This window comes from Cyprinodon tularosa, unplaced genomic scaffold, assembly GCF_016077235.1.
Source record: "Cyprinodon tularosa strain WSP-4 unplaced genomic scaffold, ASM1607723v1 ctg49, whole genome shotgun sequence".
In the NCBI taxonomy this organism is placed as follows: Eukaryota; Metazoa; Chordata; class Actinopteri; order Cyprinodontiformes; family Cyprinodontidae; genus Cyprinodon; species Cyprinodon tularosa.
In genome coordinates this window covers 963,244-1,107,422 of record NW_024039218.1, presented here as the reverse complement: position 1 = coordinate 1,107,422, position 144,179 = coordinate 963,244, and the positions used below count along the sequence as shown (strand labels likewise).

Sequence of the window (144,179 nt, the reverse complement as noted above, 5' to 3'; positions counted from 1 at the left end):
CAAGTGTCCTCGTGCTCATTTTAGCTCCTTTCTCTGCTCACCCAAACTCTGTGACAAACAGCCCAGTGTCTTATTAAAACCTCAAGCTCAGTAAAATGCCTTTTAGATGGATTCACACCCATTAAAGTTGTTCATATTTTCTCACTCAACCACAAAACTCAATTGTCTTAGACAGATTTTTTTTGCATTAGACCCACACAATGTGATGCTTGAATGTGATGTGGAAAAGTAAGCCTGATTCTTTTTTAATCTTACAAAAATATGTCAATCATATAATAACCTTTCTATGCAATTAACTTTAGGTATCTTGGACTGTGTCTCTGCCGGCTTTGCAAAAGCCTAATCTAGGTCAGGAAGGGTGGAGAGCATCTTTGAACATCAATTTTCAATGGTTTCCACAGATTCTCTATTAAAATGGGGTCTAGACTTTGACCTGTTGGCTTAAAGTGGTTGTCCTGGTGGAAGGTGAACCTCCACTTCGTTTTGCAGGTTCTAACAGATCTAAAATCCAATTTCACATCACATCCACTCTAACCTGCTTGTGACATAAAAAAAAATCTCCGATATGGCTTTTGGCAAACTGCAAACAGAACTTCTAATTAGATTCTTTCAAAAAGGTCCTTGCTCTTCCCACTCCTCTATAGGTTAGACACAATCAATGGAGAACAAGTAGTTGACTTCCAATATCCAGTCCACCTGAGCAGTAGATCTCTGCAGCTCCTCCTGCCTATCCAAAGGCATCTTTGCTGTTTGACTAAATCATTACTTTTCTTTTTAATGAACACTCATGATACTTTATTATAATCTCACTGACTCTCAAAGACTTCAATTGGCAGCTGAAGATAAAGACCGCTAACTGACTTCAAGAGGCAAGTGGTTGCACAGCAGTTTATTTGGTGGTATCAGAGTAAAAGGCGTCCAAAGGCAACAGTGGCTAGCAATATACCCAGTAAGCAATAGGTTCCTCTGAAGTCGGGACTCTTGCTCTTTCTGCATGGAGTTTCGTATGTTACCCTCATTTTTACCTGGGTACCACAGCCCAAAATACGCTTTTTAAATCACCCTGAGGTATGAAAGTGTTTCAGTCCTCTGTGACAGGCAAAATTATTAAGGTGTATCCCACCTCTCCCCAGTAACCATTTGAGATTGAGACGCCTCCCCTCTGTGCAACACAAAGTGGCTATAGACAACAGATGGGTGCTTAATTTATCTTCTATTTCAGAATTGAGTGCCTCTTTGTATTGATAAGGTCCAGTGAGACAAAATGTGAATCAGTTCAACAGCTATGAATTGGAGATGCTGCAGAAACTATAGTATCAAAGCATCGGAAGCATCTTTTTTGTTGTTGCTCTTAAGTACAGCAGTGTGTACATACAGATCACGTCTCCACCTCAGTCTGTTTAGTCTGCGCCTCCTGGGGAGAGCAAGTTCTGCCTGGGAGTCTGAAGGCGGTGCTAAAAGAAGAGACGTCTCTCCGGCCAGAGTCTAAAGGAAACCGAGGAGGCAGGTGACCTCACATCCTGTCTAAGATCTGGAAGAAACACTTCCTTCTTGAGAAAACGGAACAGAACTGAACATTTTCCGGTAATGCTAAACTCTAAATCTGCTGTTAATTAATGCCAGAGAGTGTACATTCAGAAAAATGTGAGGTGATGAATTTAAAATAAATCAAAGAGGCAAAGCTTCCATAAAAGACAAAAGTTAAGAACTACAAAATACTCCTGGATCGCCCACTGGTTAATGGCTGTAAGGTCTGAGGTGCCAACAGGCAGCTTCTGTGGAGTTACTCTGGCAGGTAGTAAATACATTGAGGCAGTGCTAACATAGAAACCCCCCACACACACACTCACGAATGATCCAACCGTCGAAGGATGATCTGGTCTTTGATTTTACCTTCAAACTGGTTGTGAATCATACGAGAAGAACAGCAGAACGGAAACACTGAGAAATTCACTGAAATCATCCTCCCACTGCTCCTTTATCTCCTCGCAAACACAACCAACATGTTTCCCAAACAGTCTGTCCGTCTGAAGACGTCACGCCTCTATAAAAACGGTTGCCACACTTCACCACAGAGGTAAAGCAGGGCTCATCAGCCCTCCTCTCAGCAGTCTTCGATTGTCTGTTTGTTGATCTAAGCTGCTGCATCTGCCCAGCATGGCTATATCCCCCCACCCCCAACCCAACCCAACCCATTGGCATCAGGGCTTCTTGGCTGGAGTTTTGGCTTTCCCATTGGGTCCTGTTTTGATCTGGGTCATCTCCACATCTGTCAGAGCGTCTGGGGGAAGACTGGAGCGCATGCGTTCAATGGTCCTCTGGTACGCTGTCCTCTCTTGCTCCAGGGAGCGAATCATGTGCTTCATTTTGCTCTCCCGAGAGAGGAAGTTCTCCACGCTCGTCTCCAGAGTCTGAATCTTCTGCCGTGCAGCCTGCAGGACACAGAGATTGCAACACCGTTTCTAAAGGGACACTGAAAGACTTATTATATAGCAGAGAACAATAGCGATAAAGTTATCACAAAGCATCTAAATCTACAGTTTATCCACAATCTGAAAAAAAAACTTTTTTTTTATACGAGTCGCTTTTTTAGTTCAGAAAAAAACAGACCCTCCAGTAATTTCATCTTGTTAAATCAGAGATGAGAGCACCTCAAGACCTCCTGATAATATGGAGCTCATCAGGTGTGACTTTTTCAGTCCTCCTCCACAGATTCACACTTCACTGTAATGGTTCAGGTATGGGCAGAACATCACAGCTCTCCGACCTTCATCTCCTAAACATTCTCACAACTCCACTGCGTTCTCTCCTGGTGCATTAGTGCCACCTACAGGCAATCTAAGAAAATGACTAAAAATCTACATTCACACACCGTGTGAAGATTCCTTCTGAAAATAGTGTTGTAGTGTCTCAAACGTGTTTCAGTCTAGAAGATGCTTTTGATGTTTCCTTACTTGAAGCTTTTCCAGCAGGTCCATGTTCTGTTTCTTCAGCTGGACGTTGGTCTTCTCTAATTTGTCGAGTCTGTCCGAGTCATCGGGCGGCGGCCCGGCATCTAACATCTCATCCTGCAGGACGTGGTACTCCACTTCATATGCATGCAGCTGCTTGGAGATATCCATCTCCATTACCTGGCGATCAAACATGAGTTAGGGGAACTCTAAGTGTACAGTGTCCTCCACCTCTTGTTCTGATACAGACTCATGAAGTCTTGAATTAAACACTTCCTAATGCAGTGGAAGATTTTGGATCATCAAACCTTTAATAGGAGTACATGGAATCAGTGTGGATATTCCCCTGAACTACTGTATCTTCATGTTACACAAATATGATGTTTTCCACAAATCAATATAACTGTAAGGTGGAAGGAAAAGGTTATATTCAGCATATTATCTACTCCCAATCAAATCCAAACAAGCCACCAGTAAGTAAGACATTAAGTAAGTTCATCCCAATCCAAATTCCCAATTTTTCTTTATCCCACAATATATAAAACTTTCTGTCAGATTTTCCTTAATAGAAGAGTGACACAAAGAGGGGAGAAAAAAATTTTTAAGACTCTAATTTATTTTTTCTATAATTTTTTTTTAGATAGTTGATATTTGAATACAAAATAGAGTTCAAAAAGTAGTTGGTGCAACACTTACCAGTGTTGCTTAGTGCCATTCAGCTCCTTTTTGCCGTCTTGACCAGATATTACATATTAATATCTGTATGGGTGCTAATATTGAAGTTCTAGATCAGGTATAGGCAGTCAATAGGAGGCAATCTATTTAGTCTATTTCTACGATGGATTTAGTTTAGGTTAAAAGTCTCTTGAACAGTAGAAAAAGTTTTTTCTTGTTACGGCATCGGACCTTGAGTTAATAATAATCTTTTTTCTTTTTCCTTCTTACTGCTTTTAATTTTTCAAAATAAAGAAAAAAGTGAAGAAAAAAAGGAGAAAAAAATTTTTCGAACCCGTATGGTTGTATATGTGTCTTAAGGATGGAATTTATACCGTGGTCATGTTGACTGTTTTTATGACTTCCTTTTCTAACCGTATACTAATCTTAAGTTGGCTTTTTGAAATACATGCGTACATTCATACAGGTCATATTTGTTTTTAGAGAGGAGTTTATGCCATCTCTTAAAAAAATTAAATCAACTGTAATGATTATAACAAAGGAAATAGAGCACTGGTATCAGAAAAGTATCAGGGTTTGTTCGTCACATTTCAAACTCCTCTTCTGGCAAGAAATAAATGGCAGTACACTTAAAAGCAGAACAGTATGTGAAATTTGGTACATTTGATCTTGTTCATAAAATGGTTTTAATGCACTTGTCACTTGGAGCAGAAACAGGCCCAGTTCAACCTGGAATGAAGCCCAAAAAAGGTGGGAATTTTCCCCTTTTGATTTGAATTAGTGATTTACAAACCAAAACTCATGAGTGTTATGTTCAAATCAAACAGAAAGAACATGAAGTATTTAATTTTATTATATACCAAACTAAAAAAATAAATTTTTAAGCAATGTCAAGCTCTGCAGTAACATGAAGATTCCAATTTAAAGTTTACCACTGGTCATTTAAAGGTATAGTGGAGAATGTTCTTTTTCCGGGTGGATCATCTAAACAAGTGGTCCCCCTAATTGTCAATCATTCTGGTGATATGTTTACATAAGGCCGTCCTACGTGCTCGTCCTCAGTTAGCTTTCTTTTTCTGCGCATGTGCACTTTTATATGCTGAGCTACGGTTTCAGAAAGTCATTGAAGCTCGCCTTTCTCACTGCGGTTCTTTGAAAATGGCCATGGTCATAAGTAAAAAAATGTCTACAAAGTGCATGAGAAGAAAAGAAAGGCCTAAGAAGAGAAAAACAAGACTAGAGTGTAGGAGATTCTTTCATGTGTTGGCATACACTGAAATCACAGCTAGGGCTTCCTCCTGATGCCTCGGTTGCAAAGTTTGTACTCGACAGGTAAAGTTTGGCATGCTTTTTGGAGGAATCAATTTCACATCACTGCTAGTAAAAGTTATCTACCTCAATATTGTAACTTTCTCTCTTGTAATTAGCATCGTTATGCAGTTATACGGTGGATACATATCCTTATTTACCCCGCATACGCATCTAAATTTCCACTGCAGCAAACACACACATTCTCTTTTTTTTCAGCTTTTTTATCAACATTACACTGTCACAAGTACAGAGCAATGGAATAAACTCTCTGCATGTAACCCCTCCCCTTGCGGAGCAGCGGGCTGCCATTGTGTGGCAACCGATGTGAGGGGGACCCTTGTGTGGGGTTAAGGGTCTTGCCCAAAATGAAGGCTATGGGGATTGAACCGGGTAGTTGCACCCTTCTTAGAGCAAAAGTGCACTGCTCTAACCACTAGGCCAATACTCTCCATACAAGCATGTCATTATTTTTGTAAAGTAGCAGTAGTCTTATTTGCAGGGAAACTTTTTATATACAAATATGGGTGACATGAGATCCATCCGAGCCACCGTTTTATCATTGCGTCCCCGCACATCCTTAAGGGGAAAAGGGGTTGTGCATGCTCTCGCACATGTCTTATAGGTGTTCCCTCTTTGTACAGGGTTATGCATGCTTTTTAAAGGTGAATTGTCAAAAATTTGTGAACATTTTCCACTATACCTTTAAGGACACAGCAGGTGTGCTCTGGTCAGATGAGACCAGGACACTATCCTGGGCAAACACTACCCAACAGTGACATATTGAGGTGGCTGTGTCATGCTGTTTGGATTATATTATTGGTTAAAAACATTAAGGTTTAAGAGCGTAATGGGACAAGGGTGCAAAATGGGTGAGAATACAGGTATAGTAAACCCCAACAAAAAATACATGCAAATGTATTTATATTTATTTTTTATGTTTACTGCATCAATCGTCACAATCAGACACATGGTAAAGCCAAAACAGATACTTATTTAAAGCAAAGAAAGAAGTTTAAGACAGAAATGTGAAAAAGTCAGAGGAGGATCCAAATTTACTGTCAGATAAAAGGAATTATTACATCCTATAGTGTTCCTTAGGGTACCTTTGCGATGGTCTGCTCCATCTGTGTGTGTGTCAGGGTGGGGAGGGTAGTTTTCAGATAGTCCACAATGCTCTCAAAGCTGTCACACTCCACTATCTCCCCCTCATGGCTGCTCAGCAGACAGAGGGCCACTTTAAAGATTGCCTCTGTACCCTGTACAAATACAAAGTCTAACGACAATAAAAAAAAAAAAGAGAGGCAGCAGAAAAGTGTTAATGTCCCTCTAAGATTGAAGGTTGATATAAATATTATATACATTTGGCCCCAAACAGAGAGGCCATGATTCTTGACTTTACCAAAGATGCGGGACACAAAGCCAAGCGGGAACTGCGAGGCAAAAAGGGTGAGGAACCACGGCGCGGCGTAGAGGCTGGGCCCGATCTCGTACTCCTCCAGGTGATTGTACAGGTCCCGATGGTAATCGTGCAGCAACCTGGACAGCTGGTACATCTGAATCTGAGATGAAACAAGAGAGAGAGAGAGAGGGCAACTTTGCTTCAGAACAAACTGGTATAACTGGATCTGGAGGAGAAGAGTTATCTAAGAGAAATCTAAGAATCAGAGAAATTTTTTTTCATTGAAGCACAGCAGCAGGTAATGTGAAAGCACAGTTGTTTTTATAGGACTTGCTCTGACAAGACCATCCTTCTAATGAAGGGCAATAACTCTTTACAATATCAGACAGCTTAGAGCGCAGAAAAGGAGAAGCAGAAGTTAGCACAGGTTAAAATTAGACACTCTGCTTTTAACATTTCCCCACAGCAGCAAAGAAGATAAGCAATACCTTTAACTGTTGATGAAGACACAGAAAACTGAGCAAATATCTCCCGTGTGTCTTTAAAGAGCAGAACCGCAGCAGAGAGAAGAAGAACAGCTTCTGCCTGGCTGAATGACTACCTGGAGGAGATTAAACATTACCCCCCCGCTGATGCTTTAACTTCAGGGAGGTCAGCTGATGTTTAACTGAAGCTAACAGAGCAGGTGTGGTCTGACAGAGAGGTGGAGACATGCTGCTGCCAGCAGGGAAACCCACGAAGGCTAACAGGCCGATAACCGCTATAAAACAAGCCGTCCAGCCTGCTTGCTGTTAAACAGGAAGTAAATGTTTCATGTGTGCATGTTTATTGTTTCTGTACATTCAAACATACATCTCCAGAAGAAAATCTGGAATGGAGACTGAGTTTAAAGATTTAAAAAAGAAATATGCAGAAAATGCAAACATCAGAAGGAAATGAATTCCAGTCAGCATAAAAAATTAAATATCGACTCTGAAAGAGTTTCTGCACATTTCAAAGCTCATGATGGCGTAAACTGAAAGATGCGTTTCATCATATTTTCCTTTCTCAGTTTTGGTGATTGGGGAGAAGTCGACTACAATGGTTGATACAGCAAAAAAGTTTCAGTGTTCATAATGCAGAAAACAGTGGTGCTGGGCCCTTGCAACATGAATTCAAATCAAAATGTGGCTCAGCACTGCTAAAATAAATAAGAACACTGCTGTTCTACAATATGCATACTGTTTTAGTAATTCAGCAATGCCTGATTCCACAAACTTCCAGGTCATGCTTTAATGAAATCTCGGCTCCGGAAATTGCAGGTAAAGAAATTTTCTAAGAACATCATTGATCTCCTGTAGATAAAGAATCCTTTTATGATTTCAAACGATTGAAATATTGATTTAAGCACCTCATCAGCTTCTTGACTTCAATTCAAAAGTGGACAAAGACAACACAGATGAGAACTGTGGCCTTTATGGAATAATCTGAAAACATTTCAACACTGTGAGCAACCTGTAAATGCAGTGCCCCTTGCAGAAGCATTTTTACCACTTAACGTTACTATAAGATTTTAAATATATTGTATTTAATATGTAAGAGAGCAATACAAAGGACTTTGTTATTATTAAGGGGAGAGGGAATAAGACACTGCTTTTTACTAGTTAGTAATATAACAATATACTATAATATAATAATATGGAGGTGGCAGCATTTCTTCAGCAGAGACAACAAGATAGATAGAGTTAATAAGAAAACAAAAAGACATTTAGAGGCAGTAAAAGAATTTAGACTGGGTTGCAGTTCCTCTTCTAAAAAGGAAATGACTTGAAAGATGCAGCTAGAAGCTACAAGGACTGATTTTTGTCAGCGGTGGACACCTCCAGTTATGAATATAAATTCATGCAACACTTTCTATAGTTTAAAATTTGTGGCTATGATGTTAAAGAACATTAAAAAACAGGGATTGTATGCACACTACTGAAAGCCCCCTGGTACTGATGTCCTAAACATTCCTGTGCTCTCATGAGATAACTTGTTCTGATGGGGATGAGTACTTGTGTGCACCGACCTGCAGGGAGACCATGTCGGGCCTGTACTGCCTCCTGATGCCCAGATCATACATCAGGAACTTCAGCATGTCGAAAGCTTGTTCTTCCCTCATGTGGAGCAGCAGCACGCCGGCCACGAAGCTGATGCCCTGGCAGTAGCCGACCTGTGGAGCACAGACAAGAGCAACTCATTTTAAAATAACCTTAGAGAAGGTTTCTACTGTAATGAGCAGAGCAGCAAGGATTACAGCATGTACCTCTGTGTCCATCAAAGAGTAGGCCTTCAGCAAATTGTAGAGGGAAAGCTGGCCTGCACCAAGCTGGGCTGAGAAGTACTGGTGGGTGGGGAAGGTCCGACCTGAGGAGGTGAACAGATTTACCGATATTAGCTTTTTGTTATGAAAACAGTCCCTAATAAAAGAAATCAATGTAACTGTGGCTGCTGCAAAGCAGTAACATCAGTCTACCACCTTACTCCACTTCCATCCTGATCAAGGCATTATCAAACGATCCTTGGCTTGTGATTGGGATTTTATGTCAGCTGCACCAGCAAGCTGTTTGGCCTTAGTTTGCTGAGAAATTATTTCAAATCATAGTCAGTCTTAATGTGCACTGCTTGTAAAACTCAAACAGGTCATGCATGTTGTTTTGTTAATCGATGCAGGTAATTTGTCTGAGTCAAATTTATTCACATTAAAGAAATGGTCTACTCAGAAAGAAATCATCATTTGGTTCGCCTTTAAAAAGAGTAATATTGATTTACAATAAGAGTGAGCAAAAATGGCCCTATCTTGAGGAAAGCACTTCGAGCTCTAGGTAAAAATAAAAATAATCTAATTTTCCTGTGTAACACATCTGGGTTTTCACTAACAGGACTGATAGGTGCACCTCTACCTGATAGCGATGAGTGGCGTAGATATGAGTCAATAAATCTTATCATGGTAAAGGGTAGTTATGCACCGTATTTAGATTTGATACCAATATGTTTTCTCCTAAATCCATTAACAGACAGTATCTATTTTTCTCCCACCTGTCCTGTTCAGTCTTTGCAAACAGCATTTCGGCTGTCCCTTCTGAGGATGTATTATATTTTTTTAAATGAATGCTCATGATGTAAATGTTGTATCTATGACCTTTAAATCAAAGCTCCAATTGATTAACCTTCTCTTTACATTTTTTCCCACTTAGTAAACCTGAAGCAGAATTGCTGATTTTAGCCAATGAAAACTATTAGAAAACTCAATGCCCACTGCACTGCATAATTTACCAACTCTTTCACTGATGGTAAACTTCACCATCATCTCCTATTTCCCTCCCCTTGTTCAGGTCCACACTTGTTTTTTTTTTTTTTTGCTGTCTGCCCTGAAAACATTTGACTGAAATCTTAAATACCAGGCCATCTTTAAAGGTAGAAAAGACCCAACAGTTTCTGCTCTAGTAACCTTTAGTGTCCTGCTGGCTGGAATAGAAATGTGAAACTGAATGAAAATGGAATATTTCACCAGAAAATTAAAATGTTATCAATCCACTAATCTTTATTTCTTACAGTCTGTGGATTCCTCATATCTCTTTCACTGCAATCTGACATGCAGAGGTCACTTTTACTTAATCTGACAAATGTTGGTCGAATCGATATAAGGTAAAAAAAAAAAGAAAAAGAAAATCAAACAAATTAAATTCTTTAAATTACATGCAAAAACCTTCACTACTGTAACATTCCTACCGTACAAACTTTAGTTGTGCTTTAAAAAGTTGGATAGTCCCAAAAATTCTTTCCATTACAGATACTCTAATCGGATATTGGCTCCAATATTGTCCGATTAGTTGGATCCGATATCGGATAAATGACGCCGATCCGGTATTCTAACCCAGTTATTTCTATTTATATTGCTATCCTGCAGAGCAATATAGTTACAGTGATCTAGTGACCTAAATTTTATGGTTACATAGCAGCTAGTGATAATTTATCTGTGTCAAATTGTTACCTTGTTTTAACAATGTTTATGTCAAACACAATGCATTTATTCACATGGCAAGGTGTACGATCAACACAAGTATCAGATCGTTACAGATATTTGACAGTATGTTGTTATTGGATCAGGAAAAAACAACTGGGTGCATCTTTACTTCCCATTTTGTTGTTTCTAATCCTAATAGGCCTGTGTGGTAAAACAGAGACCACTTTAGGTGAGTATGCCCACCTAAGTCCACCAGAATGGCGTGCTGCTGTGCGGTGAGCTGCTTGAGCAGGTCGTAGTAGGGGGTGTCTGGGGCTTGCTGACGATGGGGGAGTCTGTGCTGCAGCCGATGCTGATGGGAAAGGAGAAACCAGACCTCTCCTCGTCTACTTTTTGGCACTCCTGCAGAAAAAAAAAGGATCAAGAATAAGTTGGGTAACATTTACTCAGTAAAATCATGTTTTGATCATTACACATCCCTCCTACCTTGGCAAATTGCTCTGTATATGTCCTCCTTATCCTGAGGGTTTGTGGTTCTGCCTGGAGCTGTCAGCTTTTTCTCCCAGAGCGCCTGAGCTTCCTGGGAGCAGGGGCACACTTCCTGGTAGTTGAGCTTCAGTTTGCGGATGTGCAGCTCATCTCGGCTCGCTTCAGTTCGATTAGAAACACAGAAACAGATAAGAAAACAAACTAAACAATGTTTGCTGACGTAAAACTAGAGAAGACATAAATAGGGCTGTACTTTAAACAAATAAAACCAGGAGGAACCCGTCATATAGACCATGAACCCTTCAACTGAGATGGAAAAACAAGACACAAAAGCCACTATAATAACAACCAGTGAAAAATAGTATTATCCTAAAGAAATGACTATACAGATGAGAGGGTCAAAAAGATAAAAAAAAAAGTACCAGACACCATGAAGATAGTTGTCCCTTAACATGCAAAAAAAAGAAAAGTCAAAGAAAAAGGAAGTTAACAACTCTTGGAGCTCGCCACCAACATCATGCAGAACCTCTACCCTGATCCCAAAGGCTTTTACTATATTGCTTACCTTCTACAGAAAACAGTTTTTCAGCGTAAGGTCCTCAGACCAGCATTGACGTCAAAATATTAGACAAACAAAAAGAGAAGTGTTGGTGTTGGACATACAGGGAGTAGATCGCATTTATATAGTAAATACGTCTAGATGTTAATTTATTTTATTGTTACTATGTGAAAAGCTGCTGCTACACTGCAGTTTCCCAGGATACATTAAGTCTATCTGTCTATCAATCAAAGTAATGTGGTTTTTAATGCTGTCCTGTATAGAAGGGGAGCAGATCTGACATTATTAGGAATAAATGATGTGTAAAAAAAAAGAAAACACTCAGGCCTCTAGGGGTTGGTGATTTCAGAGTTCATAATCCTAAGAAGACTTTTAGTGTTCATATGAAGCAATATCAATCAAAAAGAAAAAAAAAAAATCAGATAAAAACTCTTTCCATGAACCCAGACAACGCGATCTCAAGAAGCTTTGCTGACAGAAAATAAGGGCTATGAAGTTGCAAGTGGCATCAAGTTTTTAGAAAAGGATGGATGTCAAACATAAAATCATTACAATATTAAAGGTCATTAAAGGTATCATTAATACCAGTTTAGTGCATTTTTTTATTATGTAATAAGCAGAAGTCTATATTTAAATCATCTTTCTTTCAAAACAATTTTCATTTGACCGTTTAAGGTATAAAAGTACCTTCCCATTCTCTTTATAAGGAAGTAAATCATTTAGAAGCACATCTTTTTTAAACAATTGTTTAATGCCACAACTACAAAACAGAAAGGCTCAACCTTAAATGGTCATTGACATGTCAGAAGCACATATTGTGACTATATTGCATTTTTAATGGGTAGCGAAGTGTTTTTCTTATCAAAATAGATGTGTCACCATTTGTTAGCATAAAGTTAGTGTTTTACTACTGTAACTGTGCAGAACTCTATACAACAGATGACACATTCTTTTCACTAAAGAGAAAAAAAGGTTTTAGTCTTTGAAACATGATTGGCCACTGAATAAGTGGACAGCTAGGGAGTTCACTTCAAGGGAAAATAAGAAGCTCATGTCATGAGCTTTATGAATACTTGTGTGAGTGAAGCAAAATTCCAGTGTCTTAATAACAGCTTTCCTTTAATTTCACTACAGGGGTTCAGTGAGCAGAACAATTACTGACTGAGTGTGACCTTCAGCTGCTTTCATTAACACTTAGTCTGTCTTTCACGATCATTGTTCTACTTCTGTGTTCTAGTGACAGAAATAGAGGAAATTAGAGTCTACCCTACCAGAACTTTTTGTCACGGGAAGCCACCTGCTGTCGTGATGAATTAGTGGCTGTAAAAGTGAAGCCATGTTAGATCTCCAAAATATTTCACTGTTTCTACTGACTTCCGTCTCATTGCATTAGGATGCCATATACAGTCATATTTAATCAACTAGAAAAATCTTTTTACTAAGCCCACATTTCTAGTCTAAAATGTTTTTTGGTTTTTATCTATTGGCCGATCAAATAGTTTAAATTTAAATGTCAGTCTTTTAATAGCTGTAAGCTGAATATGTTCATAATTAACAAACATAAAAGGCTGTAAAATGTCAGTCTGTGTGTGATTAATCTATATAATATGCTTCAATTAAATTAATTAATTAGAGGCCACTGTGAAAAATAGGGGAGTGGCAGCCGAGTGGTTAGGGCATTGCGCTTGGAATCCATGTTGGAATCAGGTTTTCATTTCAAGCACCACTCCCACAGTCTGCCACTCTGGGTCCCTGAGCAAGACCCTTAACCCCACACTGCTCCCCGGGCGCCGCACAACAGTAGACCACTGCTACCCAAGGGGATGAGTTAAAAGCAGAGAGTTCATTTCAGTGAGCTGTACTTGTGACAATGGAATGATAAAAAAAACCCTGGTAAACATTATCCCAATATAACATCATGACTTCAAGCTTTTTACATATTTTGTTTCATTTTGGTTGTGAAAATTAACATAGAGTATCAAGATTTTTATATTAAAGATTGTTCAAAAGAAAATTAATAAAAAAAAATTTAAAAATTGTAAGCCTTAATTATTCTCTTTAGAATAGAGGTTTTTACAGTTCATGGGGAGGCACAACCCCCTGGATCATGGAGGTACTGCAGGAGGGGTGGTGATTTATGATTCATTTTGTTTCAAGATAAATAAATCAGGCATTTAAACATCCGTAATACGTATTGATTAAGCTATAACAAAAACCTATGCATTATCTTTAGACATGTTTTTAATTAAAGCCTGATAACTGTGGAGATTCCTGATTTGCTTTGTTGAACATATTCAGGCAGAAATTAGCTCTGGGCTTCAGCACCTCAGCTCCAATCAGATGTTAATACTTTGTCAGCACCTTTTAAGTTGTTAAAAACATGTTGTGATAATGCCAGGTATGTCTTTTTTCAAACAGGCATCTCAAAAGTGGACAAAAATTGAAGTGCATGTCATGGAGCTTTCTGTAACATAAACTGGTTAATAGGGTTAAATCTAACAGTGAGGAAAAACAAAGCGTACTTTCTGTTATGGAAAGTATGAGGACACCATGAGCGTCATGTGTCCTTCATGTGACCAGAAAAGAATGTGCTCCAGGCTTAAAATGCCCCTTCTGCTGCAGGGAAGTACTGACTCACCTTCTAACCTCTGATTCTCCTTCTCCATGCGCAGCAGGAGGATCTGCTGGTGGATTGCGGTTTTCCAGAGAGCCCTATAATCGGCTCCTGTCCTTTTGGGGTGCTTATCAGACAGCTGATGCGATGCTGGGGATAAAAGGCGCCTCAAAGGGTCCAGGCTGGGGTCCGAGGCACGAGGCGATAGAGGCAGCAGCTCCGTGGCATCGGAGTCATCTAAAAAACATAATAGCAAGTGAAAAAACCTCAATATGTGTTAACAATACACATTGCTTTTAAAATACAATAACAAATGAGATTTATTTGCAGTGTTGAGCCAAAAGTATTGCAAAGAGTTGAGTTCCATGCAGCTGCTTTTCTTTTAGGATTTGGTGTCTAAAGCAGTTTCTGCAGAAAAGCACCTGCTTTAAACAAAAAATGCAGGAAAAGATTATTCACCCCTTTCCCCAAATAAGACACGACAAAACCAGTGGCTTAGCAATGGAACAAAAGGGGAAGCACTTTTTTCCACTGCTAAGCAACTAAATTAATATCAGACGGCGTAAACATCATTAACATAACAGTTGGACTACATGAAAAAGCAGAGAGTCGTGGCATCTGGATTGTTCTTTAAAAATGAGTCAACTGCATAAACATCATTTGACACACGCCCAGTTTCCCCAAGTCCCAAAGGTAATTTATTTACATCAGGTTTCAATCCTTAACTAAACAATAAACTCTCCTCCCTCTGAGTTTTTGCTCAGAGCCAATTAACTTTCATACAGTCCATCGAAACATATCAGCTTCCAGAGAGTTTCACTTTTGTCTCATTATCCACCTGCATTGTTGACCTAGATGTGTTATTTTGACAAATCTTAGATAGACGTTAAGTGTTCTTTTTGGTCAGAGGGTTTTTTTTTCTTTAAAGATCCCCCATGGATTACATTGTTAAACAATGTATTTCTGACTAATCATGAACTCAAACTAGTAAGGCCTGTATTTACTTAAAGCTTTTTTGGTTATTTTGTTTCCTCCTGGATGTGTTCCCAATGCACTCTTGGGCTGTGTCTGAATGTCCGCTCTCATCCCCTTATGGGTTGACACCATTATATATGAGCGTCCGAACATCTAGTGGATGAAAAAGTAGTGAACTTAAAATTAGTTTGCTTCTATGGAAGAAAATAATCCCCAGAATGCTTTGCAAGAGCTCTCCTTGCAAAGCATCATGGGATTTGCTTTTTGGGGCAGGACATATAACCAGAGTAAAGCTGGTAAGACTTTGGTAATCACATTTAACTTGCAATAAAAAAAAAAAAAAAGTTATTTTTTTTCACACAAAGACAGATTAATATGAACAAATATTTGTGTCCATTAGTGTCCATTACATATTAAAATCAGCAGTTGAAAACTACTTTTTGAATTTACAGTCCCAGATAGTGAATTTGTTTGATGTAGACAAAATGGATGATCAAAGAAAATACATATATTCCAATTAAAAACAGGAGATAAATTATTTAAAATATTTGCAGTCACGTTTTTACATAACAGCCTAACAATTAGAGCATTTTTAAATTATATTTACCAAACCTGTGACAAAAACTTACAGTGATGAATTTGCACAAAATTTCAAATCATCACATCTCTAGCTGTATTTAAATAACAAAAAGGTTTTAGTTTCCACTATCCTTCTGCATACAGTAAGCATGCAAAACATAAAAAAAAAAATCAATCCACTTAGGATTTCATAAACAGTTTTCTCCTCAGCTCTAGCAGATCATGTGCTGCACACAATGGCTCCCTGTAGAAGTCCTTGATAGATTATGTTACCACACCTGTGTCCTGCATAGATGCAGATGGCTTGGGCATGGGTGAGGCGACCCGCAGGAAGATCTTCTGTCTCCAGGAGACCCTGCGTGGGGTCAGAGGGAGACCTCCGCTCAGAGAGTCATTGCTGCAGCTCGACAGCGTCCTTTTCCTGCCTTCTCCATTGCTAGAAGAGACGACAGATGTGTCAGAGACACCTGATAAAGGGGTCCGGCGTCACATTACACCGACTCTTTTTAAGTGCTCTAATAATGGCAGACACAAACACTCTGAAAACCAAAGCACAACAGGAGAACTCATTCAAATTTCTGGGCAGTTAAAAAAAAAATGGCAAAGCTGAACCTTTAGGATGTTCAGAAAACCAACAGCCATACACCTTTTAATCGTCTCTGTGTTAATGAAGCATTAGTAAGCAGAACAAACTTTCGCCACGGCTGAGGAACATGCACACCTTCATTGTCTTCCTGAAACAGAAGCTGATCATCAGTGAAGAAAAAGAGCATCTCTTTTAAACCTGATGTTCTCAGCCTTGCTGTAGTTTTAGCCAAAAATAATCGCATGCAAAATCTTTTAAGAACTCGCCTCTCTCAGACCATACAATCAACATATTCATAAGAAATCAGTTTGTTGGTAGATTTTAATAAAATCTGCTATTTTTTGGCGATCTGATTCAGAGATTTTTATTTAAAAAGAGGATAATGTCCAACATCACACTCTTTGACTCATTGTTCAAACTCCTCTAACATCACTTTTAATGTTGGGATTCCAACACAACTTATTTGTGCTGAAAAGGAATCTACAGGCATTTATTGACATGCTCAATAATCAGAAATCAACAACTATAATTAGAACGTCATACAAGTAAGTTTACTTTCCCCTAGTACTATTGAGCCTTTGACAAATTATTCTGACTTTGATTCCACCTATTTCCTCCATAATGCATAATGCTGCCACTACTGTGCTCCCACATGGTATGTTTTCTATATTTTAGATCCGTCCTTGCTAAGCTAAGGTGCAGACTACTAAGGAGATATACGAAGGTATTAACAAAATAAAACTGTAAACATTTTAAAAATATTAAATTTTAAATCTAGTTTCTACAGTATATGGATTTTTGCACATGGGGAACAGTTTCATTTAAATTATTTAAATAAAAAGCAGCTTTCCATATTTGCCAAGATGACTTATATCAAATTAATGTTTCAATGGCTTGAAAATAAGATAAATCAATTTATTTTGTGTGAAGATTATGGAAACAATTCAAACACCTGAAGCAAAAAGTGATTTTCTGGCATTTCCATTTTCAGCCCAATAAATAATTATGTCCGCCTATTGCTGATAGTCACAAAAAGCTTGCTCAGCACACAAAAGCCTGTCTGACCATGTGAGCAGTGGGAAACAGGAAGTGACCTTGGTTCAAGACTAGTGTCATTAAAGCAGAGATCGGGCAGCAACTGGTGCTTCACAAATTACTCCTTAAAATTCCTCCCTTGATTTATGTTCCTTTTTCACCTCTAAAAGGCAGCATCTAAAAAAAAAACCTCAGCTGCAGAAAGGATCTCAAAACACCAGAAAGAAATCCTGACAATGAAGATGTTCTATGCAGCATTTTTCAAACGAAGGCTTCTGAACGCGCTCCGTAATGAAGAAACTCTGAAATTCAAGAACTAACAGCAGATACCAGGGCTACCACTGGAGTCTGGCTGCTAGGAGAGAAAACGACACCTTCTGAGGAAGTAATACAGCACAATGATCTGCTCCGCTGCATCTCATTCATAATGGAAATGTTAACCTTTACTTTCTGCCATTCAGACCCCATAAGGAGACACAACAGACTCTCAGATACGGTTTGTCCTGTTTTTATCAATAAGCCAAACACAGACATCGATTAGCTAAAGGTTTCCAAAAACCCTGAGAATAAATAGAATAAAAACAAAGGAGGTTAACTCCGTCTCTTTCTTATCAATTTGCTCTTTGACAGCAACAGCAATTACTGCATGGCTGTAAAGTGGAAGAAACCGATTCATGGCTCATCAAAATCCATTTTTATAGAATAATAAAAACCAGAAAGAATGTGATGTTGATGGGCTTTTTACTCTCATACCCCATAAAAAACTCCCAAATAATCGGCCTCAAAAGGTCAACTTATCATTAGGTGGAATTCACCTGTTAATGTCAGTATGAATACAGCTGCTTGATAGAGAACAATTATGAAAAATACCACCGTCAAGATCGAGGAGCGCCATGGAATTTGGAGAATACAAATTGAGAGAGATGTTGAAAGAAAAGTAAGGTCATAAAAGATCAAGATCTCAGTGAGCCTTTTAGTATGAGCAGATTACAGCTGCAAAACTAAAACAAGACAAGGACGTCAATTTAACTGACAGGTCAGCAAGGAAAGGGCTAATTAATGGGGTCACCAAGGAGCCAATGGAGAGGCAGATATCCATGCCGAAGGAGAGAGAATCTGCTGATATGACAATTATTCGTTATGCATCCATGAGTTTGACCTTTTTGGAACAAAGGCCTGAAGAAATCCATTGACAAAAGACACTCATAAAAAGTCCAGCTTGCCAAATGAAAGAAATTAGAAGAAAGTTCTTCTGTTGAATAAGAAGCACTTTGAACTTTTGGACCTACTAGTAGAACGCCGTGTTTGTTTTTGAGCAAATCGTGATGACAACCTGTTGGAAGCTGTTAAAGACGTGAGACAGCCATGAAGATTCATCTTTAGACAGACACTCTAATCACAGGCAGAGCCTCGGCGGCCATGTTTAGATCAAGTCATGTTAGGAGAATCGGCAGATTTCTCTGCCATCATTGCAGAGAAATCAACCACGGAGTTTACAACAAGGTATGCTTTTTCTTTCACTTCAACAATCAGCTACTTTGCATTGGTCTGTTCCACAGAACCCCAATTAAAAAAAGCCTGAAAAGGTCATATTAATATGCTGTCATGCGTAAAAGGATGAAATGTAGTAAATAATATCTGTTTGTCCCAGTGAAACACAGGAAGTTTGTCGTGCAAAAGCATAAAATGTTCATGCAAATAAAAGAGAACTGTGCATCAGTTTCTCTGTCTAAAGGGGAAGAAGGCAGGTCCGGCTGCAAAGCTAACAGGGAAAGAAAAGTCTGGAAATCCTGGAAAGATTGTGTGAATATTTAAAAAAAAAAGGGAAGAAAGAACGTGGAAAGCATAGATGCGAGTTATAGAAATTCCACAGCCAACATGGTTTATGGCTCCTGCCATCCCAGCAGGATAGCAACAGGTCAGCTGTTCCCTTCCCACAGATGTCACCTCCATTATCAGCTGTCTGTCTACGCAAAGGGGGGGCAGGTCCGAGCTCCCCCGGCTCACCTCTTGAAGCTCCCACTGTCTGCCAGGGAGCCCAGCGAGCCCTGGTAAAAGCTTTTCAGGAAAGTTGGAGCAGAGAAGGTGGAGGGGAGGCTGAAGGAGGACTCGCTCTCTGAAACGCTGCGTGTCCTCGTCACAGCCACGTGACTAGGAGGGCCGAACATGAAATGGCCACAAATGAAAAAAAAAAAAAAAAAGAATAAACATTACATAAAGGAAAGCACAACATCGGGGGAATACATGTGGGTCCAAAACACTGACAGGAAACCTGTGATGCTATTGTTTAAGAGGACAGCTGGGGGGAAGAGAGGTTTCAGAGTGATCAAAGTGTTGCTAATAGATTACAAAGTGTGCGCTGAAATCAAATGCTTAAATAAATAGTTGTTAAATAACTTGAGGACTAAAATGTTAGAAACAGACATATCTTTGGTCACATGATTGTAATGTGTTTTCTATAGTGTAAAGAAAAGGATGCAAAGACTGCCCGACTATTTCAGTCATTTTACCTGGTCTGCAGCAGCTCTGGGTTAACAGAGTGCTGTCTGCGAAGAGGAGCCTGTTTGCTCTGGTTGGCAGGCTGGCTCTCGAAGGAGATCCGCTTCCTCACCGGCGGGTGGCTGAAGGTGTGAGCGCGCCGACGGAACTGAGGTCCAAATTCCTGCTCGTCGTCCGGGAAGGCGGGAGGCGAACCTGGAGGGGAGTGACCAGGAGACTCTTCATCCTGCTGGAGAGGACAAAGAGTGGAAGAGAGAGGCTGAATGTTGCTACATATTTACCACATTCAGGTCCAGGATGCTCGGACTTAAATCTGTCAAACAAGCCAGCATTTTGGAAATAAAATCACAAACAGCCATAAAAACACACAAAGGTTCCAAATCTGCACCTACCTACTTCCTCATAGTAAAATTGACTCCACGCTTAACTTCTCTACTCGCCACTATTGGACTTTGTGCCTCATGCCTGCTGGTACAACTCCCACATCTATTGTATTCTAATGGATGATGTCCTATGACTCGCAGCATCGCTCACTATTGGTGGGGAGGACCTCAGTGGAAGCAACTCAGCATGAAAAGCCTCCAATCTGCTCCTGTGCTGCTTTCAGAGACCTCCCTCCTAACTTCTGTCAGCATACTGGACATACAGTGACATTTGTGCTGCTTGTTTCCATCATTGTACTACTTTAGTTTCTGTCTGGAGTAGAACTGCAGAACAAACTGAAGCTGTGAGCACTTTGTCTTTGCTGCATTTCAGACTCTGTGTCATTCTTTCCTATGCTGAGGCTAAAAGACAATGCCAGACAGACTCAAGTCAGCTGAAGCTTTACTGGACATCCTGAGAGGGGCTTCCTGCTTACTCATACATCATATCCTGAGAGTGGTGGGGGGGTCCCACAAAGCATGTGATGCATTTATTGTCAACAAAAGCTGTTTTTTCTAACCGCTTTTTATTGTACAAAGTTGAGAAAGCACCCCAACTGCAGGATTTAAGTACTATCAATCTGACTGATGGATAGGAGCCAAAACAATAATCTGCAGCTGCTGACTGATTTCAGAGAGTAGAAGATATGCAACATTAATAAAAGATGGACAAAAGAAGCCTCAACCTGGCAGCTCTGGGTTTGAGTAAATCCGACATGATGGGTTTGAAGCTAGAAGCGTTTTGATGGATCTGAAGTGGAGGCTTGACAGATATCTTTCAGATTCTCCTGAGCAATTTTCTGCATATTTTTAAGAATCTTTTTTCTCGGGGAACAACTCCCAAAAGGCAGGACGGCTGTAGTGAAACATAAATAGTGTGATATGACTCTGCTGTACTGCTGCCTGTTTCTTTTTCAATCAGAACAACATTTTTACCACTCTCCCAGATCTTTTTGGTTTAATCTTAGATCCAATTCACTGGGCAATAAAAGGGCAGCAGAAGTGCAGGTGTCTCAGCCACCAGATATGTTTTTGGTAAATAGAGCTTCAGTGATAGGCAGATGAAATTTCAGTGCTTTTTCAAAAAAAATGCACCTAAACAGTCTTTTGCAATTGGAGATCATATCCATGGATATTCGCAGCATGGCTGCAACCGTGTTGCATGCTAAAGTTGATCAACAGGCTAAACAGCTCAGAAACCCCTCTAAACACTGATGTATCGTTTCCCTAAAACCTAACAGCTGCTAAATTTTTTACCTACAATCAATTTAAGCAAAATTATTAATTCATAATACTCATTTTTTTATGCATCGTTGTGCATGTATCATTAAATGCAAGGGTATAAAGACCCTTTTCTCATAACTACACCATTGCTTTCAATGACAGAAACCAATTTTTATTTTTCTGTGTTCTTCCTCACATTTTTCTAGATTTTACTTTTATTGAAACTCAAATGTGACCTGAAGAGAAGAGTTTTAAAAACTTTCCATTAATAGGCTGGGCTTTAGTTCTGCTAAACCCAGGCTTCATTTGAATTTTAACTTTATCATCACCTACTGGCTGGATTTAGGTACCATCTATTGTTTTAGTATCTCAGAAAACAGCTATCAGTGGTGCCAAACCTTTTGCCATGAGAAACACTAATTATTTCAAGTTCAAACATTTCTATTGTAAATTTTCCGATTATTATTAATATCTATTAACTGATTAGCAACAGACTAGATATTGAGTTTTTCAATAAAACAAAGCAGTCCAATGTTCACAGAAACACATCCAGTAAGCATGACTAAACCTTCATGAAAGAAAAGCATACAAAAACTTTAAAAGCTAGGCTAACAACTTTGTTCTAAAGATGAAATGTTTAAATTGTGCCAGATATTTTTAAATATAAGGGAACATTTTAATCGTTCTGCACTTTATCAGGAAAATCTCACATGAAAATCTGTATTTCAATCATTATTTAGGGTCACATAAAAACCTACCAAAAGCTGCAAATAGTTCAAGGGCCACACTTTGGACACCCTGAACTGAGACCCCAACCTGGCAGCAGCCAGGCTGAAAAGTGCAGAACTGAGTTGAGTTCTACGTTATCAATCTGGGATGGCTGCCGTTCAGTCTGTCTATGAAAAAGAGGGTTATTCAGTGCAATATTTAGAGCTGATTCAGTGACATGCCAGCTAGTACCCGCCTTCCATAATGCGCTTTCAAATCAGGACTTTGCCATCATTGTCACCCAGCTTCACAGCAGAAAAACCCAGCTTAATAGATGCAGCAACTTGGTCGTCCATGAGAGCTACCAACAGAGACACGATGATCACAATAGTGAGTGTTCTCACAACTAGTGGCGTAAGCTGATAAATTAAACTTTTTCCAAATCCTGTCAGAAGAAAAGCACATACATCTTTCCCCATCTACAAATGCACAACGTGCTTCTCTTTACTCCTTTTTTAAATGAAAAATTGTTGCTATTTTTGCTAAAACCAAGTCAATTGCAGTATCAACAGGTGGGTCCTCCAGCATAGCTATGTTTGTAATGCCCCGGCAAGGCCCTTCTGACTGTCTTCATTTCTACATGTCGCCCCCCAAAAAAAACACTGCTGGCTCATCATTGGTCCGACCCGCTGGTGGTTACGAGACGGACCTTTTAGCTGTTATGAGACTGAAAACTCAGATCTGGTGCCGCACAAGGTTACTGAGACTCTGATTCATCCTAAAATGAAGATATAAGTTTAAAAAATATTAACCTAGAGTACTGTAATAAAATCTGCCAAACCTTAATGTTCCCATTCTGTATTGTCTAGATCTACATTGTCACTCATGTGTAAATCAACATCATGAAAATGATAAAGTATATTTTTTAAAAACTGGCTGACACTGTACTTGTGTAGCTGCCACTTGCTTTCACTGTTACTCTCTTGATTTCAGTTCAAACTTTCTGTGATCTTAGCTGTAACTTATCTAAATAATGAATTCATAAAGAAGCCTGCAGTGATGTTAATCAGATCTTCTAACATGTATCTGCTCATCTAACTAAATATATCTAAAATATCTATATCATAGTAATAGGTTAGATTTGAGCAGAGGTTGTTGCAGTAGTCACCACCTTATTGTAATTTATAAATGTTGTAGAAAGCATATGCAAAACCAACAAAATGCTTGGAACTTCATGCTGATAAACACACGAGGAGACTTCCATTTCATTCTCACTTCACATTCTGCACAACAGTGGAAAAATTCAACCACTTGTTATGAGTGGTTCACTGACACCTCTGTGAACGGACTCCCTGCAGCACAGTTTGGCCTCTTGGCAAGCGCCATTTAATCTTAAAATCATGTGGAAACAGTTCAGAGCAAATTCCTGTCTCCATGTGAAAGAAGCCCCAGTGGCAGCATGCAATAACTGGAGAAAGAGAGGAAATCTATTATTCTGCTCTGATGCTCATGGCAGAGGTGGAATATAATAGGGTTTAAATAAGCCGGTGGGTAAAAGTGAGAGAATTCCCAGGATAAAGCTCTGGGAATTCTCATGTTTCCTTTTTCAAGGACACTTACTCTTTCGAAACTGCTAACGCTTCCCATGCTTCCCAGGCGGCCCCGCATTCTGCTTCCCTGGTGACAGATATCGAGATAAAATGTGAAACATACTGCAAAAAGATACAATTATAAAAAAAAAAAAAACAGGATAATAAACAAGATACAGAGAGGGGAGATGTTTTCAGATTTGATAGGATTCAGTGTGATTGTTCAGCTAGGTGTCAGAGATAATAACAGATGGCAGCAGAGACTCTCTGAATGCCTGGATCCCTTCACTGAGGAATTATTGTGTTGTCTCCCTGGCAGATATGGGTCAATCCAAATCCTCTGGATGAGTACGACACTGAAACAGCTACAAACACAAAGACCGAGCTGGGTGGGGGAAGGACAAAAAAGATCCATAGCTTGGGGCTGTTTTCAGTCAGGTGGAGGACAAATGAAGACAAAATACTGAAACAGAGCAGGAAAGTAATAAGGTAAAAAATAAAAATCTGTCCTACCCTGGCGAAGATGTTTTCAAGGGAGTTGGTGAGGGATGTGCGGGCTTTATTCTTGAGGATATCTAGTTTGAATCGACTGCCGGTGGCTGCGCCATCTCCTGTAGCTGCGCTATTGGTTGCATTCTGTAATTAAAAACATAATCAGAGAGATCATCATTTAGAAGGAGGCTAGAAAAGCATCAGGTATGGGTAAAACTAGAAGACATAGGCTTTAAGGGCTGTTTTTAAGAACAATAGCAGCTGGAGAGATCATATTTATCACACAAAGATTTTAAAACTGATAAATTAAATATTTTCAACAAAAACTTCTGCTCAAAGATAAGGGGACTTCACACTGATTCTTATAGCTCTTTTTTTTTTTTTTTTTTTTACCATAATGACAGCTATTCTAACTATTTAAGCCAGGGTCAGGACTTTAAAACGTGGATAATCTGATGGTTGTAATAAGCAGAAGCACTTTCTGGTTTTAAGGCACACAGCAGTAGAAAGGCATTGTTTCAAAGTCATTGTAAAATTCCATTTAATAAACACTGACAGACTGACAGAGCAGGGTTTTCTCTAACCCAATGGAGTAAAGACTGCTGCTGCTCCACCCTCATCTGTTGCTGGAAGCTGTCAGTAAGCTGTGTATAACAACCATGAGTTGATTTAACCTGAACTTTTCCCAAAGAAAAAAAAACTGTTTGGAAAACTTTCCACAAGTAAAAAAAGAAAAACAGACTTGTTTTTTTCTGGAACTCTTCCCACCTCACCTTTTTCTTTAAAGTAAAAGAAACATAGCAACAAGATATCAGTGTGTTTCCACTGCAGAGACTCTCTTCTAAGAACCAGATTAGTTTCCTGGGGCCATTATTCCTTCTTTAACCCCATTAGAATCTAACTTGGCATCAAAGAAACTTACCCAATAAACAGGACAGGTAATGCTTTTCCATTTACCAACAAGTTTAGAGAGCGACAAATAGCTATTCAGTTTGTAGAACAGTTTTTATTGCATCTAAACTCATCTTCAGTTCATGTATTCCATTCAGTTAAAATGCAATAATTTTTATATCACCTACACTGGTGCACAACCACTCATGGAGGTAAAGGAACTACATTTTTTTTTCAGATTTCTGTGCCCAAGAAATGTTAGGCAGAAAAGGTAGCTGTCTGCCATTGGAAACGTTAAATCCTCTTTAACAACCTAAATAATTTTCTAAAACTTCTTTAGAAGGGAGACAATTATTCGCATTAATAGAGATTCATCAATTAAATAAATAATTTGCTAATCAAATTCAATTGTTACATGGCATAATGGTCCACATCCCCCTTAAATGTCTATGTATAAAGAATAACCTACTTATAGCAAAAATGTAGGACATAAATTAACATTTTAACCATTTACATTACATTTAAAAAGGACAATAATTTTTTTCCAAAATGTCCTTTAATTTATTAATATTGATTTACTAAAAGTATTATTTTTTTCTTCAAAAATTGAAAAAATAACAGATTAAATCGATTACTAAAATAGTCGATACCTGTAATCCTAATCTTTTTATAGTCTATGAAAGGAAAAATCATTTTGTGACTCTATTAAGTGTTATCCAGCCACAGGAGTTTGCTCAGCTATCTTTGTTTATTAGGCGTCATAATCTATCTTGTTTTGTGTGAGAAAAAAAAAGACTCAAACATGGAGATATAGTTTACAATATAAAAAACTGCAATTAAATGTCACTATAGATCACAGTTGATCCCTTTTTCTAATTACTTATATTAAGAACGGATTAAACTATAAGCCGACATTTCAAGTTTCATTAAGGAATCCTGATTTGATGTGCAGGTCTAGTTTTATTATCTCAATATTTTTTATCCTGAACCCAATTCAATATTATTTCTAATATTGGCCTGAAAACACTAAAAAGACCAAAAGGAGAAAATGATTCACCATGATACAAAACTAAATGAAGCTAAATTCGGTTCTATGCCTTTTTTTGTTTTAACACCAAGATGTTTCAGGGGCAATAATAATGAGGATCATTAATCAGAATGTTGCTTAAATGCTATTAATGTTAAATTATTAAATTTAAGGTGGAGGAAGATGGAATTCCTTAAAATTGCTAAAGCAATATTAAAGAAAATAAATATTCTTAAAGTAAATTGTTAGATTAAATCTAAGTGACCAAGCTACCTAATTAAGGTGAAGATATTCTTGATGACATATTTATTATTTCTTCTATGTGTTTAAATTTCGAAAAAGGGGAGATTTTTGTATATAAGAGTTAAAGGTGTAATGGAGGATTAAAAAAAAAATTGCACATGCACAACCATGTACCTGCTCCCGAGAGGGGACGCCTTTTAAAGGAGAAGGAGCCTATTTTTCCTTGTGCACGTTCTGCTTAAAAGTTGCTGTTCTCATAGCTCATACAAGCTTACTTCCCAAAAAAACTCTGGTCCTGTTTTTCTCTTCTGAGCCCTTTCTTTTCTTCTCATACACATCATAGACACTTTTTCTCTTACGACCCTCGGTCATTTTCAAAGAACCGCGGTGAAAAAGGTGAGCTTCAATGACTGACTGAAACCGTAGCTCACCACAGATATATGCCTGAAAGTGCGCATGTGCAGAAAAGGATAGCTAAGAGGGGACGAGCACGTAGGACGACCTTACAGAAAACAAAACAAAAAAAACACCAGAATGAACAATTAGGAGGCCCACTTATTTAGATTATCCACCTGGAAAAAGAAGATGCTCCCCTATACCTTTAATGTTCATTGGAAACCATTAATCCAATTTCCAATCTTTAGCAAAGTTAAACAAAGATGAAGTATTTAGATCACAGATTCACAAGCTTTAACAACATCAGCATAACAGTTTTCAGATCCTCTTCAGAGTGAAACATATACCTGAGGGGCTTCTCCGATATGAAGATGGGATTTCTGTTTGCTTTCGCAGAGTTGCCTTAGATACATAATCGCCAACTCATTCTCCTCTTGGTCAGAGGCAGGCTTCAGTCTCTGGAGAAACAAACTCTCAAATATTTTAAAGGAAAACAACTGGGGGAAAGTCTGCTTCAAGGCCAGAAAAACAACTTTGAAATCCTGAACATCTCTTAGCAAACATTCAACTTAAACTGTTAATGTGTTACTTGGAGTAAGAGGAGAAAGCGTGCTTACCTGAACCCGCTCAAAAATCTCTGCCTGCTCATTATCAGTTAACTGGGAGAGGTATTTCTGGATGGCCAGCTTGGCTCTGGGTGGGTAAAGACCTGCAAAAAAACAACAACAAACTCTTAGAAACTGACCATGCATCAGTATATCGAAGAGTTGTTGCATGTGCTGCTCCAATCATGAGGCTTACCCTCAATCCTCTCGCAGAGCTTGTGCAGGTCGTGCATGGGGCATGCTTCACAGAGCTGCACTGGAGTCTTATTGCTTTGTAAGGCTGCAGCGATGGAGAAGGCCTGCTTCAGGGTCAGCATCACCTCATCAACCTGATAAAGAAAAAGAAACAACCTCTTCCCCTCTTGCTCTTTGCCATTATTTTCACTTACAGCATTCGTGTAACTCACCAAGGACTCGCTGGCACACTGGAAGACGTAGCACATGTACTGACCCGGACCGGACTCTGATTGGTCCCGGCAGATGAATCCGAAATGGTCGGTCTGCTTTACACCCTGTGACGACAAAGACAGAACAGGAAGATGCTCAATGCAACCATGCTCACTCAGCTGCAGCAAATCCAAGCCGTGTCCCATTTTATCAGGAAATTACCAAAACCACAAGGTAGTCCATTAGCTTTCATAATAACAGTCTTTTTCAATGCATCCAAAAGCATTATGTATGAATAAAAGAGCACATTTCCACTGTGCTGCACAAAGTTACTCTGGGCTAAACCAGGAGCTGAAGCAAAAAACTAAAAGCTTTACTGGGTAAACAGAGAAAATAAGAAAGAACCAACCTGACAGCAGGATGAGATATCTTTGAAGTTCTTCTCCAGCACCACTGTTTTACTATCCGGACTGATCAGGTTCACTTCAAACCGTCCAACCTGTCACACACAAAACTATCATATTAGGGCTCCAAATAACAATTATTTTGCAAATCTGTCATTTTTATTTTTATTTTAATCGATTATTAATCGGATAGGCAAAGGTTCCTTAAGTGAAACTAAAGCTTTTTCACTTGAGGAGTTCTAGATAGAGCATATTGACAAATGAAAAATCTTTATCATCTTAAATGCAAAATGTTCATATATATATTTTTTCAAATTTAATATAATTACTGCTCTAAGTTGAATTCTCTGTCAGCTAAAGTCATGTTTTAAAGTCTCTATACTCCAGTTACAATAAATCAATTACTAAATCAGTTGACAATTATTTCAATAATCGATTAATCATGATTAATCTAATTAATTGTTTCAGCCCGACATCATATACATACAGATCCTTTTAAATCTCTTACAACCCAAATTATGCTACTTTCAACTAGGTTCTGCTTAGCTACAAACTCTGCAGCAAATAAGCAGCCGTTATAATCGATGAACACATTAACATCTCCTGCGCATGGTGGCCCAGGCAGCAGTTCAATGGCAGTTAACCGGCAAATTTGCCCCAATTCTGTTTTTTCCAGATTTCAGAGCGCAGCAGAAATACAGAAAACATATCCAGATTTTTAGAAAATTCACTTTAGGAGGTTAGATTTACTGAAAGACTTCACCATATAGGTCTATACGAGAAAAAAAAAATTATATATATATATATATATATATATATATATATATATATATATATATATATATATATATATACAAACACTCAGTGTACTCCTGCATTGGGGAGTGGTGGCCAAGTGGTTACAGCAATGAGCTTGTTCTCTGAGAAGGTTGCAATTAGCCGGTTCAATCCCCAAAGCCTGCAATCTGTGTCCCTGAGCAAGACCCTTAACCCCTGATTGCTCCCCAGGTGCCGAACAGTGGCAGCCCACTGCTCCCCAAGGGGATGGGTTAAGATTCAGAAGTGAAGTTCTCTATTGTGAGATCAATGATGTTCAATTTATTTATTTAAGAATATAACAACAGAAAGCATCCAGATTGTGAAAATGGAAAAGTAAAGCAGTTTTAACCCTTTTAAAGCAGGAGGGTTTTTTTATCCTACTTCCACGTTTCTCTGGGCTTTGCAACGTAGCCGAGCACGGCGGCGCTGGATGCAGCAGGAATTAACTGTCTAGTTTATTACAGGTACTTGCATCCCCTTGGTTGGATGGTTTAAATTACTAGAGCAGTGGTTTAAATTACTAGAGCAACTACTAGAGCAACAAAAACCTTTGCTTTAATGTAAACTGAAATGTAAAAATAAAATAATTTTTATCTGTTGTCTTTAATTCCTTCCTACTTTATGGATCCAGCTTTTGCTGCTATTTCCTTGGTTTAAGTCCCCAACAGTTACAGCTCTTGCTCGTTCTATTGCAAATCAGTTATGCTTAGTCAGATGGGATGGAGAGCTTCTCTCACCATCGGCTTTGATCTAAGCCTGGACTTCGAAAGGTTAATCCTGTCACATGAATGCACTGTGGTGGGAAGCATTGCTGCTCTGACCGCATGTCTACAGCTGTGGATCCTACTGGAGGGCAAACCTCTACCTTTAGCATTTTAGAACAAGGTTTTATTTCATGATATCATGTTAAAGAAATGCGTCCCCATTCCTCCACCTGAGCTGTGGCTCTCTGAAACTCCTTAAGAATCCCAATGTGCCTCTATGCTTCTTCTTCAATGAATTATCTCTTCAGTTGGGTGGCCATGTCTTGTCAATCCATCACTTATGTTGCTTTCTCTCTATTTACGGAAGACAGCTTGAGCAGAGCTCTGGAACAATGTGACATATTAAAGCTAGCGGTATTGATCATTAACGTCAACCTATTTTATTATTTATATTTATAAGGTCATGCAAAAATCTCTTATAAGCCCAGTATTATGTGATACTAGCTTGTTCCTCGTCCGCTCTGACTCTAAATCAAGGCCGACAACCAGCCTGCAAAAGATTTTTCCAATTATTGACTGCCGTGTGGAGTATCATATTGAACGTTGTGCTATAGTTTTTAAAATTAGCCTCATGAGGAAATGGGCACGGTGTTTGAGGAATGGCAGCTGGTACGTGCTGCAGCCCACATGTTTTTAATAGAGAGGTCTGGAGTTTACACAGGAGAAAAAACTTTATGACAGCAGTTAAAGCATCCAACTCCACCAGGAGACATGTTACAGAGTACACAAAGCAAGTCTGTGCATCACACCTGCCAGGCGTGTGCATGTTAAAATGATTTGCAGTACTGTGAGAGTTCACTGCCTGAATGCAGGGGGGTATGAAGCAGTGAAACAGTAAAGAACTAGATTACTCCAGATCGAGCAGGTGCTACCAGTAACATACATCTTTCCTCTTTTTTGCAGAAATTGATTCTTACACAGATATTTAGTGAATAGATTTAAATATTCAAAGGGACATGTCTTTCATGGTTTCCTTTACCTGGAACAGCATAGTTCGGTTTTTATCAGAATCAGATGGCTGCACGTTGTTGGGCGCACTTGCGTGTCTGCGGCGCGTGGGACCCATGATGACGCCTTCCCCCGGCTTCCTCTGCAGACTCCCGGCCAGGCTGCTGCAGCGAGTGCGGAACTCTTGAGGCTCCTCAAACCCAGAGTCCTCCAGGATGCACTCAGGAAAGGCTCCCCGCAGACTGCTCTGACTGGCACTGCTGGACGCACATTTACCTGGACCAGGAAAGGAAAAACTTCAGGTGTCTTATTACTTAGATTAAGGATTATTTTTTTGCCTTCAGCCATTACGGATAAAAATTTCTGCTGTATGTAAATAATGTCTTGATTCCAAAGTAATCAGACAGGTTTCTCTGTATCATCCAGTTTAAACATGTTTCCTTTTTGTTGTGGCATCAATCCCTGCTTAGGGATAGATTCTTAAGGAGAATATACCAGAGCTAACCACTGACAGATGGAAGTTTTTTTTAAGTGCAACGGTAACTCTGAGAAATTTTCAACTGGAATATTTTGTTAGACTCTCTTTTCTGGCCTCAATAAGATTTTTTAAGAGTGACCTTTTGTTGTGTTTTTACCAGCTCCTGACTATGGTACTCTAGCAGTGTGTCTCAATATACCAGGACGTCAAAAATTCATTGGTTTGCCTTTTCACATATATGAACCAACAGAATCTGGAGAAAACCCATTATTATCAGTAGTGTCCACAGAGATGGACCTCTAGCTGGGATTTAAACCCAAACCTTATTTTTTGAATGTGCTCCTTCTCTATCTTCAGTTAGGGGAGCACGAAGCCTCCCTCCATGGGCTCCTCCACTTACTCCACTCGGCCTGGCTCTATTCTATCCCACCAACTTTAAAACCTTTCAGTTACTACTTCTGCAGAACCGATGCCGCCTTGTTTTAGCCCTTCTCAGCAGTAGGTATGATACTTAAAAGGCAGTAATGGAAATATTTCACAGCTGATAGTGGTGGACAAGAGCCAATGGTTCCTCCAGGGCGTCCTGGGCCTCTTCCGGAGGGAGGTGTGCAGGGCACACTGGAAACAAATTCTCAAACCACCTCATCTGAACCCTCTTGAAGTGGAGGAGCAGTGGCTCTACTCCAAGAGCCCGACCATCAAGAGAGCCCCAATCTCACAATGGTAGGTGAGAGTAGAAACATAGGTCCACCTGTCTCTTCCCATGCAGATTCATTCGCAAATGTCGACTTAAAAGGAAATTATTTCACTCATGAAAATGATAAAATATTTATGCATTTAGATTATCAGTCAAAAAATGTAAAAAAAAAACATTTGAAATATACATTTTTCTTAAATAAGTGCATTTTTTCTTGAATTAAGTTAAGTAACTGAGAAACCTTGCCAATAGAACAAGACAATTTACATATAATATAAGAAAAATAATTGCATTGTTTCAAGTGCATATTATCTACTTATCTTGTTTTAAGAGTAAAAATCCTATTTCCATTGGCAAAACTTTTATTTACCAACTCAAATTAAGGGTAATTACACTTAATTTAAGACATTTTTACTTATTTCTAGATTGTGTTTGCAGTGCTTATGTACCAACCTACCAATATTATGTACTGTAAGATAATTGATGTTAAAGTACCGTCTGGTAAAATTATTAAATTTGTGCTCACATAAAGCCAAGATTTTTTGGGGGATTTGATGCGTTTTAAAAGTGGAAAATATATATTTTTTAAGTGTACTGCTTAAATGTGTACTCCCTTATAAAACAAGTGGAAAAGCAGACTCTAGGTTTGCCTGGGGTGTTTTTTTACCTATCGTCATGTCCTCCAGTCCCAGAGCTTCAGGTTCCTCTGCAGTCCTACTGATGGCAGTAGAGAGTGGGTCTTCTAGAATGATTAAATCCACAGGGAAAGTCTCTGTCGACCCTCGCTGTCCGTTAAGAAGCCGCAGGCGCTTCCGTTCAGTCTCGTGCTGGCGAAATTTTTCAACACATTCATCGATGAGGGTTGAGGATGCTTTCTTGTGGACCACTGTAACCTAGAGATAAAATGAACATAACAGTCACTTTGTAAAGAGCATGAAATTAACAAACATAGAGCTATTTATTTTTAGGGAACTACCTTGCCACAGTAAAGCACTTCAAACTTCTGAGAGTTGTAAAAGGCCTCTTCAGCTTCCTGTTTGGGCTTGGTTTCTTCCTTTAGAGCAGATTTGGAAACCTGGCGAATGCTGCTGATTACCTCAGGGACCTATGAGTGAATGCAGTGGAATGAGAGTACATAATGACTGCAGAGATCTTGAAAAATCAAAAAGGAGCTTCAAACGAAATGAAAATTACAGGAAAATCCAAAGCAGAAAACACAAAGAGATGCAGACAAAACTTCTTCAAGTCGCAAAACACGAACTTCAAATTATTTTACTATGATTGTGCTGCAAGAAATAGTGGATAACTGTAAACTTGGATATGGCAGAGAAACCCAAAGTGGCCTTTGAAAGAACACCAAAGGAAATTTTGTTGAGTTTCCCATAAGACCGATGAAGAATATAGCAAACATGTGAGCTTAAGGATCTCTGATGAGATGAAACTCAATCTGAACTTTCTAAGTTGATTTGGTCTGTGAGACCAAATCAACAATACAGAAGCTTTGATCATATCACCACCATAGTCAAACAGGGTAGTGGCAGCATTATGGTACGGGGACAGGAAAGGTAATGGAGAAAAACACAGGGAAAAATGTTTAAGGGCTGCAAGCGACTTGAGATGGTGGCACAGGAGAAAACCTAAAAAAACAGTATTCCCTGGATGATCACTGATATATAAAACTGGAAATTGATGTCAACATACTTGTTTTTCTGAGGAAAAACTGAAGTAAATTCAGTGTCAAACCATGTTTAGTTGACCCTCTGTGATAACTTCACAAATTATTTGCATAACAAATTACATAAGCCAACTTCATGCTGCACAAAAAGCAAGGACAGTAAAAAAAAAAAAAAACAAGTCCCAAACGAGCAGATAAACCCCTGCAGAAATAGGCAAGGAGCCATGGAAATATCAATACCTCGCCTGACTGGACTGAAGACAAAACAGAGAGCAGGAAGAAACAAGAGACTTGGAGAAGAATCTGAGGAAGAGTCTTTGGTACCAAAGCGTTTAGTACATCCTGCTGGAATTCATGCAAGAGGGGCTGCTAATAAAAGCCAGAATATGCAAAACCTGTAAAGGCAGGTACGTTTATAAGAGGTGAATATATTTATTTCACATGATAATGATGAGTATAAAAATACAACCAAAACAGACCAAATATAAAGTTATGGAAACAAGACCTGCATGTTGCATGCAGGTGGCAACAGAAAACAGGAAGCGGATGGTTGGGATTAAAACCACACATCCTGCAAAAAACTAACAATGTATTAAGACAACCTGACAATCTTTTGCTTACAGAAAATCACTTGCACCTTTTATACTTCTGCAACAACTTAAACAAAAACAATAGAGTGAAGGTGTTTTTTATGAGAAGATCTTCCAGTGAGAAGTGTGTAATTAATATCCCTATTTTTAAAAGACTTTTAAAGAGCCACTCCTGCTCAGCAGACACCCCTGGATCAGTGTCATTTAACAACATTGATCAATCAAAGCATAACTGCCTGCTGAAATGCAGAAGGAAACACAAGTGGGTCAGTTTTAGATTGTAAGAAACTGGTTTACTATGCATGAGTAAGATGACACACTTGGGCTTTTAAATGATTTATGACCAACCCAAAATAAAAACCCTTAAAAATCCATTTTGACATAAATAATAACTCAAAGTGGAGCTGATTTAACTTTCACCTATTTATGCTTAGATTTATCAAAGAATAAGAGCAGAGCTTGGTGTGAACGTGGACTGTCAATATAACAGCTTTAGAGGCCAGGAGAAAAGCAAACATCACATGAGCTGATGGACTGATGAGGGAAAGTCTCGCTTCCCCACAGTCAGCCGTAATCATAAGAGATCATTTACACTGATCCACAGTGTCTAAGCGTGGATCAGCGTAAGGTTCGATTTCTTGTAAAAGTAGAGGTCCACATTTATGTGACCTTTTTTTTTTTTTTTCTACAATGTTTTTGCTGCTGTAAACACCAGAATTTCCCCATTGTGGGACAATAAAAGGGATTTTCTTTTTTATTTTATTCTACCAGTGAGCCATCCACTCTGATGGATAAACACTCTCTCTGATAAAGGTTGAAAACAAAAGCTCTTTTTTAGGATATGAGTAACCACAATTGAAAGACAAATCTATGCTATTGAACTGTATTCATAATCCAGGATGAATAAACTCCTTTGTGCTTTTAGAGCAGGGGTCAGCGACCTTTACAACCCTGAGATTCTTGCCTTTAATCCCACTGAAGAAAATTCGTTTAGAGCCACAAAACCGACATGGAACAAATTAGCTTATTTCAACAATAAGCTAGTTTAAAGTAAAGAAAATCTATTTTATTTTATTCATCTTTTTTGTTTTTATGTTTATAAAGATAATCATCAAACTTTTTTATAAATGCAATGAACCCTTTATCTTTAATGGAATGTTACCTTCTGTTTTGGACGTTATGGCAAAACCTAACTAATGACAAAAGAATAGGTGAGACACTATAAGTTCTTAACTTTGTGCAAATGCAAGGTATGCATTTCAAAAGGGATGCTTTGAAGTTGCTGTCTCCTATTACAGAGTGTCATGTGTTTTTTTTTTTTAAAGGGCGTTTGTCTCCAACGTTGGCGACAAAAACAAAGACTACGCTGTTTTTTTTTTTATTAGCAGTAGATGTCCTCCTACATCAAGGGCAGACATTCAATCAACAGTTTAAACCAAATGACAAAAATATTCAACTGCAACGAACAAAAAAGATACTATTTTTTATTTATTTTTTTTACTCTTAGAACAAAACACTTTGTCATGTCATGATTTATTCAACTACATCCGTTCCCTATTTATCTTTTCTGGAGATTTTTATTTCCTTCTGTCTGTTTTTTGTAGTTTATGAAGGTGTGTAAACATTTGTAAGACAGCTCTTGTGTTTATTTAGCCCTGAAAATATGTTGAAAGTTTTTCTCTGTGAGGCCGCAGGCCCTCTCAAACTGCTATGTTTGCAAAGTTAAAAGTCAAGCTTGGTTAGCCCGTTTTATTAACCGCAGCCAGCTTCCAACCTCATGTAGACATCTTTATGTAAAGCTCAATTCACCTTTCACTTTGTTCACAAAGATTCACACTGTTCAGACGAACGGCAACACAGAACCGCCTGTGTCCGTTCAATGAGAAATCTGCTGAGTGGGTTTGAATGTGTATTCTGTCATATCTGCTGCTCTGCTCGAGGGAATCATCCTGTTGAATGTTTTAGTGAAACTTCAGCTGTTGCTTCACATCTGACTTCATGGTTGATTCAGTCATTGCAGAAACTCCTTGGCTGCAAAACAAATCCAATTCCTCAGGCTTTCACTGCTGTGAAGCGGCATAGCTCGCCATGCTTTCATCAAACCTTGTGCTGTTTGTTAAAGCCACATGTCAGAGGCACATTCTTCAAGAAATTTTATGGTTTATTCTGCAATGACTTCACTAATATTTTATGTTGCTGCTTTCAAAACTGAATTGTTCTTCCTGGAGCAGCCCTTCCAGGAAAAGCGCCCTTGATCTGAATAGTCCTCACATCAATTTCAACATTTCCCTGAGGCATACAGAGTCTCAGTTATAAAGTCTATATTTAGAATATTAGAGTGGCATCATTGTATTAGAATCTTACTGCCATATTGTTATTCAATGTTATGAAAGCATCAGATCTCATCAATCCATACTTTCCTTCTTTACGATGCCCCTCCGCCTCTGTCAGCTGTAGAACATCAGTCACTGACAATCAAAGGCACTTTAAGTCCATAGCATTGATTAAATATGCTATTAATGCGTGCAGAGTATGAATGCATAGCGCTTCAAGGATAATATTCTAAAGTTTTCTTCCAAAAAACCATTTGCAATTGAAATATTGCACACATTGATATTAAAATGATGACTTTTAATTGATTCATTGAGCATCTCCATTAAAATGGCTTCATAGACCTTTTTATGTATTTATTACTGTTTTCAAGGCTGCACTTTAAAATATGAAATTGTCTAGAGCTGTTCTAACGAAATTTCTTTTTCTTTACATTTGTGTATACAAAATGACAAAATAAATCTGTCTAAGACTAAGTCTAGACCTCTTACTTCTGATTTAATACCACATTGGCATAACCATCCACATGTTACACCATTTTCCTTTCAGATTTTCTTATAGATTCATAATTCATATGAACTCAACTGTTTTCAAATGAAAGCATCCGACTGGTTCTTAATCATCAATCCTGGTCTCACCAAAACCCATTTTGCACACAGTAGTAGTCAGGTTTATTTTTGAATAATTAAACTACCTAATGTTATATTATTAAAGTGAGATAAAAGGCTGATCAGATGATATTATCTTCGTACCAAAAGCTTAAAGATTTTATAAGGAAAGGTCAAAGACCTAAGAAAACGAACTGTGAGGCTAAATACAACAAGATTCAAGGCCCAACATAAACCCCCTCAGTTCCATAAGGTATTTTAGGCACAAACACAGCCCTGCAAAGAGAACCATACATACAGTGAAACGCAATGGAGGCATCAACAGCACTACAAGGCCATAAAGTTACTAAGATTTCTAGTTTTCTTTTCCCCAAATCTTCAGTACTAGCATCAAAGTGAGACCAAAAATGAATGTTAAACCAAGAAATTTATATTAGATGTAGTTTCCAATCAACAAAGATGTTATGTTCAACTAGAACCACAGTTATCACTCCAACATTCAAACAGGTTGTTTTATAGTTCAATTGTTCAGAAGAAATACTTTATTAGTCCAAAACATTAATGCTAGAACTGTCAAAAGTCTGTCTTCACAGCACAAAAACCTGCCTTGTAAAGAGGGGTTTGTAAACTATTGAAAGCCAAACTATATATAACTCTGATTTTTCTTGTCTACAGACGTGTTTGCTACAGCTAATTATAAAAGAAACACCTGCAGAGCAGTAAAGGCTAACTCAGGGTGACGCCCTTCTGTAATCATCACTTCTCAACAATGACACGGATGCTAATACACCTCTGAGTCTGCAGTGTAGGTAGTGACAGACTGTAAACTGTAATTACTGGGTAAAAATGGCTCTCTGACGCGGTACGCTGCTTTAGCCAAAGATCTCATAGATGAGATGCACAGCTGCCTGAATATCAACGGAGAACTGAGATTCCAGTGGTTTGATTTTATGCCAGATCACAACTTAGTAACAAAGGATCCTGTGGTTTGTGTGATGGGCAGACTCAGGCTCTCTATTGTTGGCTTTATTACAGGGTCAGAGTTAAATCCCTAAGCATGGCTTAGAGCTCCTCTGTTTTACAGATACTGAGGAGACAAAAGGTTAAACTCTCAGTGCAATGTCCAGCTCTGACTTTTCTTTTTTTTTTTTTACAATCTTACAAAATTTTACCCTTTCCTTGACAACCAGAAAAGCTCACTTTAAATATATATCATTTTACAGTCGGAGTAAACACATCCCTAATTTATAGAAGAGGAACGGTGTCCAACCTTACCTTTCAAACCCATTAAAAATGCGACCAGATGAGTTTACCTACAGGACCTGCTTTCATGACATCTCCTTATGTTGACCTGTCTTTTCATGCATGCAAAATCCCATTTACAGTTTCCCACGAGCAAGCTTCACTCTATTTAACCTTTCCCTTAAATCTAATGCATGCAAGGACTCCTCTCTCTGGGTTTACACAATACGTTTCCATCCTCTCTTTGACTAAGAATAGATTTGGAAACAGCAATGAGTCTAATGGCTCTAATGGCTAAATCTGATGGGAATATTTCTTGAAATTAAAAAGCATTTCTTGAAGCAAAAGCATAAGAAGTCTTACTGAATAAACAAAAAGATGATGCACCAGGAAGATAATTGATTGTATAACAATAGCTACAGTAGGGCAATGTACATGACGGTAGCATGGGGGTAGAAGAACCACCCAGCTCGTCCACCTTTTACATGCTGCACCTAGCCAGACCAGTTTTTGTTGCGTAATATTGGTGACTGAGGCATGTCTCTCCAACGTTTAGACTTCAGCTGGCAGGCTGCAAACTACTTCTGCTCCTATTTTAGAGCACCAAAACAAGCTCTGTGCTCAAGCTCTGCTTATACTGCTGGAAACATGATACGACGCAGGCATCCTTGACATTAGAGCAAAACCCGAGCATATCTGTGAGCAGTATTTGTTAATGTTCCGGGGTCACTGGGGAAACAAGAAAAACACCATTAAGTGTGAAGCTTCAGATTAGGTTGCGAGCTTAGAAGGAATCAGGTCTGTGCACTTTGCTTTTAAGATGTACAAAAACAAACCAGCAAATTGTGCAATAGACTTGCAGGTTTTCTTTTTTATTGTTAATTTACAACCAGGCTCCCAACATTCATCAAAGCCACGGGGGTGAACTCGTTAGCTCAGAGGCTCTGAACCACAGGGTCCGGCCTTTTCAGAAATGATAAGAAAGCAAGATTGCACATTGCTTTTCAAACACCGACTCCCACGTTCCTGGTTTTTGGATGCTTTCAACATTTCAGTTTATTACTCAAGACTGGCATGCTGATCAGCATCAAATTGTGCTGACTCAAAACAGTGCCTGTCCAGATTTCAGGAGAAATTTCTCCTTTACACAGATTGTGACAGCTCCATTTCTGACAATACAAGCTGATTTAAAAGAAAAATACAATACAAAGACAGAGATCTGCCACAAAATCCCCAAAAAAAGTGTTTTAACCTCAGACAATCTTTTAACTTTTACGCAAACAGTAGAAGGAGACACATGTATACCTGTTAAAATTTGATAATTTTTACCCGATGACCTTTAAAGGTCAAATAATCAGGAACCACAGTTAACCTAGGTCTGATTTAATCTCAGTATACAACTGGTATGGGAAGAAGATCTCCCAGTGAAGCAGGTGAAAGTTCAAGATAAAGAGGGTTGAAAAAGATGCACGGCTCAGGGTGGAGAATCTGCTAGCAGAACAGGATGGCATTTTTTGTGCAGTCTATAAATCCAACTTTGAGAGATAATCAAGAAGAAAGCAATTATCAGAAGAAAGTCAAACAATTAAATTTTCAGTTTGCCATAAGACAAACAAATACTCAAATATGTTCTCTGATCAGATGAGACCAGAATTTAACTTTTTAGCAGTACAAGCAAACCCCAATGCAAAGCATAAAGAAACAGCTCCCATTATTTCTTTCAGAAGGGATAGGAAATACAGTTGATGGGAATATGGATGCAGTTTGATACATTTTAGAGGCTCCGAAACACCTCTGATGAGACCAAAGTGTGTTCGAATGCCCCAGTCAAAGTGCAGACATAAATCAAATCAACAAACTGGGGAATAACTTCAGATGATTAACTTTAAAACTCATTATCTAGAGACATAAAATTACTACAAAGTATTTCCTTTTTTAAACGGTTTTAAAACTTCATTCATTTTCCTTCCAGCTTTTAATTAGAGACTACATTTAGTTGGGCTGTTACATTACAGCCTACTTAAGGACAAAACATGGAAAAGGTTAAAGGGGTTTCAATTCTTAAGCTGATGCTTATGTTGCTACTTAGAGCCCAAAATGCAGCGAAGCTCTAAAAGAAAACCTGATGACCTACATTTAGTGTTTTCTGCAACACATGAAGTGATCCCAAAATGAGAAGTGAAACCTTTGATGTCTCAAATGCATCTGTCAAGCAGAACACTTTAATTGGCATCATGAATAAATAATATAGATCTCAGTTAGCCTTCACTGACACCAATATCCCATAAGGAGCTGTATAATCTGGCATCTTAGTGTTGTGATGAATTACATCTAGCGTTTTATCAACACAAAAAAGGGAAGTTACATTCAACAACTAAAAGTATCAGAAAACTTAATATAAATGACAACTAGGGTTTTGTTTGTTTGTTTAAACCCATCGTGAAAATCCAAGCTAATACTATAAAGTTTCGGCACTCAAATCAAAAAATATCTTCTAAAAAAATGTAACTAAATAAATATGAAGCAAATGAAGCGTATTTTTGTTTGAGGAGATAGAAGCATTGCTTAGAAACGGAAGAAACCAAATACATTGGTTGATATGCTGTTTTTACTACTATTATGTTGGGGGTTTTTTGTATTCCAGCCAATACTTTGGGTCATTTTTGCATTTTGTTTCTATTTTGTGGGTCAGAAACCAAAAAATTTGGGAATCTCTGCCATAAAGAACTTTCTTAATGCCCATATTTACTAGTGTGACCTTTGTTGACTTCCAGAGCCTATAGAGTGATCCCTGAATAAAATTAGAGAATGGATTAACTGCCCCATATCATCCCCACCAACCATGGCCTAAATACTCCATGCTAGAATAAACATGTCTGGACTAAAAGCTAGAATTATACTTTGTTTATGTGAGATTAAAAGGTAAGACTATCATCCAGTGATAAACCAAACTTCCTGGCAATATGTTTGGAATATACATAAACTCATTAATGTGTCCAAGTTTTATTTTATGCTAAAAACATTGTTATAAACTATGTCTATTACATTGTTTATTACACAACCCTTCCCCTGGTTCAGTAGAGGGTCACATAGAGGGGACGGCACCAACACATGGGAGAAAAAAAAGTCAGTTGGTTTCCATCCAACAACAATCAATTGCTTTTTGCATGTTTATTCAACAGAGATAGATAAAATAGAAAATTGAACAATTGTCGAGGCTGAGTAAAGTCTCTCATTCACCATTCACAGATTTTGATTTGTTGCAGAAATACAGGGTTATTTGACCATTTTGTGACTTTGGACAGCAATGAAAGACACTTTCCCTGGTCTGACAATCTACACAAAATAGAGATCATTGTTTTATGAACACTTTGATATTAATGAAGCAATCACTCTTGTCAAAAGCAAACAAAACTTAAACAAGTGATTTCTAAATGGTGTCTACTTATTTTATGGCCTAAGCAACTCAAATGTCAGTTTACACTTTAGATTGAAATGGTTTTTGTTTCTATCAGGTATTCACTTGTGATCTTTGATCATAATTACAATTGTTATTATTACAATTATTATTGTTATCCTAACATTATCATTATTTAGCCCAAAAGGGCACTTTTTGTATAATCATTGGTTTTATTACTGTATATTCCATCCATCCATTTTCCATCACCCTTATCCCAGCTGGGCTCAGAAGGTGTGCTGGTGCCTATCTCCAGCTGTCCACGGGCGAGAGGCACCTTGAACAGGTCACCAGTCAATGCAGGGCAACACCGAGACAAACACACAATGCACCTAAGGAGATTTTAGAGAAGCTAATTAACAGTCATGTTTTTGGATTGTTGGAGGAAGCTGGAGTACCCGGAGAGAACCCATGCATGCAGAGGGAGAACAGGAAACCTCCATGCAGAAAGACCTCGGGCCAGGAGTTGAACCCGGAAGGCAGCAATGCTACACACCGCGTCACTGAGCAGCCCTCTAACTGTAATTGTACTTTTCAAATATGCAATAAAAAAAAAGTACAACCCTCTAAAACTGAGAGTTTCTACTTTTGTTATAGAAATATACTCATATGTAAGATCCACTTACACAACAATGCACAATTTCAACATTTAAACCAGTCGTCCAGACTAGTGGACTGCCTAGTGAATGCAACTACAACATCAATAAAACAAAATCAACACAGGCAAACTCCATGCAGAAATACCCCGGGCCGGGAATCAAACCCTGAACCTTCTTGCTGCAAGGCAGCAGTGCTACCCACTGAGCAGCCATACTACATAATGACAAGAAGAAGAAAAAACGTGTAAAGGATTTGAACTTTTGAGTGTTTCTGGGGGACTTTTAGACTTTATTTGGGGTCTTTGAAAAATGTTTAATGTTTGTTTAAAGCTACAGTGTGTAACTTTTAGCGACATCTAGCGGTCAGACTGCAGCAACATGAACATCTCCCCCCCACCGCTTCTCCCCCTCAACAGTACGGCGAGCGTTACAGGACAAAATGTCTTCCACGACGTCCGCATCACCTACCTTCTCAAGTGATGAGGTTTGTTTACATAGATAATTTTACAGATAGTATTTCATTAGTCTGTGTAGGGTATAGATTTCATGTAGTCTTAAGATAATAAATATACCCGTTATTTTTTTCTACATCGTTGTGACGTTTTGGCGATCTCGCAATCGCTAGTTTGTTGGCTCTGCGCTGCCGTAGCGCAAAGATGTCTGCCTCCATGGCTGTGAGACCCGCTCCTATGTAATTATAAATAACGAATTCTAAGGCAACGCATATATTATGGTTAAAAGGCTGAGCTAGTAGATGATGATAAATAACATAGTTATGTATAATATATTACATTTCTGACTCTATTTCCCTGTAATTACTACACACTGTAGCTTTAAGGCTAAATAATAGGATTTATTCCCTTACTGGGAGACCGGGCCCAAAACATGAATGAACTAAGCCACATTTTGCAAACTCAAAAAAACAGGAGCTTCCAATAATTGCTTAAATATTAGCACAGAGGACTAATCCAAAGTTTTATATTTGTTTGTTAAAAATCAGAACGACAAATAATTTTTGGATTTTGCCATTTCAGCACAGATTATCAAGATATAAGATCTACAGATATGTGCAAATCTACTTTGTGTAAAGAAGGAAGTTTATTTGTTGTGTTAACATGGTATCTGATGCAATGAGTTTAACCTTGTCTTTGTGTCTGACCTCAGTTTCATGAATACATCTTATCAAAGATAATCAAATCAACTGTGATTGCATTAAAGTCCAGCCAACTAAATTACCCAGATTTAAGCAAAATTTCTTGAATGCTGCTAGTTGTAGTGAGGGAACCCAAATCTAACCGTGCATAAGGACCCAAAAATAAAACTTTCTGTTAGTCTTGATTAAGATAATAAAATAAGTTGTGGGAGGGAAACTTGATAAAATACTTATGCCCAGACACAAACTAACCTTTACCCTCAATAAAGTTTGCTAAACTGTGGAGGTGCACATGGAGGGGCTTTCCATTCATTGGAGGGTCGCCAATGGCTTGGATGCATACCTGGTTGGGGTCGCAGGCCTTGAAGACGTGACAGGACATCTCGGACTCCGAGTTGTCCGGCTGGCCCCGCAGCAGATAGGAAAAACAAGTGAGGTCATTGCTGTTATGGATGAAGCGAGAGATCAGCTGAGCTTTGTGCTCGAATATGAAAACAGAGGAGTTGCTGCTGTTGGAAGGGACGCAGCGAACGAAGGGGCGGTTGAGCAGCAGCTGAACTTCTCTGGGCTGCATGACGGGGCCGCAGTCGCCCCTCTCGCCCCTCCGGCGGATCTCAGCCACCAGCCACGGCAGCATGGGCAAGGTGGTCCTCCTGTCCAGCGAGCACCAGCCGACATAAGTCAGGGCGAAGCGTTTGTCCGTCCTGCTCCCCTTCTCCTCCTGGTTCTCCATGTTCACCCTGCACACTCTTCCCTTCAAAACAAGCAAACAGCGACGCGGACCTAAAAGCGCTTTCTAACCATTCCCTGCAGCCCGGAGTTCTGATCACTTTGAAAATGTTTCCATTTTCACACCCACACTTTACGCTAATATAACCAGGCGCTTAGCTGCACGCACAGCATGTGCCTTCAACTGCAATCCTCCATGTTATCCAAAAGCGCACCCGATGCGCAGCTCCTCCTCAGAGGGAGTTAAACTAATTGTTTATGAGGCGCTGCTCCAGTCAGATGAAGTCTGCGCTGCATGCTGGGCTCCCAAAACGTGGCTTTGGATGGTTCCTGTGTAAACACAAGGCGCTTTACAGAACCTGGTTTTCTGACGCGTCCCTTCAGAGCGCGCGGATCGCGGCCAATTTACACCATCTAGATCCTAAAATCCACGCACACTGTTTTGCGTGGCTGTATTTGGTCATATCAATATGATCGACACATTGATATCGTCTTTATGAACAATCCCTTGACTGTGATCCTTTCTTCCACAACGCCTTGGAGGCGGAGCGGCTGTGCGCGCTAGAGCACCTCCCAGCTGTCCCATGTGCTGGAGAAGCGGGCGGCTGTATTGCAGACCATTGTAGGATATACTCAGAACACGCTCCTGATTGAAATAAGCTTAAGTTTATTATGTCAAGAAAAATATGTCTCCTTGTTGAAATATAATTCTCAAATATTAAAATTAAAATATTCATTTTATTTTCCTTGCCTTGTAAAAAAAAAAGGATTTAAAAAATGTTAATATATTATTTAAAAAAAAGCTTGTTTCTTTAAAAGCTGTAGTTGTTGTTGGAATGTTTACAGTGATCTGCTAGGAAAATGTCCACCAGTTGCATTTGAAAATAAATGATTTTATCTGAAAGAAGTTTCAAATAATATCGTGCATGTTGGTTAAATGTTAGACTTAGAAAGATTTATTTGTCATTTTGTTTACACAAGTGTAAAACAAAAAGAAATTTCGTTTAGAACAGCTCTCTGGACAATTTCTTTTTTTTTAAGTCCAGCCTTGAAAAATATATAAAAACAGTAATATAAACATGTGACTGTAAATTTACAGTTCTAACATTTCATGTTAAGACATTTTTTAAAAGCTTAGGATTTTGTCAAACTATTCATGTGAAAATCTGAGAAAACTTGTGAGCCAGAATCACAAAAAACGTCTTTAAGAAATATTTAACAACTTTTAAGTAGTCCTGCTTTTTCAGTGCCAAGAACACAGTTAACAGATTTGCTTTTCTAGAGCCAGGAGGTCCCCTAGCTGGCATTTGTATTGAGTTACTTTTTTTTTTCATTGTTGTTGCAAGCAACAACAAAAAAAGAAAAAAAAAAGAAAACATTTTCTAAATGGAAATTTTAAAAAGAAACATGCAGAACAGTTAAAAAAACATTGAAAAAAGTTATTATTTAAAAAGGGTTTTGAAAGTAATTGCTGTTTTCTTTCTGTCTTATCTGATCAGAGAACATATTTGAACATTTATTTGTCTTATGGCAAACTGAAAATTGAATTGTTTGACTTTCTTCTGCTAATTGCTTTCTTCTTGATTATCTCTCAAAGTTGGATTTATAGACGACACAAAAAATGCCATACCTGTCCTGCTAGCAGATTCTCCACCCTGAGCCGTGCATCTTTTTCAGCCCTCTTTTTCTTGAACTTTAGCCTGCTTTACTGGGAGATCTTCTTCTCAGACCGGTTGTATTTATACTGAGATTAAATCAGACCCAGGTTCACTGTGGTTCCTGATTATTTGACTTTGAAAGGTCATTGGTCGTAATTGTCAAAATATTAACAGCTATACATGTGTCTCCTTCTACTGTTTGTGTAAAAGTTGAGAGATTTTCTGAGGTTAAAACACTTTTTTTGCAATTTCTTTTCTTCATTTTTTAATGTTATTTTTTCACACCTTTTTTAGATTCGTATTTTAAAATTTTATGTTTTCAAAGTTTTTCTAACTCCAATCTTTTCAAATTGCATCGTCATATTATCATATATCATATCTTTACTCAAAACAAAATACAAATGCTGTTGCTTAATACAAACTTTACAGCTAAGTCCATGCAGACCAATAGAAATATGCCTTCACTCATCTCTGCATATACCGGTAGGAAAGCCCAACTCCAGAAATCAAGAGAAGACTGCAATTAATAAAACTCAGTCTGAAAAAGAGAAACTTAAATAAATAAATAGAAAAAGATCAATATTAAAAATGACTAAAAATTATTATAAAAATAATTAAAATTTGGAGGAAAAAAAACATCAAAACTTTTTTTCAATAAAACCTTTTTCAAAGTTTCCTTTTTGGATTTCAATTTTGTATTTATTGCTTAAATTTACACAAAATGTTTTTTGCTTGCAACAATAATGAGACAAAATTCACCCCAGGTAATGTGTTGGATAAATGTTGAATTATAGCGATTTTCCAAATCTAGTAAAGTTAAAATATAACTGCTTAAACCTTAAAAATTCAAAAATGGAATATTGTGAACATTAAATCCATGGTTATTTAACACCATTTCAACAATTTAAAACTATCAATATTTCAGCAACATTTAAAAGTTTAAAGTTAGTCAAAGAACACACTATGATACACAAACTGCTTTAATTCTTTCTAAATGAGAAATTAAGCTTTGATTTAAAACTTTTATGAAACATCTTATGAAGGCTAATTAAGCTTGAGTTTACAAACTATAATTATATTTTTGGTATTAAGGTAGTTGACTTGAATCTGCTTTTGTGGAAACTAATATTCCTTATTTACCTTCTTTTTGTTTCTGAAAATTCCTCAAATCCTTACTAAATACATAAAAAATGCTTTTAAAGTGACTGAACCTAGCAGCCATTCATCAATGATTTATAGCAACAACAGCAGTAGCAAATTAGCTGATAGTTATACATTGACTATAGCTACGGGGGTATTACTGTACCCTTCCTATTTATTAGCTCTTCTCTAAGTAATAAATCCTGATCCTCAGTTTTCCCTAAGAATTAATACACTCTAACACAGCTTATTTCTTTTAGCCAATCTTAAAAATAGGAAAAACAAATAAGTACGCCATAGAACTGAGACAGATCTGTATTGATCCAGATGATTCAACAAGAGCATTTGTGAATGAGTCCCCTAAACTGGCCCATATCTGCGGTTTTAGCATTAAAAACTTGAGAGCAAATAGAACTGTGAGAAACGAGGCTGGAGAGGGACTGATCTTTACCAGGGATGTCAATAATTGTGGAGGATATTTTTTTAAAGACAAATAAAAGATTGCAATTGATCCAAAATTTGATAACCAACGTCTCTGTCTTAGGGCCAAAAAACCACTGCTCCTATACATCAGTATATCTTTTCAGATGCAAATAAACAAGTTTATTCTGCTAGCCTAGAATAAGCTATGCGATTATTTGAAAGGAAATTCCTACTTGAAAAAAACTTGTATATCAAATATTTAACCTGGAATCAGAATAATTATTTCTCATTAGTACCTTTTGTCATCTGAAATTAACTCTTTTCTGTCTTTATTTGAATACTTTTAAGTTTAAATGCTTTTTAGTTACGTAGAACCATCCATCCATCCATGTATCCCAAATATACAGTATATGAAACAATTAGGCGTTGCACACTGAAAACTAAATATGCAATGATTAAAAACAATGGGCCTAATTAAACCTAAAACTTAAAATAGATTTAAAATGTATTTGTTTACAGTGGCCTTCGGCTGTACTATCCAAACATTATTAGTGAACTTTCCTATTTTAATATTTAAATTCATTCTCTTTAATAATTTTTTGTTGCTTATCTATGACACAGTAAAGCAACGTACTTTTCCCCCCTCATGTACTGCACTTTGAATTATCTTGCCACTGAAACATGCCATATAAATAAATTTGCTATGCCTTGCCTTAAAAAGAAACTATAGTGGATATTCATCGTATAAATAAAACCTTTTTAGGAGGTTAAAGTCTAAAACACAGTTCAGTTTGAAAATATCCTTCTTGCTTTCTAAAGTCAAAATCCTTCCTTTTAACACCTATTTAAGTTGGCTGTTAAATGATAACCCAGCTTGCCATAAGAGAGCATGACAGGACAGAGCTCCACCTTTTCTCCAACAATACAGAAGCTGTTAAATGGAAAGTCTTTCCCATGGCAATAGGAGGAATGTTTGTAGCCTCTTTGGCACAGCTCCTAAGGACTTCCGTTGATTGTAATTCTATCCCAGGGTGCTGAAGATGGTTTTTAAGGCGCCCAGCGTTAGAGGCTTATGACTACTCAAGTAAATGAGTTCAGTGTTTACAAGCTACCCCTGCTGAATCATAGTATTACGCAGCTGCTGTATGCAGCAGGAATATCCCATCGGCCAGACGACATAATTCCTAGAACTCCACCTATCCCAAAATAGAACCACTGCCATATCTAACCTAGTCTCAATCATCTAACAGAGCCTGCAGCCTCGACACCCCCCACAGGGAACACATTTTGTGTGCATTTTAGTTCCAGGTATGAAGGATCCAGATAAACAACTGATACAGAACTGGGTTGCATCTAAGTGTTGAAGGAATAAAGTTGTGAGTGTTTTAGCATCTCCTAAAATTCAAATATCATTCCTAGATAGGATAGGTTTTAAAATAAGAAATTTCAGCTGATAAATTGGATTGGAGATGTCTCTGAACATAAACATTTATATGCTATTTCAATACAGAACCAGCAAACAGATTTAAATGAACATATGCTGGTGAAGATTGTGTCATCCGGGGTCATAGTCATTCTAAAAAAGTTTTAAAACAATCCAGTGGTTTGTTTTTTTACACTTTTTTTTTTCAGTTAACATAGTTTTCAATTTCATCCAAAAAAAAAGGGAAAAGATGAACAGATCCATTAAAAATGAGATTCACATTTATTAGAGATGCAAAATTGAGATCAACCATTGAGGGAAGGTTGTCCTAGCATTGCATTACTGTCCTATCAAAAACAAAATACGGTAATTAAAGTGCAGATTATCTGCATACATATTCATCTGGACAGATGTTTCAACATATATATACAGATCTTAAACCTTTAAGTTAATAATAATAAAAAATAATAATAAATGGCAAGAAATGTAAATGGAACTTACTTTTTTAGATCAGCGGAAACCAAAATAAAATAATGGCCATGGAGGTTGAACATCAAACTTAATAATTTATCATTCTGTTCAGCCTGCTTTCCTATTGAAAAAGAGTCAAAGGATAGGGGTGTTATAAGGGTCAAATTTCCCAATTCTGGTAAATATGAGCTTTCTGCGGGGTCAACAGATAACCTAACCTATTCCAACTCTGTTTTAACAAACCTCAGCATTTCTCTGGCTTGCTACTTCTCAGCCATGAGGTGTGAATGGAAGCTGATGCACCAGTGAAATATTTTGTTTTTTAGACTCTTTCATAGAAAGAGAGGGATCAACCTCATTTAAATTGATCATATGGTTAATTCATTTGTTGTTTTTATTTTTGCAGGCCCAGCCGCAACTCTGCAAATTGCACTGAGGCCATTCCTCTGGCCTCAGTGGGAAAAAAGCAAAGCTTGTACAGGGGCTGTGTTTTTAGATTGACTGGTTGCTTGGATGAACCCATATCTATTGACTGCACAACTATTTATCACTGTGCACTAGAGAGTCAAAATTTAACTACCTTCAACTTTGACCTGGGCGCAGCAATGGCTCCAAACAGAACAGAAGAAAACCCCAGTTAATGAAAACAATGTCAAAAGTTCTACTGGAGTAATTTGTTATTTTTAATTACAGAAATGAAGGCATAGTTGAAGTATTGTATATAACAGCTGAGAAACTACTGAGTCGACTGCATTTGGGAAACTGAAAACTAACTAAATGGGACCACAGGGTCACATATATCACAGAGAGCACAAGTCACTCTTAAAATCTTATCAAATCTTGACAAATTCACTGTTTGATCGGTCAGTAAAAGCTTGATGCTGCTCTTTAAGATTGGGTATTTTTGCATTAGATTGTCCAGAGCTCCCTCTATACATACTCTAACAGACAAAATCTTTTTTATCATCAGTGATTTTCTCTTGAGATGGGTTTTTGGTATCTTTTGTCATCCCCTGATTGGTCAATGTTGCACCACGTAGGGCAACAATGTATTTTATGTTAAAGCCTTTGTTTGCGAGGACTGTATCTCGAGGTTGTCCAAGTAGCCACAGCTCTCTGCTAGCAGCCAAACAGATGTGCGGTCAGCCCATCCTTTGAAGATGAAATTAATGAAGCCCTGGGGTATCGCTGAAATTAAATATTCCATAGTATTGTGACTTGTATGATGTGAACTGTTCATGGGTTTTGTATCAAGTTATGAAAAGTCTTTAGTCAACACCTCAGAACAGTCCATGATGGGCGTGTAGGTGGCGCATAGGATAGCGCACATGACCCATGTACAGAAGCCTTAGTCCTCAACGCAGCCGATCCGGGTTCGAGTTTGGCCTATGGTCCTTCGCCGCATGTCTCTCCCCCTCTCACATACACTCTTTCCTGTAAGCCTACTGTCAAAGAAAAAGGGCCACTAGTGCCATAAAAATTTTAACAAAAAAAAAAAAAACGTCCATGATAAAACCACAATCCGGAAATGTACCTTTAAATACTTCGGGCATCGTACTCCTTATCTGATCTCTTTCTGGCCAAAATACAGTAGCAGGAAATGATCTAACATTCAAAAAGGTGATCAGATTGGAAAATGTTTTTGCAACTGTGTTTTAGTGAACTCTGAATACATACAATAGATACAGCAGACTAATGTTGAGTTTTAGCTTCATTAATGTAAACCACCATTTGTGGAACGGCAGTAAGGCTGAATTTGGTTTCTCCAGATAAGGCAAGATCAAAATAATGACAGACATCTGAACTGTGGATACCAGAGTGTCAATATCGTCTGAGCTTCCACACCCATTTCTTTAATTCCGTTCATATCTGACTGATCTCCCTCTTCTCTGTGCAGATCTGCTCGACCAACCTCTTCCTCACAGACGTCTGTCTCCTCTGCTGTCAGGGTCGTCCCTGGCACCGCCAGATGCCCTGGTCACAGAGAGATCCAGCCGTGCAGTTGCAGCAATTAAAATTTCAGTCTGAATGCAACACCAGTGTTTGAACACTGTTTTAAACTCATAGCGATGCTTTGAAGACTTATTTTCTATTTCACACACCTGATGTGGTTTGGTGTGACTCACAGCATTTCTTCTTTAGGATCTCTTTTTGATGGCTGGGGTTTGCATAAACAGAGAGGTCACATAATTTGGAGGGAGAGGGTTGTTGTTTTTTGTCCTGTAGATGATGGTTAGAATCAAGCACATGTTAATGCATTAATGCATTTAAAAGTAGTTCTGCTATATTGCAAAGCCAAAGTTGTCAGTTTTGAGACTCGTGTCCCTCGGGTTGGGTTAAAACACACAACTTCACTAATGGATTACATCCATGGTTCATTCTATAAAGACTATTTCATTATCAATACAAAGTCAACTCTAATATTAATAAAATTTGGTAGGGAAAAAAAATGTTTAGATAATCAACCAAGGGGAACGAAAACTGAACAAGTGGTCAATGATATGTGTGTGGTGCTGTCAGCTTTGAGAGGGACAATAATTACTACATATATATTCACACTCTTAAGCCTGTAGGTCTGTTCCGGGGTTCTAGAAAGGAGGTCTCCGTATCTCAGGAGGAGCAGTGGGGTTTTCGTCCTGGCCAAGGAACACTGGATCAGCTCTACACCCTCGGCAGGATTCTGGAGGGTGCATGGGAGTTTGCCCAACCAGTGTACATGTGTGTTGTAGATCTGGAGAAGGCATTAAACCATGCCCCTCGTGGGGGTCCTGTGGGGGGTGTTCCAAAAATATGGAGTACCAGAGTACCCTCAGTATTACCGATGTCAGCCTTGCCTGCATTGCTGGCAGTAAGTCAGAGTCGTTCCCGGTGAGAGTTGGACTCCACTAAGGTTGCCCTTTGCCAACGATTCTGTTTTCATTACTTTTATGGACAGAATTTCTAGGCGCAGCCAATGTGTTGAGGGGATCCATTTTGGTGCTGTGAAGCGGGCCCTGTACCGTTCCATTGTGGTGAAGAGAGAGCTGAGCCAAAAGGCAAAGCTCTTGATTTACCGTTGGATCTATGTTCCTACCCTCATCTTTGGGTCATGACTGAAAGAACGAAATCCTGGGTACAAGCGGTCAAAATGAGTTTTCTCCTTTGTGTTTCTGGGATCTCCTTTAGAGACAGGGTGAGGAGCTCAGTCATCCAGGAAGGACTCAGAGTAGTCGCTGCTCCTTCACGTCAAGGAGCCACTTGAGGCGGCTCGGGCATCTGGTTAGGGTGTCTGCTGGACACCTTCCTGGTGAGGTGTTCCGAGCATGTCCCCCCGGGATTAGAGGGAAACAAAGGACACACTGGAGGGACTATGTTTCTCAGTTGGCCTGGGAACGCCTTGGGATTTCCCTGGAGGAGCTGTCCCAAGGGATGTCTGGGCCTCCCTACTGAAGCTCCTACACGACCTGACCCTGGATAAGGGGAAAAGGATGGATGGATGGATGGATGGATGGATGGATGGATGGATGGATGGATGGATGGATGGATGGAATGATGGATGGATGGATGGATGGATGGTACCATGAAGCTAATAATTAACTTACTGACTAAAGCCAGCTTCGAATGATCATGAATCTGTGAACCTGCACATATAAAGGAGCGAGTTCAAGGTAGTAGACCAATGAGCGCAGTAATTCCCCACAAAATGAAACAAATTTCATATTCCATATATTGTATATTTTACTTAAATCCCATTGTCTGACAAATTAAGAATACTTTATCAAATATTTTGGATGTACAATACCTTTGGGACCACTTAACAATTCTGAAACAAAGAAATCATCTACTTATTTATTTTTTTCACGATTATCTAATCTCAAACCCCCCCAAACCCCATTGTCCTTGTCTGTCTTTCTGAGCTTTAACCATAACATTTTCAAAATGTTCTTTAAATCTGGAGCTCACAAACATGAAGCCAAATTAAAAAGGCAATAAACAGATGGGAAGGTGACACCTACTGCCAATATCTGATATCTAAACCAAATCAAATGAACTTAGATGATATCCACTTTTTCAATAGACAAAGAAAAATGCAGTAAATAAATATATTTAAAGACACAAAAAAAAAAATTGCAAATGCAGTTTTTATTATTTGTAAAGTGTATAACAAGAGGTTATGTACAGTGTTTTCATAAAGGCATCAAAAGGAATGCTTGCACTGAGAAAGACAACCACAGGACAATCCTTTAACTTAAAAAAAAAACATCCATGCCTGGAGTGCACAAATAAAAAGCATTGCAGTTTGTGATAAATCAGTCACATTAGGAAAACCTGACAGCTGTGGCAAAATTCAAGGTTTTGCACTTAAGTATTACAACAAACTAAACAACCCTAAAAGCTGCTTATTTCAACCGTTCTTATCTGGAAGTGCTGCAGGTACATCATGTCAGAGCTTATACAACCTGTAGAGAGCCAAGCTGAGAGCTGACATTTCCAGCAAGTCACATCGACATTTTAAGACTCCAGGTAGAGAAAGAAAAGACATATCAAGCTGTTCTTTTGTTCAGTCTTATATAAACTGCTTCTAACTGCCCACTTAGGCGTTCTCGCCATCATACAGTCTCCATAATCACTGCCATCTCCTTGAATTGCTTGTGAAAATTCTTGAGGAAAAAGCAAGCAAAAAAAAAAAAAAAGATTAACAGAATGTAAAGTATTTTATTTGAGTGAATATGAAACAAAATTACTGTCAGCTTACCTGGAACTGTGGAATAGTCATCTCAAAAGCCCTCTGTTGGATCTGTCCAGAAGGCTCTGCAATCTTCAGTAACAGCGAAACGTAAGGCGAGTTAAGAGAGCGACATGTGTCCGAACTCACTGCCATCCCCAGCTTCCACTGCACGTCCACAAGCTACAGGGTACACACCAGGTTAATGGGTTATCTGATTATCAGAACCTCTTTGAAGGAGTATTACCCCTTAGATAAAAATGTTCCATAAATCGCCAAATTAAAGACTACTGCCATTGAAATATTTCATTAGATTTTTTTTGACAGACCAACACAAAGCAGAAAAGATCTATCTGTGGAAGGAAAGTGATGCATGGACCTACAGACACAATCAGTTAGAGTTAAATAAAAATCCAGGTCAATCAACCGTTCAGAAGTCACCTGAATAACGCCCTGTGTGTGATCGCAGTATGAATCTACTTCTGCAAAGGCAACAGAGGTCTGTTTGAGAATATTAATGAACAACAGCATTATGAAGACCAAGGTATTCATAGCACAGCAGAGCTCATTGAGGAAGATGTAGAAAAGTTTAGAGGGTTTATGCAAAAAATAAATAAATAAATAAATAAATAAAACAGTATCCAAAGCTTTAAACCCATCAGTAACGCTCTGCCAATCACTTGAAAATGGAAGTCATGGCAAAACTGCAAGCCTACCGAGACATGTCAACCATGACACCTTAACAGACCAGCTGGGTTAAGCATTAATAAAGCGTTAATCAGAGAAGGAGCAAATCAACAGAACCAGTAGAGGAGTTGCAAAGATTATCAACTCAGCTGGGAGAATTTGTAGACTTTGCAACTGTTATTTGCACATACACACATCTGGACATTATGTAATAATAGAAAGAAAAAGACTGCAGAAAAAAGAGTTTATATGTATGAAGGAAATTAACACTGTGCATTGCACCTGCATAATGTGGTGGTGGCAGCATCATGCTGTGGGAAATTTATCGCGTTAATGGGGACCAGGGGTAGCTGCTGTGAGGTGATGGGAAGATAGATGGCGAAAAAATCAATTCTGAGAGTATATCTGTTAAGACTGAAGCTTTTAGCAGGATGAAGGTAAACATAAAGATGTACTCTCTTCTAATCAGACTGAGCTTGTGCTATTTTATAAAGAATGGCCAAAAACATCAGTCTTAAGTTAAGCAGAGTAGTTTAAGACCTACTCCAAAGGTCTGAAAGCTTCAACAGCTCCTAAAAGCGAGTTTACAAAGTGCAAACACCGACACAAGCTTTATTTGTTAAAAAAACAAAAACAACGTGTTATTTTGGTTGTATTTTGCATTAACACGCTAATTAATGTTCAAATTTGACATAAAAGCCAGAAAAGAAACCTTGAGGTTTGTGGCTGGAAGAAAAAAATATGTGAAAGAAATGTTCTACAGCTATGAGGCCTTTTGAAAAAGACTCTTTAGCTGGAAATGATGGCTTACCTGACCAATGCTGAGCACAGATTGTGCTTCTTGCTGAGCATGTACGGCGGCACCATGTTCACTCCACAGCGTTTGTAAGACCTGAAGAGAGGTTTTAGACCATTTGCTGCAGCTTTCCTCGAGTTTTGACACAAAGTCATCTGCAGAGAGGTTGTTCTTTCCAGCTGACCTAGAAAAAAAAGATGTTGTTTCATCTGATATGATGATGCATTGCATGATAGGACAATTTCACCTTCTAAATAACATCAGAAAATTAACTGCAAGTGTTTAGTCAGAATAAAAACAGGAATACTATTACCAGAATGTCAAGAGAAGAAATCTGATAATGCTCTGAACAGCTTCATGATGAAGACTCACTCCAGCCCTCTGAAATCTCTGTCCAGATGATAAACATAAAATGAAATTAAAAAAATTATTAGGAAAGGGGAGCTAAGGAAGAGAGGTTAGAGGGTATTTGGAGAAAGAAAAAAAAATGGACTCACATGAGAAATTTCAGCAGAATCTACCCCACTGGTTTGCCCTTGAAGATAAGCCAGAATGTGCTGAGACTGTGAAGATTAAAGACAAGTTATCAGAGGAGCAGTTAAACCTCAAACGTTCCAAAGCCACATCCTGACTAAATGCTGAAGAGAGTAGCTGATCTAAGAAAAAATTAATTAACACGTCTCAAGCCTGTTGATATCTAACCATTATCAAGGCAAACCAGCGCATGATGCAGCAAATCTTCCAGACGCTTTTAGAGAGTCACTTTTAATTTCTGCCTTTGGAAGCAATGTGTTTCCTAATGGATGTTAATGATATGTGGAAGAAATGAAAGCAGGCATGCTTTTTTATTTCCCACACTGAAATGCAAAACTTTTTACGATGGTTCTTAATGTTACTCACTGTTTCGGTTAAGAGATCCGGAGGCAGCCTGCAGATTTTGTCTGCAACATTCTTGGTGCCTTTAAAAAAAAAACAAGAGAGAAAAGCAGTGTTCAAAGCAAGTCCCACCCACTTTCTGGACTGAGTTAAAAGAAAAAAAAGAAAAAATCCATGTAACTGCAAGACTGCTTAAATTACTAGAGAATGACCCGTACATCAACTGGCCAATATTTTAGGTCAATGTTTGTCAATTTTCCAGCATCTGTTTCGGCTGATATGTGCATGCATTGGCCGATTCATTGGTGCATTCAGCAACCATGCCTTGAGGTTACGTGAAGGGCATGCATTGCCACATCCTTCCATTAGCTATCAATTGTTAATTTTTGTTTGATTAGTTTGATTTTTGTATAAATTGAGATTAATATTTGCTATCATTGTGTCATTTCTATCTTGTATTCAGAGGAGAAAAAAAAATACAATATTTTTCTCTAAGAATCGACCCCATATCGCTGTTAAAAATCAGCATTCTCTGTATCCCTAACCCCAACTATGACGGACCTGTGCTCCAATTTAAAACTACAACCGTTGTTTCAACAATCAATCCAGGTTCTTTTGAGAAAACAGGAATAAATTGTGTGGCTGCATGGTGGTGCAGTTTGTAGCACTATTGCCTTATAGCAAGAGGGTCCTGGTTTTGATTTGAAACCCTTGGGTCATCTGTCTGCATGAGGTTTGCAGGTGCGTGGATGGAAAGGTACAGGGGGCAGAATAATATGGCCAAAACAACTCGGCAGGGTTAATTTTGGTTGATAGGATATAGTTTCAATAATAAATTTCACAAAATCATACTTAATAAATTAGAATACATGTAAGTTAATGTGTCCATTTAGAATTCAAACATTTTTGTAACACATTTCAGAAAGGGAAATTGATGCATATCAATGAAACATTTATAACATTTAAAATGTTTATTTGGTTCAAGCGATTTTAGAAGATTATTGCTAACTGATAACGAAAACCCCAAAGTCAGTGTTTCATGATCTAAGATTACACAAGATCAACATAGAGGCCATATCCCACAGAAATATCTGGCCTCTAAAAAGATGCATAGTTAATGTATATAATAAAGGAAATATTATTATGTGTGATAAAAATATAGACTTTTTTTTTTTACAATATCATAATATTTAGAGATGTACCTGTGTAAATATATATTTGTCTTGATTTCTTTTTGTCTGGTAAAGTGCTTTAAGATTACATTTGTTGTGGATAAAAAACATTCAGAGACAGAACGTGGTCTTTTTTCAGTACAATATGACAGATCATGTACGAGCTCCTTCGGCAATGGACTGCTGCACCCTAAATGCACCAGGGAGCATAATCACAGATCCTTCCTTCCAGCAGCTGGAAGACTTTATAACCACCACTGTTCCCAACAACCTCAATAAGTTGTTACATGCATGCTGATTTTGCACAGTTTCTATCTTAGTCAGTTGATTAACATGCTGCTGTCATTTTGCACATCTCTGATGTTGCTGCTGTTTTCAAATTTCCATTACTGTAAAAATGTCCATAGCTGGATATTGGTTATTTATTCTCCAGGTGCACAGCTTTATATTGTTAAACACTTTACAGTACAGTATTTTTTTTTAACTCTTCACTATGATGTTATTCTTATACAATTTTCTAAGGAACAAATTCGTGTGACAATTTTTTTTTTCTATAATCTTTATGCTGCTGTAAACACCAGTATGTCCCCATTGCGGGACAATAAAGGGATTTTCTGTTCTATTGATCCGTAGCTGGAATCAAAAGAAAAAGAAAATATCCGAGTGATCAAATAAATCGGGTTTTGCTCTTTAATGCTGAAAGCTTGTTGAAATAATGTACGGGGAGATCTTTATTTCACAGGTTTATCTTGTTTCTGTCTTCAGACATTCTGATCCTGTCCGATCAGTTAAAAACTCACCGTAGGATTTCTCTGAAGATGGCATCTTCGTTAACAGGCAAATGGACGATTTTGTTTCTATGATTTATTCTTAATAACTCTATCTTTATTTTACCTAGTTATTTTTATCTGTAACTTTTAGCAAAGCGTCATTCTTCTGTGTACAACTGCTTCCTTAGTTTTCTTCTTCTTTCTTGGTTTCTGGTAGTCTGGGCACATTTGGTGCACTGCTGCCCCCTTCAGGTCATAGAAAATAAAACACTTATCTAAACTAGTAGTTTTTCCGGGTGTATATCATATTAAACAAAATAAATAAATAATTCACAAACACAGATTCTTAAAACAAGCACCATGTTTTTAGACATGTTTTATTCAGAATTCCTGTTTTATCTGAAATCTCGTTAAAATATAAAAAAAATATGAAGACCTGTGTAAAATGTTGATAGAACTTCTCACTAATGGACATGAATTCTGGAGCATACAGCCCCCCCCATTTTTGAGCATTTCCCCCCTTTATTTTCTTTAAATGGTGTTGACTTGATATTCTTCTTCTCTCTATTCTACTTCTGAATTGTTGTTAAGTGCCATATTTATTTGTACATATATTGGCATAGTATAATATATATATATATATCCAAAAAAATTAAAAGCTACATAGCACCAGCTGCTGTGCAGGATGCTCTGTAATTTCAATTACAGTGGCTTTTTTTATCAAACAAAATTCGTCACTTCAGAATGTATGTTACTCTCTTTAAACTTAGTATTAGAATTTGTTACACAAGGCGAAACTTTCTACTTGCGGTGTCTTTTTAATTCTGATTATTAGAGCTTAAATTGTATGATAATTCACATTTTTGTCAATTAGGAAATTTAAAAAAGGCCAATATTATCTTAACATTCACACAATCTTAGGTGGGCCCGGCTGCCCAGACAGCACTAGGACCATCAAAAAAGTGCAGACCAAAAAAGTAAAAAAAAAACATATTCGTTTAAATAAGCTGGTAGAGTTTAGTAGCACTCTAGAAAGATAAGTGGAAGGAAAATGTGATAGCAGCCAAATAAAGGACAGATTTTTGCAAGAAAAAGCGTGAAAAGATCAGGAATTTAAAAAAATGACATGGTTTAAATCTAAATACATAATCCGGGTTTAACCTCTTGTAAAAAAAAATGTTTTGTTCTATAGAACTAGCCCTAAAGTAAAAGAAAATTAGAAGACATCTACAGTATTTTTTGTTTGTAGTTGCCACTTTCAATATGGCGGCAATATTGACGTACAATGCCAGTGCGCTCATATTTAGCGCTCTCGTGTGGTGGGAAATGAGTTCCAGCTACACACAAAATGCTTCATAATCCAGTTTTTTCCAGATAAGTAAAAAAAAAAAATAAATAAAAAAAACAAAAAAGGCGACCAATATATCACAAAACAAATTGTTAATAATTAAATTATTAATCTATGACGACGGAAAATATGAGCAACGCCCGATATTTTGGAACGATCCATTGTAAAACTCATAAAGGGGTGGTACGAAAAAAACTCGTTATTTTTCTAAGAATGGAAGCAATGGAGGTATATTAAAATGCAAAGTATTACATAAAATATTAAAAATCATGAAAATTACCTTTAAATATATAGACCGCCGCGATGTATGTGTTTCTAGAAGGTTTATAGGAATTATTCACTCCCCTGAGTCGCCACCAGGTCAACGTCTACTGATTGGACACACGGAAGCGAATCCCAGCTGTCAAACAGATCGTAGTAAATCAGACCTAACGCCGTTAGCAGCAACATATCATACGACACATAACATGGACTCTCCACGCTGGTTGCCTCTGGAGTCTAATCCAGAAGTTTGTACCATTTCCCTTTTTTTAAAATAATCTACAAGCTTTTATTCGGTCCATTCATTCTGAAGCATGTGAGAATTCGCTACTGTGGTGGCTAGCTACAAGAACAAAAGCTGAACCCTGTGTGGGAGCTTTGCTAATAAGCAACGTTTCATTAATTTCCTCTTTTTCTCTCTTTGTTTGTTTTATTTCAGGTCATGACCAAGGTAGGTGCATTTGTTTTAGGTACATTTACCCGTAGTTGTGAGACTAAATAGTTGTAAGTAGTGTTAAAATGTGCAAGGCCCACGTTGTAGTGATGCTACACTCACAGCAATGTCGTAAAACAATAAAAGATTATAGTTGCACGTTAAAGACGCTGATCACAGGTTAATGGGAATTTAAAAGACGAGAAATGGTGCACAGTCATGGGGAAAGGCTGTTTAAATTAATTTAGTTGTTTTATTATTATTTTTCCTCCATAGTCGACACCTAGATCAGTATTAACATTGGAAGTTATTCCTTACAACAGTAAGTGATCAGTCAGAGAGTTGTTTTGATTTTTGTCATGTTGTTGGAGCTAGGCTAGGGTTTTTTGCTTTCAGCCAGATTATTTCAGCATATCTTATATTGCATGCCCAGTTTACTCTGTGTGTTTGTAGTTTGTCAGCTGTTTGGGTATGAAGCCATCATGGCAGTTCGGGGATGTCTACGGGTTGGATCCAGAGCTTCTCAGCATGGTACCAAGACCTGTGTGTGCAGTGCTGCTCCTCTTCCCTGTAACAGAGAAGGTATGTAGTATATCTTACCACTCAGCAAACACACAGAATTTATTAGCACTCTTTGACTTTCAGGTGTTTATGTTTTATGTGGTCTAAAAACACACCATCCCGGCTGAAGTATAAATGTCTGTTTCTTTTCTTTCTGATGCTTTCATTCAGTATGAGGCGTATAAGCAAGAAGAGGAGGAGAGGCTCAAAGGCCAAGGGCACAAAGTATCCCCTGATGTCTACTTTATTAAGCAAACTATTGGGAACGCCTGTGGGACGATCGGATTAATTCATGCAGTTGCAAACAACCAAGCTCACCTGCAGTTTGGTGAGTGTTGACAACATAAGGCATCACATTAAAGGTAAAAGATAGATACTTTTCACCTGGACTTGTTCACAATTATTGCATTACAGCCTCAAACCTTGTTGTATCTAATTGAAGATTTATACAACACTCAAATATCTGCAGTTCTATTTTAACTCCTTTACTCTGGCAGGGTTTCCGCGGGTCATTAAAAGTCATTACTCTTTTATTTTTAAAATTAAGTCCTTATTTGGCATTAAAATTTATTAAATGTGAATAGTGTGGTATTTAAAATGCTTTATTAAAAAAAAAAGTTTATAAAAACAATTTCGTCAGATATATTATAATTGCGATATATTTGTGCGGAACTGCTTCAGGTTTCTCATAAAGCCGTCTGCTCGAAAAAAAAGCTTGAGGTGGAGAAAAAGCTAGAGGATGGGGAAAATGCAAATTTCAACAAAAGTTGGCTGGAAAACGAGGATGGGACATGGCTGCAGACTGTCTACAGTAAAGATGACGAAGGATTTTGCCGTGTTTTCATATATATATATATTTATATATATATATATATATATATATAAATATAAATCATGGTTACTTGTTGATGGCATTAATTATTTATAAATAAAAGAGCATTTATTAGAGTTACTCAGAGGAGATGTTTGAGGCAAACAGAGGAAGCAGTTTGGCAATCTTCTGGCCAACAGAGACGCATGTCATAAGTAGATGTTCTTTACAAGTGTACAAACTGGCTAGAACTGCAAACTAAATGTGAGTAGTTATACCATAGAAAAATAATATTCAACTAATTCTTCACCAATAAAGATGCATATACTTCCACACTAATCAATCATGGAGAAAATTTACAAAGACAACAGATTTTAATTCTTGTTCATGATTTCTCCTTTTTTTAAAACTTTATATATATGTTTTTGCCTAGAAAAAAAAAAGTTCCAAAAGTTGTCTTTTGCGGAGTGGTGGACAGGAAGAGGGACAGAGTGACGGACAGGAGCTTTCTACTAGCTTTTTAAGAAATGGTAGAAATGGCCTAAGATGAAAACTAAACAGGATTAAAACTTCAGCGCAGACGACGTCTAAAATATATCGAAACATGTTGTTAATTTTTAGGGGTGTCCCGATACAATATAGTTATTGCAGCTTTGAGAATTGCCTGATACCGATATTGACCCGATACTATGTTAGCAGGAATTATACCTTCTTTTATTATTTTATTTTGTAGAATGTTAGGAAAGGCTCAAGTAATATTAATAAAACATGGAACAAAAGTAAACCACAATAAATATGAAGACAACTGACCCATTTAATATTACCTGATGAATTACATAATTAGTAATGTGGGTTTTGTTGATGCGAGGCTGAATAATGAGAAGGAATATACAGTATTTTACTGAAGCAAACAATAATGAGGTTATTGAAATTTCAAGTCAAAATATCCAAACTATTGAACTATAGATCTATCGATAGATCTTTATATATTATCATTTGTACTCTGTTTTATTTTTTTCTGTATCAACCAAAAACAGCTATTGCAAGACTGTCAAGCATTCAACAGGGTCAATCACTCATCCTCACTAGAATATAAAATGTCTGTTGCCTCCTTGCTTAGAATCACTCGTTCTGATCCTTAAACATCCAGGGTAGAAGCTCTCTGAGAGAAATCTGGGAATGTTTGTGAATAAGAGCAAAAATGTATGTATTAAAAAGCCAACAAACACAATAACTACGGTAGGATTCTGTCGGCTGTAGAAACAGTAGCCAATATGCTTGTTTTCATGGCCAAATTAGTGTTTTATAGAAATCACTAAAAAGACTCAGAACTCTGCAAGGCCGAGTCTGGAAAGTCATGTGTCATATTACAAAATCCAGACTGTAGTTCTGTTTAGTACAATTTCAATTTAACCTCATTCCTACAGTGAGCAGTTCTGTCGAGTTTACAGTTGTATATTTCCTTTCCAGAGCCCGATTCACCCCTTAAGAAATTTCTTGAACAAACTGCAAAAATGACCCCTGAGGAAAGGGCCACATTTCTGGAAAAAGACGAGGTAGGACCAAGATGAAGAGAGCATGAACATTAAAACAATAAAGGACACTTCAAATGACTGAGACACTGTTTGTTTTCCTGTGTCCTGCAGAGTATACGTGTCACACATGAATCCAGCGCTCAGGAGGGACAAACTGAGGTCTGTTGTCACTTCAACATTTCTTGTTTCATCAAATTCATTTGAATTGAATTTAACTGAAGCATTCTTGTTCCTCACAGGCACCAAGTTTAGATGAGAAAGTCAATCTGCATTTTATAGCTTTTGTGAATGTTGGAGGACAACTATTTGAACTAGGTAAGTTAACTCCTTTGCCAGATGCTTTTTTTACACAAATCCTCATAACGGAAAACATTTCACAGTAATTCTCTTAAATCACTGCTCGTAAAAATGTAAAAATGTGAGTTTTTCTAGGAACTTTAATGCATAATCCCTGACCTCCTGGTTTTATGGACTACAAATGAGGAAAGAGGAAAAAAAACATGGAATTTAATTAAAAACTTTGCAGAACTGAAGAAATAAGAAAATAACCACCAAAACTTGCATAGATCAATGGCCATGATGGTAATTTAATTTAAAGATTTATACTGTTTTAATACCCAGATGGTCGGAAGCCTTTCCCTGTTGTCCATGGAAAAACTACCGAAGATACCTTCCTTGAGGTAAAACACTGTCAAATATCTTTAAAAAACATCTTCTACATGAGAACGTTCATTATATAAGAGTGAGACTTTTATTTAATTTCCTTTGTGTTCCAGGACGCTGTAGAAGTTTGTAAGATTTTCATGGCTCGGGATCCTCAGGAGGTCCGTTTCACCATCATCGCTCTGTCCAAAGATTCATTCTAAAGGAAGCTCCTCTTTGTTTTGTTTGTATCTTTAGACACCAGAAAGCAAAGAAAACATAACTGCCAAACATTCTGAAGTGCTGAATATGTTGTAAAAAAACAGTTCTTGTTTTGTTTTGGGGCTTTTTTTCCCCCACAATATTTTAGGAAGTAAATCGGAAAAGCTCAAATGCTTCCAAAGAGAGAACATCAATGCCTTTGAATCTGATTGGCTCAGTATGTGTGTTTCAGGCTAACTTAGGGAAGAAATTCAACTTCACATAAATCACCATTTGTTTTAAATAATTTTTGGATTTATTTTGGACTTCAATCACATAGTGGTGAGCTGTGAGAAACTTGCTATCTGCTTTTCATTCTCTTTAACACTTAAAGAATGATGTTTTGCATTCATTTGATATGAACTACATTAGAAAAGAGGATTGTACACAGATAATTAACATCCAGTCTGTACATGCAGGTGGACGGTGCCTACGTTTTTGTAATTATCAGTCAAATAAAAGGCAAATTTAATAAGCACCTTCTTTTTATCCTTGATTTATCCATGAACTTCATACTTTTTCTTTCCTATGCTTTTTTTTTTTACTTTCAACAAAAAAAAATGGTAAGCTTCAAGAATTGTTTAGATGGTTGAATTATACAAATATCTCAAGGACTTTTATTCAAGCTCAACACAACATCCTGTTTCCAACGCTTACTGCAGTCAAAAAGGACTCAACCCTCTGAAAGGACTTGTCTGAAAGAGGACATTTATAACTTAGGGGTCTCAGCAGCCTCGGGGACCGGAAGTTCTAAAGTTTTGGGGAAAAATAGTTGCTTGGCAACAACAAGGAAGTTCCTAAAAACACTCTTTTATAAATGAGCTTTAGGCTAATTAGTGTCCCACACTAATTTAGTTATACATAAACAGTGACATAATTCTAGATAAAGCTCTATACATGTGATACTCCTCCCAAAAAAATCCCATTTATCTCTAACTCTATGGAGGTATAGGAGCAAACACATAAAACCTGAATTAAACCAGTTTATACAGTGGCTTGTAAAAGTATTCACACCAGTTTTGGTACTTATAAAACAAAACAAAAATATTTTATTTGAATTCTACACGCAAGACCAACACAAACAACAGTCCACCTTTGTATAATCTAAAGTTAGTAGATGTATAGCTGCTCTGTGATTGTGTCAAAGTTTGCGAAGATTTTATAGATTTGAGAATATTGGAGTGGAAAAAACTAGCAGGTCAGGGATACAGTTGTGGAGGTTTAGGGCAGGCTTGGGCTACTTCCCAAACTTTGAACATCTCAGTGAACTGTTGAGTCCATCATCCTGAAATGGAAATTCATTTCAGGGACTGCTGTAGAGTCAACAACACAATGCTAGCAAATATCCATATGCTCATCCAGGAGGAGCATTTCCTGCAAAGTCAATGACTTGATGCAGTCACAGCTGCTTTTTTTCTTAAATAGAAAACTTTAAACCTATCTGTCCAGATGATCAATTTGAAATGTGTCTGTAAGGTGCCTTTTGATGACGTATTGTGATTCGCTGATATTTAAATACACCAAATTCAATTGAATTTCAAAATCAACTCTTAGACTCAGTAGACTAACACCAACTATTTGGAGGTACTAACTCCAACAGGCTTGAATTAGACTAAACAAGTGTTAAACTCTCAATACACAACAACTGCACTAAAACCGAACACCTTGACTGCTTTTAATAGTTGTTCACAGCATAAATGTGGTCTTTATGGAAGAGGGGCAAAAAGAAAGACCCTAAACTCAGCTGAGAATCTGGCAAAATGCTCTCCATCCGACCTAACTTAGCTCGAGCTGTTTTTCAAAAATGAAAGACCAACATATTAGACTCTAGATATGCAAAACTGGTTGAGGCATACTTATAAAAGACTTGCAGCTGCAATGGCAGCAAAGGTTCCATTAAGTCTTTACTAAGTAGGGCTAAATACATGTACAATGCCCTGTTCCTTTGTTTTGTTTTTTTAAGCACAAAGAAATTTATCATTTTCTTAGACTTCAGTTTTATATAACTCTCTGTTGGTTTTTCATATTACCTTCCAATAAAATGTTTTTTATTTTGTGGTTCTACTGGGACAACATTTGAAAGGTTCATAGGGGATGAATATTTTTTGCAAGCCACTGTAACTTTTATAGAAGACAATTGTCAAAGTTATTAATGGCTCCCATTATGGCAGTCCAACACTTAAAATATATTAGTTAAATTGCATGACCTAAATCGGATCATTTTGTAGAAATTCCTACAGAACTTATCATATAAAATGTAAAGGATACCAACTCCCCTAACTGTATTCTGAATTTATTTGGCATAAAATAACCTTAAAAAAGGAAAACCTTAGACAAATATCAATGAAGGTATGGAAAATGATGGAATTATATTTCGGTTTGGGTCAATTAGATGCTGGTAAACATACTGCAGGCGCAAACATGTTTTATGTTGATTTGAACTACGAATGTCCTCAAGCAAATGCTAGCCTTAGAGTTAAATCAATCAATTAAATGTTCAGAAACTTCAGGTGATTGTCTTTAAATAGGCAAATCCTCTTTGTCACTTCCAAAAATATAAAAACTAATCACCGGACTTGTTTTTCAAGTTTGAAGATGTTTCGCTTCCCATCCAGGAAGCGTTTTTAATTCAAAATGTCAGGAATAGTGTTGAGTTCGAGGTTTTATACAGAAGCCCAACAAAGCCTCGTTTTTGTTTTGAAAACATGCAAATTGGAACAGATGAAGGGGTCCACATTTGGGGGGGGGTCATTTGGCTTCTTTAGTTAGAAATCAACACCCCATACCCATCTAAGTGTCTGAAAGGTCGTCATTAAAGGGGGTTGTTGTCCTGGCTGAATAGATGAGGTCCTCCACTCTCCTGTACAGGGGGTGGGGATGTGATGATAACGGGAAGGGATTAACTCAATAGCTGCATTGTAGGCTTTTGAAAGCTGGAACCTGAATCCACCACCTCTGTTTAAGGATGGTTTTTCTTTCTTAACATAGATGTCTTCTTTCACACCCCTCTCAAACCACCTATTTTCTCTCTCCAAAATGTGAACATTCTGGTCCTCAAAAGAATCTCCTTTGTCCATAAGGTGTAGATGTACTGCAGAGTCTTGTCCAGAGGAGGAAACTCTTCTGTGTTGATCAATGTGTCTGTGGAGAGTTTGTTTGGTTTCTCCAATATAAAGATCAAAGCATTCCTCACTGCATTGAACTGCATACACCACTCCGCTCATATTTGGTTTGGGGGTTTTGTTCTTAGGATGCACCAGTCTCTGTTTAAGGGTCTTGTTTTGGTTTGAAGTGTTCTGGAATTTTGTCTTTGGAGAAAATCCTCTTGAGTTTTTCAGAGACTACAGCAACATATGGGATGGAGGTGTTTTTGCGTTTGATCTTCTCATCGTTATGTTCTGCTGCCTGTCTTTTGGATTTCCTTTCTGATTTGACAAACGCCCAGTTTGGGTATCCGCAGCTTTGAAGAATATCGTTGATGTGTTTCTGTTCTTTGTGCTTCCCTTCCGTTTTTGTAGGGAAATGCTCAGCACCATGTTGTAAGGTTCTGATGACTGAAAGTTTGTGTTCGATGGATGGTTTGAGATATTGGTCTGTGTAAGTGGATTTCCTAAAGACTTCGATGTCTACTTCCAGGATGGGAAGCGAAACGTCTTCAAACTTGGAAATAAAGTCCAGTGGATTGGTTTTCTTTTTTTTTATATCAACTATGACCTGGATGACTGAGAACCTTCACCAGCTCTTTGTCTCTTGGTCAATTAAAAAGTATAAAATTGATGCAAATATACCGTAGGCCTTGTACACATTTTCATATTTTGCTATTTTTTATTTCATATAAGCAATACAGTGTTATAATTTAACAGTTATTATGTAATTTGTTTGACTTTTACTTTAGGATATGGCAAAGTTGCGCTTTTCTATTCTTTTTTTTTTCGGTCCACATTTGAGGGTGTTTTTTTCCCCTGCAGTATTATATTTTGTCCACCAGATGCCACTGCAGTAAAGCTATTTCCACGTAAACATCCGATCACCGTAAGATTTTTCTCAGGTGATCAGATTCTTTAATGTTGTTTTATTTTAGATAAAGCAGCCACATATCATAGATATTTTTTTATTATTATTATTTGCTCAGTTATGCATTTTTTTCCCTTCTTTTTTATTGTTTTGATTTGGTTTTAAAAACCAAGTTAAGTCTCATCGTATCTTAGAGAAGGGTGTTCCCGCTGAGTGTGTCTGTAGACCCAGGTGGTCCTGCTGAAGGGGAGATCCTGGGGAAATCGCGCCTCCTGTATACCTGGGAGCCACAGTGGGACGGTAGATCTCCGGCCCCTTGCCTCTGAACTGCCCCCTCCCTGCTGCAGGTCTGCAGCTCCAAACCAAGTTGAGCTCACACAGACTTTGAAGACCTTTGCTTGATCGGAGCTTTGCAGAAAAGAGGCAAGGCGCAGGTGTGTCGGATGAAAGGACAGGTAAAGCAGCGGCGAGGCAATGCAGACGGAATGTACTAACCTGTTACACCTTTTAACTTCCACCCTCTTTCAATAGGAGTCATTTTTTCCTCTTTTTTTTTGGCTGAATAAGAGATGTGATCACAGGTCACCTGTTTTCAGCCTGTTCTTTTTAAGGCGACCTTATAACCTGGAGTCATAGACTTTAAAGATGGAGTGGCGTCAGCAGTCATCTGTCAGCAGCGAGGAAGCTTATTTAGAGGCGCAGAGATGGATGGAGGTGAGTGAAAACTACCTCAATCATGAAATTTAACATATTTATCCTCCTATGCTGTGTGTGGATAAGTGAGATCACAGCAAACTCTTTTAATTCACATATTTAAACTACTTTATATTATTTTTGGTGATTAAAATAGAAACATAAAGGTTATTATCAATAAACTGGTTTATTCTGTCCAAAAACATTTTATTATGGCCTACAGACAACAGTGGCAGAGCCAGAAAAGTTTTATAGCGGTGGTCAGGAAGGAACCACTTTGAATGGTGAAAAGTGAAAAGTTTAGGGTCAGTCTACTCTAATTTTGTCTAATCACATTAAACCTATAGGAAAACAAAGGAGCACAATATCCATAAATGATCTGTAGAGACTCAACTTCCCCATAATACACACAGAATTATTCAGAAAAATAGTGCAAATTCTGTATTTATATTAACTGCCATAATATTGATGTAAATAATTACTTAGTGTATGTTTGTCGTCTGTTTAGTGTCAATATACTAAAAAAAGTGATATTAGTCAAGACATTTCTTTAGAGTATCACTGCTGCCCCCCACTGGTTTAGCGGGGAACTGTTTTTTCCAGGGGGGCTAAGTTACCTCCTGATAGAAACAACAGATCACTTGGTGGCAGAGATGCACTGATTGGTTTTTTTGCGAGTCTCATACCTGGGCTGAGGGTATCTGTAGATATCTGAAACTAATCCAGTTCAACTGTTGAATGGATAAACCGTATATCTTGCCATCCGAGTGAAGACTTTGGCAGCTCAAAGAAAGAAATAACATTTCCATGTAAAGTTAATTGGATTGGATCTCCGATACTTAATATCAAATCTCAGATATCCGATCCAGCTAATTAGGTAATATCGGATCCGATAACCGATCTATGTATTGGATTGTTGCATCCCTACTCAGTAGGGCTGGCCAATCATTAGATAACCTGTAGCTCTGCCGCTGCTCCACAATTATGAGAAATTTACATATTTATTGTAAATGCTGTGGATTCAGTTTTGGGGTTTTTTTGTGTAACGCAGCTGTACCTGATTGTGTGGATGTAAATTCATTGATGTGGTTTTATTGTCCTGTGCTGGACTGGCGACCTGTCCAGGGTGTACCAAGTCTCTCGCCCGTAGACAGCTGGAGATAGGCACCAGTACCCCTCGCAACCCCGCTTGGCATAAAGCCTGTCAGAAAATGAATGGATGGATGGAAGGATGGGTTTTATTGTCTGTTTTTAGTTCTATGGTGGTCCATGGTCCATCCTGTTGCTAGCTGTGCTAGTGGTTTAAGTGCATCAATAAAGAAACCTACTGTAATAAAAGAACCAGTCGTCGAATGCTTGAATGGGTGGAATATTTATCAATAGTACTCTCATCATTATCATCATTAGTGCATTAAACACTGTTCAGAGTAACAAGCAGCACACTAACCAATCATGTTTCTTTAAATAATAAAAAAAAGTAGTCGAAAAAAGCTCCAGCTTGAGGATCAAAATCTCTGTATCTGTTTAAAGAACATGAGATGCTGCTGCTTTTGTTGTTAAGCTGCTACTCAGTCAGTATCTTACCCTGGTTCAGGAGTCAAATAACTGGATTTCCTTGTTTTCTTTTTCTGCAGAAAATCAAGTTTGTATTTTATTTGGCAGTCAAGATTCATGAGTGTTGACCCCAAGTTCCTTTAGATCCAGTGTGAAGTTTCCACTTAGTAAAAATTAGGGGTGCCATTAATCTTCTTGGTCCTCTGGGATTTATCATGTATAATGGACAAAGGTCAGCACCAGGCTACCTTCTGCTTGCAAGCTTGACGTAGATGCCAAATTCACTTTCTACCAGATTGGAATCTACCCATACTGCCAAATGTACCAGTGTTTGCTTTAATTAACTTAGTATCGCTGTTGTTGACTGGCATGACTGGCAGAAATGAGTTTGAAGTAATTCGCAAATTTGTTGAAAGACACCTGAGGATATGGGTGAACATAACTACAGGTTCATGTTGTACCTTCTCATCTATTGTTTCTGGAAAAAGAACATCGCTTTTTTTTTTTTTGTGAACAAGGGACTTGTTTATTCAGCCAAAAAGGTGCATTATGTTAAACCCATCCATCATTGCAGGACTGTTGTCGAAGCTTTTTTTTTTTCTTCAGATCTTGTCAAAACCTGCTCTTCTGTTTGTGTGCTGCTGGGGATTTCAGACTTACATTACAAGCAGAGAAAAAGAAATACAAAAGTGTTAAGAAGGAGTGTAGCTCGAACCAACATACAAATAATCCAGAATACTCTTTTATGATAGATAGTTGTGAGAAATTGCTAAAGCAGATATGGGGTATACAGTGTTTATGATCGACTGTATAAACCTGCATCATATCTTTACATTTCAAATCAACAGATAAACAGTTCAGCTCAAATATATTTAAACGATTGAGCTTCATGACATACGGATCTCCTGTAGTGGTCTGTCCAACTACAGGTAAATGCTTCAACTGAAGCAGCTCTTTTGTTGTCCAACAGTCTCCTGGAGAGAATGCTCAGGGCTTTTCAGTCTTCTCATCATCTGATGACATAGATTTCAATTTGATCCTTGTTGAAATAAAGTCAATAGACTGAGATTGCAAATTGTAAAAATGTTTCCACTATTTCACAATGCCCAGCTGATTCGGTCCTTGCAGCAATTTCTCTTGAGCAAGCATGGGTAACAGTAGGAGGGAATAATTCCTTGTAATGGGAAGAAAACTTATATTGGACTAGAATCAGTTCACATAAAAATGCATTTTCATGGTATGCAAAAGCTACATACTAAATGGATTACATGAAAACTGACTTACCTGCTTTCAAACCTAACAACATACTGGTTAATCATAGAGTTCAGAGAAAATATTAGGGGTGTAAATCACACCCATCATGGCGATTCGATTCAGTATTGATTTCCTGACCCAACGATTTGATTATTTTCGATACTCAAGAATACATCATCTTCTTTTTCCTCCACCCTGTCTTTCTTGCCTACTGTTTACATGACTGTGTATGTGCATGCGGAAAGAGGGTAGTAGCTAAAGGAAGCGAGGTAGGAGGGCAAAATAGGTTTAGCGCCACCACAGCACGGGAGTTAGAATTCCATCCAGGAGCAAGTGGATAAAAATTGACCGGAGGAAAAAAACAAAACAAATCGATACTCTTGCAGATGCGTCGATGCATCGGATTGTCGGCTGTTGGATTGATGCATCAATACAAAACGATTATTATTTACAACCCTAGAAAATATAGGGTAAACAAAACACAACCAAAGCTTTAGGTGGGTCTATGTTTATTAGCTGGTTGGTTGGGCAGTCAGCTCCTGCAAAGCCTGTGGTCAGCTTTTGAACTCACATGCTATTCTTTGTTCTTATTAAGAACTATCACTAAAGCTGTTTTTTAGAAGAGCCCTCAAGCTAGCTAACAGTCTGCAGCAACAGGTAGGGGAGGGCCCCTTACAGTTGATAAAGAGTCCAGTCACTTTGAATTTTTCTTTGGCCAACAAGGATTCTAAATGGAACAAACATCATACTGGAAATTTTTTGTGGTTATAAAACCATATTGGTACCAGCAAACCTACCCCACCCAACTAATTACCACGCTGTTTCTTCGCATCTAATAAGGGACATTTTTTTGTCTCCTCCCACCACACTTTGCAGACTTCTCTCTCAGCATGGCGGCTTGGACGTAAGGCTGCTGCATGGTAGTAACGGCACAAACATAGTGCATTTCATGGAGGGGTGAATCTGAATGCTTTCAATGTGACATCAGCTTCTCTAGCATTCACACACTGGCCCATTGTAATGCCTTTGCCGTTGGGACCGTGGTGAGGGCATTAACATCGGGGGCAGGGGCCGCAGCACTGAGTTAAAAGTGGCAGCACAATAAGGTGAAGGTAAAGGCCATGGAGCTGTTAGATGAAAAGAATGTGCCGGAGAGGTTTGGCAGAATGGAAAAATAAAAGAGCAACAACAAACCACACTCTGGCAAAAGAGGAACTTTTCCCCCCCTCAAAGAGAGAGTTTTTGTTACCGTTGGATTGTGCCTCTGAATGATTAACAAGCTGCTTGGCTTCACAGAGCTTTAAACTCAGGCATGTGTTCACGGCGAGGTTGGTGGTGATGTTAAAAAATGAGACTAAATGGTCTAGAGCCTGTCACATGGACACATTCCAGGATTTGCTGCCATGGCTGTGAACATAGCCCCCTCAGAGGCAGGCGGCTGTCAACGCAGGGCGCAGGGTCCTACGACCACTGGGACTGCAGGAATAATAGAAGCCCTTGTTAATTGAATAGAAGGCTTCCAGTCTAACTGTTTTGACAACCCTGAACAAGTAGTGGGGTTAATGCAACTTCAATGTCAGAAGACAAATAGTTGTAATAATATAAGTTTATTTTATTGCGATGGGTAAGCTTGTCTAGACTTCTTTTTTTAAATTTCCAGTTCTTTAAAAATCAGGTAAAGTGTTAGAGTTACTCTTTATACATCATGTGCATTGTTATTCTGTTAGCCAGATTAGACAGAGTAGAAGGCCTTCTTTCTCATTGTGGATGTCACTGTGTGTATGGAGGTCATCTAATCAGGACAGCCTTCGTGTCTTTAGAAATACATAGGATATGGGCACATTTTGGAGCCGGTCTGATAAAGGGGAGCTATCTGTAATTCTTGGGCATAGAGGCAAGATGCATACAGGTCAGGGCATGGATGGCATGTCAGTTTCTGATACGGAGAGCTGAGCTTCCACCTGATGCAAAACATGGACTCATGAGGTATAAGAAGGAGGAGATGATCTTGTTCGGGGCTTAATCTTTGCCGGACGCTCGCGGACGTGTTTTTGAGCCCACAGCTGTGCAAGCTCCAAGCATTTTCTCTGTCCTGTAACGACCTGATCTGGAATAAACTTTGTTGCTTTTTTACTCCTGTTTTTATTGTCCTTTTTTAGATGGTTTTACCCAGTTTGAGTTAAGAGTTGTAAATAACTTGCTCCCAGGAAAAGAACCGGTAGGGAAGTTCTGAGGCGCAGCCGCCTTCAGGGGGACATAACTTTGAACATTTAACAACAGAAAAGCACTAGTTAAAGCTACAGTGTGTAATAATTACAGGCATATAGAGTCAGAAATTTAATATATTATACATAACTATGTTATTTATCATCACCTATGAGCTCAGCCTTTTAACCATAATATTTGCGTTGCCTTAGAATTCGTTATTTATAATTACATAGGAGCGGGTCTCGCAGCCATGGAGGCAGACATCTTTGCGCTACGGCAAGCGCCGAGCCAACAAACTAGCGATTGCGAGATCTCCCATTACGCTCGAAAATAACTACGGCAAGTTGAGAGAGATGAGCGTTTAGTCTGCCTGAAACCAAAGAAGAAGAAGAAGCAGGTATACTGCGCCTCAGTAACAAGAAAGGTGAACAAGGCGGCAGGCGTGAGTGACTTTGCAAACTGTTTGGCACTGTGTGGCCAAACATCAGACGAATGGAGGATCATGCCTACTCTGTATCACAACGAAAAGCGGCGGACACCGAACCCCTGTCATCTAAGAAGCGGAAACACGACGAGAATAAACGCAAGCGTGACAAGAAACGACAAAAAACACGGATAAACATTGGCACGGCATTTACACGATGGAAGTCACTGATGGAGGAAAAAGGTTTTCAAAGTGACGCTCAAGTTGCCAGTTTTCTCTTGGACAGGTAATTAATCCAACACACACAATTGTCTAATATCACTGCAGTTTTTGGAGTACAGGATGCTCAGACCTGTCTAAAACAATAACATGCTGCGTGATGATGCTGCTACTCTCCAGTATACTTATTCAGCAACGTCCCTGACGTTTCACAGGTAATGATTCAGTAATTTTCTGTAAAATAATTTTCTGGATATATACCTCGGTTACTTCTCTCCGGCTCCTTTGGAGATCTTCAAGCCTTTCCTCCTCTGCTCTCACCCCGCTGGCTCCCCTCCCTCGCCTTGTAACCCCCGTGCCACAAACATGACTTGGACTCTGTAAACGGGGAATATATATTCTTCCAGCGAACACAATCTCGCTGTTAAACTAATGACTACAATTACTTCCTCTGTTTATATCACCATGCAAAGCAGCTCACCAAAACGTCACAACGACGTAGAAAAAATAACGGGTATATTTATTATCTTAAGTCTACATGAAATCTATACCCTACACAGACTAATGAAATACTATCTGTAAAATTATCTATGTAAACAAACCTCATCACTTGAGAAGGTAGGTGATTCCGACGTCGTGGAAGACATTTTGTCCCGTAACGCTCGCCGTACTGTTGGGGGGGAGAAGCGGTGGGGGGGAGACGTTCATGTTGCTGCAGTCTGCAGTCTGACCGCTAGATGTCGCTGAAAATTACACACTGTAGCTTTAAAATAAAAATTTTATGGAAAGCGTTTGTTCTGATAGTGTTTACTATATCCTTTTTGAACCTGGTGAGATCAGAAGATGGTGACTGTAAACCCTCAACATCTTCTGGCAATACCACCTCAGGCATCTGTCAACTTGGCAGATTATGTAACCTTACCTCCTGCTTCAGTGATCGGCAACGTTCATGCTACATTCCAAGTGCTTCTTGCATCTTGTCGCTCTTGGCAACAGATATCTGTGCTTTTTCAAACTTGATCTTGAACCTTTCCCATTTATTTCCCCAACTCTTCTGGGAAATTGAATTATTTACTAACTGCATAACTGCATGCATGCATATTACTATATGGTCTTATTATGGTAAACACAGAAAACGCTTAATTTTTTGTAACAGACCGGCTAAAAACAATGCATATGGGACAAGATCCCTTTCAACTTTGAAATGATGACATTGAATTTGGCATTTATGCATTCAAGCCTTATTTCCTATTGTCTTTCTGTAATAAGTGGGGATCATTGGTTATACAGTATAAGGAGCAAAGGTGACATCACACTATGGGGATTAAAAAAGTCCCTTTAAAATGTAATACTGATATTTTCAAACCAAAATAATTATGTTGATTTATTTTTTTTCTGGCTTTAGCATTTTATTAAAGATTAGCAGGGATCATTTGCAAAATTTCCAGTGCATGTGTGTGCATTTCTTATAGTGTTGATCCTGACTTTAATTCTTAAGATTCCCCAGACGTATTGAGCTCAAAAGGACAGGACAAAGTTATTTTGCTGTACTTCTTTTAAGCTCTCCCATTTGCTGCTAAAAGTCTTGCTCTCTCTTGCTCTTTTGCAGCCTGATTTTTTTTTTACATTTTTATACTGGCAGAAATTTCTCTCATTTTGTCGGAAAAAAGGGTTTTCCTTTTAACCATTTTTTTTTTTTTTTACATTTGAATCGTTTTAAATATTTTATTACAAATGGAGAAAATAACTTTCCGTCATTAATCCTCTCCACTGTCGCTACAAGCATGCTTAGTGTAAGGGATTGCCTTTGAGTCAATGAGTCGATGCAAACAACTGGTTCCTTGGATAGAAAACTTTCCATCTATTTGACTGTATGATATGGTTGAATTGCAAAGTGCCTTGACATGACATGTAAATTGTGAATTGGTGCTTTATAAATAAACTGAATTTAATCTAATTGAATGGTGAACGGTGTTGCCCCATCATGATCTGATTACTTTTTTCTCATTGAAAAGATCAGACCTAATTTAATTTAATTTCAATTCTATTTAGTTTATTTATACAGTGCCAATTCACAAGCAAAGCAAAGAAAATTGAGATTGACCTGGTTTGCAAAAAAATGTAAACTTGAAAGCTACATATTTCTTAAACATATTGAGGAAAAAAATCTATTCATTATCCAATTTCCAGTCAAAAAACAGCAACAAGAAATGGAAAACACTCTGACCCATATTATAGAATTTTGTCAAGTAAGTATATTAAGGTATAACACATATAACAAATCAAGGCAAGGAAAAAGACTGAAAATGGAAGAGAAAAGATCTCTCGTATAAATGTTATTAAAGAGTCAGTTCCTAATCAGATTATTATTTAATATTCTTATTATGGGAGTTTTCATTTTTACCTAAGCACTTCTAATGTATGGTTTTAGATCTATGTATCCCAAGTTTTAAAGTGAATACGAAATTATATTTAAAGGAATGGTATAAATCACATGGAATACTGCAAGGTCTTGTGGGCAATGTTATGAAAGTTTAAAACCTTCACACATGCTTATTGAACATTATTTTGCATTGATGGAAGTCTAATTGATTTGTATTAATCTCATAAGAGTCATCATTAGAAAGTATTTCGTGCCTTATGGTTCTTAAAGCTCTTTATGAAGTCTGGCATAATTGAGAATATAAAAAGCCTTTTCAACAAGCAAAGGGATTCATTTGACTTTATGTTATCCTCCAGCAAAAGTCAAAAGAAGCAATGCAACTATTACCTTTAGCAGTTCCCAACAGGGTGCTAAAGGTAATAGCTGCATAATATAATAGTTGCAGGAATTAATCAAAACTTTTTATAAGAAATAATGAAAATATAGAAGTTAATTTCAATAACTTTTTCTGTTTTTATTAAATCAAGAAATATTAATTAAATAGATGTTATAATATATGCAGGACTGCCTAAAAATATCATAAAACACAAAAGCTTTAGGGTTTATACTGTATGATATAACATGGGTTAGAGTCTTTTCTATTTGTTGTTGCTGTTTTTTTATTGAAAATTGGATGATTAATGAATTTTTTTCCCCTCATATGTTTAAGAAATATGTAGCTTTCAAGTTTATATTTTTTGAAAACCAGTTCATTCTGAATTTTGTTTGCTTATTTTTAAACATATTAAACTATGCTACTGGTCATATTTACACTGGTATTGACATTAAGGTTCAGTAATTTAAGAACGGCCAATTTTTAAGCAGCTGTCTAGATTTCTATTCCAAAAGTTGATCAAACAATGGAGAATAAATTAGTTTAGTAGTTTAAGATTGCGGATCAAATGTTGTTATTGTGATTTGTTTAAAACTTGAATCACATGTAATTTTTTTCCATCCATGTTACCAAGAAAACAGGAATTGCACGCACCAGATTATTTATATTGGCCGTCCTTCCTAGAAATGGCAAAATAAAAGTAATATTTTATCTTTCTGTTACCATCCATAAAAATTCTATTAAAAAGGAAATTTACAGCCCATCTGAAGCAATGTTTTTTGGACGCTTTCCTGGATAATTTGCAAAATGTGTTTTAAATGGCTCTGTTTTTGCTACAAAGTAATATCAGTCATAACAGCAAGATCCCCAAGTTGATCTCTCTCTATGGACATTTTTATTGTGTTTTAGGGAATTTCTGGAATGAAATTAATCACAGGGAGAGGTTCTGCAGGGGAAACTCTTGCTCTCTACAACTCATGCTGCTGTATTGTTTACCATGATAGAAGCTATGAATCTGGACTGACCATTAGTCACCCTTGCTTTAGCACCATTCTGAGCCTTTTGAATGTAATGACAGAAAGTAATTAGAGCCAAAGCCCCATGCTTTCCTGTGTATCAACAAGAAACAGGTTTTGACACAGGAAGCCATTCACTTTAGTGTAAAAATAGTTTTACCAGGGGTGAAACTAATGGATTCCACAGCTGAAAATGGTTTGTTTTCAATACAAAACCTCAAAGTATGTGAATAATGTTCCTTCTGCTGACCCATACCTCAAAGCTTGAAGCACAAAGAATTTCAGGAACAATGAATGGTCTGGAGCTACACTATTGCTGTCCAGATTGCATAAAGAAACATGGACTCCTGGGGTTCATATTAAGGCTGTGGAAGCATTTATAACCCTTTGAACTTTTTTAGAGTTTGTGAACATTTTGATTACATTTTTGAGTGTGGCTTTACAGTAGATGGAAGAGGATATATGGTAGTTTTGTTCACCCTTTCACTGCATTTACAGCCATTAAATGCATCCCTGGCTGCAAGTCTGTTGCCTGTGTCACTACCAGCTATGCATATCTGTAGTCTGAATTTGTGGCCATAGATATCAAAATAGCTTTACCTAAGTAAGATTAGATATATGCGGTTGGTGAAACTCTTCCACAGTTTTACAGGGTCAGCAGAATTAGATGACTGTAAGGCTCACATGACAATGTAAACACTGTGTTTCATTTCCAGAATGCTTTGCTCATCGTAAGGTGCAGTGTTGGGGTTTTTCTCTAAAAAAAAAAAGAAAAACAACTTTCTCTTATAGCAAACTTCAAAGAAAACGTCTATTAATTCTTAAAAAATTGACAAAACATACGGCTAATAGGTGTAGTGTTTAGAGGTTCTGCAACATAAGCGTTTTTTTTTTTTTGGTCTTCTGATTTTGTAGTTCCTTCAGCGTTAATTTGGGTCTCTTGGCTATGCATCTGATGCAAAAAGAGAAGATAGTAAGACATGGACAACAGACAGATGGATAGATTAATGGATCCTTTTCCAACCCCTTCATAACCCTTCTATACTTTGTGTTAGTTGAATAAAATCCATTAGGTATTAATTTTTTTTAGTGTTGCTTTCGCTCCTCCGTTTAATTTCTCAGCTCAGCCGTTCCAGATCAGAGCTGTTGATCTTGATGGTGTCTTTAATGACAGTGGAGCAGACTAGGATTTTGTTACAGCACATCAAGCTTTGTGCCAGGGACGTTCCCACCCTTAATGTTCTTTTGTCCTCTTTCAATCTGATTAGCTGATGTCAATTTTGATAAGAAAATTTGAGGGGAGAATAACATCAAAGGGAAACCCTTTGGAAAGAGGATGAGAGATGCAATCATCCTTACTGAGCTGTTTCCACCTCTATTGTTTATTTGCATGCAAGTTAATCCTAACAGCTTGCTCACGCATCCATACAACAGCAGGGGTCAGGATTTCTTATGCCAAATAGAGAGCCTGGTTTATTACAGAGTGCTGTTTTCACTTTTAATGTAATAACTGCTTCTTCGTGTGCAGGTCTGCTGTGTTTAGGAGTTTTTGGGGGGTTTATCTGGGATAGCCATTTTCTCAATGAAAAATAAGCAGTCTGAGCCCTTGTTTTGTTTTGGCAACAGAACAATTATACTTACTATGTTGCCTGATCCCACTGTGCAAAGACAGAAGCAGTGGAAGTGTGTGAGAACTTTAATCCTGTTCATCTATCATGCCGTGGTCTATTTCTCATGGAATGACAAGTATTTAAGGCCTTGGCAATCTCGTGTTACCCAGGGCGTGTTCTGAGGTGTAGCACAAATAGTTTGAAAATGATAATAGTTACTTTTAATTACCCCTAACTGTTCTGGTTTCACCTGTCCATAATAATGTACCTAACATTAGAGTTTTTCTCAAATTGACTTTGAAGTACGACAGTAGTCCAGGAACCAAAACACACCTGCCTGTTATAGTAAAGGAGACCTGTTTAGCTTGTTTTGCATTGTGTCTAAGAGGTTTTATACTGCATATGTTTTATAAAAGGTAACAACAATACTTGGTTACATGCTGTCGTTGCAACCCTTCTCCTATATCTTGCTATTCTTGTTTAAAACAATAGCAAACAAAAACTCCCCTGTTAAAAATTTTGACATCAGGATAGTTTTGCACTGACTGAATTAACAAAAAGGAAACAGTGTTGCACTTAAAAATAAATGGGGCTAAAGCTAAATACATTTAAAAGCAAGCTTAGAACTCCCATGAGCCATTGCTTCTAAAACTGTCAGATTGATTATGTTCTGTTTAGTGACTACTGACTAAACAGCACTCATTAGCTCAGTTTAATCAGTACTGGTGTGAATCTGGATTTTGTGTAGAAACTGATAATTAAAAGAGGACTATAATAAAAGTTTATCTGGCAGTAAGTCCCTGAAGGACTCTGTTTGCTCTTCTTTGGCTCTTTAAAGGACTGTCTCAGTTTTATATTTAAGTATTTACAAGAAGCCAGTCTGGGGTGGCTGATTGTATTTGGTTAATAAGCTCTGGATATTCAATACATCAGAATCTTGTCCTTTTTTTTGCTAAAACGAAATATCTATTTAGTTGGATTTCAATATGTTTCTGGTAAAAAATTATTTTATTTTTTTAACTCTGTCACCAGATGTTGCTACATTTCATTTTGTAATTTTGTGCCACCTGCTACTCATTTTAACTACAACATGAATTCCCAAAGATCAAAACTAAAAGTTCTTTATTTGAAATTTATAGAATTAGCTAGAACAACAGCAGGTTCACTTAACTAAATCTGTCTGCCAAAGTGGATTTAAAAAGCACAGCTTGGCAAGTGTTGCTACTCTTCCCGATGACACTCAGCGCCATTCTGCTTTGCTGGCTTTATTTTTTAAACTCACATCAGTGAGGGATATCGGCACGTATATTGTGAGTTTATATTTGCAACTACATGAGGAAAACAGGAATTATGTAATATTACAGTTCACTGTTAAACATATGTTGAGCCAGTTAACGGCAGTATGAAACTCGGAGAACAGTGAGACCACGCGTAAACTTTATCTGGACTTGATTTATTATTAATACTGATGCCACGGGAGGGCACACTTACATTCATTCATCTGTCCGTCCCTCCTTTTGTCCATCCATCCATCCATCCATTAATAACTTTCCTAAATAATGTTTGAAATAAATATTTATTCATGATCCAGATTTTATATGAATTAAATAACGCATTTCCTTATTGATCTAGCACATATTTCTGCACTCATTTGCAAATGTATAGATTCTTTTAGTGATGAAATCTCAAGAAATACTCAGTATGGAGTGGAACTACAGTGTTAATTTTTTAAATTGTATTTGACAGGGATGTATCCAAGCAAAGCATTGCAGGAAGTGACTAATAGCATGAGCTTATCCATCAATCTCCTGCTTATTCCGCCAGGGTCGTGGAGGGGCCAGTTCCCATCTCTGGCAATCTATGGCCAAGATGGTAGACTGGCCCACCTAAGGACAATTAAGAGATGCCAATTAACCTAACAGTCATGTTTTTGGACTGTGAGAGGCAAGCCAGAGTACCCATAGAGGACCAATGCATGCTTGGGGAGATCATGCAAACTACATGCAGAAAGAACCCTGGGCCAGGACTCGAAACTGCAACCTTTTTCCTGCAAGGCAACCCCTATACAAACGGTGCCACTATGGAGCCCATATAAAACATTAAAGATATTTTTGTGTGTACAAATATTGTTAGAATGTTAGTTAAAAAGGGCTGCTGCATCTGAAACAGAGGCACTTATTACAGTAAAGTTCCGAAATGTTTATATCAGTGTCGATACTGCATATGTTTGAGGCTGCCTGCCATGAATTCATGCAGTGTGCGTGTTTGCTTACATAATGGTTCCTGGTGTTTCTGCAGCAGCGGTTTGAGATCATGGGAAAAGCATGAGGCTGTAACACAGTGGTGTGCTCCTCTATGGTTCCAGCCTCGTGGCTTCTGCAGACTGACTCCAGTGCAGCTTTAACACAGCCCTTGCATTCCCTAGCAGCTCCCAGCATTAAAGTGAGACAAATACACTCACTTCAGCCTGCCTAAGGGATACCTGGAGCACTTTACTTAACGCTGCCCAACAGTGTAGGAACTTGAGAGGAAATACCTCTGACTTCCCCTGCTACTGTTCTCAACATCCTACCTTTATTCTCCAACCCACCCTTCTTACACTCTAACCCCCCCACACACACATACACTCAACCGTTGCACGCTGTTTTTGCTCACTGTTCTTGTATTCTTGCTTCTTTTTTTTTTTTTCTCCAGGCTGTAACTAAGAAAAAATTTGGGAACGGCGACTTCCGATCAGCCCTGGAGAACGGAGTTCTGCTGTGTGAGTAAGTACTCCTGTTTTCCCAGGCACCTCTATTAGTGCCACTCATTCATAAGGAATCTCTCGGCTCTCCTCCACGTCTGCTCTCCAAAAGTAAGTGTTGCTGATATTTCCCAGGCAGACCTCCTGGCAGGCCACTGTTTGTTTGTTAGCTGCATAAACTGAGCCAGAGTTTTCCAGGCGGAACAATGGAGGCTGTTATTTGTAGTTATTTGATGTTATCATGATTAGACCTTCTCTTATGCATTGATGGAAAGAGGGATGCCTTTCCAGAGGAGAGAAGTTGTCTGTTGGACAGATGTTATAGATCAGCGGCTTGGGCTGGGTGCCATCCTTGCTGTAATGACAAGCTGTGCAGTGGATGAAAGAGCTTCAGTTTAGACCAGAGTAAGATACAAGGCTTGCTTCTAATTTACCCAAATGGATGCATCTTTGCAACATTTTTTTAACACTTATCTTGTTTGAGATGATTTTTAAGGTAGAGCCAAATTAAACTGCATGCATGACTGCGCATTTCTGCAAACTGCCTAACGGACATAGTGATGTGATTTGCACATATCAGCAGGAGGCTGTAATTAGCAGCAGACCGTGCAGAGTCTTCTAAACCTTTATCGGCAGCCTTTTGAGGAAGAAGAACCACCTCACTCTGCTGATTGGAGCCTGACTTCGGTTAAGACCATAAGCATTTTTTTTCAATCATCAAGCTGTTCATGTTTTGTCAGCATGAGGAAGAGGAAGGCAGATTAAATCACCTTCACCTTCAAACCCAACCTCCTCGTCCCATTGTGTTGCAGATATCACAGTTTCTTGCTTGGAAAGGAATGTTCACTGTTGCTCTCACACGATTATATTCCACTCAGACTTAAGTCTTTGTGTTTTATCTCATGAAGGTCCATTGTTTCACTATTAAATGACCACCATGAACCGAAGTACCTCTCTACAGACATTGTTCACATCTGTTGGCAGCCAATCCCATACACCTACAGCATGCAAAGTGCTTCGTTTCATATCAAGATCCATTTCTTTCTTTTTTTTTGCGTGTATTTCTTTTGCCATTATAGAAGTTCATTGGTTTCAAATAATGGCTTCTTTAGTTGCAGGTATTTAACAACATACCATTACCAACTTTCTAAACTAATTTATGTCCCTGCATAACTAGTAATTTAAGCAAAGAAATTACTTACCACTGCAATGCCTGTGTAACATTAAAAATTAGTTCAAAGAAGAAAGACAAATATTCTGACTGTTGAACCCTCTTGATTGAAAGTACTTTGGATAACTGCCTAAACTGTGTTTATCTTTTTTGAACTTGTGTTACACAGTTTCAGCTGCTGTCTTATCCTGAAGACATCATCTGGTTATTTGATCTTAAAAGTGATGATTAACTCAAAGCTGCTCAGCTATTGTAATTGGATCAAGATTCTAGTTAGATTACAATGATATTTTAACTGTTAGGAGCTGTTAGGAGAATTAGTTCTTTAGGTCTAACTCAGATTCCCCCATCATCTCAAGTCCATGACATCTGTAATGTCTTCTTTTAGAGATGACTTGAAGAGCTCCACCATCCAGATGCAAGTTTCTGTAGAGCTTCTTCTACTTGACATAGGTCAATTAGGCTGGTTTAGGCATCTGATTGGGATTGCTTGTGTAAGACTCCCTTATTCCTCTTGTGGTTCTAATTACTCATATGAAATGCAGAGGTGATTTAGCTTGTCTAAGAGAGAGAAGTCATTGCAAATTGGACCCAGTCAAATGCAGGATATTGTTTCAATTTGTGGGACACTGGGACAAATGTGCTGCAGAGTTTTGCACAACTCCAGACATCAGGCCCATTAGTGGGAGCCTCTATGGCAGGAATAGGCATTGTCGTTCCCTGAGTGCCACTGTCCTGCAGCTTTTGCGTGCATCCCTGCTCCAACACTCTTGAAACAAAAGGCCAAATTACCTTCTTGGTGTGTCGATAGGTTTGCAGTAACCTGGTCTTTAATCATTCATTTTTTCAGGTGTATTGAAGAAGGTATGCAGGCAAAAGCTGCAGGACACTGGCACTTTAGGACAGGTGTTGCTTACCCTTCCCCTATGCAGCCAGTAGCACAGAAAAAAACTTGTATCGCAGCTTGCAAAGTTGGAAGAAAACATTGTGACCCAGCCTTGAAATCTCATGTTCCAGGGAAGATAGAGGTTTAAAGTTTAAAATCAAGAAAATATATATTCCATTCAGCCTTCTTATTATTGGCTTAAAGACCTGCTCTCTCTTTCTGTATTAACAGCTGACATTTCCCAAGATGTGATGGGAAACTTTTTTTATCTCCTTCTGACCTCCCTGAATTATCTATGCTCAGATTTTGTAGTGCCATTTTGTAAGATAATGTATTTGTGCAATAGCATGAAAATAAGTTTTCCAAGAGCTTATCTTATAGGCCAATTGCTCATGAATTTCTTCTTTTTGTGTTCTCTTTCTGTATTAACTTGTATTATTTAACTTTCTTTCAAACTTATTTAAATTGAACTGCACGTCTTCTACTCTTTACCTGTAACAATACTGTACCTGTTTTCTTGGTTTAAATAAGGCTGTTCAGACTTGTTTTGTGGTTGCTTCTATGGAGGGGTGCATGTTTTTGGAAGGAGAGGGCCCATTTGTGTTTACACCATAGTGCAGCACTGGTGATTTACTAAACTGAAGCCAGGTGGCCACCATTAAACCAAGTCGTAAACATGCAACACCACCAGGACTGTGCAACAACTCCTGCTCATTCCTTCATAGTTAGGGTAGCTTTGTCAATGAGCGGGTGCTTTCACTTACCCTCTAATTTCCCCTGATGTTTTTCATCTCTTTCCTCTGCTTACAGTCTGATAAACAAGATCAAACCTGGCATCATCAAAAGGGTCAACAGGCTCCCAACCCCCATCGCAGGTCTGGTAAGTTGTCTTCTGCTCTTGTTTAGTCTGGGATTGTTTTGTTTTTTTAAATGATGTCCTTATCAGTGAAAGCATTTCTCAGCTTACACTATGTAATTTTTCTATGTAATATTTCTATGTGTTTGTGAAGCTGCGGTTGTACAGTAAGTAGAACAGTAAGTAGAACATAAAACAAACAGAATTTTTAGGATTGGCAGTTAAGTTGATGTATAACAGGTTAAAGTCAATAGAGCTTTGACTTGCAAATGTTGGGTTACTGTTAAAAAAAAAAATTATTAGCAGCATTTTGATGATTTATTTTTTGCTCTCCTGCCATAGGAAGAGCAGCAGAGGCACTTTTATTAAATAAATAACTGTTAAATAGGATTTTACAAATTAAAATAAGATATTGTAATTCCAGAAGTGTCCTTTTAAACTTATCTGTTGTTATTTAATCAGTGTGGTTAGCACATCTAACAAAAACAGCTTTTTTTTCATTTATTATCCAATAAATATAAGCACATACCTTAACAAAACATTGCCTTTATTTCGAAATGCTGCAGCTTTCAAAACAGACAGAACCCAAGAAGAGCAACTTTTTTATTCTGGACGGAGCCTTTCTATTATCTGGCAACGTTTCTAAGGATTGCTCAAATGTTCTATTGCAATCCCTGGCATCATTTTTAAACAACTAGCCTATCCTGAAAATGGCTAATGAATTTTCCTTATTCAGTATTAAGCTCCACACTAAAAGTTGTCGTTGTCAGCTCGACCTGGTAACTCTTGCATCTTTTATGCCTCTAGGAGAAGATTTTTTTTGTCTGTATTTTCTGTATATAATGCCTATAGGGAAAGTTGTTCACAGAGATTTAAAAGCAGGAAGCATCCATAATGTTTGATGACAAAGCAAGATTAAAAGCTTAATAGGATAAAAGAGAGAAATTTAGCTCTAATGCCTTCATTCTTCTTGGGATGGACTTCAGTCATCTTTGGGCCAATAACTTTAACTCAAATTCGACAAAACATTACCAAAGTGATTTGGAAAAAAATTTATCTGGCAGGAAAAACCACTGCAACAATGTTAATGCAGCTGAGTCAAGCATATGAACAACATGTTGACTTCGTGCACTTCTTTCAGCAACAGCTTCTGGACCAAAGAGTGTGGAAATGCAACAAAGAGTAAACAGTGCATCCTCTTAGCTCTCAGTGCATTAATTGATCAGACAAAAATTCTATTTTTAGGTTTCCAACTGGTTGTTCAATCATCAGGACTGATCAGACTTGTAGGTTTGATTACACCTTTCTCATTTGCCACATTCTCCTTGGGCGAGGCCCTTAATCTCAAGTTGCTCAGTTTTGCAAAAATAGTCTATTAATATGTTTTTGTTTGTGATGGTTTAAACTGGATCCAGTGTAAATCCCTTTAATTGTACAGTATAGCTTGAAAGACTAACATTAATTTATTCCAATTACCATGTAATTTGTTGATTTTATATCACCTCTCCAGTGTAGTCAACTCAGATTTAATAAAAAAAAAAACAGGATTTATAACAGAATGATAGAACAGTTAGTCTGAGTAAAAGTCCAGGAGCTCTTAAAACCCTTTACACCCAGCATTAGACTTAGACAGACTTTATTGTCATTTTGAATACACAGGGTGTATACAAGAAGAAATTTCACTCAGTACAGCTCTCAAGACATTTCCATCTTTTAAGTTCAGCAGTGATAAAATGTAAACATAGTACTGGTATATGATAAACAGTTTCCAACATTCAGTACTTTTTTTTTTTTTAAACCCGATTATAAACAACATTGTTGGACATCTTGAAGTAAAGTTTTTTTTAGGCCACCGTGTCTCTCTCCAGAAACATGTTTTGGGAGTGCCTGCAAACAAGTTCCTGGGAAGTAGAGGCTTGAAAACCTCTTTAATACCCATCCCTCGGAAAGCTCTCTCTAGTGGGAGTAATTGAGTCCAGCTGTCAGGAGGAATTACAGACATCCCTCTCCCTAGCACAGTGTGTGTTTGTTGTGCACGGCAGTGTCTTTTAGGGACACTCTGCAAGTTTATGAAAAACATCAAAGTCTTGAATATAATAAACGAACTGGAATGAGTAAACACAGTTACATCATATTCTATGATATATAAAGACAACATTTGCAGTGCTCACATAGTATCTGGACACCTGCTGAGGTAATGGGTATTTGCTCCATTAGTGGGCTTAATGCAGTATTTCCGAGTCTTGGCCACAAACCTAAAGCTACCTGGTCATAACCCCCCCTCCACCTCAGCTTCTGGCTGGCCTGAGGCTATGTGTTACTGCCGACCACATGGAGGTAGGCTGGATGCTGTCCCGACATTACTCACTCTCAGTCTGAGACTTTACCTTCAGTAGACAAGTGCCTAATGCTATGTCTAATCTTTATAAATAGCTTAAGGTGTAAATTGCAGATAGAAGTGTTTTAAGTTTAGCAATGTTTTATCAAAAGAAACACAGGTCAGTGATTTCTGATTAACAGTTTTGTAAAGATTTGATTAGTGAGGGGCAGGACATGCAGTCTTCAAAGATTTGCTTTTTCCTAGTTACCTGACTAAACAATCAAAATCCCTTAATAGAAAACATAGTTTCTGTATAAAAAGCTTTTAATATTACTGCGCTTTCTCTTACTTCAATTTTTGAATACGGACTTATACGGAAAATAGCCTCTTACACGAGTAACTTACACTCTCAATAGAGGTGAAATTTTTGTGTTGCATGTGTTAGCAAGACGGTATGGCATGTTCATTGATCAGAAAAGTGTCAGATCTTTCAGTTTGTGACTAGCCACATACATGGCAGGCTTTAACAAGCTGACTTATCATTTATGGGCAATGGGCCACTTCTCATAAAGGCTGGGTCTGAAAAAAAATACCTGCTTTGATTCAATTGTCCTATGAATCGCCCTTTATTGATTAATTTAACATTTCATTTTTTCTTTTTTTCTTTTTTTTCAAAATATGAGCAAAAACTTTGAAGTGAATCAATGAATGTAAATCTGTTGAGTTTACAGTGTTCTTGTAGCCATTTTATTTAAACAGCCTGCCCTATGGTTTTAATTATATCACAATTATTATTTTGTTTATTTTGCTCTTGTCAGGTCATGTTTAACAAAAATGTACATGATACCTGTAACTGTAATATGTTGAAAATTTTGATGTTAATATTCATTCATCCATCCATCAATTTTCCGTCACACTTATGCACTAAGTTAGAATTGGGTTTTATTATTTGTAGCATTAGTTCTCCTGAGATGGTATTTTCATGTTGAGGTGAAAATATTAATGAGTGATATCCTTAACTGAAGTAAAAACCAGACAAAATATATTGTGAAGCCAATTGAATAGGGTCCTGTGGTTTGAATCCAACCAATTTGGAAAATCTGAATTAATATCCAGCACAGGTCTTTAGTTGCACATGGCATTATTGAGCTGCTTGTTTAAGCCCCTGTCAGACCTTGACAATTTAGCCAGCCTATGCCTGACGTCCCAGAATCTTCTAAAACGCTGGCATGCATTGAACTTTCTATCTATTTTTCAATTTCGAGCATATACATAGCGTATTCATAATGAGTCCAAAACTTATGTCCAACGACAGCTTAACTAATGCATAATGCACAGAAGCCCATGAATGCCCATGAAATGTCACAAGCCAGTTTTCTGAGGAGCGCAGGAGTCTGCCTAGAGGCACCAGTCCTGCATAGAAAAATTTAATTGATCGTGGTATTAACCTAGCTGCTGTTTAACGCCAGCCAAAGAAATAAATGAATGAATTAATTAAAAGAATGAAAGAAGGTTTGCAGTCGCAGCAGATTCAGCATCATGTCTGCTAGGATGTTTGGTGGCCGTGGGCATGAACACAGGTAGGATCCATCACACCCACTTTCTTGCTTACCCTATGATGGAGATGAAGTCTGGAGGAGTACTGAGCGTTTCCTCCTCTGAACCCCTTTTACACCAAAACGCTGAAGCTATACAATAGCTGTAAGTTAGATACACAATCAGTGGTCGTCTGGAACACGTCAAATATGTTGATATACAGTACATTAGAGATAAGTTACACATAAGTTATGCACATGAAACCCATAGGTTTTGGAAAAGCTAAACGCCACAACTTATGTGTATTGTACACTTAACGTATGTCAACGATCAGATAACTTACCTGTAACTTATGCCCCACGTATGGCATACGCTGGCATGACATACTTGCTGTATGTCGACGTGTGCCAGCGTGCTTCAGCGAGCTCATAACTTTTGCAAAACAGACCCATACCTTATGCAACGTATCTCAGTGTTTTGCCAGATTTTTCATATGTCAGGCATAAGCTGGCAAAATCGTCAAGGTGTGACTGGGGCTTTAGAAAAAAAAAGAAGTGGATCCGGAAAAAGGCAAGTAGGTTAGTTCAACAACTAAAGGAATGTTTTTTAGCTATTGTTGCCAGTTTGTGATATTCATTAATTACACCTACACATCAATGCCATTTAAAAGTGAGCATTTACTGCCGTCACACTGTTTTATTTTAGTTTGGCTATCTTAAGGATTTTGAGTGCTTAAAATCAATACCAGCTTCTAGCTCTGGCATAGCAAAAACCTCAGGAAGGGATGGGAATACTTAGCAACCCTGGCTCCCAAAGCTGGTCTATTCTTTGGTTTTACTTGTGTCCAAATGATTTTTTTTCTCCTCTCAGCACATTTCTGTGTCTAAATACTCTCCAAGCTGTGGGTTTGGACCATCTCAGCCCCAGTTAGGGCCTGGCTCTGCCCACCCAAAATACTCAGTAATTGGTGTGGTACTGGATGTTCTCTATGCAAACCAACTCCATGTTGAGTTGAGGCACCAGAAAGATGAGACAAACAACCAATTTTGATATGCCCCAGGGTGTTTTTACTCATGTAGATGTCTGTGTAATCATCCGTGCAATGGCAGGCATTTGTCCATGCTTTGTTACTGTGTTTATGTTGTATGGGCGCATGTTATAACTGGATAGGACTTTTGAAACTGTCTCTCCTGATAAAGGCCTCTTTGAGGAGTGGCACCATGTCAAGTATTCCATCTTCCCTTGGTTTCTTGTCTCAGGATGTGGAAATATTGTAGCCTGATATTTTAAACATAGCTTTTCTTTCTATGTTTGTTTCCTAGGTCACGTAAGGGTAGGCAGAGAGTCAACACTATCTTTAACCCAGTGAAAAACACAAGGGATATTGGTATGAACATTTAGGGATAGTGATGCTGCACTTTATCAAACACCTTGTGAGATAATTTTTGTTTTTTATTCCTTAGTGTGAAGTGTTTAGAGAGGAATTTCAGGTGTGCATGAAATTAGAAACAGCCGGATGGAGACGGCATATTTAGCAGGATTATGTGCAAGCACAAGCCAGCATAACTTTCCTTCAGGCTTATTAGATCTGCATGTTCTTGGACTGGGCTAAAAGAAAATCTTAGTTCTCTTAATCCCATTCTATTAATTTAGACTGATAATACTTATTATTTAGGGCCAGTTTACCAGGTGTTAGAGCCGCATTAAATTCCTTAATAATCAGAGCTACACTGAAAACAAAATCCTGTCTAGGTAAAACAGTATGAACATCTGCTGCAAACATTTATGTAACACAAACTTTAAAAGCAAATTAAAAACACTTCTTCTTATGTATATTTGGGACACAAGAGGCCCAACTAATCAGCTAATCAGCAAGGATTGGTAAGCACTTTGGCAAATGAGAGACTTTTGGCTTAGATTCTGTGGCATTTAAGTTAAAAGGCGTTTAACTTTACATGTTTTAGTGGGAGTTTAACTCCAATCACCACCAAACAATGATGGATATTGCTTAACTTGGTTGAGCTGAAGTACACATTGACAAGGAAATTGGCCTTCCTCATTGACCTACTGTCTGGTATGTCTCCGTCTAAACGCTGAATAACATCACTTAATTGAACAAGTGTTAAGAAAAAAACAGAACAAAGAAAAATCAAACATATTTGTGTGTTGAAATCCCATTTTCAATTTTTTTGCTATGCCAGACAATGAACATTTGCTGTTTTATTCTAGAAGCTTCTTTTGGCTTTGTTAATGCTTGGATTTTTAAACAGCAGTCTTACAAGGCTGCATTGGAAAACAATGGCTGAATTACAAGGAACAGGAAGAACTGCAATCCATTGTCAATAAACACCACAGATTCTTGGCGAGTCCATAAGGACAAAAGGAAGCAGTTAAAATCCTGTAATCAAGGAAGAGTAGAAAAAAATTTTGCTTTCGAAACCACCATAGCTGGTTTTCTCACACTCCACTTGTTTGTATTGTCTCTAGGGATGGGAGCTATGTAGCGTGGTTATAAACATCCACCTGTTTTAGCATAGCATAATAACACAAACTTCCCATATTGGGTCTCCAATATTGTGTCATTCTGCACGTTTTCTTTGGGTTTTTGGTCTGGAGGCTGAGTTTTATAAAGGACACAATTTTTAAGGAAATATCTTCATAGCCTGAGAAGCATAGGGTACCATACCATACTACAGTACAAGGTTCTTAGAGGCATTGAAAAAGAATGGGGCCTATCTCTTTGACTGGACCAGCTGATATATCAGTTGGAGAAAAATAAAATCTCAAACATATTCTCATCTTACCAATGCACACCATACCAGTTAAACGTTGTATACTTGTCAACACTGCGGCAGACTGACCACCTGTCTAGGGTATACCCCCACCCCTTTCACCCATAGACTGCTGAAGATAGGCACAGACCCCACCGCGACCCTGACTGAAAAAGCACAAGAAGATGGATGGATGGATGCATGGATGGATGCTTGTTAATACATCTGTAACAGTAATAATTTGATATGTAACAACTTGCTCCCCTGATTAATCAGAATGTAGAAATGGGTAACTCGTTTTTATGGGTATTTTTCAGATGTATGAAGGTTTAAAAACATATCTCTTATGTGAATACCATGTTGTCTTGCATTTGTTTTCTGAGGGGCAATGAGAAAGGGAACACTGTCCTTTCCTATTCATATCCATCTGAAACTAGGGGTATCAAATTATTCATTTTTAATATAATAGTGCAGATCTGAGTATTGATCAATACTGATATTTGCTGAATATACTATCAGCACGAATAATAAATAAGCCTGTTTTCAGTTCTTATTTTGTAGTGTGGAAAAAATAAAAATGTCCTACAATTAAATAGAATTAAAAAATATGATAAATTAGAAGACGGGAAGCTTGTTCATGAGAAGTTTACACTCATCTTTTTCAGATTTTTACTACAGTACAACCGTGCTGTGCATATACCGTAGCTTCTACTCTAAGCGTCTGTTACTTTGTTTGTCAACACTATTTTTGTGATCACAATAGTGTGCAGCATGCAAGTACTGCTGGATAGAAATGCTGGAGTGAGCTGAATGATAGAGGAGAAGGATGGAGGGGAGTGCTTCTACCGGTGTGCTTATATCGTAGATTTTAGATGCAGGATGATATAATGTAGTAATCTTTTTTTTGTGGCTAATATGAGTATAGGATAAGGACATCTCTAGATATCACATTATTACAAAAAATTATAATAAAAAAATCCTTAGAGATAATTATTTGTAAGTATAAATATAAAGTAAGTATAAATACAAAAATATGACCATCAAAGTAGTGCTATGTGAGAAAATCTTTTTGCCTTTTGAACTGAGATGGTTCAAAACTGTTCTTCACCTTCATTTTGGTAACTTGCCTCGCTCATAATTTTACTGTTGCATAGATTTGGTTCGTTTAGGTAATTATCTCTGCCTGCTTAGACATTTGTCTAGTGCTTTGAATAGTAAAGATATTGAAAGATGTGTAAACATTTAAAGGAAGTTAATGGAGTTGTATATTCTTGTTATTCAGCTGACGTGTTCTTTTTGGCTCACCTACAGGTTGTACTTAGTGACAGCCATAAATGTAGTGTCAGTCAAATGTAAGGAGAGGTCTGTAATGAGAACAAACAACAGGTTTGGTAATGGTCTGAGAAAAATGTCTTCAGAGTTGCGCTTGTGACCTTAAGTATTATAGATATCCCAAATATTTCAATTAGTTTTGTGATGAAATCAAGAGGTGAGGAAGTTTGAAGAGCATCATGAATGCGTCCAAGGTGACATGGTTCCCTCCATGGAACAGGTGTGAGCTGGGGTCAGCATAGTGCATCAATAAACTATAGAGTTTAAAGCTTGTTGGCTAGTATTAATAAACCATTACTGGAAGGAGATCGCTCTCTGACAACTTAGTAATATGCTTTTTGTCACATGAAAGTTTAGTACTATATAGCCCTTAATTTTTTCCAGCAGATGCTGTTACCATGTGTGATCATATAAAAGCCACTTTTTCTTAGCTTTGCTTTCCCCAGCTGGAACCTCTGCTGGAAAAAACCATAACCCTAAAAAGCAATGGTGCTTTTGTGGTAGAGCATTTGTTTGAAACGCATGAGACGTGTGCACATTTATAGTACAAGACGTACTCTTGCTCACATCTGTGCACAACTGCTGCACTCAGAAACAACTATAATGTAATGTGATTGGCACAGTGTTGGAAGAGAGATCGTCCCTTTCACTCCCACGTTCTCATGAATAGCTACAGGGAAATATTTGTCTGCCTCTGTCACCTGACTTCATGTTTTGTAGCAACTGAATGTCTCCAAAATACTCCTCAGGTATGTTTTAAGTAGAAAAAAAATAAGGCTTGGCAGGGAAGAGAGGTGGTAGTTTCTGGGTGTGAGAAGAAGAAGGAACAGCGGTGGGAGGCCAAATGTTGCTGCGTGCGTCACTTTTGCACTTGCATGGCAGGTTGGGTGGGACTTGTGCCGTCTCTGATGTCATTCTTCCTGCTTTGGTTTGGTCCACACCCTAATCCATCCCACAGGTGGCTTTGCCCCTGTCACTCAGCTCCTGTCAGGCAGCCCCCGCCCCCTCTTTCATCTGTCTCTGTAAGTGTGAGTGTGCTCTACTCTGGGTCACTTCTTATTTGCTGTACTCACACGCTCCTCCCTGCACACTCCTGGTCCCTGTGGTGGCCTGAACTTTGGTAGCAATCACATGTAGGCTGCTCCCTGTCAGGGAGTTTTTCTTTTCCTTTTTTTTTGAGTGATTATTTTCTGCCTCTGAACAGGGGGGGACAACAATCATTGCTGCTTTGTTCTCTGTCCAGGACAACCTTAACGTCTTCCTGAAGGCCTGTGGGAAGCTCGGACTAAAGGAGGCACAGCTCTTTCACCCTGGGGATCTTCAAGACTTGTCTACAAGAGTGACAGTAAAGTAAGTTATGGTCTTGGCTGTAAAGTTATGACATAGTCAATATGGCTTACTTTCCTTAACACCTGAAGACTTTGACATATATTTTCAACTTATAGAGAACCATCTTTCATTGTACTGCTGACTTCCAAACTTAAAGCGCTACAGAGCATACATTTCCTCATGTAGATTATTATTCTTGCTGTGTATTGATAACGTCACTGCTATTTTCAATCTGCAGAGTTGGTTTTAACAGACCAGAGCACACCTGGATATGTTACAATCTGAAACAAGTGATCATAATACAATTTACATGTGCATTTTAAAGGATCCCTCCTGCAGTAGTTTGATTGGACAAAAATCCTGCTTGAATTCCTCATTGGGCTGGTTTGTTTTCGTTTCAGGCATTGTTTTTAGTTTTCAGTTACCCGCCTGCTAGAGAGGCATGTTGACCAACCTGTTGAGTTGTCTGCTGAGATAAACTGTTTGTACAGTATTTTGCTGTGCAAGCAATAAGCAAACACTTGCTGTAACGAACTGAATCCTTAAAGATGATCTCATTTTTAAAGGGCTAAAAGCTCTTAGATACAGTCATTAGCTGATTAATTTATGTAATGGGCCAAAATCCATTTGTGGTCTTTGTTGGTACCTCTGTACTTTCTGTCCGACAAGTCGAGCCCAACTTGATTCACATAATTGCGCCATTTAATGTCATCCTTTGTGGGTGTGTGTGCGTGCACCGCTGTGTAGGATGTACTCTGCACTCACTAAAATATGGACTCTAAACAAACAAATCTGCCGTCCTTTAATTGAGACACACCCTCGGCCCACAGCAGATGATACTTGGCGTTCAGATCCAGCTCACTAAACGTCTGAATCAGGGTCGTAAATGGACAGATAACCCTTTGAAGCGCGGAGTGTTAAAATCTGTTGCATAACTATTTCAAAGGATTTTGGCTGTAAGGTATGACAATGAAACATTATATTCCTTTTCATGGCAGCCAGGTGAAACTAATATAGCAGTGGGTGATTCCATTTAGAGAAAAAGTAAGTGTTGGTTGGGAATATCCTGCAGCACTGCCTTCAGCTCGCTCTCCCTATGGATGTCTGTTCTATTCTTAATACTGAGGGGTCATTTTGAGAAGCTGGATTGATTGGAATGGTACCAGCAGTCACAGTAGAGGAGCTTTTAATAGAATATTAGTACATTCTGCTCCTGTATACAGTCTCACAGGGTACATCTGTGTTTGTTTGGATGTGGCATTTAAAGTTGTGTTGGGTTTTAGCTGCTCTCTCACACAAATGTGGACATTGTCATTACTTGACACCATCTCGTAAATGTATCTGCAGCTATTTCTGCTCTTTGTTACTTTTTTTTTATTTTCTAAGAAAGGTCTTAGATGCAACATTTGGGTCTAAAGGTATAATTACGCTTCTGTATGGCAGACAAAGAGGTAACATGAGTTGAAACTGCCAAAGAAGGCTGCAGACATGTAGCCAATGGCTTTATTGCTTTGGAGCTTATCGGAGTCTAGGCAAATTAGCTCCAGAGTGAGAAAGAGAGAGAGAAAGTTGTTTCTATCAGCTGTCTTTACCCGTGGTGTTTGTCCAGCTTCCACTCCCTTAAACCCAGTCGGACAAGTGCCTCAATGCTATGTTACTCGTCGTTTCTAAAGGGATGTGGGTGTTATTCATATTTTCCTTTACATTCCCTTTTATCTTTTTACCCTCATAGCGTCATTTCTTTTTGTAAATGGCTTGTAAAATAATCTTAGTTTATCAATGGGAATCCAGTACAAAGGGTTAGCTAGCTAATGTTTCAAATAAAGCTCACAGCATACTTATGAACTCCTTATCAGAGAATTCTTTCATGTTAGTATTAGAGATGAACCGATTGCAATTTTGTAAAGCTTTTTATCTATATAAGGATGTAAGCCAACTTTAAATTCTCAAAATAACTATGATAAGATATCTTTAATCTAACCTTTTTGTGAAAAAGCAGCCTTTGATCATTTATATTTTTAGGAGAAGTGAACGTTTGGGAGAATTGAGTGGCGAAATCTCGTATAGCGATGAGGATAAAGATCGCAGTTAGTATTGCTAACGTAAACATCATCCTGTGTTTGTGTCTGTGAGACAATGGAGATCTTTAACCTAACATTTACAGATCTAGCATGTTACATTAGAAGCAATATTTTAAAGCAAAAAAGGACAAATAAAGGACATTTAATGTCAGCCTTTCTATTATCTGCTAATGTCTCACTCTCTCTTTATGCAGCAGTATGAGTGAACCACTAACATGTCATCAATCATTGCAGAAAATAGAGTTGGCTTTGGTGGTGTTGAAGTTAAGACAATACCAACTGAGACCCAAGAGTACCAAGACAAGGTCTTGGTCTCAGCCTCTAAAGGTCTTGGCCTTGTCTCGGTTGCTCTGTTCTTGACTAAAACAATAGACTTTGGCTAGTCTGCTAACAAGTTTCTGGCTAAAGAGTTGTATCTATAGCAATGTATTGTAGGGCATGGAGTGTTAAGAAAATTAAATCAGATTTTTAAGTTTGCATTCACCGTCAGAGGCAATCAAGCTGAAGAGCATCCAGTTCTACTCACATTTCTTGTGAATAACCAAACACTGATATTTGGAGACTTAACAAACAGTCAAACAAACATATAAGGCTTTTGGGAAATTATGGTTCATTTCTGCTGTTGGGTTTTTTCTTTTTGCTCTACAAACAAATAATTTATAACTTGTTAAATTAAACTATTTAGTTGATTTATTCAATAAATGAAATTGCAGTGGATCTTTTAAATTTGAGTCAGTGGCATTCAGGGGAGAACAGTCCTTATTGGATTTTAGATGACTGGTCTTGGATATTGTTATCTCGCACTACAAACTGGAGTCAGAACCCGACTGACACAAAATGTGGTTAGAGCACAGTTTAATTCATGCAACACACTGTTACAAAAGCCATAAAAGAATATTGAATTTCTTTCCTGACCTTTGAGCTTCGAAGATGCTGTAGAATTGACGTAAGGCTTGCTGTGCTGTAGTGCTTTGTGTTGTGCAACCTTTGTCCTGATAAAGACCTTTTGTCAATCAATGGCTTAGTCAGTATCAAAATTATATTGCAGCTCAAATTCTTGTGATTGAGAAACTCCTGATAAAAAGGGCTGGTTGTGCTAAAGGACTCTGAATCACCCAAAGATGGTAATGGAAGTATAACTAAGTAAAAATAACACCTTTAATGTCCTGACCAGAGTGGATTTAATGCATCATAGGAGACTGTGATTCATTTCTATTTTAAACCAGCCTTGCTATTTTTGTTCATCTTCACTGGGAATTATACTGATCTTAATGACTCATTAAATATAATGGTGTTTAATGTAAGTGGAAACCACCCACTTATTTGCTATTTGTTTTATTTCGAGAAATACTCTACATAGGCTACCCCTCTTGGACTACCACTGTCAAGATCTAAATAAACTAGCGCTGTTAAGATCTAAATAGTCATAAATGATCCCCATATAACTTCATTTACAGTTCTTGTCAACCAGAATTGTTTAGTAGGTTAAAAAAAATTTTAGATTTCAACATCAAAAATATCCATCTATGTCTGTACCTGTACTTGCTTAGTACTGACAAGTGCAAAGACCGTAACTTTCAATAGTTGGTTGGGAAACTCATATTTTTTATGTGAAAACAGAAGGACTAAAAAGAGAATCAAATAAACAGTTTCTATTAATCCTATACTATATCAATTATATACTTTAAACAAAGCTTTTAAACTAGTGGACCTCTTCTAAAAGGTCACATACTTTATTTTGTCTTATTTCCATTTTTCATTGGAAAATGTGCTCTCTGAGCATGAAATATTTTTTTTAATGCGAAGCATAATATGTGTCTCATAGGTGTACTAACCCATTCTGCAATTTACCTGGAAACTTTAAACTGTCTGACGATAACATCCTTGAAATTAATTGAATAACTGGTCAGATATGTGGTCTAAAGTACACTTATTGATGATGTCGAGGATTTTGGCGAATTTTTTAAAAGATCCGCCCTCTCCATTTAAAAAAAATGCACATTCACAACCCTGTACCCACTTCCGAGAAGAAATGCCTATTTAACGTGTTCGAGGGCATGCACAAGGCCATTTCTTCTCATGCACGCTGTTTAAAAATTGCTGTTCTCATATCTCATACAAGCTTACCTTGCCTGAATGTCCCCCCTAACCCCTAAATCCCTGAATCAGTATATAGAGCGGGGACTATATAGTGGAGTTTATTGCGAACTAAGTTAACTGACTTTTTTTTTCCTCTTATACACTTCGTAGACACCTTCTTTCTTACGATTAAAAAAAAAAAACGCAGTAAGAAAGGTGAGCTTCAATGACAGTTTGAAACCGTAGCTCACCACATATAAACCCCTGAGCACGTAGGAGAGCCTTACATAAACATATCATCCGAATGATTGACAATTAGGAGGACCACTTGTTGAGATGATCCACCTGGAAATAAAAGATCATCCTCTATACCTTTAAATCTATGTTTTTGGAATACATCGAGAACTAAGAAAGAAAGCTTTTTTTTTTTTTTTTTTAGTAAATGGAGATTTTAGTTACCTACTTATTGGTTATCTGTTTTCCTTTTGTTTATGGGTGATGTGCTAGCTAGCTCCTGTATAATGTGCTAGCTAGCCTGTGGAAATGTTTCTCTTCCACAGAAAAACAAGATAAAATGTCTCGTTTTGATAAAATATGTCATCCGCATTATTCTTTAGACTTTTGTAGAAGTGTTTTCAAAGCTTTTAAGAAAACTTTGCTTTATTTACCAAAAGTTCGAAGGCTATATCAAGCTAAAAGTGTGTTAGCTTGCTGCTTGTTAACAATATGCTCATGAACAAGCAGCTTAAAAGTATTATATATTATTTATTATTTATATAATAAAGCATTTTCTTCATCCCACACACCAAAACCTTTCTATTGGCATTATTATTGCTCAAAGCTTTCAGGAGTTATTAGATATAGTTTTTGCAGCATAAGTAAGACACCTATACATCAGTTTAATGAACCCAGGAACTACAAAAAACAAGCCCCCCTGCAGAGACAGGTCCAAAGTCTGATTCTTTTTCGGTTTGATTGAGCAAATAATTGACAAATGTGACTGCTCTCTCAAACAACAAAAGAAGACTACTTAAGATTGACAGTTATATCAGGATTTATTTCACCATTGTGGAATTTCAAGGACATCCTCTGCAGTATAGTTGCACTATGTAATAGCTCTGTTTGGCTATAGACCAAATGTCTGAACTACCACAAAGGATTTGTTGCTTCCTCTCACAAAATTTACTAACTGCACTAAACTTATTGAAGGTGGCTGTATACTGTAGAAAACCCTGTGTGTGTTTGGTTGAGCTGCTTAAAATTAGTAGTAAAGTTATGCTGCTAATAAATCCAGGAAAGAAGCAGAGAGCCCTGCCTTGTTTGTCAGCATTGAGGGTGTGGTTCACTTAGCTGGCACTGTGCACTCATGGTTTCATGGTTTTATATATATGTCACAGGCATTACTTTTGTGCGATTATGAAACTGAACAATGAGCATTGCCGAGAGGCTATTAAAGTCTCTTGCACTATTGCGACCCAGGCAGTATAAGGCCAACACAAGGGTTATGTTTGTGCTCCGTAGTTGACTGGAGAGAGCAATGCCAGCCTCACCCTGCTCCCTGCTCACAGAGGCTGCTGTGTCTCATATATGCTCAACACAATGATGTCCAACACGATCAGACCCACTAATTTAACTGTGTGTCCTTCTTTTTTTAGTACTCCCGAGATTGTCTGGATACTTACTTCATACTATAGATTTTAATTTCTTAAAAAAGAACAAACAAAACAGATCAAATGTTTTATTGCTTGAAGATGGACTGAAAGAGCCAATCATTTTCATTTCTAAGGTATGCATTTCAGTTTATTCCTTGCAGTGTGCTCCAAATGTAAAAGCAGAGCAGGTTTGCTGGTATGTTGTTCATGTGAGCAGTTTTAGTTTCAGGTCATGTATAGGTTTCACCTGCATGAATTGCTAATCAAACTGTAGATCTTTACACCATGTTCACTTGTGTTATAATGCAGGAAAAAGAATAAACTAGAAAGATACTTTCCTTTACTCTTAGTTTGGCTGACATTTGGCTAAAATTTGAATAGTTGCCCAAGTGTCTTAGCTTTTGTTTTGTTTAATTTATGTGTTTACTTTCACTTTATCAGATGGAAAATAAATATTAAGATTTGAAAAATTAAGGTATATGGAAAACATTTATTACTTATGTCTAGATTATGATTAATAATTTAGCTTTTTCTTCTCTGATGTAGGCAGTAATAACTTTTAACAAAATAATAGTGAAGATTTATAATTGTTGCTGAAAATATTTTGGATTTCAATTCTTTGGGTTTCTTGTCAGAGCCTTTTCAATTACTGTACAGTAGATATTTATAGAGTCACCTTATAGATATATATACCTTTAAATTCAGACATTATGTGCAGTTTAAATAAATTGGAACAGTTTTGGATTCTTTCATCAAAACCTCCATTACACCTCCACTTTATTAGTCATATCTGTTCAGCTGCTAGTTAACAGAAATATAATGGAACTTATTAGCCATCTGGAGATGCTAATTATGACTTGCTTCAGTCTAAACTTAATAGTTGAATGGGGAAGAAAGTGAAACAGGTGGTGGCAGAGGGACTACTCTAGAGAAAGGAAAAAATCCAGTAGGCAGCTGTTCTGCAGATACATTTTTTTTTTATGTTTTCTTGAATATGGTGACTAAACACATCTGGGACGGGCTGCAAAAGGAGATTTACAATCGTCTGCAGAAACCGTGTCATGCTGTGTCATGCTGTCACTATGGACTGCAGGCAAATGTATCTAGCAGCTTGTTGGATGTATGCAATGAATATTAAACCAGTACGAGCAAGATAGGCCTAATAAAATGGTCAGTGGGTGTAAGTTTGAACATGAGAGTTTTCCACAGTTTTTTTGACTTGATCCTGTGAGAGGATGAGACTCCTGATGCATTTTCCCCACTGGTTGTGCTTCATCATATGAGAGCTCAGCTGATTCTGACATCTATTTGCGATTCCCGAGGCTTCAGTGATGTGAAAAACAGCTCTTTTTCTCTACTCCTCTACTCAGCTGTTGCTATTGCTAATACATGGTCATAAATCTTTGGTTGTTTTCAAATATAAGTCTTCCTTTTTCATTTGCTGTGGCTGCCACTGCTATAATCTCAGTTTTTATTTTTTTTATTTTGTTGAATAAACAAGAAAGAGATTTTTTTTCCTCTGCCTTATTTTTTATGGGGCCCATAAATTTATGCAGTACCCCCCAAAAAAATCTCCACTTCAATTTTCACCGCTGGCAAATTACCATGTTGGAAAGTCCTGGTGAGAGATGACGCACACTGCTAGAAAGGGGATCCGCTTCTCATCCAGTGAAATGCTTTCAGCTGCGGAAGGTTGCAGCGCGGTAATCAGAGCAATTTCATTCACTTAAGGGAAAAGGGGTTTCCATGTAAATAAAAAAAACAATGAATTGGATACTCTGCAGATCTCATTATTTAGCACAACTTGACTATATTCCTCTCTCTGACTAAACACAGCTGGTTTTAGGGGGAAAACCTAAACTTTACAGCCAGCAGAAACATTTCCCATCAACTTGGCTGTTTGCAAAAGAGACGGCCTCACAAAGTCTTTCTGGTACAGACCCAGAATTTAGTCCAGACAGCTGCTGCGATGCTTATACTGCATTTACCAGGTGGCAAAAAGCACACAACTTGACATGAATAGTCTGGGTCCTCAGCAACCAATGAGTAGCTACAGTTCCGTTATAGTTTTATATATTTATGTTATAAATGTTGTAGTTTTAAATGCACTTTAATCTACAAGACATTGTTGGCCTCACATTTTTAATAGAATTTTCACACTTGCATAAAATAGAAGTTCTCAGTGAAAATGTATCAATCAACACATATGTTTGCAGTAATAAACGTTATGGAGGAAGAAATGGATTGAAAAAATGAAATGTCCTCTTCTTTTTAACTGACAAATTAATATTTATACTACAGCACAGCTTGGTTCCACAGGACTTCAGAAAAACATTTTTTTCTTGTTGTCAAATTTCATTCTAGAAAAGAATATTAATGTTTATGGTTATTTTCTGTGTGCCTACTGTTAGATACTAGTTTTAAACTACTTATACCTGTAAGTGCTTCTTGTTGAGATACTATTGGTTTAATTTAGTAACTAAGCAGTTTTTTTATTGAAAATTGTTTTTAATCGTGCCATGGTTTCTAATCAGGTCAGTAAGAATAAAGTGTGGAGTGTAGACCTGCTCATAATGATATTAAGATATTTCTTCCACCCTTATAGAAGTGTTTTGTCACTGGTTTTATAGTAAATAGTTGCTCTTATGAATCTGAGTTTCAAAAACTATTCTTCATTTGTGATTTCCAAAGGATTTGGACAAATAGATTGCCCTTATTAGTTAATAATAGATAGTTTTATTATTATTTTCAATATCTGTGAATATCTGAGGTCAATATCATATTTCAATTTTACAGCTTACAGGATGTAAGAGACCAAGTGAACATTTTATCATCATTGTGGTAGCAGTAGTAGATAGAAATGGGAACTAGTACTAGAATAAATTTTTGTATTTTAGCTTATGTTATAAGACATCCCTCTATGGAAGCCTTTTACCTCAGTGATCTTTCTCTCCAATGTTTACGTTCCTTTACAGAGTTTGCATTTATTGGGGGAGATATGTTCAGGGTTTTTGCTCAGTTGTTGCAGCATGATGTTCGCTCGTTTCTTTTGACAGTAAATACATCTCAAGCCACAGGCTCTAAAACTACCCCAGTGAAATTATTTTTCTTCGGTTTTGTAGCTTTTTTCTTAGCGTAGTCCAACCAAAGAAATTCCTCATTTACCAACTTAATGTGTGGTCCTATGTATATATTTCCCTAGCTCGGCTGTATTTTCTTTGTACTTAATAGCATTTCTGCCGCGCTGTCATTGTGGCAGGAGATTTCTTTGTTATTATTCCCATAAGTGGTCTCAGAAATTACTGAAAATAAACCACTTCAGAAAACTGTAATCCAAAATATAAGTTGAAATTGTGTGAAATCTTCGTTTCTAAGTTAAAACCCTGCAAATCACAAAGGTTAAAACGCTTCATGTAAACATGATCATTCCAGACAGATAATAGATGATAGTTATGAATGAATGCAGGGGACGAGTTCTTGATAATAAGCTTTTATCAATCAGCATTTTAAGGTGTTGGTATGTGAAAGATACATCTCTCTGTGATTAAGAGCTGACAACAGCATGTAATTAACCAGCTAATGGGCTATTATCAGCACACCACCATTAAACCAGGAATGTTTCGGATGCAGCAGAATTGGAGGCAATGCTGTAAATCCTTCCCTGACTTAAACACGGACACATCTGTCACTCTAAGTGACAGATATACAAGAAAGGCACAAAGGTGAGAGTCATACAGGGCTCCCATGTCGACACTCTGGGGTTTTTTGTCTCCACAGGAACTGAGATTTTCCTTTAAAGTGATTTACTGACAGCTAGCCCAGCCTGTTCATCCACAGAGAGAAAGAAAGAGCCTAGTTAATTCCTCAGGACGTTTTTTTCTTCCACTGTAGAGCTTTGCTTTCAATTTCTACTTTGTTTTATTGTCATAAAAAAGGAATTCAGCAACGCCCTTAAAATGGAAGGAAATGTTTTCAGACGTCTTTTTAATACTTTGCTTAATCTACTCTTTAAGGAGCTTTAAAAACTGGTTTGTTTTGATGTTATTATTGAGATTCAGTTTCAGAGATGATGTTGTTTTTCTCTCCGCCTCTGTGTGTTGATGTGTGAACAGGAGTAATGGGCTGACAGGAACCAGGATTGTGCTCTCAGCTTCCAGCTCTTTCACTGTCCAGCTTACATAAAGCTCAGAGCGATGCCCCCTGTTCTTGTATTATTTGCACTTATGCACAAACATCTCTCTTTGCTCTTTTCTCAGGCATCAGGAGACAAACAGGAGGCTGAAAAATGTGAGTGTTTTCTCATAAATGGTCTGTTGTTCTGTGAATTATTAGATATTTATAAAGCATAGAGCATAATATACTAGATACAGTGCTCTCAGGGGATAACAGGCTGTGATATTTGGAATGTTTGACGAATGATAACAAGGAAAGCTGAACAACAAAACAATAAGCATTTACAATCACTATTCGTTCATAAATTATGCTGTTAAAAGTTAGATAGAGTTTATTGGTCAAATAAAATGGAGTGTGCAAACAATAATGATCCCCTTCCGCATTCTTTAGTGAAATATACAGATATAAACTACTAAAATAGAAAATTTCATTATAACTGTCGCCTAAAATTGTTTTGATTAAATTCCATCTTCTGCCATCTAAGTGCTTCTTATGGCCTCTTGTTATTGAAAAACTCCAGCTTAAATCTTAGAACAGTCAGTATCATCAGAACACAACATTATCAAATCTGATTTATGGAGTTTGACAGGGATGATATCTCTTTACCAGCTGCCTTCCTGCTAACGCGTAAACAAAGTTTTTTGCTCACATGTCTGTAACAATCATTTTAATAATATACTGCAGCAGTTTTGAAGACGTTGGGTTAAATAACACTGAGAAATTACCAGTTAAATAGCTATAGGTTTAACAACATAATATAAGTCATATTCATAGGAGAAATTAGAAGTAGACGTGCACCAATCAATGTTTAGGGCTGATTTCTGACCTCCAGTAAACATTTGACCAGAAGATAACAATTTAAGCTGATTCAGATTCCTATGATAATAAATGTTCAAAGTATTTTTTCCTAGTTTCCTGATATAAGTAAGGAAGCCCTAAAAGGAGAGAGATTTTTTTCCTTTTATTATTATGTTGGCAGCAGTTATGGAGAGTCACTGTAATATGTCTTGCATAATGCTATAGAAAACAAAAAAATGGTGCAATTGTCACTAACCCTTACTAATCATTAGGAGGTCTTAGAGTTGCTGTTATCACAGTTGTTGTGTGGAGTATTGAGCATGCATGTTTGGCTAAATAAGCAGAAATGTACATATTCTACAGCTCTAGTTAAATTGGGGGAAACATACAAATAACAAACAAAATAGAAATATGCACAATAAAGAATGAGAGACAATTTTAAAGTGTGTTTATTAACTTTTTTTTTAGTGGATATGTTCGTCCTAAAGATTTGGGGTTAATCATCCTTTGTGCAAAACCCTATTTCCATTGAGTCCAAGTCTATCAAGAACCTGTCCTCAAATCCAACCAAAGACCTGACCTGGGGGTCTCACTATCCTGACCTGTCATGTTGGTGTGACCCCCAATAAATGTTGCAGACCTGTTTATGTGTGCATGTTTGTTGGAGAAGCTGCCTGGTGCCTACCAGTTCAGCTTCATAACCCAGGGTCACACAGCAGTGCTGCTTTCTAGATGAGCCTGGAAACCAAAGCAGAACAATCAAGTGCTTTAGCACAGGTCAGATCATTGAGCAATGAGGGCAAAGGTGCAAAGACTGCTTAATAAGTTGCATTCTGTGGAGGTGATTTAATTTCAATCTCACTGTGTTGACGGAAAATCTCTCTTTTCTTATCTCTAGGTTTTAATCACCATCTACTGGCTGGGTAGAAGAGCTCAGAGTGATCGTTTCTATGATGGACCTTACCTAAATTTCAAAGCCTTTGAGGGATTGTTGGGCACAGCGTTATACAAGGTAAGGTCCTCTTTAGAGGAGGTATTTATAACGCCCGTTTTATCCGTGCTGTCATGAAAGAAAAGAATAATTTTTCAGCGCATGTTTATATCCTTTTTTGCAGCGACTGCACAGTACATTTAAGTATTTCCCTGGTATGCAGACTATGTGTGGAAGGACGGCCACAGACAGCCAAAGGGAGCACTGAAACCAGCACAGCGTTAATTCATAAATAACACGATCCTTCGATTCAGCTATTTTGATCCCGTGTAGAACACTGCACACATAGCTGTATGTTAAAATAGCCGCTTCTTTTCTTGAGAGAGGCATCCCTCTCCTCCCTTCCCGCTCGTGCCAGTGTTGAACTTGGCACCTTGTGTTTCTCATGGATTTATAGCTTGTGTGCGACCCCTCTGTAATCCAGCTCACTCTCGGGATTTTTGATAATAACAGTTGGTTAGCGCACATTTTGTTCATTTAGCCACGTTAATCCAAGTTCAGTGCTGCTGTGGGGTTTGGCTGGGTTTGATTTGTGGACCTGTATTGTCTGGCAGGATTCTACAGATTACAGATCTTAAAAACCGCCGCTCTTTTTAGATAGTGTGACACGTTTCGGCTCGTTTGGTGCCCTGGTGTTTGATGAGGGCTTTTATGTGTTTGTGTGCAGTGACATTTTCGACTGGTAGTAAACACAGTCATTAAGGGTGTGGGGATCAAGTTTGTTTTGACAGAGGGTAGGAAATGATGAGGTTTCTTGATGTAGATTTCACCATTCTTTTCCAACCATTATAATTCATTTTATGTTTACAGTAACCGAGTCAACAGACTTTAAAATCTACTTGGGAGATCTCCCACACCTCCTCCCCTTAACACGATGCTATCTGAATGTGTGATAGTGCATGTATTTAGGTCTAAAACTGCTGGAATAAAGAGTTCAGATGAGATCAGCTCACATACAGTCTTTATAAGCATAAATCAAAGAACTTTAATGACTTTTAAACCGTCAGGGTGTGGGATCACCAGTCCAATTCTATAGAGTGAGGGCTTTTCTCTAAAAGTCTTTGTTATATTTATACACCTTCTAGCCACCAGCTATGTCCTGACATAATTTTAGTTGTCATTTGAATACATTACCTACCAGAAAATGTTGGTTTTATTAAAATGTAATATTTCTGACACCGACCCTTGGTTCTAAACTGGGCCCAGTAGGTGAAGTCAAACCTTTTGGTGTAAAAGGTAAAACCAACTTATTCATTTAAACCATGTTAGATGTATGTTTGGGGCAATTTCTTAACACTGAAATTGCACTAGGCAGTGAGCTAATCTCTCACCATGAAGCTGCCACCTCCATGCTTGACAGTTGATAGTGCTCTTTGGTTTTTGACTCCTCTTGTCATTGTTAATTTTTGTCTCAACTAAACCATTAAATGTTTTTCCTTAAGCTTGTCAATAGGTGTGCCAATTTAAGTTGAGCTTACATTTTTGTTTTTGTTGTATTTTAAGCAATAGCTTCTTTCCTTGCGCTGCTCCCTGTTCTTCAATGTAAAAGCAAAATCTTGGCCTGCTTCATCCATTCCCATAATACTTTGATTTAAGATTTGACCGAGTCATATATTTAGCTTTTGATTTTTGCACTACTTGCATTTGTAGCAGACAGAGATAAACTGGGCAGTGAAAGACCTACCTAACCCTAACCATATTTTAATTGTCCAGTTGTTGATTAGGGTTGAAGTTGATCATTTTGGAGGCAGTCTTTTTTTCCTTCAATATTATTCTACTTGTTTTGTCCGGTGTACTAGTACCACTAACAGTGAAAGAGCGCCACAGCTTGATGCTAGGCAGTTGGTACATTGTTGTTGTGTTGTAAAGACTCAATTTGACTCCTCCAAATGTATTTCCTCTCATAGAAGCCAAATTGCTCAGTTCGTCTCCTCTGACTACAAAAATCCAGAGGAAACTTGTTTTGACTTTATCTGAAGCTGCCAATTCTGATGAGCTTAAAAATTTTGATTTTAGAGCACATCCAACTGGACTCATTCTGGACAATAACCACTGAGCTAAATATTACGATGGTACCTTATTGTTTAGATATGTTCCTGACTTTGAGTTTATTATTAAAGGCTCTGCAGGAATCAAACAACCCGAAGGGCTCCAACGTTAGAGACAGTGGCTTTGGAGACAGTTGGTACTCGGAGCGAGAGGAAATCTACTCCCTGAGAGAAGGTGGAGGAGGAGGTAAACACAGGAGGGACGACTCGTTTGATAGTTTGGACTCGTTGGGCTCCAGACCCCACAGCGTTTCATCTGACGCCAATCTTAAAGGCAGCAGCGAAGGTACCACTTTTCCTTACTCTGTTTTTTTTTTCCTGATTGAATTTGTTAGTCAGTACTGCCCCTTACATTAAAAAGTCAAGGTAACCATTCAGATTAAATTAAAATCCTTAAACTTTGGTCCAAATGCGACTTGTGGTACTCTGAATGCCCTCAGCCATTTACTTACCATTAAGACAAGTCACTCTAATGTAGAATAAATGCTTCCAACCAGACAGAAATATCTCATGACCTCCATGCTATGAGCACTTATTGGTGAAATACACTTTATTGAAGAATTTTACAGAAAATGAACCACACACAAGTTCTGGTTTATTATCATGTTGCGTTCAACTTTTCCTCTGGGTCATGTTAAGAAATCATTAGGAGTTAATAATTATTGCTCTCAACAACCATCCATTGACCAATTACCGTTATGTTTAGGCTTCTGCAAAGTTTGCATAGAACCACTAAAGAAACAATGTGGTAAGCATGTATTTGTGTTTATTGACATGCAAACCACCAGAAGTACAAATAGAGGGATAATAATTGTTTCTGTTGCAATCGTTTTGAACAGGCTATGTTGAATATTTTGGTTCAGTTAGTGAAAAATATGTCTTTCCCTCTTAAATCTTGACTTCTGAGGGGCGTCCTTTTCGATTTTCTTTCTTTCTTCCTTAATCTTATCTTTTTTGCTTACTTTTTTCTTTCTCCGTAATGTTGTGAAGCATGTGTTTTTTTCTTTTTCTTTTTTTTTTTTTTTGTCCAGTTCTAGAATCTCATATTGAAGGAATTCAAATATTTGAAAAGTGAGAAGACCCACCTTCTTGGAGAGTTGGTTCCCAATTGTGAAAACAAACTTGTATTGCCATCTAGTGGTAGGCCTTTGAAAAAGATTTTTAAAAAAATATAATACTAAACTTTGACATGCTTGTGTAAAACTGATTCTCTGGTATGCATAAATAGATTTTTTTGCAACCCAGCATTTCCTTGGAGTACTTGGGGGGCAGTGAGACATTCCACAGTCGTCCACAGCAGCTTGTAAATGAAGAGGCCTCTGTTCCCCGACTCTGCTGCCCCCAGTTACTCCTCCAAAGTCACTCCAAAACACAAGCCTCAGTCTTTTCTATATCCTGGCTTTGTTTGTCTTCTTTTCTTTTCCGTCCTCCAGCCTGGCCACCAGTCCTTGATCCTATCCTCTTTTCTTCATACAGGTTGTAGCAGCGACACCGAGGCAGACTCCAGCTTCAGGATGGCTGACAAGAACAGCCTCAGCTACCGCAGGTCGCTAGTCATCACACCCAAAGTCACCGCCCAGTTTAACCAGTTCCTACCTACCAAAGACAAGCAGTCAGGTTATGTGCCGGCTCCACTGAGGAAGAAGAGGGCTGAGCGCAACGAGGACAGCCGACGCAGCTGGGCCAGCTCCAGCTTTGGAGATGATGAAGGAACGCTCACCAGGTATATTATTTACCCACTTAAAGGTGTTGTCCCGTTTAGTTGATGAAAATATATATTGGTGAAAAAAGTTTGCACGATGTTAGGCTGCTCCATTGTGTCTTTAATTCTTGTGCTGTGGGATGATGATCTTGTCAAACAAGGATTTCCGCTCCAAGTTCTGGCAGCAGCCATGTCACCCAGAGCTCCCTACCATCAGCTCCTTCCCACTGGGAATATGACTCCGAGAGCGGAAGCGACTCAGATCCGGACCGACCCGACCCGGATCTCGTCTTAGACGATCTGGCGAGCAGACGCTTTCACAGTCCTTCCCCTGCTCCTCCTACCAACTTTGCTGTGCCCTCCAGTCCCTCAGCAAGGGGGCAGGGGGCCCAGGGCAAAGGCGGCCCCTGGCCTAAAGTCACTGTTTACCCCACTCATCCAAACGTGACCTGCGACAGGTCAGAGAACGTGACGATGCCGTGTGGATGTGCCTGTGTGATGAGAGCTAAAACCGAATGCTCCTCTTCCTGTCTGTTTGCATGGTTTATTGCAGCCAACAGCGACATCTTTAGTCAAACTATTAATCCTTTTAATAGATTCAAACACTCCAGTTTGCTGGATTCAGTTTGGATAAGTCACAGATTCCTGCTGCAGTAAATTCATGTTTGCTTTTTCTGAAAGGTTTTGGGCTTTGAGTTGGAATTTGAGTTCTCGGCATAGTTCCTAAAATCATTTTTTTTTAGCTCTCGGTTCGCCTTTTAGCTTGCTTGGGTTTTCTAATCCTTACATCATTTGGTTTGAGGCTGCTGTGCTTTTTTTGCGTGACTTTTAAACTTGACCCATTGGAAAAGCTATTTTTAATTTTTGGCACTTGTGGTTGGCTGTCTCCTTTGAGCAGCAACAGCAGGAAAACTCAGTCCCTTGACCGCCACTACGTGAGGGTGGAACACCGGCGGGGCGTGTGCTCTGACAGCCTGTTCAGGGACATGTATGACGACTCTGAAGATGAGGATGATGAGGTGGGCTATGCTGATCCCATCCAGGATGATCTCTATGCTCGTAAGATAGGTGCCAAACCGCAGCGGGCAAGAAGCGTGTCTTACAACACGTTCTTACCCAAGTTTTGGACACCTGAAGAGGACGTTCATGTACAGAGGATCAAACTGGGTTCTCAGAGGAGACCCTGGTACAAGGAGATGCAAGGCTTCAGGTGTGTGAGGGGGTGGAGGTGTGGCATTACTGGGAACAACAGGGACTCCTAACATGATAAATATACCTCAGCTTATTACATGGCTTCATACTTCTTGAACTTTTTCACATTTTGTCTTATAACCTAAAAATCTTAAGTGTGACTTCATTTGCATTGACCCTTCCTTACTCTGCCTCCCTGAAATAAATCTAATAAACTCACCTAATTATTATAAAATATGAACACAGCGGTCCTGTAGAAAAACCTCAGAGGGCTTTCAGTTACCATCACTCACAACGCATCACAAAGACCAAGGAAAACATGACACAGAACAGGAATAAACCTCAAAAGACTGGTTAGATTATAAAAAACAATATTTATAGACAGATGATATTAGTTGTGCACTCCACAAAAGTATAATTAATGTCAGAGAGGTAAGATAAAACCCCATTTGCACATTAAAACATGGCATTAGCATCATCAGGCCGTGCAAATATTTTGCTTTCGCAGGAACAAGAGGTTATCTGGGAAGTGGATGTTTGAAGATGTTCTCCATTCTATCAGATGGAAGTTGCGCTCTTTGCAAAATACAATGGTTGGAAATTTTAGTCTTTTACCGGAAGGTACTTGCTGCTGTAACTGCAGCAAAAGGGGTTTTCAGAACCTGCTGATTCAGGAGGCTGAATGCAAAGGCAAACAATATTTTAGATAAATAAAATACACATCACTTTCCTTCCACTTCACAACTTTATCCACTTACTGTATTTTGTTCTGACACTAAATATCAAAAAATCTGGGCCCACTAATGTGACAAAAGGTGAACAAGTTCTAGGGGCATGAAGAGTTTACCAAGACTCTATATTCATGTTTTTTTGTTTTCCCTCTTGCTTCGTTTTCTTTAACTAACTGCTTGCTAATAGCAAATGTTTTAAACCCATGTAAAAATCTTTAAAACCACTTTTCTTCTTGATAAAATCTCAGACTCCAATGATTCCTCCTTTTTATCCTCTGACTGCCCCTCCTCTGTCCCTCTCTCTTCATGCTGCTCTCGGCTGTAGTCGTCTGAAGTCGGGCTCTTCGTCTGATGACTCAGAATGCGACGTCTGTCCTCGGTTCTCCTCTGCTCCTCCTTCTTCTTCAACATCTCCCTCTCACTCCCACAAGCATGAGACACCAGCTCAAACCACCCTTGTTGTTGGGAAAAGGTTGATACAGCTGCACGACTGTGATGATGCGAGTTAAAGCATCGCATTTCAAAGCAACATTATGATTTGCTCCATTCTGGGCTGAATTGGTATATGCTGCTTTCTAATTAACTTCTAAAATAGTCGAGCTACTAGTGTTCCCTTAACAAGCTCTAACAAAGAGTCTGCTTCCAATTTGTTTAGTATTTTTCATTTGTTGCATCCTCTACCGGATTTTACAATCAGCTTGCTTCAGTTTTATTTCACAGCAGTTAGAATTCAGTAGTGAAGCCCTCATTTGATCAGCATTTGTTTGACTCAAATTTCACTTTTCCAGCTTTTCTTGCACCTTTATCCAGTTCCCATGCATGCGCTCATTATCTCTCTATCCTTTTCTCTCCTTCTGCTCACCCTGCAGTCCTCATGTCAAGGCACCCCCTGCCCCAGTGCTTCCTAAGATAGAGCCCCCTCTCTTAGAGATCCCACCACTGGTTTTTGCTCCTGTGGACCCCACCTCAGGTCCCAAACTGGTCAAATGTGAAAAATTGCCGCTCCTTGGGCGTGAAGACCCTAGAGAGCCACCAGACCCCATTGATTATGAAAGCATTGATCCTGACTTGGAGAACGACGACATGTTCACCAGGCGGATCCTGTCGTTTCAGTCCAACGTAGACCTGGCCATGTTTAAGAGTCGGCTCCCTGCCAAGCGGAGACTCTACTCATCTGAACCACAGCTCAATATTGTCACACAACAACAGCTTCATAGAGATGCAGAAGACAATGACTACCCAGACATCGAGCAGGATGATGTAGTTTATCGCAAAGAGAAAACTCAGCAGGCTCAGCAGCAGAGAGTGCTCTCAGGAGCCCCGGACAGCTACGCCCCAATGCTAATCCCAGAGCCCTGGGACCTCCCTGCTGAACTCAAAGGCAGACTCATCTGCCCCCCCTGCCCTCTGACTCGGGAAGCAACCTTAACTAAACAAGATCAAGATAAAAAGGAGGTGCATCCAGAGAAGGATGACATGCTTGTTCGGAAACTCCGACTTCACTCCGATCAGAGTCAGCAGAAAGGCCCTTTACCTGGTCACACGTCTCCCTCTGTACCTTCCTCTTGTAGTGAAGGTGACTTACAGAAGTGGCAGGCAATCAGAGAAGCCTGTCAGCTAAGATACAAGAGAAAGCTTTTATTAGAGAGGCTTGTGGCAATGAAAGTGTAGAAACAGACTGATGCAAAACTCCTGATGTTTGTGTAATAACCCTTATGTCAGATTATACATAATCTTTGACTGATGAATCCATTAAGGTTTAAATGTATCCACCCATGCTGTTGTGTAGATTTATCAGCTGCTTCTTTATTTCACTAGATCACTTTTAAACATCATTACTACACAGGAGATGTGGTGACTTTTGCTGTAGAAACACTTTAGAGAGTTTACTTGGTTCTGGGCCGGTATGAGGTTCTCACTGCTGCTCATAAACTTAAATTATGTTGTGGTATCCAAAGGAATTATGAAAAAAAGTTAAAGAAAATTTCGCCAACAGTTTTTTTCTGACTTTATTTTAAGAAACAAAAGCCTACTTATGTGTTATGTCATCATGGCTTCTGCTATTACATTTAAAAAACTGCTTAACCCTTCATCAGTGAAGTGACAGTTTTTATCATACTATCAGAGGTGTCAAAAGTATGAATGTTTATTACTTAAGTAGAAGTATAAATCCTACTGTATAAAACACTTTTGTTGAAGGTAGAGTATCAATTTAAGATTTTTACCGTACTCAAGTAAAAGTGTAAAAGTACCATTTTTAAAATTACTTAAAGTATAAAAGTAAAAGAAATGCAGGAAAAATGTTAAGGAGAGATGCTTTACTGCACTACCCTATTAAAGTAATTTTTTTTTACAATTCTGAATGATATCTTCCTTATACTTATTTTTTTTTGTTTTATGAACAATGACAACAGTGTCAAATTAATTAACCACAAAAAATATATTAATATGTTTGGATAAAACAAATTATTTTCATGTTTTTTTTGTTTTAAATACCAACACGCTATAACAAAAATGAGCTTAAATTAAATAAAAGTAACAACTCCATTTTTAAATGTAAGGAGTAGAAAGTAGAGAAAATTGCAAAAAAAAAAAAAAAAAAGTAAGGAGTAGAAGTTAAAAGTTCTCTAAAATGAATTACTCCAGTAAAGTTAGATAGCCAAAATTTCTACTTAAGGTAAAAAAAAGTATTTGTACTTTGTTACTTGAACCTCTGCATATTAATAGTGGTACTATATGGTTCTAAAAACTGTTTTAGATTATAAATAGTTATGATGTTAATGATTTATTAGATGTAGATTTTCCAAAGTTGCCATATTTCCGCCTTAAATTATGTTTGATGGTCAGCTGCTGAAAAAATGTTGCTTTTCTGTTGCTTACCAGCTGCAGATTTAAAAAATTCATATTTTTATTGGGTTGTTTTGCTTTGATTTTTGTTGCTGGAAAAAATTTTAACCTTTAAATATGTCGAGGGAGGGGCCTGCTGACCAGCAGTGTGCATCCATATGAGGAGCATGGAATGACCTGCCTCAGTCTCTGCAACCTTTCAGTCAAACTAAACTGCCTGGTCATTTCTCTGGCATCATATGAAGTGTTTTTAAACAAAGCAAAGCTATGAGGGAAGACTTTAATAACTTTAAAAGAGTGGGTTTAAAAGCCTTTATCTAGGCTGGTGATGGTTACCTGCCTATAACTGGTTTTAAAACATATTTTTCCTCTAATATTGAAAAAAAGACTCATTAGTTACTTTTGCTGCAAAAATGTGGCGTATATTGGCTTAGAGGTCCGAGGGTATTTACTTTCAAAGTGGACTTCATGGTTGTGCAATAAATTTACTGCTCCTATGTGTTGTTTGATTTATGAACTGAAACCCAAAATATCCTCCTTGACCAAAGAAAATTTGATAAATCATGTTCACCACTGATCCAAACGTTGTCCTCTATATTTTTTTTTGTTTTTCTTGGACGTCTGAGTTTGCCTGTGGATTGTAAATGTACGCATATATGCTTAATAAAGACGAACAAGCATCCTAATGACTTCGTATTGAAATAAGTTGAACTCCAGGAGCCATGAATCTGACCTGAGGTCAGTGTTTTTATTCCTCAGCTGAAAAGAACTTCACACCAACATGCAAAACTCGAAGTTCAGCAGAAAGACAGGGCAGAGACAAATACAACAGTCTGACTACAACAAGCCAGGTCGTTTAATGTGTGCCAGCATTAGGCAGCACAGACATTCCCCACAGCTCTGAGAGTACATGCAACAGTTTTACTAGAACAGGGGCCAGAAACGCGCAGCTCTGGATTTATTTTACTGCTGTGTGTGAAATGAAGTTTCAGTTTGCACCATGGAGTCTGTGAGGAAGATCCAGACACACATCCAATCCCAATACAGATCATCCATGGTTCTTGTATGAATAGGGCATTTGGTGAACTTCCATCCATGTCCTCCAATTATTGAAAATTCAGGAAATTATCCAAGATAAAAAGATGTGCCTAATATGAGGCAGCCTGCGAAAAGGAGCAAAGCTAGCCTTTATGTTTCTAACAGAAAGCAGGATTCCCCTACCTAACACCTGAAATTTCAATTAGATGAACATTCATAAAAGAGATTAAGTGTCTGTATAGGGCACAGCTGACAGATCAGATAGAAAGTGAGACTGTCATGTCAACTATTTGACTCCTTCTGTGGACAAGCAGATGAATTTTAGATTCTAAGTCGATGGAATTTGGTGGAATTACAGAAAAGCTTTAGTAGGAGTCTCTGCCTGGCCCCAAGCTTTTCATCCAAATACCGTCAGTCATACCAGATAGAAAAAAAAGACAGCAGGATGCAAAAATTTGACTTTTTGTTGTTTGTGATTCTCTCTGGTTCCCCAGACAGCAGCAAACACCAGAGAGTTCTGAGGGGTGAGTTAACACGGACTCACAGAAATGTGGCATGTTCTGGATTCGCTCTGACCCCTGTCTAGTCCCACTCTTGGCTTTTGATCTGCTGTCGCTGCTAACTGCTGCCTTTCAATATGAAACGCAGGGTCGAGTTCAATGTGGGAATGAAGGGGCTGCAGAAAGCTCCTTCTTTAAAAATACATTTTAAGGGCTGCAGTGTGACCATTATGACTGCTTAGAGGTCTGAACTCTGTGAAACCTTTTAAGGGAAGCTTTTTTTTCAACTGTAACCTTTTGGACTCTTCCTTGTTTGCATGATGGTGGTAAGAACAGTCAAAGTTAATTAACCAACTAATCCTTTATCACCTTGTATTTGTTTCTGACTGGTCTTTTTGGTGTTTATACTAACACACTTTATGTAAAATTAATATCTAACAGGATTTTTTTTACAGAGCTGTCATTATGGTAAGAAATGACGCATGTATGAAATGTATTTAACCAAAACCTAATGAGCAAAAGTTATTTTTAATATTTAAAAAAAGGTGTTTTTTATTTTTCCTCTTTTTTGTTCTTCCTTTAGGAGCAAATCAACAAGCGACATCCAGGTGGACCCCTCAGTCACCCGGCAGAACCGCCTCGAAGAGCTCCAGAAGTACCGTGAGCAGATAAAAGACAGCGAGGATAAGTGGCAGGATGTAAGTAGATCTGTTTTTTGTAGTACCCATACAACAGTCCTCTTTCTTTTTAACCGGGCTAACCTTTGTGCAGTCCCAGTCAAATACAGTGAAGCTGTAGTTTTAAGGTGACAAAATGTGAGGAGGGCACTTGATACATACTTAGGGTTGTCTATCCTACAGGTTTTCTGCATATTAAAGAAATACTTGAAAATTGTTTGCTTTTGGCAGAGAAAATTTTGAAGTGAAAGATGAGTACATGATCTCTGAGATAAGCCTGCAGCTGCTGGTTGAAATCAGAGCTGTTTGGATTGAAGGCAGAAAGGCAGGAACTGGTTGGTGCAGTGCTGCCCTCTGGCTATTGACTGCCCTCATCTGCAATGTCTCTGTTGGCAATTATAAACAAACATTTATAATAGAAGTGATAGGAGATAATAATATAAAAAAAAAAAAAAGGAAAGTAACTGCATTTTAAGTTTCTGAAAAATTAGGACAACCAGCAATTATTTCATAGTTTTGTCAATTAAGTTGCAATAAAAAGCATAATACATAACATTTTAGTTTTTTTTATATATATATATACTCGTCACTTAATATTCCTGCCTGCTACCTGATTGGTGTCAGGGCAAAGTAATGGAATCCTAAAGCAACATTTAGGTCACACAGTCCACTGGGGAGATAAGCCGGGAGGAGCTTCAGTCTCACAAATAGAACACCTTCAAATGCAACCTTGGTTTTTTTTTTTCTCTCTTCCCCAACTTCCAGATCTCACCATACTGTGAGACAGTCTGTCGCTTTAATCTAAGCCCAAACTTAAATGTGTTAATGAAGGAATGCACAAAGTGATCTAGGATATTTCTTTTTTTTTTTTGCAGGACCTGAACAAATGGAAAAACCGGCGCCGGAGTGTGAACTCTGATATAGTGAAAAAGAAGGAGGAGCGGGAGAAGATAGAGCAGATCACGTACGGCGGCGAGAAAAGGTCCAAGACCTTCAAGGAGATGCAAGAGGAGAGGTGAGGAGAAAAGAATAAAACATACTGGGAAGGCTGCGATGATCTAAGGTTAAAAAAAAAAAAAAATCCAGGTGCTTCACTGCTTAATAAATGTACTCCTCTTTTACACCTTTTCACCCTCAGAGTGGGAACTTACTGTGCGAAGGTAATGAAAGGATGTATGATGTGTTTTATGTTGTGAAACAGTGACTAGATGAGTGTTTTCAGTGTGAGAATCTGTCCGCTTCATTCAGTCTATCGCCCTACATCTCGTCCCATCATGCTCACCTCAAATCATCCTAAATGTTGTAAATTACTGCCACATTAAAACTTTCCAACCTCACCTTTCTGTCCACAGGGATAATAAAGGAAAAAGCAGCATAGGCAGCCGTTTGTCATCTCTCTCTCACTTGGATGACGACGAGGACGTATTTGACAGACCTGCTGTTCGCACGCCTACCCGAACACTTGCAGCCAGAAGCTACACCATCGACACTCCATCATATTCCTCTGAGTCCTACAAGCCCTCTGTGAAAACTGAGGAGCCCCCCGCTGCTTCCCCACCCACTCGTAGATCACCTTCACCTCCCTCTTCGCCAGAAACTGTGGACAGTCCTGCAGTCAGAAACTCCATCACCAGCTCCACCATCACTCCTGCCAACCACAGCTCCCACTCTCAACCAGCTGCTCCACTACAGAAGAGTCCAGCAGAAACAAGCGCAGGTGGAACAAGCAGAGAGAAGGCTGCGAGGGACGGCGCCCCCGCCTCCTCCACCTCCACACAGAAGGAGCCTGAATCGAGGCCCTCATTGTTGGGAGCGAAAACTGAGGTGGCGGTCCCCTCTTTTAGTTCAATCAACAGGCAACGACCACAGTTCAGCTCAATGGAACCCAACCCTCCAGGGGGGTCTCGAGTTTCCGCCTCTCTCCCCAGGAGCTACCAAAGATCGGATAGCGCAAGGCTAAGCTCAGTTGTTGCTCCGAGGCCCTTTGGGACCCAGTCCTCACGCATCTCCTCTCTTTCCAGAGCCTTTACAGTAAGTAGAACAAACCAGATACACACCAATAACTTAGAATTCAGTATAGATTATCTACTGTAAAGATTTTTACACCAAAAAGGTTGTAGAGTGCAAAAACGATTTATAAATAAGTAAAAATGTCTTAAATTAAATGTATTAATTTAATTCATTTAATTTGAGCAGGTAAATAAGATAATATGCCAGTGGAATGAGTATTTTTACACTTAAGAGAAGATAATTAGAAAATATTCACTTGAAATAAGATAAAGCAATTGTTTTTTCTTATTTTAAATGTAAATTGTCTTGTTCCATTGACAAAGGGCGCACTCTTCTCCTCAATTCAAGACAAAATGCATTTATTTGAAGAAAAAATAACTCATTTAGATCTCAATTGTTTGCAGTGTAGCACTTTTTATTTTGATGATTGTGGCTTAAAGCTGAGAAAACAAATTAAATTTAAAAAAGGATTATAAAAAACTGAAAATTTATATGAGAGGTATTGATAAGAAATTGGAATAAAAAAGAAAATAGTATAGTTGAAATAGTTGCACAACCAGCAGAGAGAACAGCAAGATTGAGGAGATCAAGGACCAGATTGTAGTAGAGATGAAGATAAAAATATAGCAAAAAAATCAGAAATGCTGTTAGACTGCCTTTTAACCAGCCTGGGCTTCCTCAACACCTCAGCTGTTGTTGCTTTGGTTGTAATTTTCAGGTATTTCTCCTGCTAAAAGGTGAATATCTCTAGTGTTGTGCATGCTCCATTTGTTTACCTCTATCCATCTTCACCCTTTGTCCAACTTTACTGTTTCTGATGCAGAAACCACAAACCCACCATCATGATCATAATGCTGCCAATTTAGCAAATGGCCTCTATGCCTCTATGCTGAAATAGTGCATAAGAAGCCCTAAACAATTACTGAAAACAAATAATGTAAAGTCCAATATATATATTTACAAGTAGGTCAGCTCTTCTGAATTATTCAACTCTCTTAGAAACTGATCATAATTTTTTTGTAAGCTGTAAGTTATTATCATCAGAACAAAAGATGATTGCTTAAGATATAAATATATCCCCCATATGCAGTGAATCTCTATATTGTGTTAATGTTTGACCAAAATTACTATATTCAACTGAGTTAGTTTTGCTGTTAGGAAAAGGGCAGAATACACAGGTTACAAAGAATGTCTTCGTAATGTTGGTCAGATTTTTTTATTTTCGAAGAATTGACCATTATTTAGTAGCCTGATCTGATTATAATACATACTTATAGGTTGTAGATATCTCTGGTATACAACAATATTGTTAAATGACTGTTAAAAGAACTAAAGTACTAAAAACGTACCATTAACATAGAAAAACACTAGAGGAAAGCATAAACTTATATTTTATTTAATTAAAAAAAGAAAAGTGACATAACAAAAATATTAAAAGAATTAAGTTTAAATTAGAAGGACTTTACTTTGATTAACAGCTCAGTTATACTTCATTTATACTTATGTGTGAAAAGTCATTCTAAATCTGAACTTTTATCCTCGTTCACAGACGGACGACTCTCACAAGGGCGTCAACGGCAATGTTGATCTTTCTAAAAAGGCGTCAGTCCCCGGCCGCTATCATCAGTACATGAACTCAGGGGATGAGGATCAGTCCAGCTCTTCACCCACCAGTGATGAGGAGGAAGAGGAGGAGGAAGAGAAGGATACCACAGTGAAAGGCCTGTCCTCTACTCAGAGCATCAAAGCTGATCTGCCTCCCGTTAAGAGTGAAGTCCCAGTCAGTCCTACTCCAAAGAAAGAAACTAGCAAGGTATTTAAGTGAAACTGAAATTATTAGTCTACAGGAGACTAAAGTCTCAAGGATATTCTAGTCAAAGTCTGCAGATACACTTGACCTGATGTATTGATGTGTGTAAAGGTAGTCCACATTCCTAATGCTACTGTTGTGTGGTTTCCAGGAGGCCTTCTGCGAGATGCGAATCAGCCTGAACCAGAAGCCCAACAGCAGCCGGGACTTTGGTTTTCAGGCTGCCTGGGACTCAACAGGAGCTCGGGTCACCTCCATCCAACCAGGTAGACCAGCACAGATCAGGCCGAACCTCAACTTTTACAATGAAAAGTCACCATAGATTGTTAATGCCATTCTTTTATGTTATTAAAGCTTTGTTACATAATGTCAGTGCTGTGGTAAAGATGAACACCTGAGCTTTGGTTGTTTTGTTTCTAGTTTCAACACTGCTAGTTAGCCTCTAGCAGTTTTTTTGAGTCCACTGCAGTTGTGATGCGAGAACCCTATGTAGGGCAGCATCTATCTGGGTCAGATCTGCTGGGTCTGAGCCTCTCTTTTCTACTGCAGCTCCCCACCAGCACTGAACAGTAGGCCATGTATTTTAAGTTATGCTGACATCCCACATTATAAAACCTGCTACAAACTTCCCCTAATTTTTATATTTTGTTTTAAAAGAAATATAAAACAACCTCGAGCAAAGAAAATAAGGAATTTTTTTTTCACTACAAGATCCGGTGGAAGACATACAGTATCATGCTAAAGTCCTATAAAATACATAACAGAAACAGTTATCTTTAGAAAAAATCAGCAGTTTATGTGCATCTATTTAGTTGGGGAAAAGCAACGTTGGAAAGTAATTGCTTTAACAAAATCATATGGATATTTAAATAAATGTGATTTAAAATGCTGTAATTTTAAAGTACATTTTTATGACATGACGCCGGAGTAATAGGCAACATGTAAAGCTCCCCCACTTAGATTGCCCATAGTTACAATCAGGGCAATAACTTAAAAAGGCTACAAAAAGGAAGATTACAACAAAGGAGGCTAGTTGGAAGTCTGCTTGGCCATTGGATTCAGTGGCAAAGACTGAAAAGGCTGTAAGAAGAGAAAATTTGCTGCTTGCTTGAAGAAAATTAAGGAAAAAAGGATGATCTTGGAATCACCAAGTATCCATGACAACTGTCAGATGCTATTTGCCTTTTATATTTTACCATCACAAATGAAAACATTGACTTTTCTTAATTGGGCTAAAGATATGAGCTCTAACTGTGCTATGATCCGCTCAGGCTAATGCTACATTCATACCTAATGCGCTTTGGGCAGCAGAAGAAGCCGCTTTACATGCAAAGTCTATGGTTGACGCGCATTAAGGTGCATCAAAAGGTCCTGCAGCAAGAGCAGCGCCTCTTGAACTTCTGAGCATGACACCCTTCACAAGCAGAAGATACTGGAGTTGGAATAATAGAATTTTTGCTGCTTGACGCATCCTACCAACCAATCAGAGAAGCTGATGTTTGGCTCAGAGGGAGATGGACAATGCTGCTGATGCAGAGAGATATGATCACTCCAATGAAACTGTTTATTATTGTTTATTAAACTGTTTATTATATTTGCCAGGAAAATATGTTCACTTTTATTATCTTGGTACGAGCAGTTTGTACCATATACCTGAAAAACGCTAATATATACTTCCAGCGACCACAAACAGTAGGGCTACAAAAAGGAGCAAATATTGACAGTGGGGGAAGCTCTATAATTCAGTGATTTTGCTGAAAACTATTTATTAAAATGCCCAAATTAACAACTGGATTGTTTCATGTCACATTATGCAAATCCAGTAAAGGATAAAACTATTTTAAGACCTTAATATATATTTAAAAGGGGGTCCAATAAGTTTGTACATTTCTGTTCTTGGAAGGAAACCTTTTGGAGCTGCATCTTATCCTCAGGTGTCATAGTCACAGAAGCTGGTTTATTTAATAAATTTGCTTCTTGTAATAAAACCCTTTTTGTTTGTTTTTGTAACTGTCAGGTAGCTCAGCTGAGATGTGCCAGCTGCAGGTCGGAGATGAAGTGCTGAAGGTAAACGGGCTCCCAGTGGCACAGATGAGTTATGACCAGTGGAAGTCCAGCTTGCATGAGGCCCTGCAGAAGGGCAGTCTGGTCATGGATGTGCGCCGTCACGGCCAGAACAGTGAGTCATCTCTAAACTGATTGCTGTGAGAGCAAAGAGACTGAAAATAAAGGAAAGGTTTAGGGGTTACTTTCCTGGACTGACAAGGCTGCTTAATCTCTGGGCGTTGCTAAACAGTTTTGACAATTTAAATTGGTCCATAAACTATCGTGAAGTCATCCATGAATGATATCATGACAGCTAAATGATGAAGGACCTGTGATGTTTTTTATACTTATCTCTTCTGAGGGTGGGATGTATTTTCTCTCACCTCTGTTTTGTTTTCTTTGCATTTTTTTTTTAAATTTTCTATCTTTTCCAAATTGTTTGTTCTCTTTGCTCTTGATTTTTTTGTATTTATAAATACATTTTCCTCTGGAAAACTAACCTTCTTTAGGTTCACGGCACTGTAACTTTTAGCCTTTTAAGAATGTCAGTGTCATATAAGAACTAAACCACCCAGAGTAGTCTGAAACTAACATGAAAAGCTAGTTGAAAAGGTTTAGTAAAGCCCAGTCATATCATGCCTAGAAGTAACGCTGTATGGGTTTATAGCTTTACTAGGCTGCATGGCTGGGGAAGGTGGTTTCTCTGTGGCCCCCCCCTGCTGCCCTCTACAATAACACTATAACATCACCCCTCGTCTCCCCTGCTTTATAGCGGTGTGTGTGTAACTTCTGTTTCTAGATGTTGGGGTTCCCACTGACAAACTCATGGACTTACATACACTTACATGCACAGATAACGGGTTTACCTTCAAGCACACCATCTATATTTGTTTTGCCATTGCATTTACTGCATGCAGACTGGGACAGAGATCAACCTTCCCTGCCATTTAAAAGCCATAAGACCGTCAATCTGACCAGTACGGATCATCCGATACTTCTAGGTTCCCCTGAGATAAAGACTGTCAGTTCCAGCCTGGATTTTACTTCACGTACAGTCACAGAAACGGTGCTGGCTAAAGAACCGCCCACTCTTCCTCTTGTGGTAAGTGACGATAAAGTTCAGTTGCTCTATAAAAACTATTATTGGATAAGTTTTACATGATATTTCCTTACCTTTCATATAATTTGTCATTAATTGTTTATATCTACACAGACTTAAACTGTCTTTAGCACTGAATATTATGTGTTAAATTCAATAAGGTATAGTAAATGTGGGGTGTAGTCTCACTGAGCCAGCTTACTAATCCAGCATTTTCTGACAAATAGAGGTTAAAAGATAAGCGTGAAATAAAAAAGGACAAAGTACTTGTGTCATACTCCAATAAGTCTTCCTGTTATCTACTAAAATGTTAGTACTCTCTCACTCTCTGAGTCTAAACGAACCTCAGAAATACCTCAAAATGTAAGAAACAAAAAGAAAAAATATCAATATTTTGCTGTGACTCTGACTTTATTTTCCCTCAGCTTATTGAAGCTGTAAACGAATCACTAACCTGCAGTGTAGCCATGGAAAAGTAACCGATTCTTCATTTGCCAACCAAACTGTCCTGAATTGACTTTCATTGAGTGTAAAGCCTAAAATCTTTCCCTGCAGGACGTGGCTTCAGACAAAGTTAATGGGGACTTCCATCATGAACCAGTGACCATGAGGAACAAAGGTAAGGAGCAATGATAAAAGTTGGAAAGGTTACAAAAGTGATGTCTAAGTGTCTAAGATTGTTTTTGGCCAGAGCGAAGCTGTGAAATATACTTAAGGCTCGGCCAGTAATGTGATTCATGACCATGTGTTGGTGATATACGGAACAGACAAATTGGTTGGTAAAAATGGTTTCGTTTTTATTGTGGTGCAGTAATGTCATGCTGAAAAAATTAGAACATCTAACCTTCAATTTGAGTACTTTTACTCAGTAAACAAACAAAAAAAATCACTCTTTAAGAAATAACACGATTTTAACAAAATGGCACTGTTTACTGGTAGACAACAGCTAATAATTGTAAAACTCCCTGTTGGTCCTAGAACAGCACTGAGTTTTCTGAGGGTTGGAGCTGAGAAGTGGACCTTTGACCTTCCATTTTACACTTTCTCTTTCTAGGTCACCTAGACTCATCTGTTTCCTACCAAATAGGGTTAATCAACTAGAATTGAATCATGAATTGGGTCAATTTTGAATTAGCCATCTCTTAAAGGCAGTCCTGTTAAAAGATACACCAGGGAAACAATTTTCCATTTTCTAACTGAGTACACCAGATTTTTTTGGTGCTCCAAATATCCTGCACCCCAGGAACAAGCCCACAGAATCACAGATCCTCCACCCTGCTTCATATTCATAACACTGAATTTACATTTTAAATAGAAAAGCTGTGAAAAAACCAAACACATCTATTAGATTTCAGATTATTCAACGTATCACTGCTTTCTTGTTTTTTTATTTGTACATCAAGCTTCATGAGTTTATTATATTGAGTTGGAAATAACAATAAAGAAAAAAACTATTGCATTACTGACAGTGTATTTTTATGTTATTATAACATTTCTCTAAACCATAGATTTTTTTTTTACTGAATAACTGCGCTCAAACCAAAGGTTTGATAACTTTTCCAGCTTTTTCAGTTTGATATTAATCTTTCCATATGTTGCCAACCAATCTGACTGTTTAGCTCGGTCTCCTCAGTTTGAACTAATTTTTTTCTCTTCTGTTCTGTCACTTAACCCTGTTTTCCATTTCTCATGTAGAGTCAGAACCAATATCTTTGAAAAACTTTAAACGGAGGTCAGAGTTTTTTGAACAAGGTAAAACTCAAAAAGAAGAACACCTGAAAGGGATGTATGTGGTTCCTGATGCTGACTCTGTGTTCTGTGTATGCTGATGGCAGACTTCTCTGTGCTTTTTATTCGTTTGTATTCTCCTGACTGCAGAGTCAGTGCTGCATGTTTTCCTGACATTTTGTGCAGAGGTTTAAAAAAGAAAAAAAGGGATCTTTTTTTATTTTGTACTTTTTCTGGTCTGGTGTTGAAGCTTAACCCTTACGCTGTACCCCTTCCCTCCCTCAGGAGACTCAGAGTCTAGTGTCAGTGCGCTGGCCTTCCTCTGTGGTAAACAGAGTTTATTGTGTGTAGTAACCTCCTTACCTTTGCTTGGTACAGCTTGGGATGCTGACATCCTGGTTAAACCAAATCTGGTCAATATTTTATCTCCAACAATGATGCCTATCACAAAAAAAAAAAAAAAAAAGGATTATAATCCTGCAAATTAAAGCAGCTCATTCTGCTGCCAAAGGTTTGTAGTGTGACAGTATCCCAACGTACCAACCACAAAAGCACATTCGTTGAATCCTGTTGCATTTGTGGTATTAAGAGATTAACACTTTTCTACAAGCTTCATTGAGTTTCAAGCATTCCTGACATGCACCTATTGAGCATGTCTGCTTGTCATACTGGCGCTGTCCTTATTCTCTTCTCTTTTCCTGCTCCTGCATGCTGATTGCTAATTTCAGCTTGTTTGATTGGGTTTTTGCAATCAGGTTATTGATTTCCCTTTTACAGATATTGAATGCACATCAGGCGTAAATGTCAATATGTTTGTGATATGCTGTGACGAGTCTCAATGAATCCTAATGAGTAGAAATTTGAGCTGTTACCTGAGGCTTGGTGAAGACAGTAATTGGTGCTTTGGTTTCAGTTTTAATTTCCAAACACATATCAACACTTTCTATTTAAACCGGAGCTTTAATAAGCCATTATCTGGATGTTTATGTATTCTCAGGCCTCAGGGTTAACTTGTCTATTTACATGTGCTGCATTGCTCTGCCCGTGCATGCCTCAGGTATTGACTCAATGTTGTTTCTTTCCCAGGAGGATCAGAGTCTTCCGTCCCAGATGTAAGTAGTGTCAGTTTGTCAGAGGAAATGTTCTTTTCTTCTGTGTTATGTTTGCTCTTTCACCATGACAACATCTGTGAAAGCAGACACCGTTAATCGCTGTCCATGAATCCCAGACACACTATTAAGAGTGTCTGGCCTTTACACATTGTATTATCTGCAGCTACACAGCTTTGTACTCTTTTGATTACGCCACAACCTCCAATGTCGTGTTTTATAGTGTTTATGAACATTATGGCAGGGGTAAAGAAAAAGGAGTTTTAGATTTTCTAAAAGAAAAAAAGTCTGAAAATTATGATATATTCAGCCTTCTATAATAAGCTCTGGCAGCACCATTGTAATGGGATGCATTTCCTTATCAGCAACAAAAATGGTGCTCAAAATATACAGGAAGACAGCTAGAATACAATACTCTAAAGAAACCTGTAGAGTGATGAGCACATGCTGGGACTTGAGGGTGATGTTTTGCAGGAGATGTTGCATGTTCTCCCCGGGTTCTTCCCACAAACCTAAAACTCATGTTATCTTTTGTCTATATGGGATCTAATTTGTTCGTATTTCTAAGACGGACTAGTTATTAACAAGTAAGGTTGAACCTTGCAAGGATCCAAACAAGAGCATATGAAACGCTCATTTAGATCTAAACAGCTGGGGTTTCCTGCACATCAAAAAAAGTGTAATGTAATTTGAAGATTTGGAAACCTGTAATTTATAATTGGACAGATTTACAGGATGCAAATTTTAAAAGCTTTTTCCAAGACTTGGAAAAGCTCTATTTTCAGAGAAACTTTGTTATGTATTCCCCTGGCTTTAGAAAAGCTAACTAACACCAAAGCATTTTAAGGATAAATGTGTAGAAAAGTTTAAAAGTGTCAACTTCCTGATTGCTTTGGGTGTCTCCAGATCCCTGTTCCTCCGATCACTCCAACCTCCTCTAGCCGCTGGTCGTGGGACCCTGAAGAGGAGCGCAAGAGACAAGAGAAATGGCAAAAGGAGCAAGAGCGCCTCTTACAGGTATGTAGGAAGCATGTACTAATTATCATAGCACACTTAATTGGTCTAACTTTCTGTTTTGGGGAGCAAATTATCACTGTAAAACTAAGAACAGTTTGTTTAGTCAATAACAATTGACCAACGTTATTCTTTTCTCCACTTTGTAAGAAAGTTAAACTTAGCAGAGATAAAAATGAAGACTAAGTGATTGAAGATCTGAATTTAAATGAGGTTTTAAAGGCCTAGATCAAGTTGCAGAGGTGGTATTTCGTGATGAATCTCAGAGGCTTTCTTGCTACAGCAGTCTTCATCCCTGTCAGATAAAAGTGCTGATTTCAAGATGTGCTGGGCAAAGTTTAATAGGTTCTTCAGAGGAGGACTCTCTCAGTCATTACATAAGATATAGGTGACCTTAACTCTATTATGGAGACATTATTGCTGAACTCTCTCTGTAGGCGGTACATACTATTAAATCCGTAGCTGTCATTTGTGCTGAAAGGAACAGTATGCACAGTTTTGTGTGAAAATATTCGCAACACTTCCCATTTCTCACATTCTGTCTCATTGAAACCAGAAACATCAGTGTATTTATTTTGGTCCTTATATGAGTACCAGAGGGTATTGTATATTTGAGAAGTGAAAGGAAAAAGATTCATGGTTTTGTGAATTTATTATGATTTTTATTACAATCTTAAAACATTGGAGTGAAATTAAATTTAGTGTTATTTACTCTTATACCTCTAAAACTAACAATTCAAAAGACAGCCTTCAGAAATCACCAATTAACTAAACAGTTGACCGCTGTGTATTATAGTCGCCCTGTAAAAGCCTCAAAGGTTTATTATAGCTATTAAAGAAGAATGCTTTTAATAAAGGGAAGATGCTTGTCTAACATTTGAAGGAAGTGATCTCCCTTAAATTTCTGCCTAATTTTGAGACAAATAAAAGCAGCTGAAAGATGAGGCAGGAGTAGATTTGAGATGTAAGGAGGAGAAGAACGGTTTAAACATTTATAAGCTGATAATAAAATATAAACAAATTCACAGAGAGCCAATAGAGAGAGGTCAGGATAAGAAGGATGTTCATTTCAATATGCTGTGAATTTGGAGGACAAGTTGTATAGGATCAAGATGACATTCTTTTAGAATAAAAGCATTTGTAAAAGCGTTGTGTTGCTTTTCATTAGTAGACACATTGAAGCTAAACGGATGGAAAAGTCGTTCAAAAAATTGTTTAACAAAAATATGACCAAGGGACATCTGTGATTTCTTTTCTTTTATCCTTTTTTAATTTTTCTTTCACATCACAATTTTGCACTATTGAAAATGTTTTGTTCTTCTGTCACAAAATATATAAGAGCTCATGGGATATAAATACCCTTTTCAAGACGCTGTTCGTTTCTGTGTGTTATATATATGAGAAAAAAAAGTGTTTGTGCATTAATAGACCTCTTTCTGCTGTCAGGAAAAATATAAGCGTGATCAGGAGAAGCTGCAGGAGGAGTGGCTGAAGGCCCAGCAGGAGATTGTGACAAGCGGAGGCGACCAACAGGTAATGGAAGTATTTCACTGCTCTGGATTAACGCTTGAAAATATGTATGACTTGTCCTTCAAGGGTACCAATTAGTCATGAGTCACAGTTGAAGTTTGTCCAAATGTATCCAAAAACCTTTTTGTGAAAAGAAATCCTGTAATTATAAAACCATTAGGTGATGTCACAATCTTATATTTAACTTTTAAAAGCAGGACTGTTGCAGATAAAAGGCAAAGAAAAAGCAGGACAAGAAGAAGGTTTATTCATGATATTTGTAATAAATATCATGCAATAAAAACTCTTATTATAAAATCTTCATCTGTATTATCAACATGATCCTTCTTGAAGTTAAATAATTCAGTTATTTATCTTGATATTCATATTCTTAGTGGAATTATCTAAGTCTGTTTAAAAAGTGGCTCCTTCTAATGTTGGGAAAGATGAAGGACATTGTTTGCTTTAGTTCTCCCTTTCTTATCTTCTCCTTCTCTCCAGCAGCCTAGGAGTCTCCAGGTGAACCACGGTGTGAGTCCACAATCGCCCCCATCTTCTGTCCAGCAGCCCACACCTACTCTGTGGGAGGAGGAAGAGAAGCAGAGGAAGATGGAGCAGGAGCGACAGCGGCAGGCAGCGGAGAGGAGAAGGAGGGAAATTCAGGAGGAGGAGGAGGAGCGGAAAAGAAGGGAAGAGAGGGAGGAGGAGTTGAGAATGCAGAGGATGAAAGATGAAGAGCTGAGGAGGAAAGGGGAGGCCAGGGAGCAGGAGAGAAGGCAGCTGGAGGCGGCAGAGCAGCAGCGCAGGCAGAAAGCCTTTGAGCAGCAGAGGTGGTCAGTACAATAGAAATGCTCCTGCACCTCCTGTACTGTCCCAACACTTTAACTCGCATGACTTCCTATCATTTAGTGCGCTTTATTTGTTCATTAACTTAACTGCAACTAATACATTTGCTCTGCCCCCCCCCCCCCCCCCCCCCATCATTCCACCTGTCTGTGCATACGCCTGCTCACCAAAGGGCTGCTGTCTCCCACGACTTTGACAGTGCTCAGCCTTCGCTGTCCTTCACTGACAGGTGAGTGCTGCAAAAGCTTCTATGGTTTGTTACATGCTCCTGCAGCCAAACTCCTCTCTGTAAGCCATAACATTTAAAGTGGTTATAGCATTGCTGTATTTCCTGCATATTCACCCCATGGTCTACTAACATCAAAGATTACAGTAATACAAGTTTGGAAAAATGGATGGAGGAACAACGCAGATTTGCACTTTATCAAAGTTATATTTATTCACAGATTTTTTTTAAGCAAACTTAGTTACTTCTTTAGATTTAGGAGAAGCTCTCCAGGAGGACTTAAGCATCTACGTATGTCTTTGGCTCAGAGAAATAAACCCTGCATTCGAATGCTACAGAACGAAAAGGCAGAAACGATGTGAAATACAGAGACAAATATCAAATATTATTGGCTGAGAGTGATAGTGATCTAACATAATGCCTAAAGTGATAATTTTATTGAATTGTTTCTTTTTTTATATAGCTTGGACTCAAATTTGTTTTTAGCTGTGTTTGAAAAGATTTGACAGAACAAATAGACAAAAAGAAAAAGAACAGCTGTAGGATTATTTGATTAGTTTAAGGAATTTGATGGATGGATGTTGTAAATAAATGGCATGTTGCACCTTAGGGATCATTAGTTTCAGAAGAATTGGAGGTCATTCCATTAGCTTAGCCAGCTATCTATTCCAAAACTAGGTTTGATGTATGTTTGGGCTTATTATCCAGCTGGAGCATCAAATCCAGCACTGGTTTTTAACTATCTGACCTAAACTGCATTTATGAGATGCCGTGAAGTCACAAGTAAAATATGTAATAGTCTCATGAGAATGGACCAAATACTTTCTGGAAAGAGGTTACATGAAAAAATTAAACAAAATGTAACTAAATAGCCACTGCACGGTCAACTTAATTATGTTTATAGTCGTCAAGGTTAGGACTGCAAAGTCTCATGCATTGTGGTGGCAGCATCATGCTGCGTGACTATTTCATAACCAGTTGTACTGGTGCATCACACAAAGCAGGTAAACTTAAATCTGTGAGTGGTCCCAACTTAATTCTTTTGAGAATTTCTGGTCCATGTTTAAAAAGTTAGGTCTCTACCAGTTCTTCCTAGAAGGAGAATATTTATACCAAGCTATGCTATTGCTAATGTAGCAAAATGTTGGTGGCTACCAATATCAAAGGGTTTTAAATGCTACAAAATACCACACTGTTCCTTCATTTATTTAAAAAAAAAATATTTTATATATTTTTTTATTTTATCTTAACAAAAGAAAATGTTATTAAAGCCTAAAACCAATATAACTTTAACTTTTATGGTGTTTGTGTGAACTTATATTTATAGGTGTACGTTTATAATATGAATACGTACGTTTACCTAAAGTTCTTAAAAAATGCTTCTGGTAATTCAAGTGCAAATCTACCAAAATGGGAAAATAAATAAAAAATTTTCTCTGTAGAGTAAGCTGCTTCTTGGTTCAAACCTTCAGATGTTAAAGTGGGTTTTACTGAGGTTTTTAGCTATGAAAAAATTAAATCCCTGCCCTTAGGAATGGAAACATTAAGGTTCAAACACCTGACAAGCTTTACCAGCAATGTTTGAACTGAGGGTTTCTTATAGCTTTTCTTTTCTAATTATGTTTTCAATCTTTTATTTGACAGGGCAAAATCTCAGTCGTCCCCCCAGCTTGATGAGGACGACAAGCCTCAGAGGAGAGGTCAGTTTAGCTCATTTACTTCTTCCTCCAGGTTCTTTCCTGAATGACTCCCATGTAGTTGTATGTGACGACATGTGTGTGTGTGCGGGACCTGTTCCGCTGTACGTAGGTGTTTTATTGCAGCCAGAGGGCACGTCTCTCAGGTTGCTGGAAGATTTGAAGATTTTACGTGCCAAAGAAACCCAAAGGCAGAGGACTGCATCATTGATGGAAAAGATAAACAACTTCAGAGCCATGAGATACGGAGAGGCAGAAAGAGGTCGGCTCGGTTCCTGGAAGCTCCGCCATCTATTCATTTTTATGAATCTCTCTCAGTCTGCTTCCATCATGATCAACTGATTTGTCGTTTCACTAAATCAAAATTCACAGCTATTTGATTTGCCCTGGACCAACAAAATGACACGTTAATCAGCTGGCTTAAGATAAAGAGACTCTATTACTGCACCCGCGGCAGAACAGAAGCTATTTGATTGCAATGAAATAACTTTCAGATACTTTTTTTTGTTAGGCATGATTAAAGTGATTTGTTTAGCAACCTGGAAAAGTTTTCATACCCCTTAAAGGATTTTGCAGAAACCTCAACATGATTTTATAACATAGATCAACAAGAATAGTCAATAAGAAGTTGTTGAAGACATGATGTTTTTAACAGATTTCGGTAACAAGCAATGCAACCCACACATGCAAAGAAATCCAACCATAGACTTCTAGAAATTTATTATGTGTAATAAAGTGAAATGACATAGGGAAAAGGTATTGAACGCACTTTGGGAAATTTATTTAATACTTTGCACAAAAGCCTTTGTTGGCAATGACAGCTTCGAGACGCCTCCCGTAAGAAGAAATTAGTCGAATGCATTGCTCAGGTGTGATTTTGGCCCATTCTTCCACACAAACAGTCTATAAATCTTGAGGGCTGGACCCCTTCTATAATCTCTGATCTTTAGTACTTGCAAAAGATTTTCTATTGGATTCAAGTCATGTGATTGGCTGGGCCATTATAGCAGCTGTATTTTTTTCTCTTAAACAACTTGAGAGTTTCCTTGGCTGTGTGTTTGGGGTCATTATCTAGATGAAATGTCCACCCACGTTTCATCTTCCTCATCCTGTGCAATTCATCAAGAATTGTACAGTTTTCCATTCATCCTTCCTTCAATTATTTGAAGTTTGCCAGGACCGTATGCTGAAAAACAGCCCCACGCCATGATGTTCCCTCCTCCAAACTGGTGGTATGGTGTTTTTGGGGTCATGTGCAGTGCCATTTGACCTCCGAACATGATGTGTATGCATATATTTTACAGGCTTGTCTAAATGTTGTGCAGCAACCTTTACATGGGGCTTCAAAATGCTTTTTCCTCAGCAATGGAGTCTTGCGTGGTGAGCGTGCATACAAGCCATGTCAGTTGAGTGCATTAGTTTCTGTTTTGTTTGAAACAATTATACCTGCTAATTACAGGTCTTTCTGAAGCTCTCCACAATTGGGGTTATGCTCCTGGATAACTCTTCCGGTTGCACCCGATTTTGGCCACAACAGTGCTCATTGGAAGATTCAGAAGTTTAGTAATCCCTCTTTAACCAATGCCATCATTAAGCTCTTAAGAAAACTCTTTACTTTAACCCATCATGAGATGTTTGTAGTGTTATACTAGAAACACCTTTTTATAGGCCACAATTTGGGACTGAACCAGTTGATATTAATTTGCACTGACAGGGGGCAGGATTTCTTACTACTGAGAGATTTTTGCTTGTGTCTTGGTTTTCCATGACTTTTTGCTCCCTCCGTTCTTTAGGTGTTCAATACTTTTTCCCTGTGCCATTCCACATTATTACGTACAACTTAATTTCTGGACAGCTATGGTTTGTGTGGATTGTGGATTGCATGGATTGTTACCAACATCTGGTGAAAATGTCCTGTCAATAGCACCTCTAGAAACATATTTACTAAGAAAAATGGTGGCGTGTTCAATACTTATTTTTCCCGATATAGCTTTCAACCTTTTTTAGAAGACAAAATCTGAAAGACGAGCCTACATCTGTAGTTAGACCTCTTTACACCGATGCCCTGAAAAAAAATTCCTTCAATTTAATAGAGTATGTAGAAGAACGTACAGAAGGTACATTTCCAAATTGAAAATTTTGCAACATGCAAAGCCCTATTTGTGTTAGAAATCAGTGCATCCCCCTAACACAGGTGAGCGTGGCATCAGGGATGCTGTTGTTCAGCCAGAATGGACATGCTGCTCACGGTTGATAAGAATATTGATGTAGGTAGATACAGGGCAAAAAAAAAACTATCTTTCAAAGTAAAGAGCTATATCAAATCGAGTTTGTAGAAGAACCAGAAAATTGATTTCGCTGATGCTCTTTATTCAAGCTGTCTCAGTTATTTCATAGAGAAGATAGGGCAGAAATTAAAGTCTTTTAGCAAAGGTTAGTAGAGCTTGTAGAAGGATAGAGTAGCTGCAGAAAGATTTGCCGTTTGCAAAGAAGAGCAGTTCCTCACAGCCTTGACTCAGTGATGCTGAACGAATGAATGCCACAATTTATAGATGTCTTTGTGCTGCAAAGATTATAAAAATATATTTTTCTTTCACTTTTTTTTATCTCATTAAATCTTTATAAAAACCTAATAAGGTTTGTTGGTATAACATGGGGTATGAACACTTTTTCCATGCATTGAACTCTTTCTGCTGTAGTGCATTAAATCATTAAGGAAAGTTTTATCTAGCAGAAAAGCATAATTTCATAAAAAACATTATTACACTGTTAATCTCTCCTTCCCAGATGCGGTGACAGGAAGCGGAGCTTCTGAGGAGAAGAAGAGTCAACAGTCTCTATCCCAGGCTGAGTTGGAGCGGCAGCAGATCCTCAATGAGATGAAGAAGAAGACCCCGCTCTTAACGGACAACAGTTGGATCCGTCAGCGCGCCGCCAGCACGGCCATCAACAGGGAGAGCGAGGTGCCACCCATGCGCAGGTAGACAATTCCCCTCAATGGGTGGTGGGCGGTTCTTTACTGTTAATAAGACCTGGGGTACTAAAGCTGAAACATCAAACCGTCTGTCTACCTCATTGACATCCATTGAGCTCATTTGGTTAGAAATTTAAAACCAGTTGGTAGCCAGACGGTTTTTTTCTTTGACTAACATCTTAACGGATGGGTGTGGTGTGGGTTGGCTTTGCAGAGGGGAATCTCTTGACAACTTGGACTCCTACAATACTCGGCACTCGTCATGGACCGCCAGGAGCAACTCTTTTGCTCCAAACTACTCTCGGCCTTATTCTGGCTACTCTGGAAACTCTTCTTTTTATTCCGGAGTGTCGGGGGGCCGTCGGGCCGTTTCCTCCACTCTACCCTCCTCCTACTCTACTGACTCCCTCCGAGGTGGGGCAGGAACGCACCCAGCACCTTGGTCCCGTACACCCCTCTCCCCTTCTACTCCATCGCCAACCGTCTCTCCAGACCTCACATCTGAGGCTTATCAGCAGCGGAACAGGTAAAGACTAACATTGCCGTGTTTCTAAAGGCCCCCCAACAAGTTTCCTCTATCTTAACACTGGTATTTTTACATTTCATATTTATGAGGTGGTGTGGTTACAAAGGACATTCTAGATCTTTTTCCCTCTTTTAACGCATGTCAAGATTTTATTCTGTTTAAGTTTGCTTTTGGATACAGTATTTGAGTCTGTGGGTGGTTTATATCAGGTTGCAACAAAATTAACATTCAGATCTGTGCCTTAATACATTTCATTTTTGTCATACATACAGATCTGGGGTCTCGTTTATAAAGCAATGTACACTATCCATGACAGTGGTGCACTCAAGTAGGGCTGCAACAACGAATCGATAAAATCGATAAAAATCGACTTTTAAAAGCGTTGGCAACGAATTTCATCATCGATTAGTTGTGTCGCGCGATTATTGCGTCATCCGCCGCGCCGTCATCACTGCCTCTTGACTGAAAGAGGAAGAAAAAAAAATATGGCAGAGCGAGTCAGCGCCGCAGGTGCAGTGTTGCCAACTCAGCGACTTTTCAGACCCCTCCAGCGACTATTTTTCAAAAAAGCGACTAGCGACAAATCTGGCGAATTTTTTCGGTGTCACTGGCGGCTTTTGGAGACTCTTACGTGAAAGCATGCATCGTTCCTACTCTGCCGTGGGGCGCCTCCCCCCGCTCCCGCAGGAGTCCCTCTCAGCGCTGCAGTCAAAGCCTCAGCGTCCAGACTGCAAATGAGGCGCGCATGCACTGGGATTGACGGCGCAAATTGATCACAATAATTAAAATAGCCTGCGCTTTGTAAAGCGAAAAAAGTGATAACATGCAACTTTTTTCAAAAGAAATTAACATGGCACGGAACCACCATGTTTGTTTGGTTTTAAAGTGGGGAAACGTAACGTTAGTTTCTCAGGTAGCTCATCTGATGCTTTCCTTACCTGGTTAGTAGGTTACAGACAGTGATAAGGTTGGCTACTTATTTTACTTTTAATTTCATTTGAATTAGCTTAAGCAGCGTTTACATTTACTTTATAATTAAATTAACTTGCAAATTATGAGGGCAAGGCTTTTAAAGTTGAAATCTTCTGGCAAAGATAAAGTAAAGAAGATCCTGCAATTTATGGAAGTAAAGCAGAATAAAATCCAGCAAGATCAGTAATATGTCAATTAATTATCTGCCACATTCCCATGTAAATATCTGTCTTTGGAGGATGTGTTTTTTTAGCACCCCTAGTTCTCTCATTTTTATTCCAAATACAATTTATAATTTGAATCACAGGGCTATTTTTATCTCTATGGTTCAGTATTTTCTCAAGTAGCAACTTTAACTGCTGTACTTTCCTGTCTTAAAAGGCCGAACTCTTCTAGTCTAAAAAAACTCATTTGTTGAAATGGGGGACCTATTGTTTGAACCCCTTAGGGGCTTTAAAAACAAAAATGTCTTTTTTTGCGCTTTATGAAACAAAGTACCCTATATTTTGTGGATGTACAGCTACATTTCTCATGTAAGTTTGCGTAGTTTTAACACAAACATTTATTTTTCATATTGCACCAGTACAGTTAATGAGCAACCTGTACTTGTGTGCTTGTTTGTTCTGTCTAAAATGTTTATTTTGGAATAAAGAGGTTAATATAAAAAATATTTTTTGTCCGATTCATCGATTAATCGAAAAAATAATCGTCCGATTCATCGATTTTTAAAATAATCGTTAGTTGCAGCCCTACACTCAAGGATATATTTTACCCAAATTTTAAGATTAATTCAAATTATTTACATAAGAAATTCCCATAAACTTGGTTTGATGATTTTGACACAAACCTAGTGTTTTGCTCTTCTTTCATTGAAGAAGTACTCTGTAATTCCGATAGCCATGCTAACGCTAGTTTCATCGGCTGAAGCCGCCATGAACTGTGGCGCTTCTCGTTGCGTCACACCTCAACCCGCCTCAAAGCCAACGCTGATTGGACGTTTGTTTGGTGAACGGCTCCAAATTTTATTTAGCGGAGAGTCTCCAGACTGATCTGCGAGTGAAACCTTGAAGCTCGCGAGATCAGGATGGTCTCACGAGGCTATATTAAACCAACACTAAGTAACTTTTCAATCTTCATAGAATATTTTCACAACTTTTGTGATTATACGTTGACTTTGACTAGTTCAGGACAGTGGTAGCCTAATGGTTAAAGCAGCGCATTTGAGCTCTGAGAAGGTTGCAAGTACCTGGTTCGATCCCCACAGCCTACACTCTGAGTCCCTGAGCAACCCGTACAGTGGCAGCCCACTGTTTCCCAAGGGAATGGGTTAAGATGCAGAAGTCAACTTCTCCATTGTGAGATCAATGATGTTTAATTATCATTATTTTTCATTCCAGGAGTGGCGGCCTTGTGGTTAGGGCTTTGCGCTTGGAATCAGAGGTTCTGAGTTTAAGCCCCACTCCCACAGACTGCCACTCTGGGTCCCTGAGCAAAAGACCCATAACCTCACACTGCTACCTGGGTGCCGCACAATGGCAACCCACTTCTTCCCAAGGGGATGGGTTAAATGCAGAGGGTTCATTTCGTTGCTCGGTACTTGTGACAATGTAATGAAAATAAAAACCTTGAAAAAGAAAAAAAAAATTGAATGACACCTCTGTCATGGCCAGATAGGGTCTGGCAAAAGCAAAGTAAAACGTTTATTTCCAACATGGTGTTATGACATTGTTTTGCAACAATTAGATTCATTACCTCATGGCTATTCCTCTTTCACACAGCCACTGGAAACGATAAAGTCAGTCTACAATAAAAGTGAAATTAAACATCTGAGAGAACTTACGATGCAAATTGACTTCATTTCTTCACCTCAGTCACTCAGTCACCAACTGAGTCACCAATTTCCCCCGTTTCCAATACATACAAACCTGTACGGATGGACAGGATCACACTTTTTGTTTTGTTTTTTTACACCAAGCTTGTTTTTTATAGATAACGGGCAAGTCAATTTTTTTGCATAGGCAATTTTTATAAATGAGACCCTTGAAACTGGTTCCTGCTATGGTCTGTATAAACAGGTATTAACAGGGTTGTTTACTTTTATTTAAACCTGAGTATATTTTGAAAATTGATCCACAATAAATGTCAGATTTTATACTTTCTTGTTGTCAAAAATCCTTTGAAATTGTGTGTTGTTTATCTATTCCACTATGGGAAACAAATGATTTTGATTAATCATAAAAAGCCTCAAATACATATGACATTAACGCTGACAAGTCTGAGTTAACCTCTGTCCAGCACTCTAAAGATGACCTTAAACCTGAGTAAATGCCAGTTAAAAAATTTTCTCTTTAATTCTTCAATCTGAATACTGGATGAACTACAACCTGACAATCAAAGCAGCCATACTGCAATGCAAATTATGAAAAGGAATTCAGCTTTGATGTTTAACAGCATAATAATATATTTAATGTGTGCTTGCAGTCACACATGCACAGCTTCATATGTCCCCCGCTCTAAAATCACAGCTATCCATTCTGTAACCCAGGTCAGTGAGTGGCAGGAAAATCTGCACGTTCTGCGACACCCCGCTGGGAAAGGGAGCAGCCATGATCATCGAGTCCCTTGGGCTCTGTTATCATTTGAACTGTTTTAAGGTGAGATTGGAGGACGTCTGACGGCACAGTGGAGGGTGTCATCTGCATGCCGTGGCTGATGCTGAGATACTAACTTGGTCACTCTAAACTTTTTTTTCTAGTTTTACTAACTTTTGGGAATTGAATTCTTCTCTCTGTTCAAACCTTTCAATCTCTGAGATCTTTACTTTTCAGGGACTTTGTTCTTCAATCATATCTGATCTCCTGGATCTGTATCTTGACAACTGACTGTTCTTCACTTTTTCTTCACCCTTAATGAAGCTTTGTGGCCTGTCTGTCCTCACCACAGCCTCTGTGGATGCTTTATTTTCCATGTATGCCATGTTTGACTCTCCTCTCACTTTGAACCCACACAGTGCATCGACTGTAAATCAGACCTCGGTGGAACTGAGGCCGGAGCTGAAGTCAGAATACGAAACAAACAGCTCTACTGTAACACTTGCTACATGCGATTCAAAAGTGAGTCATCGATCCAGCTAAGCCAACTTGGTAAAGGATTTCTGTTTTCTTTTAAAAAAAAAATGTAATGTTCATTTATTCTGTCTATTCCTAGCCGGCCAGCCATCAGCTATGTGATGCAGGCGTGCTGCAGCAAATCGACGAGGAAACTACATGTGACAACAACCCATGAACTTTAACGTATTGAAAGCCATTGCAATAATTATACTGATGAGAAACATATTTGCCATTATGCGCCATGAGTGAGAAGAATTCAATGGAGTTATCTACTTGTATCATCATATTGTATCACACACTATAACTGTACAAATGTTCAAGGATTCTACATTCCCTATTGTTTTTTGTTTTTTTGTGTTTTTAAGTCTATCTCCGGGAGATTCCAGAGTAAGAGCTTGACTTTCAGCTTTTAGATATTTTTTTTGTAAATGTGACGAGAGAAACCTGCAGGATCATGCTTCTTTTTTTGTGGTATTAAATTCCCTGTTAAGAAAGAAAAAGGTTTGATTTTCATGTGTTTGTGGCTTTATGTTTGTTAGAGAGAAGTAAATACAATTATTAGGATTCTTTTATGCATCTTGTTTGAAAATAATATCTGCTTCGACCGCACTTTTTACATTAAGACTTCACATCATTCTCGATTAAGGCAGAGCAACTCTGTAAATAAATGACTTAAAGCTTACCTTTTGAGGAGTCTGCGTTTTGTTCTGCATGCGGTTCAAAAGTTGAACTTTTTTCCAAATTACAAACACAAACCTTTGTGAGGTTGGGTGGAAGTGAGTTGAGGATCCAAATGCAGAGATGACGAGGCAGAGGAGTTCTTGCAGATTAAATTTAGATGCAGATGGCGACAGAAGCATAAATACAGGAAGAATTAACAGGAAGGAAACCAAAACCAGGCAACGCCAAGGGAGAAACACGCATGAGGAGTGAAGCCATAAGGAGATTCCAGTAATGAGGAACTGCACAGGAGGTGTATAAATGGGAGACAGAACAAAGACTGGGCTAATCTGCAGATAGGGAGTCGGTGTGGATAGTAGCAATGAGAAAACTAGGGGAAAGGACACTGGCGCAAGGGGAAACAGAGAGTAACTCAAAAAATGCAACGCTGCTTAAATATAACTGCAAAACAACTAGATTGACACAAAATGGAAAATAAACCAGTATCCAAGAAAACACAGAATGACAAAAATCAAAGTGTAACTGAATACTCAAAAAGAAACTTAAACAGAACCAAAAAGTCCACAAATGGCAGAATCATGACAGCCTTAGTGGTTTCTATTGGGACATTTAATAATACACTAAAACAAAGTAGTGAAGTGGAGAGAAAATATGTGATTTCTAAACACTTGAAAAGTGTCAATACTTTCCAAAACTGTTCTTTTTGTTCCAAGGTTTGAAGTAAAGCTGGTTTGCAAAGATGTAAATATTAACTTTTTTTCTTTGTAAGCTGAACTAAATCTTATTAAATCCTGAATCTTTCCTGGTCTGGACTTTAAGAAAAAAAATGCACATGCACAACCCTGTACTCGCTCCTGAGAGGGAATGTCTATTAAACCCGGGCAATCTCTGAGATCAGAGCTGTTTGTTTGGGCTTGCGCAAGGGCATGCGCAAGCCCATTTCTACCTTTGCATGCTCTGTTTAAAAGATGCTGTCTGCAACGTTCTTAAAAAGAAGAACAGATAGAAATATGAATGAAGAATGAAACTTTTAAGCATATCCTTAATGTTTTTTCAGAAATGATATAGAATGGTATGATAGCAAAAGCAGGAAATGCCATCCACTGAGCAGAGAATACTTTCATCGGACACTGACTTTTGCACATTGACTAAAACTTGTCTCCATACAAATAAAAATCATATTCATTCTAATTTATCTGTCCACAAAAAATAAATCTTAGGGTATTCATGCATAAGACAAATGAAACAATTAAGAATATGTTTGAAATTCCCCATTTTGCTCATATTTCAATCTGTTTTCTCATCTGAGGGGAGATAATTCTTAGCAACCAGGTATGTCTCTGCATAGGGTTAGGTGAAAATGGGCAAAAGCAAGTAGGACGCCCGTAAGTTAACATATCACCAGAATGATTGACAATAAGGAGGTACACTTACTTTGACAATCCACCCAGAAAACGAACATCCTCCACTATACCTTTAAGCAATAAGCTGTATGTAAGCTGTACCTATATCCAACTTGCCTACAAAAAACACTTCCCTTTTGCCTGCTTAAAAGTCACAAACATGATGAATGGTATTTTCGTGATAATGCATTCTGTTCGTTTTCTGAAACACATTTGCATGCAAGTCATAAATGTAATGTGGCCTATGTATATGCTGTGTACAATAAGCTTTTTTTGGAAAACAGAAAATTTAACAACTCATGGCTTTCCATCAACAAATGTTTTCTTCCTGCTACTCTAACATGGAGGCCAGATTTGTGGAGTGTCTGACTGTGGACAGAGGTTCCCACCTGTGGTGGTTTATCTAACTGCTTCTGTGATTAATGCTTGTGGCCGTGTCATGTTTTTGTTTGTTTTCCTGGAAGAGGAATTAAAGTGATGTTGTTTTATGGTAAATAAATGATAAAATGGCCTGTACTTATACAGCGCTTTTTCAAGTCAGAAGACTTGACCAAGGATCTTTACATTCAGTCGTTCACCCATTCACACACCCACGCACTGATGGTGGCAAACTACATTGTAGCCACAGCTGCCCTGAAGCTTACTGACGGAACCAACTTTTAGAACTTTATCCTGACTCAAGCATCTCCCCTGAACCTTATTTTGTGTTCCTGGGTTTGCATAATAATGTTCTCTCCCTTATTTCTCACACTGGTTTTGGAACATTTCAGAAGTCCTGTATAAAAATAAATAGTGTCATCTGGACGTGGACAGTTGTTAAAGAGGTGGAATGCCTGCATAATCAGAAACCAGCAAAGGGCAGGTGGACCTATCTTCAGAGGGGAAAGTTCATCACCCAAGGCAACCAAACGCCCTCCAAAGGCATATGTATGTTGGTTGTAAGTAAAGGGAACTGCAGCTCCTAGGTAAAGGATTTGACATAACACCCCCCTACCGAAGTCCCCAACATGCCAAGCATTCACCAGCCCATTGCACCAATCAGAGTTTTGATAAACCAAAGTAGGGAGGGCATGGTAAGCTAGTTTGTGGGATGTCAAACAAGAATAATGGGCACCAGAGCACAACATATCTCTGCATCCCTAGCTCCCTTTTACACCTGCAGGCATCTATATATCTCCAATTTTCATCTAAACCAACACATTTACAGAGGTAGAAGCATGGAGACAAAGAAGCTTTACTGTCATTGTACAGAACACAACAAAATGCGCTTTGGCAACATCTCTTTTTAGCAGCTTTAATATCAGTATTAGTTAAGATTTAGTGCTTGATAAATCATCTCTGTTGATATTTCAACAATATGCTATTTTTTCCCCTGGGCATTAGTGTATGTGTGTTCCTATAGCAGCTTGTTAAACAGCCATGGAGTCAGTCGGTGCAGGCTTGCATGACACAAACTGGCAGAGGAGGATGGTGAAAAGACAATAGGGAATTACACCAAGATGCTGATTTCTTATTTTGTCCCACAACAGCCAAACCAATACAGCACCACTATGCAGCCACAGCATGGGCTGGAGCAATCTGGGGAAAAACCTAAGCCAGCCAAACTAGACTCATCTATCCAGCCAGGATCTAAGGAACCTCAACCCTGGATAATCCATACCCAATAATAAGCTTTCAACTCCGAACCCTATCCTGCGTATCCTACCTATGCAGCCCCAGTATTCCAAAACCCCACTAATGGTTAGGCTGATGGTTGACTTTAACCTCAAACACTCTGGTGAAATCTTTGTCAATATGTTTTTTTTTTCATCATCATAATTACTAGTTCATGGTGACTTTAGAAAAAACATGATGAATTTGTGCCTAACATTAGTGCATAATAGAGATGCTGGTTGGAAAGGCGTGTATATATATATATATATATATATATATATATATATATATATATATATATATATATATATATATATATATATATATATATATATGGAACAAAGAGGGGAGAGCAGGAGTGAAAAAGCTAAACTAGTTCTGATGGGGGACATGAGCGGCATGCATCAGACGGAATAAAATCTTTCATATACTGCCATGATGTTATTTTATGTTGA

At 38.2% G+C, this 144,179-nt stretch overlaps 4 protein-coding genes across 25 annotated transcripts; 2 read left to right on the top strand and 2 right to left on the bottom strand.

Annotated features, from left to right (window-relative positions):
- Positions 1–248: 248 nt before the first annotated feature.
- On the bottom strand, positions 249–44,699 carry tbc1d4 (TBC1 domain family, member 4). Of its 8 annotated transcripts, none has more exons than XM_038302448.1 (23): positions 43,753–44,699; positions 32,731–32,859; positions 32,422–32,647; positions 30,611–30,855; positions 28,054–28,143; positions 27,665–27,769; positions 27,454–27,586; positions 27,270–27,361; positions 27,000–27,110; positions 24,117–24,239; positions 23,635–23,691; positions 19,672–19,889; positions 19,169–19,312; positions 15,819–15,976; positions 14,011–14,223; positions 10,811–10,975; positions 10,568–10,726; positions 8,624–8,724; positions 8,387–8,530; positions 6,337–6,496; positions 6,041–6,210; positions 2,955–3,131; positions 249–2,432 (listed from the first exon to the last, which is right to left on the bottom strand). In XM_038302448.1, the coding sequence occupies exons 1-23, from the start codon at positions 44,140–44,142 to the stop codon at positions 2,202–2,204; spliced, it is 3,741 nt and encodes a 1,246-aa protein (XP_038158376.1). In that variant the 5' UTR covers positions 44,143–44,699; the 3' UTR covers positions 249–2,201. The 8 variants fall into 8 exon arrangements, with proteins under 8 accessions (XP_038158376.1, XP_038158377.1, XP_038158378.1 ...); XM_038302449.1 differs by having other exon boundaries at positions 10,811–10,972; XM_038302450.1 differs by having other exon boundaries at positions 19,672–19,886.
- A 9,093-nt stretch (positions 44,700–53,792) lies between these two features.
- commd6 (COMM domain containing 6) lies at positions 53,793–58,467 on the bottom strand. The gene is made up of 7 exons (XM_038302419.1): positions 58,290–58,467; positions 56,342–56,400; positions 55,939–56,004; positions 55,755–55,831; positions 55,457–55,625; positions 53,989–54,141; positions 53,793–53,893 (listed from the first exon to the last, which is right to left on the bottom strand). The coding sequence occupies exons 1-7, from the start codon at positions 58,312–58,314 to the stop codon at positions 53,843–53,845; spliced, it is 600 nt and encodes a 199-aa protein (XP_038158347.1). The 5' UTR covers positions 58,315–58,467; the 3' UTR covers positions 53,793–53,842.
- Positions 58,468–59,967: 1,500 nt separating this feature from the next.
- Positions 59,968–64,589, top strand: uchl3 (ubiquitin carboxyl-terminal esterase L3 (ubiquitin thiolesterase)). The gene is made up of 9 exons (XM_038302368.1): positions 59,968–60,116; positions 60,308–60,319; positions 60,755–60,883; positions 61,034–61,190; positions 63,144–63,229; positions 63,320–63,367; positions 63,448–63,523; positions 63,830–63,888; positions 63,985–64,589. The coding sequence occupies exons 1-9, from the start codon at positions 60,075–60,077 to the stop codon at positions 64,072–64,074; spliced, it is 699 nt and encodes a 232-aa protein (XP_038158296.1). The 5' UTR covers positions 59,968–60,074; the 3' UTR covers positions 64,075–64,589.
- Positions 64,590–68,404: 3,815 nt separating this feature from the next.
- Positions 68,405–140,669, top strand: lmo7a (LIM domain 7a). 15 transcript variants are annotated; one of them, XM_038302426.1, is made up of 32 exons: positions 68,407–68,580; positions 68,693–68,839; positions 82,554–82,624; positions 85,470–85,539; positions 94,718–94,824; positions 104,872–104,902; positions 106,485–106,598; positions 108,698–108,911; positions 110,102–110,348; positions 116,629–116,658; positions 117,218–117,332; positions 118,187–118,326; positions 118,664–119,342; positions 120,871–121,134; positions 121,283–121,397; positions 123,149–123,310; positions 124,095–124,279; positions 124,832–124,895; positions 125,972–126,028; positions 126,290–126,331; positions 127,091–127,116; positions 128,020–128,130; positions 129,574–129,660; positions 130,138–130,469; positions 130,655–130,711; positions 132,353–132,408; positions 132,518–132,667; positions 135,193–135,385; positions 135,594–135,905; positions 139,423–139,531; positions 139,888–139,990; positions 140,085–140,669. In XM_038302426.1, exons 2-32 carry the CDS (start codon positions 68,771–68,773, stop codon positions 140,105–140,107), a joined length of 4,335 nt encoding a protein of 1,444 aa, XP_038158354.1. In that variant the 5' UTR covers positions 68,407–68,580; positions 68,693–68,770; the 3' UTR covers positions 140,108–140,669. The 15 variants fall into 15 exon arrangements, with proteins under 15 accessions (XP_038158356.1, XP_038158360.1, XP_038158362.1 ...); XM_038302435.1 differs by having other exon boundaries at positions 68,408–68,580; positions 124,179–124,279; XM_038302427.1 differs by having other exon boundaries at positions 68,408–68,580; positions 130,141–130,469.
- Positions 140,670–144,179: the final 3,510 nt, after the last annotated feature.

Coding starts and splice junctions, on each gene's coding strand:
- uchl3 (XM_038302368.1), top strand. CDS start 60,075: ATGGACTCTCCACGCTGGTTGCCTCTGGAGTCTAATCCAGAA. Junction 60,884..61,033: donor TCTTCCCTGTAACAGAGAAG/GTATGTAGTATA, acceptor GCTTTCATTCAG/TATGAGGCGTATAAGCAAGA. Junction 63,524..63,829: donor AGGACAACTATTTGAACTAG/GTAAGTTAACTC, acceptor TTTAATACCCAG/ATGGTCGGAAGCCTTTCCCT.
- lmo7a (XM_038302426.1), top strand. CDS start 68,771: ATGGAGTGGCGTCAGCAGTCATCTGTCAGCAGCGAGGAAGCTTATTTA. Junction 108,912..110,101: donor TCTTAAAGGCAGCAGCGAAG/GTACCACTTTTC, acceptor TTCTTCATACAG/GTTGTAGCAGCGACACCGAG. Junction 126,332..127,090: donor TGCGCTGGCCTTCCTCTGTG/GTAAACAGAGTT, acceptor TTTCTTTCCCAG/GAGGATCAGAGTCTTCCGTC.
- tbc1d4 (XM_038302448.1), bottom strand. CDS start 44,142: ATGGAGAACCAGGAGGAGAAGGGGAGCAGGACGGACAAACGCTTCGCC. Junction 15,977..19,168: donor GACAGTGGGAGCTTCAAGAG/GTGAGCCGGGGG, acceptor CGTCTCTTCTAG/CAATGGAGAAGGCAGGAAAA. Junction 8,531..8,623: donor ACTCTTTGATGGACACAGAG/GTACATGCTGTA, acceptor TGTGCTCCACAG/GTCGGCTACTGCCAGGGCAT.
- commd6 (XM_038302419.1), bottom strand. CDS start 58,314: ATGCCATCTTCAGAGAAATCCTACG. Junction 56,005..56,341: donor CGGATCTCTTAACCGAAACA/GTGAGTAACATT, acceptor TAATCTTCACAG/TCTCAGCACATTCTGGCTTA. Junction 53,894..53,988: donor TGACTATTCCACAGTTCCAG/GTAAGCTGACAG, acceptor TTTTTCCTCAAG/AATTTTCACAAGCAATTCAA.